Consider the following 112,341-nt stretch of genomic DNA (forward strand, 5'->3'; position numbering starts at 1 on the left):
AAATGCCACAGTGTTGAGTGTTGGGTAAACAGCAGTTATCAATAATACAAAAGGAGAGGTGGGAAAGGAAGCTAGTCCAGACATCTACGATAAATCAAACTGATGACCTGAACAAGATGTTTCACCAGCAGGGTGTACACACTCTGATTTACTTTAATCTCTAACTGTGTCTGTCAGTGGGAATGCTGCACATTTGATATACAAAGTGCATATTTGAATTTATTTTACACAGAAGTATTACTTAACAAAGATATTGATGCATCAGTAGTAAAAACAAATCTTGTGGCCGTTGTGAAGTCATGTTTATACTTAGAGACAACACATTGGCATTGGTGCTCTCTGAAGGAATATTCCTTTTGTACTGTCGTCTGATTTTACAGTTGGATAGCTTCAGTAGAAACCCAGCTACTGGAAATATCATATTTATTGACCCTGGTGTCAGAGAACTGCACCTGTCAAGGCTTGAAGGGTCAGTCTGAAATAGCATGTTGGCATGTGAGGATTTGATCAGGTATTCAACAACAGTAACAGTGTTGATAATGATAATAATAATACATTATATTAATTATTATTTATTAGCAGATGCCCTTATCCAGGGTGATTTACAGTTTACACATGACACATTTCAAAGCATTACAAAGTGCAGTAATACAATCAGTACATCCTAGTACACTGAGCTGACAAATGCAGACATAATTCCTTTAAGTCCTGGGTATGTGCTAATGAGTGGGTAGGCATAGGAGAAGTTGCAGTAAAACAATAGAAGTGCTAACAATTCCTAAGTATGCAGGACCATAAGGAAAAATAGTATAATAAGAAAGTGTATAACAGCAAGAGCAATAATAATCATCGTCATCATCATGTATTTTAGTTTTGTTCCCCTTTTCTACCCAGCAGATGGCAACAAAGAACATATTGTACACATTGTACCCTACCTGTTATAATTAATTTTATTTTAGCTTTACAGGGACACATCTGAACACATTTCAGAAATAACACCCAAGCTTCTTTCATTTTACAATATTTTTCTTACTTTAGCTTTTTTATTCCCTGAAATTCTCTCTCCTATTTTGACAGATTGAAATAGTCATGATATTATCCTTATTTTTCTTCCCTAAAGAAGACAGACAGACATGCTTCCTATTTTTTTCCTCTTTCTATCTGTCATGCTATCTTAGGCTATGTGGCTTTACACAACTATATATTGCTATACTTTGGTGTTAGGAATACATATATTACACTAAACATAGAAACGTTTGCATGCAGATACAACTGTGCAAAATATACTTCAATAGCTTACTAACACCTATTGCTGGAAACAAGTTATATATAAAAGAGGTTTTTGCCTATTACATGAATTAGATCTTTATGTACAATTATTGTTATGAAGACAACATCGTATGATGGATCATTGACAGATAGAGGAGGTGTACAGGACCCATTACTGTAAAGTGGAGATTACTGACTATAATACATTTACAGTGACATTCAATCAGCTGTGCTTCTTGCATTTTCTGTCATTCAAACTGCGATCCCTGGACTTTGAGGGGGAATTGACGTGGAAAATGGAGATGATGGAAGATGTTTGAGGTATAGATTTTTCATGGTCAACCACACCAGTATGACTGTTTTTTAACTCATAGAGCATCATGACCACTGCTCAGCTGCACTGGAAGCCTATTATTATAATTTTTTTGTTATTATTTCTTAGCAGATGCCTTCATCCAGAAATGTGTATGTGTGTGTGTGTGTGTGTGTGTGTGTGTGTGTGTGTGTGTGAAGCTCTATTATCTCATAAAGAAGATTATATAAGCCTGTTAAATGAAAAATGAAACAACACTACAGGCAAGTATAACTAAGGTGTATAAACACTATAAACATCTAATATCAACACTAAATATCTTGTTAGACATGTATAATTTATTTAATAGCAGATGTGCCTACCCACAGTAACTTACAGCTGTCTCATAAATACATTTCTCATTAGCACACTACATATTGCAGTGAGTGCTGAATAAACATCACATACAAAAATGTACCAATAAGTCCTAATTAAACTAAAATAAAATCCAGAATTTAACATTGTGGTTCTTAAACCTGTCCTTGAGTACCACCTACCCTGCTGGTTTTTGTTCCTACCGAGCTCTTAATTACTTAATTTAACCCTTCATTGAAGTAATTTGATTACATTTGACTCTTTAAATCGTGTAGCTGATAAAAAGTTGGTTCCTTAATCATTTCCTTAAAAATAGGGGTTTGATTTAGGAAATTATTAATTCAATTAAGTAATTGAGAGCTGGGTTGGAACAAAAACCAGTGTAGTTGGTACTCCAGGACAGGGTTGAGAACCACTGATTTAACCAATTAGAAATGTCTTATTATTGTTATTTTAATTACAGTATTATAGCAACACTGCCAAATGATTACGAGTAAATACACAGGTAACTGCCTTTATTAGTGACCACACGATGCTGAATGCACTTGACAACCGGTTGGGACAACATTACAGTGATTTTGAGAGTGTTTTGGAGACTAATTATTCGCCTGGATTCTCCCCAAGCGTGTCAGCAACCAAACCGAATGGGTAATTAGAACCCAAGCCACCTCACAATGGAGTGAAGTGACTGGAAAAGAAAACCAGAGAACTGATGTGCACTAACGGGGCATGGAAGCAGAACTGGATGTGAGAGGTACTTCATCTTCCAGCAGCGTCACTGGCTATTATGGAGATTAAATCTGCTTTTTCATCAGAACTCGAGCAAAGATTGAATCATTCCTCGGTGTACCGATGTACAGAAGTTGTCGAGGGTGAATGTTGCCAGATTTGAGGTTAATCTTTAGATCGTATCCCACAGCAGGATCAGCAGATTGTCTGTGTTCTTGTTTTAAGTGCAGGCAAGGGGTAGGACCTTCCAGCTCGGTTCTTGTACTCTGGGTTTAACTCTGACATGCACCGCAAGAAATAAGCGAGGGGATGCATTTCTGGGACGAATTGAAGAGAAAAGCATTGCTCTGTTAGCCCTGATGGGGTAAAGCATGGGGGAGCGCAGCTCGTTTTGAGCTTACCATCCATTGCGAGGGAACCTCTCTCTCTCTCTCTCTCTCTCTCTCTCTCTCTCTCTCTCTCTCTCAGCAGAATGCGAAAGTAGAACCATGGAGGACGGTTGCCCATTTCAAAGTGGTACGGATACAAGGACTGGTAAAATAACAGCATGAATTAAAGGAGAGCACAACAGATGGAGATCCATGTGAATTTTCACTCCAGATCGTTTAGCATGGAGACCAGAAAGGGACTGTTGCTGTCGCTGCTGTACTTCATGGCAGAGTTGTGTGTGAGTGCGCAGCAGGTTCTCCGAATCGGTGAGTCCAACTGGTTCCAGCGATGCATGCACAGCTGGGCTTTCATTTCTAACCACCGCATTGCCTTTCATTTGATCTAGTATGTTTTTGTTTTTTTCCAAAAGTTTCGCAGCTGTTTCTTTGACGCAACAGATGCAATGTCCTGTTGGTTGAAATCGTTCTCTTATGGATATGACTGTAGCCCAAGTCTTTACGCATTCTCAGGACAGGGTACCCATCTGACCATTTTTACGCTTTTAAATGATTGAAATAGGTGGTTATTACTAAAACAAATAATTTAAAAACTCACACACGAAAACAAACGGTGGATGGCTGACTTGTCTCCGTTTTTATACAAGCGAATTACTGAACTTGGTCTCACTGCTCTGCTCAGAAATGGTTGTTTGGGGAACAGCAGTTGTTGTACTAAAACTTCAACCCAGGTCTCCAAAACAGCTTTACATTTAAAGATATTTAAATGTATTTTAAATATACTGATGTGCTGTCCTCTTTTGAGTTCTGGAAGTATAGCGGAGATAAACAGAATCTAAAATTGTTACAATAATTGACATCCACCGTTTGTTTTTGTGATGTAACCATGCGTGCATTCAGCTGTAGGTAAACCATATAAATGTATCATTATTATCGGCACATACTCCGAGCACTCTATCAATCATATACAAGTAATATAAATTAGTTATGTACTATCCTATATAGTTATTATAAAACTTTAATTGGTATGGATTGGTTAAAAAAATGCGAATGATGGGTAAATTGAAATTTTACTAAAAATCAAAAGAGATCTATATATTTTTTCTTCAAAATATACATTATCCTTCAGAGACTCAAATATCTACTTGATGATGATGATTAATAGTATTATTATTGTATGTGGCTGATGATTATAATTATTATTATTGTATATGACTGATGATTATAATTATTATTATTGTATGTGGCTGATGTTTATTTACAGGGCTTTTAAACACCCAAACTGCATTGGTACCCATAAAAAAACATGGTTTTATTATGTGGTTAACTCAAGTGGAACCATTTCTATCAGTTCAAAAGCAATAGTAAATAGTAAATTACTTTGATGCATTGTCTGTCTATCTATCCTATTTTTTTCTGTGACACTTTTTCTGCTCAAACTTCTGCAAAAGGGTTGTGGCACAACTGTGTTCATTGAATTCCTTTGATGGTTACATTATGAATCTCATATTTAATCAAACATGCTTTTAAATTACACTTCACTGTGTTATAATTTATGTTTGGCAAAATATGGTTATGATGGCATCTTGCAAGAATATATCATGTTTTTTGTTCCTTTTGAAGTAGAAGTATTCTACATACAAGTTTAAAAATGAATATAAAACAAACCTGAAGGAATCAAACCCTCTTCACTTTCAATTGCCATAATCTCATCTGGTTTTAATTTTGTTAATCTTTCAGACATTTCTCTTGCTGTTTAGTGCCTCTTAATCGTTGTTGTTTTCCTTATGACTCTCATTGCAAACTCATAAGCTTCTCCATATGGCATGGACTTCAATTAACATTTTCTCAGTGAAGGACATTGCTGCTACTGATTTTTGATTACCAACCATTTCCTTCATCCTTGCTGGTAATAATGGTAAATCTTTCCCCCAAGCAGTTTAAACAACCATCACTAATCTTCTTTACTCGGAAAGGCTTGATTTGACTCCCTTCCCCAAAGACTATACTTAAGCAGAAGAAGAAATCCCATCCAAACACTGACAGTCTGATTATTTTTACAGACAGCTCCTGATGTATCCTGCACTTAGTCCTTCTCTTCCTAATCTAGGCTGACACATAGATTCCAAATCGGTTAAAATGTCCAGGATGGTTTTTCATATATATCTTTCAAGTCAATTTATTACAAATAATTATTCAATTATCACACTTCACATGTACCAAACTTGGCCATACTGTTTAAGGAAGTTGTCAGTGTGAAAACATGGCAACTGTAAACATTTATTCCTGTAAAGAACAACATTTTATTGTCAAGCCATCAGCTAGGCATTGGCACTAAATCCAAAGAGCTCAGATACAGAGGGAAACGCTCCCAGTGATCATAAGATATTTGGGCTCTGTTTACAGACATAATTTAGGTCACAGATTGATTGAGTTTTGGTGGTTTTAGCTTAATCTGTACAAAAGAAAGACCCGTAATTTATTAGCCACTTGGCAGAGATCCAGCTCCAGATGATGGAGGAGGGGGGGGATTCAGGGTAAGATTAAGTTTCTTTTGCTGAGCTGTGAGACAAACCTCTCATTGTACATAGTGGCACTTTGCTCTGCTGTAGCAAACTGCATTATGCCTCACATATTAATGAGCACTACATTCACAGACACTGTAAATTAGTCGTTTCAGAAAAAGGTTGGTGGTTAAGTGCCAATACATATTTAGGTATTGCTTCTGGTTGTCAGTCGCATTGAAAATCTTTTTATCGTTTGCTGATTCTAAATGAGATGCAAGAAATTAGCACAGCTGGCAGGTTTCGGAGAATTGTGAACGTTTCTATTACTTATTTTTCCAATAATCTTCTCCTTGTTTTGATTTTCACATTCTGAAATGAAACACATGACTACTCCTTTTTTTAACCATTTACACACCACCCTTTTGTTCGTCAAATGGCATTTCAGAGGAGGTTTGTAAGACTGATGTTAAACTTGACATTGTTGAGATTCGCTAAAGCACTGTAAAAACAAAGATTTATTAATGAAGTAAATGAACGCAAACAACCTCTTCTGAATTCACTATATATCTCCACAACCCATTTGAAAGAAAAGATTGCCATTAGCACTCCCCTCCGCACCCATTAAGCTAGTTTGTTCTGTCTTGGAGTGGCTTGTGAACTGATACAGAATTTGAAATAACAAGCAAATAAATCAACTCTAATATGACGTCTTGCATTTCATTTTGATTTAAGTGCACCTACACCATTACTTACTGTGTTTTTATTATAATAGTGCTGAACATACAAGGAACTTCTGCTGGTGATGCAATTTAGGGGGAATTAGAGTTTACGGCATATTAGATGAGATGATTAAATGCAATACCTGCCCTGACCCTATGGCAGCACTATTGATGTGCACTTTATTTCATCATGCATACAAAATACAGCAAGGGCCATGCTTTCTAATTAAAGCAGAAAAGCAGGTGATGCATTTGCACACTCCTTTAACTGATGTTGTAGTGTTCACTTTGAACTTGCAGTTTATTAGGCTGATATTCTGATGCACACTAGCTGTCCTTGATAAAGCGTTTCAGTGTATTCTTAAAAGGCTAGATGCTAATTTAGTATTGTAAAGGGCTCTTTATGATCATTAACATTAGAGGCACAACAAAAGGGCTTTTACCTGGGATTTCCCTCCCCCTTCCTGTTTTAAAAAGGCACAGGCACAATTGGATTCACCCTTCAGAAATATGAATATTGGACACAAAAACTAGCATCTGCTTGGCCTGTGACTCAAGATCTGACCATGTTCAGAACAAGCCCATTTAACTCCAGCCACCAATTCCTTATCAGTAAACTCACTATTTTTTAATAGATAACTGTATGGATGATATTTTCTTAAACCTCAGCATATTCATTTTCAACAGCAGATTAATTTGACAATCAAAAATAACATTACAAGAAAGTCCATCTGGATTCTACATAAGAAGACATTCAATAATAAAGTCTCCATAAGACAATTACAGGTTTCAGATAATCCATCAATACACTGGAACATGTCAGAAAGAGTATATGGAATCTCTTTTTTTTTTTAAGTAATAAATAAACTAGAAAGAAATTGGTCATGGAAGCAGTGTTGTTGTTGTTGTCTAATTCACTCTGCAGTGACAAAACAGAACAAATTAAGCAGGGTGTTCAGAGATGGTTCGAATAGAAAGAATTTATATTTCCATTGTTATGCCCCATAATTGCTTCATTTAATCAAATAAAAACACTATTCAAGATAGTAAACTTTATGGTAGCACAGTAATCCATCTGTCATAGTAATCCTTTTTGCAGGTAGTTTTATTTTTCCTTGTGCTTCCACTACTAAACATGAAAATGACATCATTATAAATATTCTTCAGCTCAGCAAGGCAGATGAACAAAGAGTGTAAGTTAGTGCAGCAGGATCAGACCTGTATAATTTCTCGTCTGCCTCTTGTAATCCACCTCCTATCCTTGCGCACCCTGAAACATCAGCATCAGGAGAGGAATTGTACTGCAGATCGTTTCTGCTCCCCCTCCCTGGTACCGTATCCCCACCTCAAAGCACATTAACTAAAACACACACACAGGTTTCGCATGGCAGCTAACAAATCAAAGATAAAAGGCTCAGCTCACCACATTTTACATATTGGAGACATCCAGTTTCACATAAGCCGTGCCGAGTGGGAAACTACAGAAAAGTGGGATATCATCAGCATTGAATTGGAAAATGCAAGACAAATGTTACAGACTGGAAATCACATCGCCCGTCTTGCTGGTTGGCTTGCTAATAGCCTATTGACTTAATTTATTGATCCGTTTGTTATCCTTAAAACAGAAACCAGGAGCCTAATTTCATCAGTGGCAGCATTTAGCATTGGTGTTCTTACAGTAGAAATACTTCAACTGTATATCACTGTTGTTTCCTGTCACATCTAATTCTCAAACGTGATTGGTTGTGTTAACCTCGGCAAGTCTTGGTGGTAAACAAAGTCCTATACCTGGGCATACAGCAAAGAAAAGACACTGTTACGTCAAAGGAGAAGAGCATGAGGCAAATGGCTTCAGCCTAATGAGGCCGATATAATTTCGTTTTGATAGAAGGAACTGCAATAATGGATGGGATCTTGGCAGACTGCAAGGTGCAGCCTAGGCAGATAATGAACTCGTGTTTAAGTCACTGTGGTAGCCTGGCAGCATCGCATTCAGGACCGTACAGAGGCATGCAGCACATAATCTGCTTGAGTTGTCAAATAGGTCCTGATCCCCAGCTATGTCCTGCAGATGACAGCAAGCCTCTTGGCCCACTGGGTGCCTGTAATTATAAAAAGATTGCCGCATCTGAAGGTAAATTGAATCTTTACTCTTAACCTCATTAGAAAGGAACGAGAGAGAAGGATCTTGCTGAAATGGAACACGAGACGAACGTGAGCCCAATGATAGTGTGAGGGGGAGAAGTGGTGTTGGATTCCTTTATCCGAAAACAGAAAACGCAGCAATAAATCTTTCGTTACTGATAGGGCATAGCGAGCGCCCTGAATTATGTATATTTGATGTGCAGCTCCTCAATCAAAGGCGTTTTGACACCGGGGAATTAACTTGATAAAGTGCATTTCTCTTTATATTGCTAAAAACATGTAGTTCAGTGGCATTTATGAGCTGTCAGGCTGCTCCAAGTGATTAGTCCTACTCTTGTTTGCTTCATTGCTTTAAAAGCCAGTAAAAAGTTGTTTTGATTGCTTTTCAGTGGGAGCAAAGGGATCTGAATGTGGACCTCGTTAGATTAAACACATGGCTAGACAGCAGTGAGGAGTAGTAGTTAGGGCTCTGGTGCAATGAGCAGAGGATTGTGGGTTCAGTGCCAGGGGTGGGCTTCTGCTGTTGTACCCTTGAGCAAGGTAATTTACCTAGATTGCTCCAGTAAAAACCCAGCTGTATAAATGGGTAATTGTATGTAAAAATAATGTGATATATTGTAAAACAAACTGTTATGAAAGATGATGCCATTAAAATTGTAGAATTACCCTACGTGCACATTTTAATTCCATAGTTAGCAACATCCTGGATATGCATACATCTACATTCACAATGCTTACATTATATTAACTTACTAAATACATGTAATAGTACAGTAGTTGTTGCTCAATCTTTATTCTAGAGGTGGCATCTGCCTCATTGTAACAAAGTGCCATTGAGTTTAGAAAGAGGCTCCCAATGTCACTATATTTTATGTGCTTTTAAATAAGCTGAAATCATCAATAAACCATTTCAGACTGTCTCAGTATGTCAAACTCCTGCTCTGGATCTTCTGTGCTGACAAGGCTGAGTTAAAGCAAGAACCAACAATCAAGTATTTCAGTCCCGTTAATTACATTTTAATCTTAATCTTAAAAAAAAAAAAATAGGGCACCTAACGGACAGCCACAAATGCTGTGAATCACATGCAGTTAAATGTAGTACAGAGAGTACAAAATATCAACCTTTTTCAACCATCAGCAAAATGACTTTTTTGAAATAAGTCAATCAGTTGTCAGTTTATTTCCTGACAATTCAATATAGATGTATCTATGTGTGTGTATGTTTTTTTTGAATGGTGGTATAACACAGCTGACTTCATCAATGCACTACATGTGTCTTTAACAAGTTAATACTTCAGTGCATTGCCCATGTAATTCTGTAATACCATTCATATTCGTTTTTTAGTTTGAGTTGTCGAGAAATGAACTGACTTATCACTCATTCTAGCTGCTCCATTTATCACTGAATACTACCCTGCTTGTCTAAAGTGGAAATTCAGGTTATACTCACAGACTTATACATACAATTTGTTTCATGAATATCTACAAATTGCTGTAATTGCACTGAAACCTCAGGGTTTTCTAGCTAAGTAGCAGCTCTAGTATATACCAGTGTCACTTTTGAGTGAGTACATCTGTATACCCTTTGATGAGATGTTTTTAACATCTTCCCCTCTAACTTCTTCTATGACCACAACACAAACCTAGAGACAAATTGGAGGACTACCCTTCTATGTCTTCAATTAAAGGACAAAACCAAATCCCCTTTGATTTCTGAGGACTGAACATTATTGTGGTTCTTTCTTTTGCAAAAAAGGAAAAAAATAACAGCAAACATTGTCAACAACACATTTTTTCGAAAACTATTTAAAACTTTTTCAGACTGGATTGCTATTTCAGTTACAAAGCGTAATATTAAGTATGATTCTCTAGTAGTTAGGAACCTCATTAGTTGAAAAATAATGATTACTTAGTTTCCATTAGTATTGGAGTAATACTTATTGTGTGCAGAGATACTAATGTTGATTTACTACCAAAGAGGTTGGTTATTAATAATAATATTATTAGAAGTAGTGGAGCATATCATTATATTACATTTAAAATCTATGTTATTGACTTCTCAGCATTTAACATGCAGAGTTATGGCCTTTGTTTCTTGCTGTCAGCATGCAATGCTTTGGCTTGCTTTATGGGACTTTGCAGATCTCAAACTGCAAGATATTTCTTGACTATACTACCAAAAGTAGTGGAAAATACTTCACTCTACTGGCAGTACACTGGGTGCCAGAGGTTATGCAGAGGTTGTTCTTTTTGTAAAGAGCACCATGATGTCTAGTCTGTCACATCTGGGACTACAGTGTACTGTTGGTATTGATGGCAGTTAATGGTAAGAGTATGCACAGGTACACACATTGTAACACAGTGGTTCAAGGGGGATAGCATGGCCTGCTGGGAGTCTTGACCACAGCCAAGCAGAACACACCTATTAGCAGAGCGAATCATGAAGGCAGCAATGTCTCCCGTACTTCCATTTCATTAAAGCTGGGGGCTGGGCCTGAATTGTAACCAGCTGTCTGTTTTATTTTGGCTGCTGTCTCTGTCATAATTGCTGATTCTAGACAAAGCACACACCAATGGTTTCTTGTTTCACATCTTCCAGACAGATGCCACATTCATGTTTTAAAATGGTTATGAGAATTACATGAATCTAATGTTAGCCTCCTGAGCCCATCTGCAAATGTCGCACTTTCCCTTTTACCCTTCTTACCTCCAACACCTAATTACAGGCCCACTTAGCCATGTCTGTCTCTGTCGTTTTCAATACAGCAGCTCTTCACAGCTTTTTACTGTGAAGGACTATAGTGTATCAGCTACTTTTGTATTCCATCGGTATTGCCCTGTATGAGGGAGTATTGGTGCTAAACCAATGGCAGTGCTTGAGCAGGTGATGGGTACTATCAATGCATTTGCATAGCAATCATGAGAAAATAACCATTCAGATGTATCCTCAGAATGCATCTCTTTGGAAAAGAAAAAAGAAAAGCAAAAACAAAAGGGATATGTAACAGACACAAGAAATTGTTTAATTCAACTATATTTTTTATTTTTATTTTTTTTACTAGCGATAAGACACGTACTGCTTTTTCTAGCCCTGCATATTACAGATTTGAAATGCAACCTCCTTCTGCTGTTCAGTGAAATTTATGGAAGAGCACACTTGCTAAACAAATCTGATCAATTTCTCATCTAACACCTAGGATGTTAAGCATAGTAATACAACCCTGTAGGGGGAAAAATGATTGAAAACATTTACAGGCCGTTGAAAGGTCCAAGAGATTTAAATTTAATGAATGCTATTTGCATAGAGGTAGAATGTGATTATTTTCCCAGATACATGAATCCTAAATTATGGCAATCCTGTTTGCTTTCATAGCCTGTGCACTGTGAGCAATTCTACTGAGATTAAAAACTATTTCAATAAAGCAAATATTTGACTTCTTGTAAACAATAAGAAATTTGATGAAGAAAGGGAATTACACACTTACTGAAAGCCATTTTGCTGCTCTCTAGGCTGTGTGTCATCTTTGAAATAATGGTTATTATCCATCATATTGTCATGGTTAATATTGTTTTGATTTAGACTCAATTATTGTTACTGTGTCATTTTGTAATTTTCAGCTGTGAAGTTTACAGAAAGTAAACCAAATGCAAGTATATTAGAATAAACACAGGGTATGTTCTTCAGTGTAGATATTCCTAAATATTTTCCATAATAATAATAAAAGTTGTATTGCTGTTTTATATGTGCAATTTATGCAGCAGTAGGTAGCGTACATATGTATTATTCCTTTGGGTCTCTGGGCCCAGCTCTGTATTAATAAACTAGCCTCCTGCAAACAAAGCACTGATCAGATACCTTGGAACAATGTTATTTTCCAATAATATGAAATATCAGGCCATTGGAAATCAGTGACGTTCTTAAATGATCTCACTGAAGAACTCGGATGGAAAAAAATACCTTTTTTTGTGGCTTTAATGTATTGTTTTAATGACAGAATGTGTTATACTTTCTATTCTTTCCTGCATTTTTTTAAATTGCCAGTCTACTTAAAAAGATCACCCATGTTCTTCGATTCTTCATTACTCAAAATACAATATAGCCGATAGTTGCTGTGCTCAGTGTGACTACCTAGCTAAATCAGCAGTGCTTGAGAGTTGAGAGGGAAGATCCAATGACCTGTGGCTGTGGTCTTTGGGTGATTCGATATGGGTGTGAGGTGGATCAGTGTTTACATAAAAAGAGCTTCTCACTCTTATGGGTGATGAATTGAAGTCTATAACATTCTATGTATTGAATGCCAGAGATACATGTGCCAAAAATATGACAAAGTACAAGGACAAGCCTCCCTGCACTGGTAATGAATTGTAACAGAAGCCATGTGCTACGGGCACCATGACAACACAGTACAGCCAACACTGATGGATTTTTATAGTGAGGGCTGATTCATCTACCTATACAGCAATAGTGTAAATCTCACAGCAAACATTTGGAATGACCTGGAACAGAACATTGAAAAGGCACAACACAGACCTACTTCACTAACTAAACGAGGAACTGGCCAAGGGTGGGGCCCACTGGCCAGAAGTACCTCCCAGACCCTTGCTTGACCCTCAAAGGACACATCTGGGGTTTGATGTGTCTGGGGGAACTTTCTCTTTAAAAAAGACAACATACACTTTATCCATTCAAAAGTTGCTTTATTTGTGGGTTACGTTTTACTTTACATAACCAACATGAACACCAAAAGTGTTCAAAAAGGTGCAGCTTTATAACAAACTACACCATCAAATAAATTGAGCGAAAAAATTAGCTGCATGCTTTATTGCAATCCCAATAACTAATTTTTGTATATGCATTATTGGGATTAAAATAGAATGCACCACATACTTTGCTTAGAAGTTTTTTTTTTTTTTTAAAGAATAATGGCTTTGAAACTTTTTCCAGTCAGATAGGGTTGCAATATATGAATGGATTTTTTTGCAGGGGAAAAATACTTAACTTAAAACTAAGAATAGAAGAACTGCACTAAATAATGACTTCAGAATATTGTCCAATTAGGTTTTGACCATTAGGATTTGAAGATATTGGGAAGGTGTTTGTTTATTCTCACCTTATTTTATGATGTAAGCTAGGCGTCTGATTACAGCTGCCATTGTTTTACATTGTTCCCATCCTTCAATGTTCTAGTTGAAAAAGTTGTGAAAAGTTAAGGCCCTGCAATAATCCTCTCTGTGCAGGAACAGCACAATAAATGAGCAAAGGGGATGAATAATGCATATCTGACAGAGAATAGTATTGAACCCTATCACGCGGTGTCCCATGGTAGTTAAGGTACTCGCTGGATTCGTTAATTCATTTACATCAGTTCACTGTATTTCTGCTAAGGTGGCAGAACAGATCATTTAGCAGGAGTAGATCAGTGAATAATGCTTAAGAGAGAGAGATATCTTTCCTACAATGTTTGAGGTTAGACCAGTTTATAAGGGCAGGGTGATTCATTTGGACGCTCTCTCAATATACATATATATTCTTGGACTATAACGGTTACATTGAGGAGAGCATGCAAAACTGACAGTGACAAACCTTTTATTCCAACATCACCTGGAGAGATGAACCAGTAAAATATGAAGCACTAGAATCATTTCTGGTTTCAGTAGTCATACACTTCCATCTTGAATAAAGAAAGCTAAGAGGTATGGAAATTCTGTGATTGATAAATTACTTGCCACCAAAGAAGCAAGATGCACCAAAATCCCTCTTGATCAGTGTTACAGTCACCACCAAATACATAAAATATCACCCACAGCCACAATGCAAATTTTTGGTCATGCTGTCTCCTTGGAGAATCATATATATAGTTAAAAATGTTTCATAGATGTATACTTTTTACTGCAGTTTATAAAATGCTGAACCCCTTTTGAAAAACTCAGCTCATTGAAGATGATGGTTACTATCCTGCAGGTATTAGTATGGAAATATTACCTTCTCTTTTAAACATAAAATATAGATAGTATTATGCAGCAAATTCTATATGCTGAGGCAATATGGTTTCCATGCAAATTGTGTTTTTAGAAGGTCTGCAATGCTACATAGTTGCAAATGTTTTCAACTACATCCAGATTTGTATGCATCTAGTCTTCAAAGTGAATATAACACACAATGGCTGAAATGCTATAGTCAGTCATCCATTCTGTCGCATGTTATATTACACCTGTATGGGCTGTGTAAAATTTTGTATTCAAGACATTTTTTTGTAGGTTTGCAGACTTTGACTCTGGTTTGTTAGAGATGGGGTGTGCTGATTATTTAAATTGTAATGCATGGAAAATTGACATTAATAATTTCTCACTGTCTGGTCACAGGCATGCAATATTGAAAGGATTTCAGGCTCACAAAAGCAATTAATGTATTAGGCGGTGGGCTAGGTGGTGTGATGCATTAATGGACCAGTCATCCAAGCAAGCTTCCCTTTATTCCCTGGACCTAGTTTCAGATTGGATAAATCCTCATCTTCCTTCCTTCCTTTTAGTTGTGATGATGCTCAGAAATGAAATGCACCTGACACAAACATGAACAAGACCACAAAACCTGGTTCAAAGAAAGCCATTTGGGCATTACCTCTAGTTGTACCTCACCCTGCCATGTAATTTAATTTATTAAATCACTGAATACTTGCCAAAATTAACTTAACTAATTTAGTAAACCTCTTTCCTTCCCCTGAAACAGTAGTGCTAAAAATACATGATTCTATATGAAGCGGCAACATTGTAATCTTGACAATTGAAGTGTGATTAATATATAATGTTTCGGAAATGCAAGTGAAATGTCCATAATGATTTATCAGACCCACAGCAGGGGGTGGGGGTAAATCATGAATTGGTTAAAGGGAGATTGAAGCTCTGGAATTGAAAATTAATAATGTGAGATAAATGCAGGTTCATATTTATTATCAAATTGGAGTGACAGCAAGGATTGTGTGCAACCCTGGTTATCTGAAAAAGGAAGCACTACCCAAGGGGGAGGGGTTTCTGCGCACTTCCGTAGGAACCTGATGGAAAACTTTACTCTATCAAAGCTGCCATTGGCCCCTGCACACATCACTCAAAACAGGTGACGTGACGTGATGTCAGCGCAGGTTCGTCCTCTTTTGCTGGGAGCTAGGATTCCCACGCGACCTTGCAACCCTTGGGCAGTGCTTCCTTTTTCAGATAACCGGGGTTGCATTCGTAACCTATCGTTATCTTTCAAGTCGTAAGCACTGCCCAAGGGGGAGGGGTTACTGTATAACCAAACCGTCACAAGGTAGGAGGCAGCGAGCTGATAAGGGAGCCTGCCCCGAGGTGTACAGCTAGGGGCCTCGGCAACACAACTCTAGACAGGAGCTACAGAGGCCCCCTGGGGCCAACCTGTGGGTCGACTCTGCCGAAGCAAAGAAATCTACATCTGCTCTGCCGAACGCTCTGTTGTATCACAAGCGTGTGGAGGTGCCATTGCAAAACCAGGGGGCCTGCCCAAGAGAGGAGGTCCGCTGCTGTGTTGGATAGTCTGGTGAGGTGAACTGCTCTGATGGAGCGGAGCTGTGGCTGCGCCCACAGAAGCAGACAGCGTGCTAGACAGTATAGTCTGTGTGACCGGAGACCTCCTTTCCTGTTAATATAAGCAACCACCGCTGTGTTGTCCTTCCGAACCAGCATATGTCTGTCCTGTAGGACTGGCAAGAAATGACGCAGTCCAAGGAGCACTGCTTGTAACTCCAGGACGTTGATATGGAGGGCCCATGCGGGCTCCGTCCACCTGCCTTGGACTCCATGTCTGTTGCAGACTGTTCCCCAACCATGTTTGGAGGCGTCTGTCATCATCACTACTCGTTGGCAGACTGGACCCAGTGGCACACCGAGGGTCAAATTTGTAAGGTCTTCGCCATCAATGGAGCATCTTCCAGCACACCGGAGTGACTGTGACTCGGCGTGCTTGATTGCGGCGAGTGTGCAGCTGTAAAGACCCGAACCACCACTGCAGCGTCCTCAAGTGTCTGGCAAGGGGACAACCTGATGCGAACTCTCAGTCAGAAGAGGGAGAGACACGCATGTATGGAGGCAACTCTCTCTGGTGCCAGCACATAACTGAAGACGTGGACCCCCTGGCAATGCAAGGGGAGTGACAGGCCGAAGGGGGGAACAGCAAACTCAAATGCTCGGCCCTCGTAGGCAAAGTAGAGGAACTTCCTGTGTACCTGCAATAGGGATGTGAAAGCAAGCGACTTTCAGATCCACGTAAATGAACCAGTCACCAGGCATGATGGCCTGGGACATGGTGCGCAGGTTGAGCGTGCTGAAGCGCAACACCCTGAATCGGTGGTTCAGGTGTCTCCAATCCAAGATGGGGAGGAAACCGAAGATTAGAATCCCCAGTTCTGCCCCAGTGGGGGCACTTTGCAAATTGCTCGCTCCAGGAGAGCGTCGATTTCAAAGCAAAGTGTCACACACTGCAATGGGTCACTCACTCGTGTCCACACCATGCCAATGGCAGCTTTGATAGAGTGACGTTCTCGATCGGGTTTCTACGGAAGTGCGCAGAAACCCTCCCGCCCTTGGGCAGTGCTTCCGACTTGAAAGATAACCCAAAGACACCCAGGAAAGGAATTGGACTTTAACAAGAATGTCCTGTGAAGAAAACACAGACTATAGAAAAGAAAAAGTTGCAAGTAAAATTTAATCATTATTTGATTTATATGCTCAATGGCGAGTGAGCTTTCCTGGAGAAGCTGCATTTTGTTTAGAAGCAGTGTGAAGGTTTTCAGCTTACCTATGGAGCTGACAGATTGCTTCTGTAGTTGCCGCCCCTCTCCAGTTTTGTCTTTTAAACCAATAGTTTATTTTTCTCATTACTAAATACAGTGAAAACAGCAGTTTTCCTGCAAAGTCTTCAATAACGAAGGCTCATGGTACCCTGCTGTATCTACAACGCCTGTAGCTACCTGTCTGGTTAGCATTGAGCAATTTGAAATAAGCTCCAGAACAGTGAGCAATAGAGGAAGTAGTGGCCATAACTTTGTAAAAAGGCAAGGCAACAAATTATTTTGTCCCGGAGGGTTTCTGGAAAGTGCCAGCAGCATTTCAGTGAGTTCTGTCAAAGCAGACATCCATGTACAGCTTTGTGTGATAGCTCTGCTTTTGTTTCCTTAGGACTTCCAACTGTCAAATGTAAAAGCAGTATTTATCTGATTATCTAGTTGCTTTGCTTGACTTAAGTGAATCACCACCAAACTTAATGAAAGTTTTTTTTTTCTTTTTTAGGGTACAGGGAGATAGATAAAGAACTGTGTATGCCGGAGGATTATTTAAATTAAAAAAACAAAGAAAAAAGAAAAAGTCTAAATTAGCCATGAAATACAAACATTGGTCTGAACCACAGATAAAGCAAAAATGGAGAAGGTGGAAGTTACATGAGAATCGGGCAAGGAGCTCAAGTTAATAAAATGTGACATTTAACAACCTAGCCATGAGCTCGGACAGAGCCTACCTCGACATTTATCACCACTTATGGATTACACATTGTCTGCATACATAATAAAAGAGAAACAAAAATAGATACTTAAGGTGATATTTTCAAGGGACTAGAGAAGGCCAACTTTTGCAGATCAAGCCTCAGTGTCTACAAGCTGATGTCTGATTTGAATAATGAATAAATCAGTAACTAAGTAGAAGCAGATCATTATTGCTTCAATTTGCAAAGTCTATGTATTATCAAAAGGAAAAACACACAAGAAAACAGTCAGCAAGGCTTTTTTCCTTTGAGATACAGTTTTTCCCTTGTGTGAGTCAGTCAGGATTACAAAGATATAATGACACTCTATGCACATATTTTCCTGTTCCGAGGTTTGCCGTTTGCTTTTTCTCCCAAGTGGTTTGTCCCACAGATTAACCCTATAATAACTGCTACCCCTGACTGGAACAACCTTTGGGCAGAGATGTGGTGTAGTTGCCACTCTGAAATCGGAAAATGGCATTCAGCAGGTTGATCCTGGGGTGAGTATACATGTGAGGTTTGAGAGTTTAAATCTCACCCTTCAAAGTCAGTGGATGTAAGTTCCTGTTTGATTACCACATAGCTCTTTGAATTTGTGAGAGGATGTATTACGATGAGCATGAATTCAGAAGGCTTAGAAGATCATCGGAAATGGGTCAAGCCTGCCTACTGTTTTTTCTTCTTAAAGAAGTATTTTGAATTTGGTAGAATTCAGAGCGAAAGACAATATGCCTTCATAGTCCACATACAGTGCAATTCATAACATTTTGTAGTGGGATCATCAGAAATCTTCCAGGTAACTCTTGAATATTCTCAGTCTTTAAAAGGAAATTGGGGGAAAAAAAAGTGCATTTCAAACAGATAGAGAATTCTTTCTGGAAAGTCTGGAAAAAGGTATGCCAATACAACATTCACAAAGAGCTTTTAATATTAGAGAGCCAAGTATATTAGAGAAACTTGTGTTGAAAATCCCTTTGGTATATTTAAAAGGTACCATACCAGAGAGACTGGATTTGCAGTTTTGCATGCCTAGATGCCAAACTTTTTTTTAGGTGTGCTGGAGAGAGAGAAGAGTGAAAGCAACTTCAAAGGAAGTGGAATACCATGTCCAGACTGGTGTGTGAAAGGACTCACTTTTACTGCCAGTTATATTAAAAATGACTGGGAAGTTTGGATTTCCCAGGGCTAATTTGATGTTCAGGTTTCAACAGCCTGAGTGGTACACATCATAAAAGTGTCAGTTGTCTCCTCACCAGCTGAACGTATAGTATCTATACGTTCTCAGACCACTCATTGGCAACATGTGCCCTGTTGACTGGAGCATTGTTGTCCTCGAAGACACCCCTCCCAACTAGGAAGAAATGCTTGCTCTGGATAGTATCATACTGCATCAACTCTGCCTCCTAATAGAATGGAGTGGACCCAGGCCATGCCAGGAAAATGCACCACACAACATTATTGAACCACCAGAGTCATTTACTTTTGGAATCAGGTGCTCCATGGTGTAGAGTTCCTTGGGTTGTTTGCCACAACTCCATTTGTCAAGAACATAGTGAAGAATCACTCTTCAGATCACACACCTCCACTACTCAGAAGTCCTATGCTCACAAGCTAATCATGTACAACAGATAATGAAATGGAGATATGTATTACAATGTTTATATAAGAATGCAAGAGAACTAGCTTCATAAATCATAAATATTGGCATTTCCAGATGTTGATCAGAGAAGAAGACTTACTGTAACAGTTTCTCTACAAAAAGTTGAATTAAAATTATAGCAAAGTACAGGAGAAGAGACACTAAACACATTTATGAAATATATTATAGATGGTTTTCTTCAGGCTAACAGTTAGCAATGAAACAAAAAAATACCTTACCCAGCAAACAGCAATATGAAGTCAGCAAGTTCACTTTATTCTTCCTTGTGAGCCCCTTCCTAAGGCATCATATTATAATATAAATCATATGAGAAGCCAACCAATCGCAGAGCATACCTTGGCATACCTTTTTTACCTTTTAAACTGCACGAGATGATCTCTCTTATACACTAAGAGACCCACTTATTAACTTATATAATTGTTAAACGTTTATTTCCCCTCGAACAATGTGGTTTAGCACAAAAGAGAGTGTAGTCTTCAGGATAAATGACAGATATTTTAATCTTGGTAAATGTTACTGAATCTGTGGGGATTATTATAAAAAATATGTAGTACTTTTTGGATTCAATTCAATTGGATAATATACACTCACCTAAAGGATTATTAGGAACACCATACTAATACTGTGTTTGACCCACTTTCGCCTTCAGAACTGCCTTAATTCTACGTGGCATTGATTCAACAAGGTGCTGAAAGCATTCTTTAGAAATGTTGGCCCATATTGATAGGATAGCATCTTGCAGTTGATGGAGATTTGTGGGATGCACATCCAGGGCACGAAGCTCCCGTTCCACCACATCCCAAAGATGCTCTATTGGGTTGAGATCTGGTGACTGTGGGGGCCAGTTTAGTACAGTGAACTCATTGTCATGTTCAAGAAACCAATTTGAAATGATTCGACCTTTGTGACATGGTGCATTATCCTGCTGGAAGTAGCCATCAGAGGATGGGTACATGGTGGTCATAAAGGGATGGACATGGTCAGAAACAATGCTCAGGTAGGCCGTGGCATTTAAACGATGCCCAATTGGCACTAAGGGGCCTAAAGTGTGCCAAGAAAACATCCCCCACACCATTACACCACCACCACCAGCCTGCACAGTGGTAACAAGGCATGATGGATCCATGTTCTCATTCTGTTTACACCAAATTCTGACTCTACCATCTGAATGTCTCAACAGAAATCGAGACTCATCAGACCAGGCAACATTTTTCCAGTCTTCAACTGTCCAATTTTGGTGAGCTTGTGCAAATTGTAGCCTCTTTTTCCTATTTGTAGTGGAGATGAGTGGTACCCGGTGGGGTCTTCTGCTGTTGTAGCCCATCCGCCTCAAGGTTGTACGTGTTGTGGCTTCACAAATGCTTTGCTGCATACCTCGGTTGTATCGAGTGGTTATTTCAGTCAAAGTTGCTCTTCTATCAGCTTGAATCAGTCGGACCATTCTCCTCTGACCTCTAGCATCAACAAGGCATTTTCGCCCACAGGACTGCCGCATACTGGATGTTTTTCCCTTTTCACACAATTCTTTGTAAACCCTAGAAATGGTTGTGCGTGAAAATCCCAGTAACTGAGCAGATTGTGAAATACTCAGACCGGCCCGTCTGGCACCAACAACCATGCCATGCTCAAAATTGCTTAAATCACCTTTCTTTCCCATTCAGACATTCAGTTTGGAGTTCAGGAGATTGTCTTGACCAGGACCACACCCCTAAATGCATTGAAGAAACTGCCATGTGATTGGTTGGTTAGATAATTGCATTAATGAGAAATTGAACAGGTGTTCCTAATAATCCTTTAGGTGAGTGTATATATATATACAAACACTTTTCTTTGTATTTTTTGAAAGCATTGCAAAAGGAATAATATTTATCTATAGAGAAAAGTACGTATATAATTTTTGTGAGACATTAACTATTTTATTTTCTATTTTATTTTATTTATATGATCTGTGGCTTCTTCAATAATAAATTAACAGTGAGTTTTATTTTATTAAGCAAAAGGATAGTTCAGGCAGCAAACTCACAGCAACCAGTGACAGAACACTTGATAAAGGGCCAGGCTAGATTATTGAAACTCGCCCAAGACAGTACCCCCTGCTGTGTGAGCCTCCTCCCCCAAGCCTCCTGCCTTTCCTGCCAAGGGGAGACTGGTAGCTACATTGCCCCTCTGCCCACAGCTTGTCACTGGTCAGGCAAGCAAATGTTACCTAATTACTGGCAGACAGTAGCCCCTTGAAGGCAAGCCACAAGACTGTAAAATAACTGTAATGCATTTTGAACACAGATTTACATTTGTTCTGTAGCTTTGAGACACCAAACAATTTCAGATGCAGTCTGGTAGTCCTCTACTTCCTTTTCCCCTACATGAGGGAGGGAGGCTTTTTTTTTTTAAGAGATAATTCTCCATGGTACTGTTGTGCAGGCACACTTAATGGGCTTTAAATTGCAAGTTACATTGACCATTTTTCACATCCATTAAAATTAAATGCAAATAGCTGTTGTTTCAGATATTTCTGCTAATATATTTAGTTTCTAATATGCTTCTTCTAAGCCAAAACTACCAAGGAGAACATAAACAGGTTGTAAAATAAGCACATACTATGGGGAGGAAGTACAATTTGATATTTAAAAAAAAAAGCTGAAAGGGAATTTGATATTTTTTAGTTTTTGAAGGGTGAACTCATGTCTTTTCTCCCCTTATTTTTAATTGCAAAGGAGAAAAATGAAGCATCTGCTCATTCAAGCATTCACTTGGTCAACTCAGTGAGGAATCTGAGTACTAGTGAGTAACTCATAAAGTCAGACAAAGGTCTCTCAGTTTTACATTGGAGGCTGCACTCATGAACTAAAAAAAGAAAGGAAAAAAGGTTATTCACAGTAATATCCCAAGGAGACCCTTTTTCTTCAGAAAATCTATCACAATTTCTCCATCAAATCCTGCAAAAAATTAGCTGATTGAAGATCGTACGCAATATGCACGTTTATTGTTCCTCGACTGCAGCATACAGTCAGGTTTAGAGCAGAATTAAAGACACTTCGATCAGCTCCAGTAATTTTAGCAGAATGCAGGGGTTGCTTATAAAGGCAAAACATTCTTCTGAGGTTTTTCCGTTCCAATGAAGCTGAAATGTCTATTAGGAGTTATTGAGTTTTTCATGAGGTGACAAGATTTTATTCCAAATGAAGCCTATGTTGCAGAATTTGGGCAGGAAATTCCAATTTGACAGGTGTGGAATTGATTTAGAGGTAAAGCAAAGGATAAAATTGATCAATTTTTTTTTTTTTTTTTTTTTTTTTTAATTCCTTTACAGGTTTTTAATTTCTGTGCCCACAAGCAGTGAAAATCAGCTCAGTGATGGCATTTGATATCGGTACTCAGCCTTCCTTTGGTTTTCATCATGTTTTATACACATCAGGAATATTTTTACTCATCAAGCAGAATTTTCTTGATGTCTTTAATGATCAGATCAGATTTAAATCCCATTTGAGAGCGGTTGGATGCATTCCCTGATCATTCATGGCTTCAGATTTCATGGCTTCAGTGGTTTTAGACAACAATTTTAAGTTTTTAGTGGATTCTATCTCCTTTGGGCTGGAATTATGTTGTATGTTTCCCAAATGTATTTTAACTTCAATGCTACAATCCCCAGTTTTTCATCTTTACACTATAACTTGCCTCATTTCACTGTTTCTCTGTTTGGGCACGTTGTGCTTAGAATGGTGACACTGCAAAACTTCTTGTCATCACATTACTGTACATATAAGTCCCTTGCCGTTGCTGGAGAAATAGCTATAGGCGCTTGCACCACATCGTGGCTTCGAGACTCAGTATTCACTAGGAGCTGAGCGAAGTCGGACAGACAGCAGCCTCAAGCACAAATCCCCTGCAGTAAAGAAAGCTAAGGTCTAAAAAAGCTAGGGGCATTTTTAAATCACCACCTTGTTTGCATCTGGTAAAAGATTAACATTGGCTGAGTTAAGTGGATACTTTTTGTAAATATTTTTGTATAATTAAGCCCTCAATTGGAATGAAACCCAAACAATGCCCCCCTAGGGTGGGAACTAGCTGTAGTTAGGAGTTTCTCACTATGATATCCACAGATCTAGCCCAGAGAAGCAGCCAAGGACGGCTCGAGCTTAAAAGGAAAATTTATCTCTGAATTAATTTCTGACTGACTGTATCTCGGTTCCTATTTTATTGCCATTTGTTAAAGCTTTATTTCTTCTTCTCCCTCAGGGCAGTGGAAAATCACAGAGCGATACCCTGAGCAATGAATCTGGCAATAGCTTTTCCCAGAGAAATGCTAAATCACAGTATTGCTATCTCTGCAGTTGAGCACTAATCCTATTAGTCTCTGCGAATGATATGGTCACCTCCAAGGCAGCCTTACATATCTTTACAGCTCGCCAGGTTGTTTTCGGTCACACTGCCACTTACCTTTCAGAGGAAACAAATGTAGTCGTTCATTCTCCATTTCGAAGAACACTTTGTGTCAAACTGCATTCCCAGCACTATAAATTGAACAACATTTAGAATGTGACACTTTGTACTTAGAAACATTCCATATTTCTTTCAGTATATATATAATCATCATAAAACATTTTTTTCACATTAAGTTGTTTGAAGTATTTTCTATACTATAATAAAATCATCCTTCACTTTATAATGCGTAGGATATTACTGTTTGTAGGGGTTAGCGTTCCTTAGTCACCTTTTTTCCTTTTTCATGAGCCAATAATACATTATATATATATATATATATATATATATATATATATATATATATATAATAATGCTCTGCTGTGTTTTTAAAATTAATTAGTCTTGCAAAAGGTTGTTGAAATATGACCTTACCTAAATAGAGATTAATCCCATTAATGGTTTACCCATTAGCTTGAATTGCTATTACTCAATTCAACATAAATGTGGATGAGGGAAATTTATAAATCAATTTTTCATGGCTATCTATATTACTAAAATGAATGTCATTATCATGTGACGTTTTTAATAAAATCTCGCTCCATTACTGGACGCAGTGTTATCAGTTATACAACTTCGGTTGTAGTTTCAGATCTATTGTTTGACAGAGACTCTTAAATTGAATTTTATTAACATTTCCTGTGTTTCTTCTCCTTAAATTGGAAAGTGTGGCACCGGTGTGCTTAGTTATCTCATTAACTAAAGTATTTTATTAAGCTTGGCCTGGATTATATTGAAACAAATTGCAACCCAAATCCTAATGACAGTTTTCCATTGGATATATTAGATAAACAGAAAGTTCATGTGTTTCTGGGCTTGGGATGTGTAATTTTCTCAAAATGTGCTGATAGGATTCCCATTTTCCACCTCTTCATGGGGGTATTTGATTGATGTATGGTTAACTCTGAAGTGTGTTAATTCACTGGAGTATTTGTCCATTATGTCATGTAGACGAACTACACTGCATTGGAATAAATACTACACCCCTGTGACTTACTGGGGATTTGCATTACAGCAAGTCGATTTGACCTCCTGTGTACTTTTAGGAGCTCTGCTTACTTTGTGGAGTAGAAAAATTTGAGGCGACAAAAGACATTTTTGAGTCTTGTTTGATTAAAGCATGAGAAAAGCACATTAAACAAAACCAAGATTGATTTAGCATCACACGAGTGTGAGCATTGCTAAATTGGATTTCAAGTGCATGGTAAGTTAATTCTGTGGGGACAATTTTAAAATAATTGATGATAACACACTTCATTTTCTGAGTGAATGTGCCTCTGGCAGATTGCATTTCATTCTGTTTGTTCAGTCTGTTGAGTGACACATACAGTGAAGGAAATCCTCCTCTTAGAGTCCTATTACTATTTAATAGTTAAACTACCAAGCAGATCCTGTTTAATAATCTTAGCCTACATATAGCTACCATTTAGTCTGGATCTTACATTTCACAGACCACTCAACTTGAATTAAATATCTCTGGTTCATTTGGAGGCTGGGAGCTGTTTTCCCCTTCTCCTGCCAAATATGATGTGTTGTACTGTCGAAACAGAGATGGGCAGTGAACAGTGATTCTCATACGGGAAAGTGACATTTTATTTGCCTTTTATCTAGTCACAACCACCCTGTTGACTGAAATGTTCTGTTACTCTTCACAAACGAGGGAAACAACAGCATTGGTGAAGTATCATACTCCATGTAATAGAAATGAATATTGACATTAGTGCCGGCCAAATATAGTTCATCATTGTGAGTAGGCATTTCAGATAGGTCACACTTAGTGAAACCAAAGCACCTCTATAGCAGGTGTCACATGGGGTACCTGACCAATAATTTCCATATCATTTTAGCTGCTGAAGCAATCTTATACCCCTCAGGTAATATGGTAGAATGTAGATGTAGAATGTTGAATCGGTTTTGAGAAAAGTCTTCCCTAGGATTAAGAAGAAAAATATACCTGTACATCAGCAACATAACAGTCTGTCATCTATTTGTTTCACTGACTGGACAGCTATGGATTACCAGTAGTTAATCGGGTCTCCAATTGTCTTCATTATACATTTCCTTAGAGAATCAAATATTTTGTCAAAGAAAGGGTAACAGCTACCCAATTAAGTGAACATTCACTCAGGTTATCATCTCAGTTAATCATTTTCAAGCTCAATTAAGTAAGAACGGCGACTCTCCTGTTTGAAACCTAGTTCATTAGTTAGCTTTCAGTTTTAGTGAGATACCTTTTTCATGCCATATCCCCTGTTCAAGATCAACCAGATGTTAAAACGTGGTGTTTACACTAATTAAAAAGAAAAAGTTTGGGAAAAGTTTAACTATAAAATAAATGACTGAAATATTTATATTTTTAATTTGAAAACCAGAATTAAGGTTGATTTGCACTATAAAACCTAATTAGAGTGTTTGTTTCAGACATTCAGTCTTCAGTACTTTTCTAAGGCACTTCTAAACAATGCAGATAGGTCTCCCCAATATATTGCTGTTCATGGGCTGTATATAACATTCCTCTTGAATGCACGCCCTTTGTAACTTTCTGCCCTTTTGTCAGTCCATTCTCTGTATATTCTTGTCAGTGTGTGCGGTGGAAGACTTGTTTCCAGATGCTTTCATATCACACTTTGGAACGGCATAAACTTTACTTAAAATAATGAGAAAAATAGTGGTTCTCTACTGGCAGACATGGTTTTCACTCTTCACTCTTTTTTAAATCGCAGTCTCCACTGAGCAGTGTAATTTTACTGTGCACCCCTGGCTACAGTGAAGCAAATAACGGTAAATGATGACACCACATCTTGTGTGACATATGTTTCCTCTTAGTATCCCATTGATGTAGTTTAGTATTCGCTCGAGGAGGAAGCTGTAGAGAAGTGTGCTACAATGATAAAAGATGGATAATACATCACATTAATTATTTAAAAAGCAGAATGGTTTAATTTTTATTTGTTTTCAGTTCTACCTATATTTCTCAGTTTTTATGTATTGGTCTGAAATGTTTTTCTTTACTGCCTTTTTTGTTGTTGTTCCACTGATGCGATAAATCATTGCATTTCCAACAGCTGTAGTTCTGATGATGTTTTGATGATCTTATGTTTTATAGTACTCATATTCATTTTTAGGAACCACATTTTCTTTTGGCACAATTATTCTCCAAGCACCAGCGAAGGTTCGATATAGTTTAATCCAGAATTTAGCTGCCCCCTTCTTTCTCCCAATAAACTTTGATGATGATGATGGTAAAAAAACAGTGGGGTGGCATCAAAGGGTGTTTGATATTTAACCCCTTTGACTTCTATACTCAAATAGTCAGTGGAGTGCGTCACCCACGCCCCTAACAAACATTACGTATTAGAAAATGTCTGCATATAGAAAATGTCAACATTTCTAGTTGTTGTTGTTTGCACTAAAAAGGTCTTTCTGATATAAACCACCTCTGCAGCCTTTATACAATTTCAGGACAGCATAAATAGCATAGGGCAGAGCTTCACTGGGTCAACCATTACTAAATTAAACACCTGGTGTGTTATTTGAACCTCTGCATTTCACCATGAGTAATCAACCACCTCTAAAATCCAACCAGGTCCCTGTTTTATAATTACTCTCATACAAGATTCTTGCCTTTTTTTCCCCAGCCTAACATGTATTAGTTTATTAAGACACATACTTGGCTTTTCTAAGATTAACTTACCTGATGATGTTAAAAATGACATATCTTCATATTGACACGTTCCTTGATTTCTAGAACAAATCTCCCAAAGCAGATCGTGTTATGTTTGTCCTCTGTTTGCTCATCTGAAAGTGTTTTTTTTTTTTTTTCTTCACAGGGGGGATTTTTGAAACCCTGGAGAATGAGCCTATCAGTGTAGAGGAACTAGCCTTCAAATTTGCTGTCACCAATATAAACCGAAACAGGACCTTAATGCCAAACACCACGTTGACCTACGACATTCAGAGAATAAACCTCTTTGATAGTTTTGAAGCCTCCAGAAGAGGTAAGTTTTTGTTCTCATTTTACATTCTATTTTTCAGAATCATTGCACTGTAAATAATTGGAAATTATGATTTTTCTTTTGTATCCAACAGGAGATTTAATTGCATCTTGATTAATGTAATACATTCTGCCCCTAAATCTGATTAACGAGTTATGTGGTTTGACTTGAAAAGAATGCAAATGATAAATGTCAAGAATAGATCCATACGATTTGAATTGTGTTATCTGCCTTTGGCCAGCTTCAGGTCTTGTTCTCTATGTCCACATGTTGCAGAGTTTAATATGTATGTATCAAATGTAGCAGCTTAATACAGAGTGTGATAACAGCAGCACTAAACTCACTACAAGATTAATGATTTAATGAACAATTGCAAAACCACAGCTCACAATGTTATGTACAGACGGGTGACAAATGGAAAAACCAGCATAAAGTGTCTCAGTAAGGTGTTGGGCACCACGAGCCTCCAGAACAGCTTCAATGCTCTTGGCAAAGATTCTACGAGTCTCTGGACTCTACTGGAGGGATGAACACCATTCTTCCAAAAGATGTGCGCTTTTGACCACAATTTCCAACCTTATTTACTGATGTCTTTTCCATAGATCTCAATGCAGATGTAACTTTAGTCACTGTTCCTATTGAAACACTAGCCAGTTGAGCAGTCTTTGTGACTGAAGCTCTTGCCATTCGTGCTCCAATAATGACCCCTCTTTCAAAGTCACTTAGATCATTTCCTCTTGCCATCTTGATCCAAAATCGAGGTCAACTGGGCCTGCTCAGCATTTTTATACATGCCACAGAGCATGATAGGATGTTAATTGCTTAATTGTATTATGCAGAACTCCTCTTTGGAGGCATCTGCATTTGTTATGTTCCTCCACTCATTTATTCATTTGACCCCCGTCTGTATATTTTTTGTCCACCAAGTTTGCATTGACTGACTCAGCGGAAGAAAACTGTCTGAAATAAAAATGTTTGTTCAAGCTCATCATAATACTTGTATAGGTGCATTATATAAACAAAACTAAAAACCTTAATAAATAAATTGACACCAACAATAGCCTACAACACCATTAAATACCTCAATCCTTCTGTCACCTAGGGGTGTCAGTGGCCGTCTTGAATGAAATCATAGGGTAACTGCAAAAAACCTACCATTGTCTTTGGATATTGGTTATAATTAGTAAGATGTCATTACTTGAGTGTTTGATTATAAAGCTATATTGATTGGATTTTAGTGATTCAATCTCTCAAATATAAACAAATAGTGTGGCTCACTATTCCAAGCAGTCTGCCCGCCGGATGGTATGTTCCAAATCACATCAGTGCACATTAAATTGTTATTTCCAAAGGGCGATTTCAAGATCTATTTGAGTGTTACTCTTGAAATGATGCACAGTAAATGAAATGGTGATGTCACCGCCAGGGGTACACTTTTGGAAGTGAACATATCCGAACTCTTCCATTTGCAATTGCTTTCTCATGTTATAGGGGCATTTCTTTTAAATGAGGTGAAAACAATATGGCCATAGCCGATTCTTGATTAGCTATTGCCCTTTACTGATCCCCATGGAAATATGTTTGCAATATAGATTTGCATCTCTCAGGGACAGATATTGATGAGGACTTTGTTTGAACTCATTTCACTTATATGAGAGAATATGAATACAACACATTCTATGCAAGACTGGCTGTTACCTTGGATAATTTAAAGCAAATATGAATCTTTTCTTGTTTGGCTCCATTCAACAGCAAGCTATAATGTTGGCATAATGAAACATTTTGTCAAGAAACCACACAGAATAGAATAGCATAACATATCAGTTCTTCAATTAATTTACCTCTAAATCACTATGGCATTTACATCCTGAGATAGAAATTTCATTGTCTACAAACAGCATTGAGGTCCAATATGACTGGAGACAGTCTGTCATTCTCAAAAAGTGAATTCACACTGTGCTCATGCCAAAATAAAAAAACAACCCTCACTGCTTAATTCAGTTTCCAATTCAAAGTTCCTATATATACAGTATACATTTTGATTGAATCAGTTCATCATAACACTTAGCAGTAATAGCAGACAACACGCACATATAGTTCCCTTTCTTGGCTTATTCCTTTTCTCTAATGCAGAGTATTGTATTGCATTATATTGTATTAAAGACTTGAACTCACTAATATAACAATGATTTTCCCAGGTCCCATGCATGTTCGTTAAATGAAGTTAGATTGTGTATTTTATGTTGAAACAGTTTTCATATATAAAGTAATTATCCAACCCTTTACATTATCTGTTGGCATCTCTTATGAAATTAGGACATTTTATTGTCATTGCTGGTAAGAGGGGACTGAATTAGCTGAAGTTATTATTTAAAAAGAGTAATCATATTTGACATCAGTTAGATATTACATTTTCTAGAAAGTTATAATAGAAATTGAAGCCCAAGATAGGCTTTTTAAAATAATGGATCCCTCAGTCAGCAGAGTAAAGTTAAAAAGTTAATTAATTTCTTGTTGTTTTTTCCGGAACGAAACTCCACTTCAAAATGTAAAGGTATATTACTTAATTACTGATGAAGGTAAAATTATTGTATAACCATCTCACTCAAGTAAATTCAAAATAGCTAATAACCAGAAAGTCTTACCTTGCTCATAATGAGTCCATGGTAAAGATGACACAGTTACTTTCTTTGAATAATTTATTGTTCCACCTTGACACTACTTTATCCATCTTCTGTTTCTCGGGATTTATTGAATTAATCGGCTAACAATAGACAGCGAACAATAAACTGACACTAGATTAGTAAAATGAATGGGACAATCCTCCTTTCGCCACTGTGCCACTGTGCCACACCTCATGTGCATTGCAGAGGTGTTTTCCACACCCAGACAACCTGAATATGTTATATTGTGGACAGCAGAGTCTGCATTGTTGGAATTTCACATTGAGGGTCCATCTATCTATCAACATGATACAGAGATTATGAGTATAATACAGTGGTTCAAGGAGACTACTGATGAGAAGATTTCAAAGGTCCTGTGCTTAACCCAACAGTGAAATGTACTGGAACATTTTGTCAAGAAGCTACATAGAATATAAAAGCTATAAGAAAAACACTAGAAGTTAAAAGCTATTCATTAAAAAGAACTGGACTTAGGATAGGCCTACACTGAGTTAAATACGTTGTTAACTGCTGTCTTTCATGTGTTGTTGGTTGTTACAATACGTTTCATAATTTAAAATGTATGCCATTTGAATACTTGAATGCGTGGGGAAATAAAAAAACAGTCAACAAGCAAACGGCAGATTTTAGAAAGGTACGGTTTTAATGTCAACTGAGCATTTAATGACCTTGTGAAATCAGTTGTTGATTAATTTGGCCTAAATTAACCACTGTTCTCAGCCCTACAGCAATTTTAGTCAACTCTGCAGAACTAACTTAGTCTCCCTAAGCTAGGTTTACTAACCGACTAATATATTCTTCATATTATCTACTAGACCCTGTGCTGAGATTTTTCCTTTTTTTGTGTGTATGTGTGTCCTTTCTGCTAGCCTGTGACCAGCTGGCGCTTGGTGTAGCCGCTGTATTCGGGCCCTCTCACAGCTCTTCGGTCAGTGCTGTCCAGTCCATCTGCAATGCGCTAGAAGTTCCCCACATCCAGACCAGGTGGAAGCACCCATCAGTGGACAACAAAGACACGTTTTACATCAACCTCTACCCAGACTATGCTTCCATCAGCCGAGCCATTTTGGACATGGTGCAGTATTACAAATGGAAAACTGTCACAGTGGTCTATGAAGACAGTACTGGTAGGTACTCTTAGTGCTCCTGTTGAGACATTTCACTGCTTCCGATAGCCCTGCTTTTGTTCTCTTTTGTCTTAATGAAATGAAAGCATATTTATTAATCCCCAAAATAAGCAAAATCCTCTCAACATAAATATCAGTTATCATATCAGCTTTATCGTACACACAAAAACTATTGTTGGGATTTACTTTCCTCACAATTGTACCTTTCCTCTGAAATAGTCAATTGATGTGATTAACCCATGAATGTGGAACACGAACTACAATAATGCTGTGTTTCAAGAGTTATATCAACATTTATTGATTCAAAATTGTAATCATCATAGCCTTTATAAATGTTTTTTTCAATGCATTCTTAAAAATGTGGTATTGTTAATAATCACAAACTAAGTAAAGGAAAGATCAATCTCTATGATGAACTAGTCTTTATGAAGGCAAATGGATGGTAATTTTCTCTGTTCTCCTTGCTTACATAGCCAGTATCTGGCCTCTCAGATTTTTGCAGACAATATGTTTCTGCTTTGTTTTATAAAGGTATGTCCTCACTAGATACAGGGTTGGTGTTCAATTTGATAACCCATAGTCCTTTGTAGACTACTGCTGTGCCGGAGCTGTTCTTATTAGATTCAGCAACTTTCATCTTAAAGGGAATTTGAATACATTTTCCAACACCTCAAGGGCAACCAAACCAACTCCCTCCCAATTCCCTCCCTCCCTCTATCATTACAGCCTGATTCTGCAATAAGAAGGGAGCAGGGTTCATAACAAGCCCTACTCTAATTAAACAATTAGCTAAACTAGGAGAGCTAATTTGATCAAGCTATTATGCTGGCAGTTGGAAATGTGTAATGAATCAGTATTGGACTGAACCGAATGAAGCTTTGAAGTAAATTTAATGACGAGTGCAAATGAGTCAATTCGTAAAGCACTGATTTAGGCTGCAATTGATTTTCTGACGTGGGAGAATGGGGTGGACATAGGGAGGGTTTGGCAGCACTGAATATTGTTTGACATCAGTTTCTATCAAGTGTTGGCACGAACCATGGGATTTTAAAAAGGAGCAAAATAAGTGGTTGGTCGCAAAGTGATTATTAAAACCTAATCCGCGTCACTTTGTATTTATAAAGCACAGAAAGTGGAAATGCCATTCATTCCATATAAGCCCTTCAAAATTAGTTTTTTTCATATTTTGCACACTTTAAAAAGCATGCAATAAGCACAACTAGTATATAAGTATGCCAGAGAAAGTTATAGTGGCGTAATTATTGATGATAGCAAAACATTGACTACATTGGGTATGCAGATTTTTTGTGTCCTTCATAAAAAGTAGTTTGATTTTCTAGCTTGAATGTACCTTGTTCTCATTTGTAGGACCACGGTACTACTCTGCAAGTGGAAAAACAAAATAAAGCCAAAGCTTTTGCTACAAATAATCAATTATTAACATTTCTAAATGCTTTACAGAAGGCTGAATGTGCTGTAATAAAACAAATTAAAAATCCCCATGGTTCATCCAAGGTTGTTCGTTCCAAATCTTAATATTAAAATGTTTCAAATATTAATGTGGTTGGCGTCTTAACTGGCACACAACTATTAAATAGTAATGTATTTGTTTCATAAGGGGAGAACATGCACAAACTTTGCGAAGGACCCGTGTTTACTAATACATATATATTTATCATACACACTGCTCTTGTAACAAGCATAAAAGATGATTGAGCAACACAAGCAGCATAAGGACTAATATAAAAATAAGACCATGTATAGCAATACTTTTAATAGATTTCCTTGTGTATTGATTTTCATGATTTGTCTATGAGGTGAAGGACTTTGTGACCTACTTGAACCACATATAGAAATCGATTAGATTTAAAGCACCTTTGGCTTATTTTAAATTAAATGAACTGGGAGAATTTTAAACAAATAGGCAAAAATAAAAGTGTGTGGGGGAGTGTGCCTGAGTATCAAGCCACTTACAGGAGGGTCGTAAAAGGCAGGCATCCAAGAGATTTTAACTTCACTACATGGAGATGGGGCTAGATTTCATGTGACTATCTTGACACATCTTGTGGCACATATTTCTGGATCTCAGCATTGTTTTATTAAGCAGAACGTGTCATACAATAGAAATATGGATTGAAAAAAAACAACAGATTTATTAGATAGCATGTTCTTTGGAGCTGTACTTCGAAGGTGTTCACTGAGATGCCTTAAGTGATTGCGTTTTATAAGTTGATTATAAGAATCTCCTTTTCTAAACCTGTCCGGGCTATATCTTGTAACACCATAAAGGCAGTCTTCCAGCTGAACTCATATTATTGATTGTGTGACCTGAAATTTAATAGATTAAATTTGGCTGATTTGTCTTTAATTACCTGGTTCAGTTTGTGTCTCCCCTCATGTTATGCTTCATACATACACTTACTGCAGTTACAGCAAATGTTCCACTGCATGGACATATTGTATATAAGCATTTTATAAAACATTTTTATTTTGAATGGATTATATAAGATAAATATTAAATATACTTGCATGTAGATGATAAAGATCTTGTAATTGTGTTATGCAGTAGAAGGTAAAAAGCCTGTCTTCAAATTATGGGTTATTTTCTCATCTTGATTACAAATTTTCCCACACAGGCTAGAGTGCTTAATTAATCAAGCAACACCTAGTTGAGTGAACCCGAGGTATTTTCAGAAAGCAAATTATGTTGATTCATATTGGTAAAGTATTTAAAAACAAACAAAGACAAATTAATTTAAACAATTAAGTCTGCAATGAAAGAAATGTGTACAAAAGAAAGAAAACAACAGCAATTGGATATATCGATCAATTAAAACAATGCACCGTGTTTCAGAAGGCCGTGAAGCTGTAATAATGGATCATATATGACTGTAATTGCTTTTTATCTAACTTAAAGTGCAACCTGCAGGGTAGGGAAAAACCATAGCAGCGTCCTCAGCACATGGTTATTCAGCTGTTGAAGTAATATGAGTGCGTTTTTTTTCTTTATTCTTCACACTTCACACATATACATTCACCTAAAGGATTATTAGGAACACCATACTAATACTGTGTTTGAGCCCCTTTCGCCTTCAGAACTGCCTTAATTCTACGTGGCATTGATTCAACAAGGTGCTGAAAGCATTCTTTAGAAATGTTGGCCCATATTGATAGGATAGCATCTTGCAGTTGATGGAGATTTGTGGGATGCACATCCAGGGCACGAAGCTCCCGTTCCACCACATCCCAAAGATGCTCTATTGGGTTGAGATCTGGTGACTGTGGGGGCCAGTTTAGTACAGTGAACTCATTGTCATGTTCAAGAAACCAATTTGAAATGATTCGACCTTTGTGACATGCTGCATTATCCTGCTGGAAGTAGCCATCAGAGGATGGGTACATGGTGGTCATAAAGGGATGGACATGGTCAGAAACAATGCTCAGGTAGGCCGTGGCATTTAAACGATGCCCAATTGGCACTAAGGGGCCTAAAGTGTGCCAAGAAAACATCCCCCACACCATAACACCACCACCACCAGCCTGCACAGTGGTAACAAGGCATGATGGATCCATGTTCTCATTCTGTTTACGCCAAATTCTGACTCTACCATCTGAATGTCTGAACAGAAATCGAGACTCATCAGACCAGGCAACATTTTTCCAGTCTTCAACTGTCCAATTTTGGTGAGCTTGTGCAAATTGTAGCCTCTTTTTCCTATTTGTAGTGGAGATGAGTGGTACCCGGTGGGGTCTTCTGCTGTTGTAGCCCATCCGCCTCAAGGTTGTATGTGTTGTGGCTTCACAAATGCTTTGCTGCATACCTCGGTTGTAACGAGTGGTTATTTCAGTCAAAGTTGCTCTTCTATCAGCTTGAATCAGTCGGCCCATTCTCCTCTGACCTCTAGCATCAACAAGGCATTTTCGCCCACAGGACTGCCGCATACTGGATGTTTTTCCCTTTTCACACCATTCTTTGTAAACCCTAGAAATGGTTGTGCGTGAAAATCCCTGTAACTGAGCAGATTGTGAAATACTCAGACCGGCCCGTCTGGCACCAACAACCATGCCACGCTCAAAATTGCTTAAATCACCTTTCTTTCCCATTCAGACATTCAGTTTGGAGTTCAGGAGATTGTCTTGACCAGGACCACACCCCTAAATGCATTGAAGCAACTGCCATGTGATTGGTTGGTTAGATAATTGCATTAATGAGAAATTGAACAGGTGTTCTTAATAATCCTTTAGGTGAGTGTAAATTACTTACAAGTCTAGTACAATCACTTTTAATATGTAAGCTTGCATTCATACAGAGGGAGTGGTCTGTGGTCTGTTACTTATTCCATGGTTTTCCAATCCCGGTCCTTGGGAAAACTCAGTGTCTTTTCATTTACATTTTATTAAATAAACTTGTTTCATGGACAGCACTTGTCTTCATCCTAATCAACTCTTAATAGGTTGCCAACTAATGATGCACAAACACATCTACATGAAAGAGTATCACACCCTTTCCATCATATGCCTTGCTAATTCGTTAATGGTTCAACTAGTTCAGATTCATGGATCAATGAAACCCTCCGCTTCATGAGAGGAGTTCCGAAACCCTGCACTTGGACACCAACTCTCAATTTATTATCTGGAAGCGTTCCTGCCTCTCCAAGAGCCCTGACTCGTTTGTGCACAGGTCACCCAGCACAGTGGAAGGACAATCTGTCACTTGAAGCATGTTTTTCACATCCTCCCCAGTAAAAGCCTTGCATAACGTGTTTGTTTAAGTCCTTTCGCCATTTTCTCTTACCTTTTAAGCCTTACACTTCTTGCAGCAGGCCTCTCTGGCTGTTCTCTGCAATTGGAGAGACTGTTTTGCATTAATCAGCACACTGATAGCAATGTGGCTCGCTAACATCCCTTTTGGCATATCTAATCTCTTTTTACTTATCTCTATCCCAGTACTCTTTATCACTGTCATGGTCCCAGTCTCTGTTGTATATCTGATACAAAGACCTTCTCCTCCTAAGATATTTCCTGGTAGATTTGTAAAAACACTGTGACCACTTTCGTTATTAATATTGGTTGTTATTGCGATTTACCTTCACCTTTTGAGCTTCAGATATATAGCCCTTTATCTATCCACTGACTCTGTCTCAAGTATCCAACACTCTCTGTCATTCTCACGCATTGCCCTTCAAAGTCCCAACTTTTAGAGGTGACTTCTTTTATTTGGAGCGGGGGGGGGGGACTGTTGAAATACAGAAACACTAACGTGCGGTGATCGCTTGTCCCTAGTGGTTTCCCTTATTTAATTTAATTTAATCCTGTCTTGGTTTCTGCGGGCAGAAAAAACAATTAATAAAAAAATGTAGGTCAATTTATGAATGACCTCTTAGAGAGCCATTTGCAGGACTGGGATTGGAAGCTGTCATTTGCCTGGTTCTGCCATTTCAATTTCTGTGGCAACCAGAATCCCAGCTGTTTTCCAGCCACTGTATGGCTAAATCAAATCGCCACATTATTATACCGTTTTGCACATTTCTCATTTCATCCCACAAAATATTTTTCTCTGCAATCAGAAGTTGGTGTTGCATGCTCTTATTACTACTGCCCTTCTGCTTATTTCTCTAGTTCATAGATTTTTAATGGTTTGCCCCTGCCTAGGTTTTTGAAGCTTTTGGGGGAGTGTATCTAACCTCTTTTTTTATGACAATTATTGTTTATATTTAGTAAATGTTTAGTCTTCATTGTTTATAGAGATAGAACACATTTACATTCCAAATTAAAATCAAATGAGACCAAATTATAAAATATGCAAATATATGCTTGAATGCACATCCTGTAACTGTGAAACCCATGCAATATCATGCTAACTTATCTAAACCTATGGAAATGGCAACTTTGATTTATTTTGAAGTGGCGGAAGACGTAATTGGTAACAAATAGATCCCTCAAATTGTGAATTACTTTAACATTGTGGCAATAAGTTGGACATATATCAACATTGTGCTGTTTCCAGTGAGTTTGATTTTAGGCAATAAGACTACTTAATTTTAACGAATACCATTCTCTCTGCTTGTAGGTATCACATCTCCTGAGTCTGCTCAATCCAGTGCTTGTTGCACACTTTTTATTTTCTGAGATAATTAGGCTATGAACTCTTTCATCTGTTTGCACTGATCTGGAATCTCTCTTTAATGTTCTGAGCAGTGGAACAGTCCTGTAGCTGCTAGTTGGTCTCTAGCTTTTTGCCTCTAAATATCCAGCATAGATGTTCTGAAAACAGCCAGGTATTCTTTGTCCCCCTGCCCCCAGCCTTTTGGAATAGGCATAAATCTAGGATGGGGCTGTTTAGTACACAAAGTACTCCTTTGTTTTACAGTTAGCAGTGGATGCTTTCTTTAATGGTTACATTAGTAGACAAATGCCCTGGAGACTTGTTTTACTTGGTTTCGTACATTTCTGTCAAGACTGCTGAATAATTACTATCCCATCAAACATGACATTTAAAGCTTGAAAGCAGTCCCAATACATAATTACAGGGCCAATAAACTGTCCCATGGTATTTTGTTTTTAATGTTTAAGTGCATATGTGAGTAATTGCAAACGCCTGCTCAAAAACGAATAAAGCATTAGCTCTTATTGGAGACAAATATACAAAGGAATGTACACTATCCCCATTAGCTGGAAACTTCTCCTTTGAAGTAATTTTGACTTTAATTGTGCTACTATCTTCCTAGAAACATGATTCACACACACATTATTATTTTTTACATAATTGCAAACATGATTGTTTAATTTCCCCAATTAAAGACATAACATGGCAAATGAGTGTACACATACAGAGACAGAAACACACACACACACTTCTCATACAGCTCTGGAAAGAAATTAAGAGACCACTGCAAAATTATCAGTTTCTCTGGTTTTACTATTCATAGGTATGTGTTTGGGTAAAATGAATATTTTTGTTTTATTCTGTAAACTACTGACAACATTTCTCCCAAATTCCAAATACAAAATATGAATGGATTGGTTGCCATACATGTAGAGATGCTGATTTAAGAAAAAATTGCAGTGGTCTGTACAGCTGTAGTTGGAAGTATTTCTACCCTGAAACAATTTTATTCAATGTAGTTCAATAATTCTTATTAATTAAACTTTACTTATGAATGAATGACAGAACGACAGAGTTCCGATCCTATGAGCTATTGTAAGTTGGAATTTGTTAATTACTGTCGTAAGTCGTGCTAAATGTAAAAAGTTGTTACCATAAGTTAGACTATATTTAAACGCATATACAGCACATAATGCATAAACACAGGGTAATGTAGAATAATTAAAATTAAATAAATCATATACAAACAAGGTAATCAAATAAAGCTAAATAACTCATCTCTACTTTCTTATACCCACAAGGTAGAGATGCTAGGTAAAAAAACATACTCTCAACACTTAATCTGTATCGTGATGATGGCTTACACTCGTGAAGGGGAATTTTTGGAGGATGAAAACTTCAAACTAATTGGAGGAGTGAGATGGTGCTGGAGAAGATTTGTACTTTGCCATGTAGTCGAAATAGAAAAATAATCGGGTTTATGGGCTTTGTCGTAAATACAGAATTTCGTAAGTCAAGGTTGTCGTAGGTCCTGTATAAAGATTCCACTTGGTTGAAATGCATTAAAAGTGCAGGGTGTCTATGGGAGAAGACAGGAGTACATACAAATATTTAGTCCATTCAGTTGCTATTCAGTTCGTATGTCATTAGTTTCTATCACTGATAAATAAGTATAGATTAATCATATCAAACACCAAATAACTTGTTTACAATGAAGGGTAAGAATCCTTTCAACTACAGCCATATAGTTACCACTGTTTTTCATTATTTATTAATCACTATAGTAGGCTTCTATTGCACATTTTCACCTGAAAAGATGCTTCATAAATGTAACTTAATAAATACATTTTAAAAAGTATAATTATATGACAAAATGATTCTTTCAGATTCCTTAAATACGTTTATCTGATTGTTGCCTGTAATTAATCAGTTACTTAATTTTCCTGTTGTGAACTTTCATTTAAAACACAAACAAAAACATTTAAAGGTCACATACATGGGCGACAAGCAAGGAACTAAGTACTTATTCTTGTAAACAGAATGTATACCTTTGGGTTGAATGCTTTAAACCTTGAATGTAATCACTGGCTTGGTTTTAAGACATAACCACTTGTGTAAGTGATGTCCCTTTGCAACACTCACCCACTGGTCTAAGAATATTAACAGGATGGATCATGTTCTTTTCTCCCTATAGGGAGTTGCACAATATAATGAGTTTTTTTCGATTCCTAGACCTCATAAGAAATTAATGCTCTCAATATTACACTGTCCATTGTAAGAAAATGGTACCAAGAGCTGATGGAAATGACAGATTGTGAGTCAGCAAGAACTCTACTTAGATGTGTTTTACTAATTCAATATTAAGTAGACTTTACTGCAGTGGCTAATATTATTTGGCAATCTTTTTATTTTGCTTAGTCACTTTTGGTGACTGTTCCACAGATCTAGAGGCTTAACTGTATTCGTCCAACTTTTTAGTATTGTAAAGATTCACTTTTTCAATGGCTTCCTAACATGTAAAAGTTTGGGTTATAAAATATCAGTGTTATATCCATAGGGTATACCTGGAAAAAATGTAATTTATTCATGTTGATTTGTGTGGTAAGCTCACAGATATTCCTTAAATGTTTTTTTAGATTTGCTTCCAAGCTATTACCTTATAACTTTAAGATGCTTTGACATTATTGCCTTTGCTTGGTAACTTTTAAGTGGAATGCAGAACTATTGATTGACACTTGCTTATATCCGCAAATGGGCTGCAAATTATGGAAATGATGGTAAATGGCTGAACATTCTGACACTGTGTCAATCAGAATCCCAGTTCAGCAAAATGCACTTTCAGATGGAGAGATTAGGGTTTAATAGCAATTGACACATGTCAAGACCCCCCCACAAACCAGGCATAGACCTGCATTAGGAGTTTATATTGCTGTAGCTGTCTCTGCTTATGACTGTGATTTTTTATTTTTGGGACTGTGAAATGCTGTAAGATTTGAGTGAAAGTTGGCTCAGTTTTGTCTCATTTTTTAAAGTTTGGTTTGTTGGAGATGTATCTTGTTTTGCTTTATTTAAAGCAGAAGATATCTCCCCACATTGTGACATGGAATCTAATTTTCAACTATGGAAAACAGCTTGGTAAAAAATAACAACATAGACATTCCTGTCATGGATGCTTCAATTAAATGTGAAAACGAGGCAGGGTAACCTTTGAAAGGCCAACAGACCAGACCTCAAAATGGTCACATTTTTGCAGGATGAAATCGAATGCAGTATTTTTAAAACTTGTTGAAAGTCGAAATTCTCTGATAAGTAAAAGTCAAGCAGTTCAATATTTTAAAGTGTAAGATGTTACAATGAGTGCATACACTCTCTGATAAGCGTAACATCAGACTCCCATAATCTTGTACAGACCTTGAGTTTGACTTTGAAGCTGTTAGAACTTGGCAAGTCTGGAAAGTGTCTATATTGGGCAGGTCTTAAAAATCCACACTTACAAAAGCCCCATCCAACACAGATGTCAAATTCCTTCAGGTCCCATAACAATTCACTGGTCTCCACACTGCAAAGAATGGATGAGGCTGCGTTCGTTTGCTTGCTTTTCTGGGCAAAGTTGAAGCTGGGATTGACTATTTGATTAATTTTATTTGTGGGTTTTGTTATGTGTTATTATTTTAAAGTTAAATTGTGAAGGATAACTGTTTGAATCTGAACGTTTTATTATTAAAGTGGAATAGGCTATATGTATGATTAATACATTGAAATTATCTAATGCAGGTTGCTGAAAAGCAGTGGATGACTATGCCCATGAAAATATGTGCTTTTCACCAAGATACATTTACTTTGGTTACTCACTTCTTGTTGTTGCCATGCTGTTCTATCGATCTGTAGTCAATTGACAGTTCTGGCAGTACTCCAAGTGTTTATTGAAATTCAGGCATGCAAATAGGCTGAAAATAAAACTTACCCCTTATCATATTATTCAAAACAATCAGTTGAACATACAAATAATAAAATGATACTAATTAATAACTAAGAAACATTTTACAATATTTGTTTTAAAATATTAATGACATACAAGTACTAGAGTGAAAGTGTAAGGTAATAAAAAATGTTCACTTTAATATTTAATATGGATTCTGCCACTTGAGAAAGAGGGATATATTCTTTCAAGAAGGACAATTGGAATTAAGAATTGACCTGAAATTGTGGGAAAGTATTGATATTATGGTTTGACTGAGAATCTGTTTTGAAACATTTTGCTCAGGGAGGCTGGCTGTTGGGTTACCTTTTGAGATTAAAGTAGCATGACAAAGAGAAGAGAAGAGAAAAGTCATCCTTGTTTTTGAAAATGTGGGGAAATAAACATGAGTGCATTAAAGGGTTATTTATTTCATATTTTTCTTAGGCTTGATACGCATGCAGGAGCTGATCAAAGCACCATCGCGGTACAACATCAAAATTAAAATACGACAGCTTCCAACGGGGAATAAGGACGCTAGACCGCTGCTGAAAGAGATGAAGAAAGGGAAGGAGTTCTATGTGATATTTGACTGCACGTACGAGACCGCGGCAGACATTCTGAAACAGGTGAGTGTCAAATTGTGTATTGTTTAGACTGCACCACCTGACTTTGTATATAAGGCACCCTGCCACAGGCTGAGGACGTGAAAGAGCAATTCAAGGACAACTTTGGTGAAAGCTGTAAATAACCTACTCGGGATACAGACCTAAAAAACATCTTCCCCATTCAGCACCTCTGGGATGAACCAGAATCAGGAAGACACTACACCGGGAGAAACCTGCTTCTCTGAGCTGTACTAGAAAGTGCAAAGTTGAAGGAATTGCACACTGGAAAAAAGTATAGCAATCTGCATTTTAGAAAAATGAATGAATTTGTGCTCCATCTCCTATCAATCAGTGTTCACTTACTTACTGAATTACGTACCCTGGAATGGATCAGGTGAGCAGCCTGGAATTGTGCCATGCTTATTCAGTAATCACTTAACAAATTCAAGCCCTTAATCGGTGAGGGAGGTTGTTATAGCTGTAGAGGACTGAAAGTTACTCAGAGATCAGAAACAAGGTGTGATGTCGGCTCTCACCTCCCGTTTCCACAGGGTCTCTAGATAGGGCTGATTTATACTCCTTTTCTGGTGTCTTTTGTCTATATGCAAAGACACGCTGACATCAGAAATTCAAGTATCTGCAAAAGAGCTTTTGAGAGGGATCTGTTTTGCAGATGTACATTTTAGAAAGCACAGAGGAGTATTGTCATTTTATGTGATGATAAGGAGAGGGTTTGTACTGAGTTATATGCCCATAGGCTGACAATGCCTGCTATCTCTAAGGCTTTGGGATAAGGACCATCAAAATGAGAAAACAGCAAGAAAAGGAGTTGTATGCCATTATAAAATGACAAGGTCTCTGTGTCTTCCCCTGTAGAGGAAAACAACTAGCAAAGCAGGTTGACAGTATCAGACAATTACCAGCTCCTATCTGTTACTGTACATCTAAAGCTTGTAAGAAGCCCATCTCTTCAAAGAATGCATCAACATCATTGCTGCTTTCAATTGGTCTGTAGATCAAGTGGCACTGGACTATTTTCCATGAGTTGATATCTGCAGAGCTAAATGCAGGCCCTATCAAATAGTATTGTAATTCAAGTGGAAACTGAAGAGCAAATCATACTGTACTAAGTAAGAAATGCAATGATATCGGGGGGAGACATACGAGATTGGGATAGAGAGTAAAGAAGAGAAAACAATTCAGTATTACACTGAGGTTTTCACAATATGTAGTTCATTATTTCCTGGGGGGGAGAGTGTGATTATACTGTCACCTGTTTTTTCATATCTCTATTTTTTTTTTCATTGTTTACCATTATTTCCCTTGGTAACCAGTGATATAACATTCATTTCAAATCTAAGTAGAAGCTATTTCACGGGGAAAAACACAAAACAAAACAAGACACACACACACACATACAGGCGTGCTCAAATTTGTTGGTACCCTTACAGCTCGTTGAAATAATGCTCTCCTGAAAAGTGATGAAATTAAAAGCTATTGCATCATGTATACTTGCATGCCTTTGGTATGTCATGGAATAAAGCAAAGAAGCCGTGAAAAGAGATGAATTATTGCTCATTCTACAAAGATATTCTAAAATGGCCTGGACACATTTGTTGGTACCCCTTAGAAAAGATAAATAATTGGATTATAGTGATATTCCAAATTAGTTTCTTTAATTAGTATCACACATCTCCAATCTTGTAACCAGTCATTCAGCCTATTTAAATGGAGGAAAGTAGTCACTGTGCCATTTGGTATCATTGTGTGCACCACACTGAACATGCACCAGAGAAAGCAAAGGAGAGAGTTGTCTGAGCAGATCAGAAAGAAAATAATAGACAAGCATGGTAAAGATAAAGGCTACAACACCATCTCCAAGCAGCTTGATGTTTCTGTGACAACAGTTGCAAATATTATTAAGAAGTTCAAGGTCCATGGAACTGTAGCCAACCTCCCAGGGTGCGGCCGCAAGAGGAAAACCGACCCCAGATTGAACAGAAGGACAGTGCGAATGGCAGAAAAAGAACCAAGGATAACTGCCAAAGAGATACAAGCTGAACTCCAAGGTGAAGGTACATCAGTTCCTGATCATACCATCCATCACTTTTTGAGCAAAAGTGACCTCCATGGAAGAAGACCAAGGAAGACTCCACTTTTGAAAGAAAAACATAAAAAAGCCAGACTGGAATTTGCTAAAATGCATATTGACAAGCCACAATCCTTCTGGGAGAATGTCCTTTGGACAGATGAGTCAAAACTGGAGCTTTTTGGCAAGTCACATCAGCTCGCAGATGAAAAAATTAAGCTTTCAAAGAAAAGAACACCATACCTACAGTGAAACATGCAGGAGGCTCAGTTATGTTTTGGGGCTGCTTTGCTGTGCCTGGCACAGGGTGCCTTGAATCTGTGCAGGGCACAATGAAATCTCAAGACTATCAAGGCATTCTGGAGTGAAACGTACTGCTCAGTGTCAGAAAGCTCTGTCTCAGTCGCAGGTCATAGGTCCTCCAACAGCATAATGACCCAAAACACACAGCTGAAAGCACCCAAGAATGGATAAGAACAAAAGATTGGACTGTTCTGAAGTGGCCTTCTACGAGTCCTGATCTGAATCTTATCGAACATCTATGGAAAGAGCTGAAACTCCCAGTCTGGAGAAGGCACCCATCAACCTGAGACAGCTGGAGAAGTTTGCTCAGGAACAGTGGGCCAAACTACCTGTTAACAGGTGCAGAAGTCTCATTGAGAGCTACAGAAAACATTTAATCGCAGTGATTGCCTCTTGCCTTTTTGTCCATGCCATTTTAATTTGTTTTATTATTTACAATATTATGTTGAAGAACAAAATCAAAAGCAATGTCTGATTTCTATTAAATAAGGAATAAACAATGGTGGATGCCAATTACGTTTGTCAGTTTCAAGTTATTTCAGAGGAAATTGTGCATTCCTCATTTTATGTGGAAGGGTACCAACAAATTTGAGCACGTCTGTAAAAAAGCATATGAAGCCTGAGCTATGAAGTGTGGATTAATAAAGTACCTCTAAATAATTGCGAACATGTCCTGGAATATGTGTGCCCATCTTGCAGTCTGCAGGTTCACACAATGCCATATTCTGCCAACACAAGGGATATTTGCATATGTAACCAAGATGATCTAATTTGCTGAACAATGACGGGCACCACTGCTTCACACTGCAATATAACTCACCGTGTTTGAACACTGAATTAATATCGGCAAAGACAGGCTTATCTTTTGACTGGCATGTAATTAAGGCGGCTCAGCATCATGATAAGCAAAGACGAGAGGCTGTGAACACAGAGCAACTAAGAAATACAATACCTGTCATTACAGACAGGACTGTTTAGCTTTCATTACTGTATTGTCTTGACAGATTCTTTCCATGGGGATGATGACAGAATACTACCACTACTTTTTCACCACTCTGGTAAGACTGCAATTATGAAGCCCCTTTTGCCACAGTTTGATAGTTTTGATTAAAAATAGAACAGCAGTGACAGCACTGTTGATACAGTTGTTATGGTTGGGACAACAGTCGAGCAGCTTTCAAAAGAACTTCCTTCACGGGTGAAATGTGTTATTTAGTAAGAAAATCGGGTTATGTTCGGTGAATGGGCATGTGACTGGCTCACTGTCGTTTTCTTGTTAAGGATCTGTTCGCTTTGGACCTGGAACCATACCGCTACAGTGGAGTGAACATGACAGGCTTTCGGCTTCTCAACATTGACAACTCACAGGTGGCGTCTGTGGTGGAGAAGTGGTCCATGGAGCGCTTGCAGGCCCCACCCAAACCTGAAACTGGTTTACTGGATGGTATGATGACAGTAAGTGCACTCCAGACAATTTTTGCGCCTTTAGTAATAAGTAAAAAACACACATGACATTCCGTCAAAAACCTGGTCCAACTCGTGAGTGAAGGACTTGGACTTGGGTCTTAGCTGGGGTTTGCATGTTTTACCTGGTAGTGATGTACCAAATCAATTTTAAATATGTGAATGACTTAAACACAATTTTGTGTACATATACAGAGTAAATGGGCAGAACAATATAATTAATGTTTTAAATGTTGTTATTGAAATGCATGTAATATTATACACTTTACACAGATGTGTACTTCATTACTGAATATTTATGTATAAGATACTAATCATTCAGCTTATTTTCATCCAAGCAATATTATTTTTTATTAGAAATTGTTTACAATATATGTAACTTTTTACAGATCAGCTGACAGTTATCTAGATATAACGGATAAAGTTGATTTGACAGATAAAATAGGTGACGGACAAGTAGAAACTAATGGTGACTTGATAGACTTAATATAGAATTTGCCATTCTACATGACACACAAAACTGATTGGTCAACTAAGAAGTTTGTGTATTCCAAACTGATTTAACTTTGCTCATACAAAATAGTACTGTTTGTGTGATATCTCAGCTTTGGAAAGCTTTATACTGCAGTAACCTGTAATAAACGTTAAAAAGGTTATGTGACAAATGCCCAAGTAGGCTGTCAAAGGTATAATCAAAAAAGCCTGGTCTGGAAATTATGCCTTTTGTAGGTGCTTAACGGGTTGGTGGAGCATCACAAGACTAATAATTTCTGTTGAGGAACACATGCTGATGTCACCGGTTTTCATGACTCCCCTCAATCACTTGGCTCTGCAGGCTTGTATTTTATCCTATGGCCTCATTCAGTGTTGTGCGCTGTCATTTTTCCACCAGGCACCAGTCTGCAACTGCTTAATCTTCTCCCTGTAGATTTCCTCCATCCCTGCTCTCTGTCAATTCCACCGAGTGTGTCTGAACATGAAAACAACATAAACATACGCAGTAATGTGCTAACCCGCCCTGCAATCAGCATCCCACTTGGTTCTCCTTTGTCCCTGATTGCAAAGAGGAGGAGTAGTATCCCAGCGACTCCATGAACCTGCTAAAAACTTCATGCAGAAGGGAGGCTTTTACGTTAACTATGGTTTAACCTCATGACCCCTCCCACGGTGCAGTTTTGCTGGCGAATTCAAAGATGATTTTGAGTCACCAAAGAGATGCACCTGGCAGTGAATGCTTTTATAATAAATTGATGAATGGTGACCTAAAATATTACAGATTTCCACCCCCCCTTGAAATGCAAATATCATATAGAAGATAAATAATTTAATGCAGAAAGAAGGGTGTTTGGGAAATGTCAGTGTTGGTTTTTTTCACTCAAATCCCTGCTAATATATTATTATATTTCTTAGCAGACACACTTATCCAGAAATGTTACAATATATCACATAATTTTATACATACAATTACCCATTTATACAGCTGGGTTTTTACTGGAGCAATCTAGGTAAAGTGCCATGCTCAAGGCTACAGCAGCAGTGCCCCCCACCTGAATATTCTGAATAAATAACTTCTTCCACTTTATATAGCAGATATTAATAGGAGAGGTATAATGGAAGACCAGCATGCTTTCAGTTTCTTATTCACAGCTGCTACTGCGTATATACAGAAAGCATTTTCTACCATTTATTTTCGGTATTCTTAAAGATTTTTGTGCCCTAATTCATTTGTTACCCTATGTGTTGAGAACACAGGTATTAACCTAGATTACTTTTTAACCTAGATGAGGTTTTCCATGGTTGACAGTGTTTTATGGCAATTTTTTCACCTTTCGGTTTCTGCAATAGTTTGTTCCGGCTTTGAAGTGAGCAGTGCTCAATGTGTGACGCGCTTTGTGTTTTGCAGACTGAGGCTGCCCTGATGTATGATGCAGTGTACATGGTCGCTGTGGCATCCCAGCGCTCCACTCAGATGACTGTCAGCTCCTTGCAGTGTCACCGACACAAACCGTGGCGATTTGGACCGAGATTCATGAACATGTTTAAAGAAGTAAGTGCAGCTTCTGGATCTAGGCCACCGAAAGGTGTGGACACAATGTGGAGACAACGTGGTGATGTTTTATTGAATTGAGGCAGTGCTTTGTTAAATGTCCTATATAACGTTGGGCTGTCCCAAGCTTTGTGAAGTAATGGATGGTATCGTAGTCCCCTATCATGTTTAAATTACAGCTTGTGGTCTGTGGGCATTATTTATCAAATGACAGATGATTCTTAAATGGTTCTAAATGGGAAAAGAGGCTCGTTAGACGGTCATATTTCAAAATTAATTATACTTTAACTCGTTTAACATCTGTACGGGAATTTATAGTGACTTTTCCCATTTCTGCCTAGATTCTTCTTCTTACTATCATTACTAGTGTAAAATAATATTCTTATGACTAAAAAACTTAACTTGACGGCCTACTTATATTTTATATTGAATGTAGCAAGGTCTACTTAGAAAGGAAGGTAGACTTTGTTATCCTGGAAAGCCAATCATACACAGGAGGTGGTGTAAGGCAAGAATTTACATTATTATCTGCTTCAATAGAACTGCAGTTTGTTCCTGGAGAAGACAGTGAGAAAGAATGAGGGAGAAAATTAAAAATAAAGATTTAGTCTACCTATTTCTCTTTAATGACCTTCACTGACAATTTGCTCAGGCTTGCGTTGCACATATAAATTTAAGTTCTTTTGGCATGTCTAAATTACGCACAGGGGGTTGAGTGAGTTAAATAATAAAATGAAGTGATAAAAAACGGAAGGGGAGCATCGATTGAAAGATGGCACAGAAGGTCAATACTCAAAAAATACTAAGAATGTTATAAATATTTCATTCCTACTGTACTGAAATCATTTGAATGAAACATTTAACACGGCAATCTGACATATTAAAGGGATTGGTCTTGACAGATTACAGATGTAACCAGCACACTGCGAAGCACAAAACAGAGCAGACACACGCCCGTAGCTGTGTTTTCTATGTTGGAGCTGCAACCCATACCATATTACTTCATTAACATCTCTTCTTAGGCAGATTTAGTTTTAAAAGCATCAGTGATAAACAAGGCTTAAAGTATGGAAATATAGAGGGGTTGAGTCGAACAATATGACTAGTATTATGGTTTCCATTTTTAGTTTAGATTCAAAACACAGAAAAGAAATCCAGTCCGAGTTTTTTTTTTATACAGTATTATTAGTATTAAATACTGAAACATCTGTTTAAGGACATTTAATTGACATTTGCAAGCCATGCTGTCAGAAACAACTCTTTTCTTTGTCTGGCCTCTTGGTGCAAAATGTGTCCTCCACTAACTCAACTCTGTCCAGGCCAGACCTTCCTATCGCATCAATGTAATTTAAATCCCATTATGGGGCCTCCTGTCATAGATCAAATAAAATCTGTTAACAGCATCTTTGGGATGCTTCTTTTTCAATCTCTCTCACAGGTAAATGACACAAGTCTTATATTCCATCTCTGTACCCGTCATAGACACCCATGTGTGCGGTAGAGTCCCTCATTTAGATTTCCCCAGTAAGGACAGTATATTTTACCACCTAGGTTACGGTAGAATCTGGTACTCACAAAATGTTTTATGTGGTTGAAGCAGAGGATGTTCTGTTTCCAGTGGAGAAAATGAGAGTGAGAAGAACATTTTGGATTTTCCAATTATTTTTTCATTGTGGGGAAAAAAGTCCTTCTTTTTCCATTAATACAAATCATGGAGAAAAGTGGTTGCTTTCTACTGGGGCAGAAATGCAGAAGATCATTGAGGTGCCCCTCAGCTGTCTAATAAGTGGGGTAAAGAAATCTATAACCATCAGTAGCCATAATGAAGAACAGAAGTACTGGGATAATTATTCCTCAGCCTAGAGTGGATGCTATAATTGAATTTCTGAAGTTTAATGTGGGCTGAATGCTATTTAACTAAAATGCCATCCAACAAATTGAAATTGAGTAGTGTTTTTTTCTTTTCTTTTTTGATTAGTTGGAATCGGAACAGTTGACACTTTGAATGTTTTGGGGAAACGTAATAAGAGTTTTAGTTCAGAAAAATAGGTTAACTTCGTTTTATGTTAATTCTCATCACTCGGGCAATTCTTGTTCCTCTTTTTAGGAAAATAATTGCACGTTTAAATTTGGTGTAAATTTAGCAGGAGACAATATAGGTGTGGAAAATGGGGAAAACAATAGCTTGCCTCACTTAAAATTGATTTTTGGGTTTTACTTAGATAGGCCTAAGCTCTAGGTGAGAGGAAAAGTGGGTCACATTCAGGGTTTACTGCAGAAATTTGCAGTGGCACAGCCGTCTGTTATTGGATATCCAAAATAAATTTATGAATACAATTCTTACTACTGTGTTTTTGTAATAATTACACTATGTAGTCTACAGGTTAATTTGACTTTCTGCTCCTTAAATGACTGTCTGTTTTTACATTCATTTTGTGTTCCCACACATTATGTGTTATCTCTCCTTATATTTCTCAAGCATGTCTGCCTGGTCTTGTGCAAACCTTGTCAGTTGCGGCCTGCCACCCCGAGCTCACGAGCTGCACCCCTCAAACGACACAAAATAAAAAACTTTAAAATAGAAACACATATGCTCCGCCACTCTTTCTGGTTCGCTTTGGCTAACCACCCCCGCCCCACACTTTCGTTCACTACGACTACACCCCCGCCACACCAGCCAACAATCTGTTATCCCGTGGGCAACAATTAATTACCTAATTGAACCATTAAATGAACCAATCATTTCCTAAATCAGAGCCTTTTAATTATTTTAAACAGTAAGGGTTTTAAGTTAAGTATAAAATTGTATAAAGAACTTATTAAAGAACCACCTCTTTTATTACACAATTTAAACAGTAAAATCTAAGCAGATTGTTACTTCAATTAAATAAATGAGAGCTCAGCAGGGGTAGGCGATCCTCCAGGACCAGGATTGGAAACCCCTGTGCTAGCACCCCCACCCCTCCTCCGTCAACAATTAAGTAACCGACTGCCATGCCATTCCTGTGCTAATTTTTGTGGGAAACACTGCTAGTGCTTCATCCGGTACTGGGATGTGATGATCCAGTGCCTAAACCGGCAGACACACGGTGCAAGGTACACCCTGTGTGGGGTGTCAGTCATGTTGCTTTAAAGAAAATGTAAAGTGTCAAAATCCTTTGGCATATATTTATCTGTGCTACACAAAGGATTGGCAGTTTCAATTTGTGTGAGGGCATCTACAATAGCGATTTACAGTCTGTTAAGGCTCTCTGTAATCCTGACAGTTAGTGAACAGGCCGGGCTTTGCAGCATGATAAAATATAATAGTTCGCATTCCTTGTTTTTGAAAAAAATGTTCAGCAATTGATCATGACCAGTGATGCATTGAAATTCGTTTTTGCAGATACGAGTAATAAATCGAGGCCGTAGTCTTGGTGAATGATCCCAGCTGATGTCTTATGATGCCACCTTTTTGCAGTGCAGCTGCAGAGACTTGGAGATCCGTAGAGCACTCCCTTGTTATGGGTATTTAGCGATTCCATCCATCAGAGCGGGGAATCGGAATCAATTTGTCTCAGCTTCTCTCTCTTGCAAAAACTATCTCTCAAGCAAAGTAATGGCAGTACCTAGAGGTTCATCCTGTCAACACTGAGTAATGGAGATTAAAGCTGACTGGGTTGTTTAAGAGAAAATACTTAATTATTGGAAGGTTTTAACGATCTGACCAGTGTTAAGCTTCCCAGAGCATCCCCTGAAGCGGAATGATACCAGAGCTGCACCTCACACTGGTTTTTATCACATCGAGCCTTCTCCAACCAATCATTTAAATATGAATGACTTTGACGGCTTTAGGAGACTCTTCAGATTTAAAAGGAGCATTAGTGGCAAATGCTCCCTGGACAAGTCTGGCTAGAGACAGAGATATATTAACCGTGTTCAACACAACAGCACTGAGTCATAAAGAAATGCACTGAAATAATCAGAGAGCATCTGTTGTTAAGACCTCAACTTCCATATGTATGAAGTGCACAACTGTGTAAATATATGACTAATTAAAACTTGGAATAGATGTAGCATTGTTTCAAAATTCTGACTTCCTGCTTTTGGATTTGACTTTCCACTTTTGTAGGCTATTTTCAAAAAGTGTGTTTCCCTGAAAGTAATATAAAGTTTTTAAGGTGAGGTAGATACAGGTCTAAAACACAGGCATTGAATTGCAATGGAATCAAAATACATTTTCCGTCAATATACTGTAGTTTCAGAAAATGTGTTTATCTGGCAAGAGTGTCAGGAGTGTCACAACAACACCTAAGAAGTGAGTGAGTGGATGAGCTAGCTGGCAAGAGCGTAGAAGTTTGGTGCAAAGGCAGTGCTGGGGGTGGAGAGAGGGCTACAGAGCAATGCACTTTGTATTCATGCTTGGGTTGAGGGTGGAAACAAGGCTGGATCATGGATGCACTTCCTCCCAAACCTTCGTTAGCCAACCTGAGGAGCGAATGTTGCACTGGAGCAAGAGGTTTCAAAAGTTCTCCTGTTGTGGAGGATGAGATCGAGGACCACCTTGTCAGTAATTTTATACAGTGTACAGTATATTCAGTCTGAGGAAATGGCAAAACCCAAGGGTGTCTGGGATGTGGTGTATACTGGCAGATTCTTGCTTACTGGAGATTGCAGTAATGTGAGGTGGATGACTTCACTCTGGGACTGCAGTGAAAGCTGAACTGCTGCTCTCTCTCTCCCCCTTCAGGCACAATGGGACGGTTTGACAGGACACATCACCATCAATAAAACAGATGGTCTCCGGAAAGATTTCGACTTGGACATAATCAGTCTCAAGGAGGAAGGGATAGAAAAGGTGAATTAACCGACTGTCGGTGAATTAATTGATGTCTTGCATTATACTTTGGCAGGAGTCTTGTTAAGATTGAAAACGTCATTCATGAAGTGTATCAATTGATTAAGCTGACATATTACAGTACACATAAAAACTTCTTACCAGATAGTGTTATGGTGTGTGGTAGCGCAAAGAGATGGTTCTTCTCTTCAGAGGTCATGCTGATAAACAGGTCTACATCATTGAGATTTGGACTGGCACAATAGGGTCCATTTTTCAGATGTTATCACCATGATTAAACACATGCTTCTGCAGCCGAAGTGTGGTCATTAACAGCACAAATTGGCTAAGTTAGCTTGAAGCGTTCACAGTCAGGCATGACACATTAGTGTAGTCTTACTGCCCTTGAAAACATGTAATGCTTTATTATAGCTGGCCAGTATAGATCTCTCATTCCTAAAAGCAAACTAATTTTGTGTAGGAAATACTTTGTCTTCTCAAATTAAATCACACTGCAGCACGATTATTGGTTTGGATTTGTCAGGAATGGTCTTCCACACAGTTTGAAACTTGCCTTTTATTTCTTGTCCTTCGAATAAAGAAAGGGATCTGTGTTATTGTATCCATTAAAGAGACAAAGCGGGAATGCAGGCCATATACAATGTGAAATATCTGTGGAGAGACTTGATTCAGTTATTTTATTTGTGTATTCCTTTCTTTAAAGCCTGCTGGTGATCCCAATAGCCGTCTAAATAAAGTATGGAAAAAGGTTTGTATTATAGCAGATTGGTCACCAAACCTTGTGGTGTTGTGCATTTCCATAGTGAGCCCCGTGTCTCCAGAACACAACATTCTGGTTCCATTATATCCTTCCCTCCCCCCTTGTTGAATGATGGGTTGTGTTATTGAAAAATCACCTTTCCTGAGGTTACTTTAACATTTGTGTCAATCTCTTTGTGAAATAGCCTGAAAACACAGATATATTTTCCCACAAACCCACTGTGATTAATGCTAACGCTGTTCAACAGAAGAAAAATCACAACTGAGCTGTTTATCCTTCACTCCTGCAAGCGAGAGAGGAAGAAATGTTCCTGTGAATGAAATCATGTTTCTGTGCATGTATTTTATCCATTATGGAACTAAGGAAATTTAAGACAAAATACTTACTACCCACCATGTATCCAGCTTCATTAGCAGAACAGTCTAATGTTATGAATGGCATCATATGAGTATACTTTATAATGTTATTTGAGATGTTTTTTTATTTGTTCAAAAAACAGATACTTTGCCCTGATATTAGAAAAGGCATACAGCAGACCGATTTTTGAGAAAAGCCTAAAAGTTATTAATTTCCATCAAGAAAGACTAATCTTCATTATAACCAAAGGGTCATGGCATGCTACTAATGAATTATGTGTGACCAGTTTATTAATCTTAATCTGTTGATTAAAGGGGAAAAGGCACACACACATTCTGTACATAAAATCTTACTCTTTATGGCCTTGTTAATAAATGAAAAATCAAATCATGCAACAATGCCGTATTTGCCAGTGAGTTAAATGGCTCATGTAATGACATCTGCTGTAAAACAGAACCAAATCAGCACTTTGAATGAAGTCTTTTTGGGAGGTAATTACCAGAATTCAGTGTTAATGGGTTCCTATGCTCTCTAATTTCATTCTAACTGCCATTCTATCACTCATTAGGTTTTATTGTGACACAACCCTGTGCAAAGCAGTTGGTGATGGCGCTTTGTAAAATTAAACTTGATTATCTATTCTTAATTTTATTTTTATTATTTAGCCTACACTATAAAAAAATGCTGTCAGCTGAATAAGCATTGCTTTCAAAAAGGCTTTCTGGCAGGATTGCAGTGCCTTGCTCTGCATTTCTGACAATTCTATAAAGCTTCCTTTTAAATGGTGAGTAAGAAAAAGGAATATAAAACTAAATTAGCTTGACAGCATCATTGCGCTGTCTGTAATTGAAAAGGGGGAACGAATGTGTTTTTTTTGTTTTGTATCAAAGGTCTGACTTTTGTTCCAAACTAGTTCCCAGTTGTTTTGTTGGTCTGATTAGCTGATTATCCTGTTGAATGTAATACTTCTCTCCAAAGTTGAAAGTATGTTACAAGTATATTGGATTAAAAAAGATGTTAAGTCATCAATTTGAAAAAACAATATGATATATATGTCTCATTGATTACATGATTAATAAAACAATTGAGAGGTCCAATTGCAATGAAAACCAGAAAATACTGCATTCCTGCAAGAACTAAGTTTGACAACTCTGCTCTATATGTTAAGGTTTATCCTATGTCACTGATGTTTCTATGTAAGCATAAAGGCCATCTATCAAGTTTGCCTTGTTTATCTCAGTAGCAAATAGTTTATTTGTGATTTAATTGTTCTTATTTTCTCTGGTGTTGAGTGTCGGTGTTGACTTTAGATCTGATATGAGAAATAATTTTGTCCCATAGAGGGATATTTGTAAAGCCGCTGATATGACATTAATAACCAGTCTAAATCTGAACTCCAATAGGTTGGACTTAACTATTAGAAATATTGGAATGGCAAAGGCTGGTGCATTAAAGTTATTGTGCCCAGGTTTAATTTTCAAACAGTGTGTCTGCCTTCCCAGTCGACAAACAGAAAACTGATTACAAGATGTCAACATTTCCCGAAAATTAATCTATCAGGTGGTAGTGTTGCCAGCATCTTCACAAACTCTTCATCTTTTGTTTGATAAATAATCCTGGGGTTTTGCCTGCTGACAGGAAGTGTTTTTCTGTTGTGTCCCCTATCATTCATACAGGGAACAATATTTTTACACCTCCTTCCCTCTTAACCTACACATTTGTCCCCAAACCCTCTCCTCCCCCTTTTCAAATGGCCTCTTTGTACGTTTCTCTCATTTGTATTGGCTCATCCTGAAAAATGGATGTTGGTATTGTGTTGCAGATTGGAGTTTGGAACTCAAACAGTGGCCTTAACATGACAGACAGCAATAAGGAGAAATCAACTAACGTTACTGACTCCATGGCAAACAGGACGCTAATCGTGACTACAATTCTGGTAGGCCTGAATTTGGAGGGAAACACACGAATGTTATAAAGCAGAAAACCCCAAAGGTTTTATGAATACCAAGCTTCAGTGGACTAAATCAATCACTCAGACAATGTTGACCTCTGTTGGCACTGCCATTAAAATACTGCTGAGAATGGCATTCTTGACTCTGATAATGGGTCCCAATAGTCCAGGCATTGCTGATATCCAACTGGGAATCCCCACGGGAGAGTGCCCAACTTGCTGAATGCTGCAGGGGTTGGGTAGGCTTGGCTTTCCTTGGTTTTCCACACAGTAGTGACCCCTGTGGCGTGGTAGGATGATGCAGTGGAGGAGGTTATCGAGAGAGATGATGTTTGGGCCCGTGACCTTTCTTAGAAGCCTGTGGGGTACTCCCTATCTGAGCAGTGTAAGAGCTGACCTACTTTGCCATGTCTTACAGGAAGACCCCTACGTCATGTATAAGAAGTCCGACAAACCTTTGTACGGGAACGACCGCTTTGAAGGCTACTGTCTGGACTTGCTCAAGGAGCTGTCCAATATTCTGGGCTTCTCATATGAAGTCAAGCTGGTCTCGGATGGTAAATACGGGGCCCAAAACGACAAAGGGGAATGGAATGGAATGGTTCGAGAACTGATAGACCATGTAAGTATCGTGTGTTTATTTTTCTTTAAGCTATGTGTGTTATTAGCCTGGAGGCACATTTGGATTTCCCACCTTTCTGTTAGAAGTTTTGACATTTGTTTTCCATTTTCCCTTTCAAATGACTTGGCATTTGAACTGGTATTTTACCTGCCCTTTTTATGTATATAAAACAATCTCACCTAATCAAGTGAATGCATCCCGTAGTGAATGTGTCTAGTATATCATGAGGACATAATTTTCAAGGACAAACCTTCTATTTTCTTACTAGGGTTAATAATGATGTAATGTTTGCTGATTATATTGCTTTTATTTTAAAGATTTATAAAGGAGTACATCTTTGCTGCCTCCACTCTTTTACCGCATTTCTGGAGACTTGATTTCTCTTGCTAGATTATATCACACTCAGGGTGCAACCCCACTCTGGGGAGAGGGATACGTTCTGCATAAAAAATAAGACAAAAAAAACAACAACCAAGAAATAAAAATTACTGCTTTGCATGTGTAAACTAGTTTATATCTAGTCTTGCAATGTTTATTTCATGAAATTATTCTCTAATTTCAATATCAACAACTTGCTACAAGAGAGATCTTAATGAAAGCTGACTTTGACAAGAATGCGTAATGTGTCATGTTTAAAAATGAATGACCCCGAAACATTAAAGATCTCGTAGTAATCAATGCAAATGCAATTTTGTCAGGTTTTCAAATAAAGTTCTTAATTATGCATCGAGGTTCATTTTGCTTATTGATTTTCTCCTACAATAATATTTCAAAAATGCTCTTGTAAGTAGTTTTTTTTTTATTATTATTATTCCTGGAGGTTTGTTCTAAACCTGTTCTGTACAAAAAAAAAATCATTATCCTAACTTTTTTTTTCCATTAAAAACAACGCCAAATACAGTGGGGGAAAAAAGTATTTGATCCCCTGCTGATTTTGTACGTTTGCCCACTGACAAAGAAATGATCAGTCTATAATTTTAATGGTAGGTGTATTTTAACAGTGAGAGACAGAATAACAACAAAAAAATCCAGAAAAACGCATTTCAAAAAAGTTATAAATTGATTTGCATGTTAATGAGGGAAATAAGTATTTGATCCCCTATCAATCTGCAAGATTTCTGGCTCCCAGGTGTCTTTTATACAGGTAACGAGTTGAGATTAGGGGCACTCTCTTTAAGGGAGTGCTCCTAATCTCAGCTCGTTACCTGTATAAAAGACACCTGTCCACAGAAGCAATCAATCAATCAGATTCCAAACTCTCCACCATGGCCAAGACCAAAGAGCTGTCCAAGGATGTCAGGGACAAGATTGTAGACCTACACAAGGCTGGAATGGGCTACGAGACCATCGCCAAGCAGCTTGGTGAGAAGGTGACAACAGTTGGTGCGATTATTCGCAAATGGAAGAAACACAAAATAACTGTCAGTCTCCCTCGGTCTGGGGCTCCATGCAATATCTCTCCTCGGGGAGTTTCAATGATCATGAGAACGGTGAGGAATCAGCCCAGAACTACACGGGAGGATCTTGTTAATGATCTCAAGGCAGCTGGGACCATAGTCACCAAGAGAACAATTGGCAACACACTACGCCTTGAAGGACGGAAATCCTGCAGTGCCCGCAAGGCCCCCCTGCTCAAGAAAGCACATGTTCATTGGCAAACTTCAGACAGGCCTGTACATCTGAATGATTCAGAGGAGAACTGGGTGAAAGTGTTATGGTCAGATGAGACCAAAATCAAGCTCTTTGGCATCAACTCAACTCGCCGTGTTTGGAGGAGGAGGAATGACCCCAAGAACACCATCCCCACCGTCAAACATGGAGGTGGAAACATTATGCTTTGGGGGTGTTTTTCTGCTAAGGGGACAGGACAACTGCACCGCATCAAAGGGACGATGGACGGGGCCATGTACCGTCATCTTGGGTGAGAACCTCCTTCCCTCAGCCAGGGCATTGAAAGTGGGTCGTGGATGGGTATTCCAGCATGACAATGACCCGAAACACACAGCCAAGGCAACAAAGGTATGGCTCAAGAAGAAGCACATTAAGGTCCTGGAGTGGCCTAGCCAGTCTCCAGACCTTAATCCCATAGAAAATCTGTGGAGGGAGCTGATGGTTTGAGTGGCCAAACGTCAGCCTCGAAACCTTAATGACTTGGAGAGGATCTGCAAAGAGGAGTGGGACAAAATCCCTCCTGAGATGTGTGCAAACCTGGTGGCCAACTACAAGAAACGTCTGACCTCTGTGATTGCCAACAAGGGTTTTGCCACCAAGTACTAAGTCGAAGGGGTCAAATACTTATTTCCCTCATTAACATTCAAATCAATTTATAACTTTTTTGAAATGCGTTTTTCTGGATTTTTTTGTTGTTATTCTGTCTCTCACTGCTAAAATACACCTACCATTAAAATTATAGACTGATCATTTCTTTGTCAGTGGGCAAACGTACAAAATCAGCAAGGGATCAAATACTTTTTTCCCCCACTGTACGTTTCTTTATATCGGATCAGAGTTATAGAATGCTAGAGTAGCCTAACTGGATTTATTTGGCATTGTTCTACATAAGCCTCAATGTGGGAAGATGTAGTAGAAAGTAAATTGTTATGCATTGTGTGGGAGAGGAAAATTTAACTAACCTATGAATACAGACGTCAGCAGAATATATGCATATATCCTTAAACACAATTCTGTGCTCAGATGAAGCTCATGTTAAAAAGAAAAATGGCAAGATGAGCTTTCTTATTAATTATTGCTGAGGCTCACTGAGGGTGGAACCACATATAGCTTTGATTGCATTTAAATTATGATACTTTCTACATTAAACACATGTATTGTTTGGTTAGATATGACTGATTATCATATTGTATTTCCCCTTTAAAATTTAAGAGAAACAGTTTATGCTTGTTTTCAGTACAGGAAGTAGTGTTGTATAATTGATCGATAAATCAATCAAGCTTTTATTTGATATAGCACCTTCTTAATAGATCAGCAAAGTTTTTTTTAAATCTATACAAGAAGTTCAAGTCAATGTACACACAAAGTACAGCAGGTAAATATAACATTTGGCACAGAGGAGAGAACAATTCTATCTCCCGGAGGAGAAATTAAATCTCTGGGGGTCCGAGGCCAAATGCCCACCAGGCAGTGTAGAAGGCCACGAGTATACAATCAAAGCAAATAAAATCAGTATTGTAGAATTACCACTTCTGGATTCCCTTGGTTTAAGGTTATTTACCATTCTCTTTCTGTTGTCCTTGCTTTCTTTGCTTTTTAATGACAGATAGCGGATTTGGCAGTGGCACCTTTAACCATAACATACGTGAGGGAGAAGGTGATAGATTTCTCGAAGCCGTTCATGACCCTGGGTATCAGTATTCTCTACCGCAAACCTAATGGCACCAACCCGGGTGTGTTCTCCTTCTTGAACCCTCTGTCCCCTGATATCTGGATGTATGTTCTCCTGGCTTGCCTTGGCGTCAGCTGCGTGCTCTTTGTCATTGCAAGGTAAGCTACCCCCTGAAGCAGCATCGTGCACCATGCAATGGCTGAAATGTTAAAGATCATATTGAACGCTAATGGAGAAACAGCACTGCATTACCTGAATATTTCCAGTCTTTTTAGGTCTTCTTGCTTTATATTTAATGTCTTGTTTATATTTTCTGGAGATGAATTGCAGTGTGGGTAACTAGTATCCTATTATGTTCAAATCGATGATTCATTGCCTGCCTGTGGCCAGTCTGCAATTAGACAAAACAAAAAAACAAAAATATTTCTTTCAAGGTATGTGTTGATATAATTAAGTCTCAGTAAAGATAGGTCTAAGCTCACTATCTCTGCAGTCCTGATCTCATTGGGATCCCCTCAGCCTAAACACATTAGCAAATGAGCTGATAGCAGTATTCATACCTGTATACATGAATTGATTGTGCCAGTATATTGATTTAGTATATCACACTCATTGTATTTCTTATGTTCTTAGGGTATAATACAATAAATCAGATAATGAAGACAAAATATAAGGTATAGGTATATTGAAGAAGCTAGAAGCTGTGGTACTTGGGTAACTAGTCAGAAGTAATCAGTATTCAACTGGGAACGTAAAGTACAGGAAATGTATATGAAGTCCATATAGTAAAAAACTGTATTTTCATCATATTTTTCATGGTTCATGGTGATGTTTTTAATGCAGCTGGCAGGCTTTTGTTACCTATCAAACTGCATATTCTGCATGATTTTGAGTTACAATAATTTTGAGGCACAAGAGCGTCTAGGAGGGCTGACAATTTTCAGATAAGGCAATGCCTTTGGAAGCCATAATGAAAATCTGTCTCTGATTAAAGTTAAACTGATTTCAATGGATTAAGATAGATGTATGTGAAAACTGTAAATGTGTTTTATATGTGGTAATTATGTTGTAGGCAGATGGGAATTAAATTCTAAAATGTGAAATCTGATTATTATTGCTCAACAAGCAACAAATTGGCTACCACAAAGGAAAAGGAAAAGGAAACAAAAAGACAAAAATAGTATCCCTGTTTTGATGCCATCATAGGATAGCAGTGCAAGGTTTTCTCGCCAGGAACTCTGCAATGTTTAAGAATGAGACCTGAGTTTAGTGTTGTAGTGAACATATTCCATAAAATAATAGCCCCATTTTGCACAGCTATTTTGCACAGCAGGACAAAACACAGTTATTATTATAATATGGTATTTCTTTGCCCCAGTGGTTTGTCATCACCTGTATGGTTACTTAGAAAATCAAAAGCACAGCATGAGTCATCACTTAACCATTATTTCCCATTTTAAAATACCTGAAATATTCAGAACAGCTATATATAAGGGGCCAACCTACCTACAGTGAGGGAAAGCAGGCTTTGAAAAGAGGGAAGTGCTTTTTTGTTGTGATTAGGGAAAAGATCCCATTAGGGCCATTCATGTGTGTTCCCTTCCCAGATTTTTGCTCATAATTGATTTCACATTTATTTGTATTAGTATGCTATTTTTTTGCTTATTCAAATCAGTTACAAAAGAACCCTTTTTTATACATATACTAACTTGCACAATTTTCTTGCAAACACAGGACTTATTTGATCAGTTAACAAACACCAGTTCCCAAATGACTAGTCAGCACATTTATTTATTTATTTATTATTTTTTTAAGAGGAAACATCTATTCATTCTGAAATACAAGGATATTCAGTTTTCTAGGGTTCGGAACGAGGGCGCATGGGCAATACCTCCGTCTGTGAGAAAATAGTGTGTAGTCTACACAGCTTAAGCAGAACTACAGTCTATATGCACTGCTGTGTAAGGTTCTCTGAACAAAAGTGTGGAGAGGAAATGTGGCAACAGTCAAATAATAATGTCAATGTCTGTAAAGCCTCAGACAAACATTGATCTACTTGACTCTGTGACACCTGCTCATCACTGCTCTTTATTTTGATACTCCAAAATCAGTTTCCTTGCTTTTTGTAACTAGGCGAAAGTGGAACATATAATATTGTCATAAAGAATGGAATTGATACTTTCTGTTAAGTGTGACGAGAAATCAGAATTGGGGTTTTGGACTAAAAAATAGTTTTGGCAGTGTACATAAGCTGTAAAATATGCTTCCAAGTATAATTAAAGAGCTGTGTGTGAGAAAAATGTAAATACATATTTTGTGAAATATACTACTGGTTGCTTCTTCTGTAGTCTTACATTTAAATGGATTCATAGGGATATACAGCTTACTTAACAGAAGGTATGTTTTTTTTGTTTTGTTTCTTGTGTGTTGTTTTTATTGTTCACAGTAGCATTATGTCAGTTCCCATTGAAATGTCTGTCTAGCCTAAGATGGCTTCCAAATATGGCTGCTTTTTTGGGTCCTCGGGGGTTGAAACCCTTTTTTATTTCTCTCCACAATGTGAAATATTAACACCACAAAATCGAAGAAGAAAAAAAAAATCTAAATTGCATACCAAAATGTGAAAGTTTTCTCATTAGTGCAGTTAAAATCTGATCTTTAAAATACATTTTAAAAATAGCCGGAGCAGTAAGTGTTAAGATCAAAAAAATATTTTCATAATACTTTACTAGCCACCTCAGTATATATCTGGACTGAAAGGAAAAAAAATATGTTTATGATATATACCAATTGATTATAAAGACTATATGTTTACATATCCAATATCGACTCATAGACTTCTTTTGGTGCATTGTACTCATGACATGTTTTTCAGTTTGTTTTTTCATGATATTTGCTGGAACACTGTTGCTTTTTAACACAATGTTTTATGGACTTGTTTTTGTTAACTTACCGCAGGTTTACACCTTATGAGTGGTATAACCCCCACCCGTGCAATCCAGACTCTGATGTGGTGGAAAACAATTTTACTTTACTAAATAGTTTCTGGTTTGGAGTTGGAGCTCTCATGCAGCAAGGTACATAGGTCACATGTCAATATTACACACATCCCATAGTCTGCTGGGGCCTCTGTGCTGGTAAACTCCATCTTCAGTAATTCTACTGCCTACTGTAAAACCTGATCAATCCTTCTTAAAAACATGAATCTGCATCAGCATGCGGTAACCACACCAGGTTGTTTTGATGTATAGCCAAAGCTGCTTTTAAAAAGATTAAGGAAGAAACTTTAAAGAGAGAGAGCGAGCGAAACACAGCTGTCACATGTGTTTGCATGATTAGTTGTGCCACAGTGTAATGAATGTTTTAAGCGAGCCAACATGGGGAGGAATTTCAGTTCAGAATTGTTGATAAGATGAAACACACAAAACCTCAGTCTAACAGCATTACCCCTTCGCAAACACAGGAACGTGCATTTGTAGCTGGAAGCCCTTTGCTTGGCAGCTGCATGGGGGCATTGCAACAAACGGCTATTGCATTTGCCAGAACACACTCTTGTGAACTCCAGGCGCGTTCGGGATTCCAGAGATGAAACCAGGCAAACAGCAAAAGCATGTGCGCTGCCCAGTTTAACTGCCCAGATCTGAATGTAAATAACCATGTGGCAAGACTGAAGGAGGCCACACTAGCTACTCCTGCAAGAGTTCACAGATTTACTTATTGATTGGTTTGCTGTTGGTTGTTTTCTTTTGTCGGTTTTCCTGCCCAAGGATGTACGAAATGTACGTGCAAATGCAATCACCACTGTTGCAAAGTAGGGCACATGAAGCATAAAATCACTTTTTCTGTAGCGCCCTTTGGTATGTATGCAATTTGCCATTCTTTTTGTTTTGGATTTTATAATGCGGGCTGACGTTTGCATTATAAACACAAACCTCATTCAAAATCCAATTGTAGCCAACCCATTTGGCTGTATCAGGTTTTACAGTATTCGCCAGGTGCGTCTGTGTGGCTGCCTCATGCGTGAATGAGATGGGAGCTGATTGTGAACCATAGTTTCCTGGTAAATGTCCTATCGTCTGGAGTTTACCGTCACCCACAGCATTCTGTGGGATGCAGTGTCTGCTAGTTACCACTACCTTGGGTACATGACAGTCAGCCCCAACCAGATTCTGCTTGTCTTTTTTTTGGAAAGCACAATAAACATTTGTGAGCCGACAAATGTTTACTCGTACAAAGTCATGGTAATTGTGAACGTAAGTGCACTCTGTCTTTATCTATTTAGAATCTAATTCAGGAGAGGTTTAGCTAGCTAATGCTAACCCATTCACCCCTAGTTGTGTTGTTTATTCGTTTATTTATTTATTCTTTTTAATTTTTTTATTATTATTATTTGATTTATTTTTGTGTTAGCAGTTGTGTTGTTGTGTTGAATTTGGAGCCTTTTTTTGTTTGAAATTAATTGTGATGATCAGACTTTCTCTTTTCTACAGACCGTGAGCAAAGTCTGGATCAGGATTGGCTGTCATGTCTGCCATAAGGCACTTAAGAGACTTCAGCAAGTACTGTCTCTCACCTAGTCTGTTGCTAGCTATGCATTGTTGTACAGGAATGGTATATAGCTTGGGTTTGTAAAGTAGTTCGAATCAGCAATGCCTGCAATTCATTTCTGTGGCATGTACCATTCCTCACACTTGACCCAAAGTGTGTCATTAGATTATAGTCATCAAGGGTGCCTATAAGAGGTATATTCCTATATAGGGAATATCAAAGCTTAGTTGAGATGCAGAAGTAGGGGCTTTCATTTCATGCTTCATTTCAGTATTACTTTGGAACACATATACATACATACCAAATTTCATATACCTGTGAGTCTTCTCTTATCAACATATTCACTCTAGACTGTTACGCTGTATGTGTATCTACATTAAGAGATACAAAAAAGTACATGGCCTGAGAAAAAGATGAATTACTAGTGGAATTAAGAAAAATAATTGAAATCACAAGTCAGGAAATCCACGGTGGCTACCCTTTATACTCCATATTTCCCTTTTATCATTCATGTTGGAAATGGAAAACAATAAAATAGAAATGGAAAATAGATTTATATGAACAATAATACTATTTCTGAATTTGGGTTCATCCATTTAAAAAAAGCATTTAAAAAAATGCTTGTTTTAAAATAATCAGTTTTGCTCAGACTTTTACAGAGAATTTAGCCATAGAATCATAAACATTTTATTTTGATTTCCCGACTAATTGGAATATTTCTGATGTGTGCAAAAAATAAAATAAAAGGGTTTAGTAGTAAGGTGGTTGGAACAGTATGTATTTATGTTTTAAGGTACAACTAGTTAGAGCAGATTGTGCAGTTGTGTAGTAGTGTTTCTTTAATGTACCATTTAGTGAAAAGTATTTATTCTGATCTTGCAAAGCAACATTGTTGGTGCAGTATGCAGTCAATTCCAAGTTGCTGAAACCAGCAGTATTTTTCAACTTTCTCTGAGAGAGAAATAGAGGAATGTTGTTATATAATGATGTAAGCTAAATATGGAAATGTGCTTCCTTACTATGGTCTTAAGCAAACCAGTTTCTTTCACCCTGTTAATAAGATTTCCATTTATGCTCGATACCTGAAGTTCACTCCAGTCTAATTTGGGGGCTGCTTACATTTCCTGATTTGAAGATGCTGATCAGTAAACAGAGGCAAATGGACATCAAAGTACCACATGGTGTAGGATTACCTGCATTTGTACCTGTTTAAAACTCCCATGTAACCCTCCCTGTCATCTTTATAGAAATGTAAATGTTCACACATATGTGTTGTCAGATGTAGCCTTACAACAACATGACAATGTTTGGTCTGATGTAATAAATATTTATGAGTTGTGTTTGACAGGTCCAAACAGTCAGTCTTTGAATGAGAAGTAAAGTTACACATGCAACCCACATAATCCAACCATTTTGGGCATGTAGAAGGTTGGAGACCATAAACCAATGTCATGGTACAAAAGTGAAAGATGTTCCTTTAACAAGCTTATTGACTCTTTTGACAAATATGAACATAATATTGGTACTCTTGCTCTCTGCTTCTAGCAAACAACCAGCAGGCAGACAGTTTAGTGTAAAAATCCATTTCACCTTAATGCAAAAATATTTTTATTTAAGCAAGACTTCAGCATTAACACAAGTAGAGGTATGACTGAGATGTATATATATGTGTAACCCTGAATGAGTAGCTGTGTAGGTCTCCACCTGAAATAAATCTTGAAACAAAGTCCTCAGCAGTGAGGCTACAGTATGTTTGAAGTCTGAATTAATTTTATCAGGGTGGCCCATAGATATATAGGTTTACATTTAAATATGGGATGGTAGCTGAACAACTAATTCAATTAATGGTTATTCCATTGACAGAAAAAGGTGAGTAACCAATACATCTAAAGGTTGTTATCGAACAAGACAAAACATTACTTAATCTTGTCCGACATACTACAGAATGAGAATAATAACGAGCAATTTATCAAGTGACTTACAGAGAGCTGAATAATAAATTACTACAGCTACTACTCACAGCCATTTCCAATATCTCATCGAAACAGGATAGTGCACAAGGAGGTTAGGTGACTTGGTCAGGGGAGCAGACAGTGAACCATTTGCAAAGCTTGAACCCTGAACCCTATAAGACTCCTTATATAAGGATTAAAGGAGTTACAGCATCTGAATGCATGCAGTACTTCAATACAGAGAAATATTGTAACAAATAAATAAATAAATATCTACTGGAGCAATTCCACTTACACGTTTTAAGACCATTTATAAACAACAACCACAAACACTTGAAGAAGTAGGGTGTCTAGATGCTACTACTACTACTAATAATAATAATAATAATAAAGTGAGTGTTGTACAAAACTTAACTCTGGCAAGATTGACAGCAAAATTCATAGTATGTCACTGCGGTTGACCCCATTAGAGAGAGTATTTTTGACCACTCCATTACATGAAACAAAGTAAATAATTGCAGACACACATAATAGATTGCTTTCTTTTTGTTGTTGGACATAATGAGGAGAACATTGCATTGGATGTTAAAATGAAGATGAAAGTCTTGTGACTTAACTTTTGACTTAACAGAAATCTGTAAAAGATGCTTAAAACTAGAAATAACATGATCCTACCAGCCACACTGTACAGCCAAGATTGTCATGTATATATCCCCATTCATATTTCTCATCTCCATGCATGGTTCAAACATACTTTATCGCAACCAGACTTCATTTGACTCAGTGGAAACAGCTTGTTGATAATGATATTGCTATGAATTGGTCTTAAAATGCCCTGATGTGTTTTCTGCTGTGTGGTGGCCAGTATCTAACTGTCTGTTATTGCTGCTGTTGTAACAGGATCAGAACTGATGCCCAAAGCACTTTCCACCAGAATAGTTGGAGGAATCTGGTGGTTTTTTACTTTAATAATAATATCGTCCTACACTGCTAACTTGGCTGCCTTCCTGACTGTTGAAAGAATGGACTCACCAATTGACTCTGCTGACGATTTAGCAAAACAAACTAAAATCGAGTATGGGGCTGTTAGAGATGGATCAACCATGACCTTTTTTAAGGTAGGTGGTGTGGGGTTTTGTCTGTTTTCTTTAACACGTACGCAAACCAATGAATCTGTATCACTCTGAAGAAATGCAACATCCCAGCAGAGCCAAGAACTGAAGGATGCTACCCCTGGATTATGTTTGGCTCTTGTAACATTAGTCGTATAGCACTGCCTTCATCTTCTGTGATGCTTTGCTGAATTGCAGAACAGAATCTACTTTCCCCAAAGGGTACATTCTATAAAAACACTTTGCAGAGGTATGTCAGTCTTGCCAAAGTAGAAAACACTGTGGCCGATCTTAACAAAAATCTAACTTTAAGGAAAACAACAACATTAATGATGTATTAGACATCCTTTCTCCACACAGAACAACCAGTACCATTTACAAATTAAATTAAAAGCATTTGATGGAATAAATACAAATAAGTTTGATTTGAGAAGAAATTATGTACTATTAATACAAGTAGGCGAAACCATTTGGGCAGTAGGATGTGGGTGACTGAATGTTGCAGCATCTGATAGTCCTGTCATGTATCTTACAATGTAGTGGTACTGTGAAGTCCTGTTTAATATTGCCCATTTATATGTGCTCACAGTTGATAGGGGCTTTATTTGCAAAGTACTGTGCCAAAGATTATATCCCCAGTCTCAATTTACAGCCTCCAGATGTATATAATGGTATCAACTGAAGGAGATTTGTGCACAGCTGTCACTCTTACTTTGAGGACCTCGAAATATATAATGGGCTTTGCATTTGGCTGTGGGCAAAACAGAAGGACAGTGGGGCCTGGATTGCAGAATCATGAAAGGAAATTCACCAAATATTTATAAGTGGTTTTCACACATCGTCGCATTCTAATACTTTCCTCAATGCTTCCTCTTTCAATTTCGGACCACATTGTGTGGTAAGCTGTTGGTTTGTTAGAGAAATGCCCAGATTCTCCTGAAATACATACGTGTGTATATATATATATATATGTATATGTGTATATATATATATATGTGTGTGTGTATATATATATATATATATATATATATATATATATATATATATATATATATATATATGTATATATATATGTATATATATATGTATATGTATATATATATGTATATGTATATATGTATACATATATATATGTATGTATGTGTATATATATATATATATATATATATATATATATACAAAAACAGGCAGATGTCAGTTAAGATACATCTTATCACTTCTGCTATACATTATCCCAGAAGAGAGAACATAATGAGAGGTTTGGAATGAAAGAGGCCATTATTTATAATAGGTATAACCAATTCCAGTAAATTAACCACTCTACATGCATGTATACCCAGAAATCTGAATATATACTTTGATGTTTTTGTAATCAGAATATGTTTATGGTGTACGAGAGACTTCCTGTGTGTGAGCAGAGTGCCCGTCTGTTTTATTTGTCTGCCGTTGTCTTCGTATAAAATAACGAAAATAAGATTTCATTTATTAAATTAACACTTTATAATAAGGAGCTGCTTATTAATGTTATTAACAATTTATAAACATTCAATATACTTAATAATAATATATATTTTATAAAGTATTAATAATTTATAATAACTTGGTTATAAATTAGTTATAGCATTATAGTGGTCACTAAGTCAAACAAGTATCTTAAAAGTGTCCTACTTTCAAATAATTTATGAACAGGTTAGAAAGCAAACCTCAATATTGCTTTGACACATTCTTAATACATTATTTTAAACGTTTTGATTAGAAATTAACTCTCTGTTCATCTTGATTGATTAGTTCAGGTTCAGGTTGATTAGTAATGCCTTCCCCCAGGTGTGTAACTGTGCAAGCTGGCTTTTTCTCCTCTCTTGCCTCACAGTAGTGAATGGGCTGCCGATGAGCATTTAGATTGCATATTTTTACAACCTTTTCATCACCTTCTTAAAAGGCATCTGTTTTGATTACTCCTAGACCTTTAGATTAGACCTTACTTTTCCTCATTATATTCAGTGTAGATTCATTTCTATGGTAATGCAATCACCCTTGGAATGTTGTGTATATCTAGACAATTGATCCTGGACTTTTAAACCATGTTAGATAAAGTCGTCTGCTAAATAACTTAAAAGGTGTATCAATTAATGTATCCAACCTGTTTTTATTTTCCAGAAATCTAAAATTTCCACGTATGAAAAGATGTGGGCATTCATGAGCAGCAGGAAGCAGACAGCCTTGATAAAAAACAATGATGAAGGCATTCAGAGAGTCCTAACCACTGACTATGCACTATTGATGGAGTCCACCAGTATAGAGTATGTCACGCAGAGAAACTGCAACCTCACACAGATTGGGGGCTTGATTGACTCCAAGGGCTATGGTGTGGGGACACCGATAGGTAAGTCAGCAAAAAATGAATAAGAAGACAAAATAAATTAATGAGACACCTTAGGGCATCAAGATTTTAAATGAATAATTGATATTTCCCCTTTTTTCCTTCTTTCTCTTTGTTATTCCTTCTTTCTGCTTCTCTTTTTCATTCTTTTTGTCTTTTTTTCTGTGTGTTTTTCTAAAGAAATAATGAATAAGCGACAGCAGATTTTGTTAAAGCCTTTGTGGGTTTTTTTTTTTTTTTTTCAGAAGAAATGCCATAGCCTATGTGTCAAACTTAGTTAGTTCAAAGGTGATGGACAGTTGTGCATGTGGATATTCTCATTGCATGTCTGGAAGATGTTCATAGATACATAAATGCCTATGCTCACCTGTATCTATTGTGTACATTTGAGATTATAGCATGGGCTCATAACTTATTTTGGGTGATTTCTTTATTTGCACAGGTTCCCCCTACAGAGATAAGGTCACAATTGCTATCCTTCAGCTACAGGAAGAGGGCAAATTGCACATGATGAAGGAGAAGTGGTGGCGGGGCAATGGCTGCCCAGAGGAAGACAGCAAGGAAGCCAGTGCTTTGGGTGTGGAAAACATCGGGGGCATTTTTATTGTACTTGCCGCAGGACTTGTGCTTTCTGTCTTTGTAGCCATTGGGGAGTTTATATATAAATCCAGGAAAAACACGGATATTGAACAGGTGAGTGAGGGCCAGTGTGCGTGGCACAACAAGTACTGAAGTGCAAACTTGCAGTGGCTTTATGAAACCTCAAAACAAAGTAAAATGAAAAGGGACCTAGTTTGGAGATGCTGTATACAGTGTGCATAAAACAAATGTAAAATTGTGAAAGCACAATTCAATTTATATTATGAATGTTCTTTTAAAAGAAAAAAAGAAAAACAAAAGACTTTCATCAATTCAGCAAACTTCATACATGTTCTCTTATTATCTGAACATGAATAACAGCATTACTACCGACAGAGCAAAATAACTGGTCACCTTATACCCCTTCTGTTGTAAGCAGGTTAAAAAACAATTGGCTATCTTTCAAGTCGATACTGCCTAAAGGGGGATGGGACATTGGACGTTACCATGAGGAAGTCATGAAGGATTCTTCTGTCAGAGCTCCCTATCCCATCCCCCTTTGGGTAGCAGTCCCTTTTTCAGCTGACCAGGGTTGCAACCTACCGATTTGTATTCTGTTCACCAAAAAATATTCACTGTCTATTTTAACCATGCTGTTTTTCATGTTTTCAGACTTTTTAATTGTTTATTATTTTCTTCATAATAAAGTATATGTGTGCAAATGTACAGTGTGTACATTTGTCTGTGTTGTAAATTCAACACAGATGTAGGGTTATCTAGATATGGGATGTGCAGCAGAACTGAAATGATCTAATTTCCAAATTTTCCTCATATTATTTGACTCTAATGAAACAATCAAAGGATGTCCAGGTGTTGAGCCTGCCTCCCTATATTTAGGCCTGACAGTTTTTGATGTTTATTCCTACCAAATCTTATTTGCAATTCAATATTTCTGGTTGCCAATGAAACATCAATTAAAAGCAAGACTGCCTTGCAACAAAAGATTATTATGTTTCTTCTTACTGCAATAACATAATTATTCCTCCTATGTCTTGCTTTGCTATCACTACATTTGGGTTATATGCTTAGTTTAGCTTCAAGTTTTCTGTTACCAGAAACTTTTAAGTTATGAAACAAGCAGTGCATTGTGACAGTATCCTTACCAGAGTAAAGCATGTATTACTTTTTAAATGTTTTTAAGCATTGTATAGAAAAACACTGGAGCATATTTTGTCATTGTTACAAAACAGACTTAATTAAGCTGTGGTTGTAGCTTAACAAAGTTAATGATGACATTAACAGCAGGTAGAGTAAAATAAATAAACATCAAAAGCTGACAGCCCCAACTATTTCCCAGATTTTGTTTAGAAAAAGAAAAAAAATACATACAGATCTTCTGCACATCTCCTGAAACACGAAGTCAGGGAGAGGTTACAGCAAACATTTTTTAAGGTTTGATCCCATTCCAAATACATACAATATCAAAAGCATTGAGTGCTGTAACTTTTCCTTACTCTGTGTTCACTGTTTTCCATCAATTTCTCAAAAATCCACCGACCGGATTTAAACAAAAGCTGAGCCTGATAGAAAAACGATAAAGAGAGAAAGAGAGATATCTACATTGATCTTTTACATCAACCTGTTTATGCTTGTATATTCTTTGCTTTTGTATTATCTTCATTGCTGATGTTCATGAAAAATGCATGTGTTTTATTTATTATATATATATATATATATATATATATATATATATATATATATATTATTATTTTTTTTTTTCTTTCTGTTTAGACAATTGGATTGACTTTGAAATGTGTGTCACTTTATGCATGTTTTTTTTTTTTCTTCTTTACTTTTGGTTGCTTTTCTTTGCCCTTCTAATTTTGTTATGACTCCTTTTCTGTTGTTTATTCTGCATGCAAGGCCTTTTGTTTCTTTTATGGAATGCAATGCAAGCAAACGCACCCTTCCAATTCCACCTCTGGAACCACCTTATCCACGGATTTAGACTGTGGGAAGCTTCTCCGAGAAGAGCTGGGGATGCGACCTCAGCATTCAATTCACACTGTCTAGTCATTACAGTGTAAGGTGTGTCTGCAACCTGCAGATGGGTTACCCTTTACAATCCAGGCAAGCCGTAGGGGTGGAAGCAGCTACACTGTAGATGCTCAGCTCTGAGAATCGAGGCAACTATATTCACAACCACTTAATATTTAGGGGCCGATATCTCAGTGACACTTTTGTTACCGCTAGGATGTCCTACAGCAGTGGTCTCAAGCCCCCTGTCCCAGAGAGCCCTGATCCAGCTCACTTTTCATCACACCTTAGTTCACCTTAGTTTCGAAAGTCTGGGAACACATCGATCAGCGATCAGGAAAGGGAATTAGGGGTTCTTCAAGCCCAGAAGGAAACTCTAGTGTTGGTTCCAGTTGATCTCTAAATGGTTGAGTTGACCACCCACACCTACTTTATTGAATAAAATTGTCTCCAGCACGAATTAAAGTGACTGGAAAAACCTGCTGCACTTTGGCTCTCCAGGTCAAGGCTGGAGACCCCTGGCCCCCAATCTGATTTTGTTTCCACCAAATGCAAATGATACTTTATGGAGGTAGCACCTGCACTGTAGATGCTGAGCTCATACAACCCCACACATTGGTTTGTATTCTCTGTCGTTTTACTCCAGTCTCTAGTTTATTAGGATAAGCCAACTCTATTCCTAAAACAAATTTGTAACATGTTAATAACACATAATGTTATAAGCATTATATTCACCATTCACATTCATGCGTGCATATAATACACTTGTGGATTGTCTCACCGCAGTAATACAACTAGTAAGTAGCTGACCAAAATCATATATATTGAACATGTTAAAAATATAATCACTTAGATTATATAATATATTGTAGAGTTTCCTCTAAAACTGAAGGTGATGCAGAACAATGTCTGTGAAAATGGAACTCGTATCTATTAACTCTATATCCAACATCCCATAGATTCAGTACAAAGGACAGATACAGCCAAAAAAATGAAAAACTAGCATTAAAAATGTTTTTGTTCCACCCTGCATTTTTTTTTGTATCTGTTGTTTGTAGCTGTTGTAAATGCCCTGGTGAAAGCTGCAACCAAAATGCATTGATAGTTGCAGGGTATTTCTTCTCTGAAGGATACAATTCTCAAGCATGTTCGGGAAGTGGGTGTTTGTTTTTATCTGTCTGCTTTACAGTTTCCGTACATTTAGACCAAATTAGGGGAATGAACATTTACTTCCTTCAAACCTTTGCATGTAAAGGAAAAATTATTATCTTTCTTTTTTTTAAGACTGATTAATGGCACTTAATATTTGAAGGCATTCAACCATCAGCTTTGTAAATCCTCAAGTTCTTTGTCCTTTCCAGAAATTCTGTGAGACTGGAGTACAAATATCTGAGAATAGTATCCAATGTTTTTGATGTTGTTTTCACAAACAAATTCTTATACAACGTTTTTAGCTTTGATTTTTCTCTTTTGTAAATGTAATATATGTGGTACCAAAAAGCTTTGACCTTTTATTATATATATAACCAAAAAAATATGAAATTATGAAAAAAATCTTTTAAAATATTTTTCAAAATGAAATAGGTAATGCAGTCCACTATACTTAAAGGGCTCTTCGAAACAGTGTAAATTGCAACTGCAACCATTGAAAATATTACAGTACAGAAAAGAAACATACAACAGGTTATCTTTCAAATATGTTACCACAACATGCATGGGAGGACACTTGGTACTAGGTAGTGCTTCAAATCTACATTAGTCTTTAACGTAATGAGTATATCAGTCCTTCAACAAGTGCAAAGTATATTTTTCTAGCATTCCAATCTTCCATTTTTCATTTTAAATGAAAAACTGGCTGCCAAAAAAGGTGTTTCTCACTACTTGGTGTGGAAATTTCAGACTTCAGTCATCCATCACCTACGAAGTGTTTACAAGGTTCTACCTCTTCTTCCTCAGCTGCACATAATTTGTCATCTTTGGCAAGTGGCGGTGAAGTAAGCATGTGTGTATTAGTTGCAAGGTGACCCAAGTGACATTAGCATTTCTCACCTTGAGTGAGCCCAAGGGTGGAGAGATGTGACGATCTTAGTGTACTCTTAAGAGGAAACAGATGGGAACTTTCCTCCTTATTGCAGTGAAATGGAAAAGAAAAACAACAAATAAATTGTTAAAAAAACAAAGCAACTACAACAGGAAAAAAAAAAACACCAGGCAGTTGATGAGCCCTTCTTTGTTGACAGTTTTTGGTTTCAATGAAAAATGAGTTTTCCAGGACCCAAAACAATTCATAACTTACAAGTGCATTTGTTTTTCTATTTACAGTGCTACAACATCCAGCACAAACAAATTGAAATTAATTCTATAGAATCAATTGGTAGTGTCACTAGCGTGGGGTGAAATTGTCTTTGCGTTGATTGTTATGAGAATTGATAGATACCTCTGTTAAGGAATCAGAGGCTGTCTTGACTACCATTTTTGTTAACCATGGGCCGAAGGATTAGCACACAAAATTAACATCTTAAGTGAGCTGAATCAGTGAGAAAATCAGTGCTCAATACATAGTTAATCTGTACATCATGTCTTTGAACACTTTTTTGGGGGAGGGAACAGACATGAGAAAACCCATGGCCTAATATGTAATTAGTATTTCAATTAAATGCTCCTTGCAGGACTGACAACTTGGAGTGTTTGTAATTTCAATTTAACACGAGAGCTTTAAGTGAAAATAATATGCTGTAATGAGGCTTCAAACACAATTTGCTGTTTGATTATACATTCCTCCACTCTCCTCCAAAATTGCTCTCCAAGTACGATTCACTGGACTTGAGGATCATTGCATTCAAAGCAAGAGTATGGCTTTTCAGAATTCATAAGAACTGCTTCAGTAATGGAGAATCCAATACTGAACAAATATATATATTAAATATACGGTAGACATGTGATTCTCATATTTTACTCTTATGTATTTTGGCATATGAAACCTTGAATGATCACACACGTGTACCATGTATTTAAAACATATATTTTTTCTGCACGAGATTTTGTATTCCAGTCACTCGAAAGATTTCTTTAAGTCAGTGAGCTCCATGGGATGGCTTAAGGCAGTGACAAATCAATGAACTCTCCATAAAACGGCAAGCAGCTGACCTCCAACGCTGCTGTGTTCAATTAGAATACATAGACTGTTTTGTTCACCTTGAACATATGCACCCTGCAAGTAATGTATGTGGTCTGAAAAAAAAATCCTACTAAACGGTATATCTTTTTTCAAAGACTACCCTGTATTAAAATGAGTATTAGTATTAGTATCAGTATTAGTTTGGGAAAGTGTGAAATCACTTGCTTATGCACAAAACCATTTCATTTCAGCCCCAACAGCTTTTACGAAACACATTTAAATCACTGCCTTACTAGAAATTGATGGAGTAAGAATAATACTGTCAGTTAAATTCGTTTTTTTTTTTTTTTTTTAGTAAACCCCTTGCTAGCGACACCACTGGTTTTAGAATGTTTTGAGCAACTCCATGAATGCATAGAATGAGAACAAAATGACATCCATGGTAAAGTCCAATTTACACTATAGGAGGAATCCCTTTAAGGACTATTTTAATCCAGTAATTCATTTGATGTCGCTGGAAATAAAATAATGACCTACCCCTTCCCATTAATATCTGCTGAGAGCATTCACAAGGTATTGTGGTGACAAATGGTAGCTGGAAACTGGTAAATTTTAGAGACTGGAGAAAAGAAAAAAGTAAAATTATTGATATTCCCGGGACATTGATTTTTCAGTACTTATCCTACTTTTTGAATATAAATATTTTAATACAGATTTCAAGATACCTTTAAATAGTTTAATGACATATTAACATATTTTTGTAACCCAATAATATTTGACCCAGGAAACTTTGATCTTTTAAGACAGGTCTTTAATCTTTTGGTGTGTAAGTTAAAATATTGAAACAAACTTCCCTCCTTTTAGAAAATAAATATTATTAATTTTTACTGGACAACATTATTTACATTTACAAAATACATACAAAACAACCAGGGGAAATATATATTCTTGTAAGGAAATTATTAAAATATTGTTTGTAGCAAAAAGTATTGGGACAAGACTAGTTCCACAGATAACAGTTATCAGCATAAACATACATGCCAAAAGCATAATTTAACAATTTGCAACCTGCTACAGTGAGTTCTCATACCAATGTTGTACATGAATAGCAGCTGATAGTTCTTCACTGGCCAATCATAGTTGGCTGTTGAATCACACAAATCAGTGTCCATTAGACATGTAGGAGGAAATGGGCACAAGAAACAGCAAATACAAACTGAATGCAAACTGGATGTCTGGCTTAAAAGCCATTACCCAGATCAACAACTCCATTGGAGTGTCTGTAGGTGTTTCCATTAGTGTGTCGAACATCAGGCTGGTAATCACATACATGATGCCTACAATGGTGTCAAGATTATTGAAATGGGTGATGCAATAAGCATCTGAGTATTCTTCTCAAGGGGTAGACAAGGACAGTTGTTTTTTTGGGCAGGTATCATGGCTGGTGTTATCCACGAACATGATAACACTTATTGCCTCAATGCATCTAGGGCAACGTTGGTGTAACTTTTTTCAATTGCAATTCCCTTTTTCAGACCTATTTTCCCAGTTCCTTTTCCCATTGACATACTAGGCTCTACTGGAATTGGAGTTGAAATGAAAAGGAATTACAAATGGAATTGGAATGGAAAAATGGGAATTGACCCCAACCCTGGTGGAGTGTAACATATTGGCTTATTGTGAACAGCATGGAGAGTCCTGACCTCTGTCCGGTAGATCACCTTTGAGATGATGTGGAAAAATGAATCGCAGATAGCAGATATTTCCTTCTCATGTGGACTAGAAACTGCGCTACAGGAGGAATGGTGGTAGAGACCTTCCATACCTTTCAAGAAGCAGACCTTTAGGATGGCTCAGGGATCAGGCTTTTGTGCATTTAGACTGTTGAAAAATGTAATTGAGACAGAGAGGGGGCTACACCCCCATTTTAAATACTTTTGTGTTTCGTTATTTAGTTTTTTGTCCCAATACTTATATATATATATATATATATATATATATATATATATATATATATATATATACATAATGTATGGATATAGTCTGCTAAATTACTTTATACATAATAATTATATATATATTTACATTTCTTTCTCGTTTTAACTTGTATATGTATTAACTGAAGGGCAAAATAAGAAGAAAGGCACTAACACATTTTGATTAGTATTCTGAATAGACAGCAGCTTATTACAGATATGTGAATATAAGTAACTGTCCTTTAATTACCCTCCTGCATTGTATCACTCTGCACAGACACTGATAAGATCATGATATTAAAAAAACATATGAAACTGCAGAATGTAAGATCTTTATCAGAACATCCTACAGCATCAAATGCTATATATTAGATGAGCATTGTACAATTTTTTTTTTCCTGTAAGAATGTAATTGCAGCAGATATTATATATATGTATGAGTGTGTGTGTGTGTGTGTAAACTAGTATTTCACAAGGCATGGCATGGCTTCAATTTAATGAGTTCAGTATGCTTAAGCAGCAGATGGAATCAAGAATGTGTAAGAAAAATATTGTCTAAACTGTTTACCAAACTTTGTGATTTTCCCCTCAAATAACGCACAGTAACGTTTTTAGAAAAACTGATCTAGTGTTATTTCTTTGCCTAGTGCCTTCCGTACATGCTTAGTACACAGCTTTCAGCATCTGTAGGTATAGCTCAGTTTTTACAAACCTCAAAAGCAAGACTGGGGCCTGTCTTTTCAATCGTTTCTCAGAAATCTTAGATTTCCGGAGGGCTTTTAACATGCAGGTGATTAAACAACGTGACATGACGAAGGAGAAAAAAAAAAGTACAAAATATAAAAAAAGACTCATGTATTCAACCACATCAGTACTTTAATGTGGTTCCTCCTACAGAACTTCCTCCACCTTCCCAAGCAAATCATTTTTGATTATTATTAGAACTAACCTGCACATGAGGCGAAGTCTTCCCATAAGCTGATTCTCATTAAAGCCCTTTTGTTCTTTTTGACAGTGTATTTCTTTTAGTGCTGTAATGGAGGAGCTTGGCATCTCACTTAAGTGTCACAAAACTGTAAAGAAAAGGTCGAGAACCAAGGGAAGAACAGGATTCTCAAGCATTCTATTGTGCCATCACAAACGCATTCTGAGGAGAGAGACCATGACATAAAGAGTGGATCCCCCCTGGCTTCTCTCAGATTTGGGGGACTGAGGGATACGGACTTAATTCTTGTTCTTCAGATGTCTTTTTATTAATTTATTAATGCTTTTTTATTATAATGCTGCCTATGAGTATATAAGTATTAGTATTGATGCATTTTGCATAATTTTAACTTTCAAAACAATAAACAAATGAACTGAACGAGTTATTTTTGTTTTCGAATGAATGCATTGAAATGAAAAAAGTTTTGAATAACACCCTGCTCATTCCATTGTGTAAACCTCCTACATTTTCCAGTGCTGTACCTGCTTTTCAAATAAAATATGTTTACAATTTTTTTCACAACTGCGCACTTTTTTTTTTACGGGCACCACACAGTTAAGAGCTTTGGTTAAAAAGTTAAAAACAACATATAGAAGTTGTAAAATATCATATTTCTATACAGTAAGACAAAAAACTTTTACAGTAAACACTGTGAAAATAATAATACTAATTTCCTATTATTACAATGTACACTCACCTAAAGGATTATTAGGAACACCTGTTCAATTTCTCATTAATGCAATTATCTAACCAACCAATCACATGGCAGTTGCTTCAATGCATTTAGGGGTGTGGTCCTGGTCAAGACAATCTCCTGAACTCCAAACTGAATGTCTGAATGGGAAAGAAAGGTGATTTAAGCAATTTTGAGCGTGGCATGGTTGTTGGTGCCAGACGGGCCGGTCTGAGTATTTCACAATCTGCTCAGTTACTGGGATTTTCACGCACAACCATTTCTAGGGTTTACAAAGAATGGTGTGAAAAGGGAAAAACATCCAGTATGCGGCAGTCCTGTGGGCGAAAATGCCTTGTTGATGCTAGAGGTCAGAGGAGAATGGGCCGACTGATTCAAGCTGATAGAAGAGCAACTTTGACTGAAATAACCACTCGTTACAACCGAGGTATGCAGCAAAGCATTTGTGAAGCCACAACACGTACAACCTTGAGGCGGATGGGCTACAACAGCAGAAGACCCCACCGGGTACCACTCATCTCCACTACAAATAGGAAAAAGAGGCTACAATTTGCACAAGCTCACCAAAATTGGACAGTTGAAGACTGGAAAAATGTTGCCTGGTCTGATGAGTCTCGATTTCTGTTGAGACATTCAGATGGTAGAGTCAGAATTTGGCGTAAACAGAATGAGAACATGGATCCATCATGCCTTGTTACCACTGTGCAGGCTGGTGGTGGTGGTGTAATGGTGTGGGGGATGTTTTGCATTGTTTCTGACCATGTCTATCCCTTTATGACCACCATGTACCCATCCTCGGATGGCTACTTCCAGCAGGATAATGCACCATGTCACAAAGGTCGAATCATTTCAAATTGGTTTCTTGAACATGACAATGAGTTCACTGTACTAAACTGGCCCCCACAGTCTCCAGATCTCAACCCAATAGAGTATCTTTGGGATGTGGTGGAATGGGAGCTTCGTGCCCTGGATGTGCATCCCACAAATCTCCATCAACTGCAAGATGCTATCCTATCAATATGGGCCAACATTTCTAAAGAATGCTTTCAGCACCTTGTTGAATCAATGCCACGTAGAATTAAGGCAGTTCTGAAGGCGAAAGGGGGTCAAACACAGTATTAGTATGGTGTTCCTAATAATCCTTTAGGTGAGTGTATTTCCTTCTGTTGTTAATGACCCCATAGCTCTCCAGTGGCAGAGCTGTTGATCCCTGCTTTAAACTGAAATAAATGATCTTTTAAATTAGGTTTAACTTAATTACCAGTATCTGATATGTTCAATGTTTGCCAGAAATTTAAAGTGGAGTTATAATGTATTTGTTTTAAGTGTATTCAGTATGAAACTATAATATTGCAATCCTGCATTGCGGAAATTAACATCAATTTAGCAAAGGCTTCATGCTCAGTTGATATTGACATTTATTTATCAGTTTAGAGGCTGTGTATAAGGTCAGTAGACAACTCTACTTTGTGGTAATTACTGAAAATCTTGACACCGTGGTATCCCAATCCTGTTCTCTTGGACCCCCTGTGATGTTTAATTTTGCTTTCCTACTGAGCTCTCAATTGCTTTGGCTAACAGAATCCTTTAATTGAACTATTAGACACAAACAACTCAGATTACATTACAGAGATTAAGTATTGCCTGAATAATTCACGAGGGTCGTAGTAAAAGTAAAAGTTCTTTCATTTAGATAATTTTACATTCTGATTACTTTTCAGTGAGACTATAGACGCTAACAAGCAACTCACGAACAGACTCATTTTTCACACTTAAAGCGTCAAGCCTCAGTGATGGAGTTTCATCATTCAAGTTTTTATTTGGGCGACCTTTGCAAAGAATTAGTTCTGCTATGGAAAGGCATTCCACCGTAATGTGTTTTTGAAAGCGAGGAATACAGATTCTGAACTTCTGAACTTGAGCAACAATCCCCATTAATAGAGGTCACAATTTATTAATGAACACATAAAATGCCAATCTGACAAATGCATTCCTACATTTTCACAGTGGGCATTTGGACTATTTTAAAGGTGTGCTGCTTTACTTATTTTATTGTTTGCGAGTGGCATCAGTTTGTGTGTGTGTTTTTTAGTTCCCTTTTTTTAGTGGTTACAATACAGGAGGAATGGATTCCACGTGTTCACAAATGACAGGTTTCACTATTTGGGCTAAGATAAAAGCACAGTTGGAGCCCCTCTCTCTTCACAACAGGAGGTTCTGCAAGAAAGACCATGTGACTCTGGGAAAATGGATACAGAATGTTCCCAAAGCCCATCACACATCAGTGCAAAAGCAGTCGCTTCCCTGAAGTACTAACTCTTCAACTTCAGCCAGGCACTGTTAATGCATCCTGTAATGGCTTTGCAGTGAAGCAGGATTTCTTCAAACTTATTGAAACATGACCAACAGAATGTATGAGATGAATGAATAATAACAGGGAGAAGTAGAGGCATACCAAAACAATACATTACTACTATTACTAAGAAGTAGAAGACTTGTGTTTAATGGCAAATTTAAAGCACTGCTTTCCCTCAAAACACAAGATACTCTCTCTGCTTCTATATCAGGTCTTTATCTTGATCTCCGTGCAATGTAACCCAGTCCAGAAAGGTGGGGGTAGCATAGAGCACTGCCACTGACATATTTCTTTTAAAAGTGGATAGACAACACTATCTTTTTCTCCTTAAGGTGCCTGGTTTTTGTATCAATTCCCTAGAGGCTAGCTGTTAGTAAAGAAAAAAAAACATGATGGAAAAGGAGAGCATGGGGTGGTGGGTGGGTTTGGGGAGGGGGGGATGGGTTGGGGGGTGTAAAATAGTTCTAAAAACAAAGTGTAGCTTCTGCGTTTGCACAATCCATTCAAGTTATTGTGCAAATGGCAGCAGGGAGAATTTGAGTTCCCATTTCCCTTCATTCTCCCTGTCAGGTTATCCATTGACTAGAACATCTGTTTCTCAAATATAAGACCTGCAAACACTTGGCTAGCTTACCTTGCTTGGCGATGTCAACTGAGTGAGACATGGCTGACAAAAAAAACTAACTCTAACTGAGAGGTGGCACCTTGCCTGTGATGTGCTGTAGCTGTTTTCAGAACCATGTTGAATGACTGATTCTTCTCTTAAAATTCATTACTGGACAAAGACAATGTAAGAATAAACAGAATATCACCTGAGCATTGATTTTGGTTGAGTTTGACAGCAGAAAACAAAATAACCTCTCAGCTGAGGCACATTCCCCAAAGCCCACCCCCAATTAAGCTGCTATTTGGAAAAAGCTGCTTTTGTCCTGGTTTGTCCTCCTGTGGATGTGATCAAATAATCTGTACAGAAAAACAGGGGACTGGAAGGACACACAAAACATGAGGGGGAAGCACTTCTATCTTTATTTTCAGTGAGGTTAAAAATGATTGTGTGTAGGTGGGGAGAGGCTTATCCGAAAGGAAAAATGAAAAAAAAGTAAGTGTGGGATGAATCTTAGGGCCTAGAGATATTCCCTTCATATCTAGGCCACATCACAGTGAGTAATATCTAATGTATAGACCAGTGATAAGTAACTGAAATGGGGTTATGGCATGGAATTAACATAAAAACAATTCAGGAAACACCTACAAAGCACATTCATATGCATTTCAAACTTGGCTCCATAATACAGCATACAATTGACAATGTAAGGTCTCTTAAGGTGGCTGTGAATCAAGGAAAGGAAGAAGAAAAGATTCCCTTGATTCCACTTTCTCCACCCCTGCATTCTATTTGACTGAAGCAGTGGCAAATATATTGCCTACCCCTGCCGAGAACTTACCACAGGGCAGGTTTGCTAGACATCAACGAAACTGGAACGCTACATTGTAAGTTTCTCAATCCATACCTTTTTAAATAGCTAAGCACTCTTCAGTTCTCCTGACAGAATCATCAATATCAGCTCAGTGGTATGTTAGTATCCCTCAGACACTTCATCCAATCGCCTTATGATATGTAAATGGGAAAAAAAAGTGTCAATCAGATTTTATTATGCTTTTCTGAATCCCCAAATGTACCAGAGGCAAATAAAGGTCCTTAATCCTCATTCAGTCCTTGTGAATGGTAAATTAATATATGCTGTAAAAATGGATAAAACATTTTGCACCCTTCAGTGTCTGCGATGTCATGGGATTTAATTTAAAGTAGATGTTGGGAAACAATAGTTGGGTTTTACATAAGAAATGGTAACTCATTAAGGGAGCTATTCAAGGAATGAATCAAAATTTGAATGTTTTAATAAGCAGTTCAAAAAGAGATGGAAGACGGTTAAGGAGACGTAGCTTAATGTTTGTGTTGATACTCTTGTCTTCATGAATGTTTTTCTCTGAGGTAGAATGAGAACGTTTTGGGAACCAATTGAATTACACCTCAGAATGCATATTATTGTGGATTGATGAAAGAATCGAGTGCCTTACTGTTGTTTTACTTATAACATCTTCTCATTATTCATTTAAATAAATGACCCTATCCAAAGCTTGAGTTCCTTTCTTGCAAATGTCCTAGTTGACAACTTAGGCTTTTCTCATCCATAACACCAAAGATGCTGTCATAATGTGAATGGTTTGAATCTATAAAAAGCTCCAAGGAGGGATATGTTTTGACATTCATCTTTGTCACGGCTGTATCATTGAAGATTAATACTAACAGGCTTGTTACCAGACCAGAGCAGACTTCATTAATGGGCTAAACAAACCATAGAGGGAAATATAAACATCAGTATCATAATAATAATAATATCATTGGACATAATCCACAGCAGATACTTGAAGTGGCACTCTTATGCACTCATGCATTTGTCCAAAAAAGTTTGGGTGTACTTTACACTTTACTTTACAACTGCAATTTAAAAGCCATCCTCATAGCTGAATTTTGATGACTTTTTTCAAATTCCAATTCCAACAAGAATTCTGCTTTACCATCGATCTGTAACTCAATTTCGCATTCCAACACTCTATTGGAGTTCATTATTGAGATCATGTAAGATTTCGATTACATTTTATACATTTACAAGTGACAACTTTCTCAATTGCAGTTGACAGGTTTCTAAACTGTGAATAGGATGTTTGGAAGATCAATTTGCAATATTTGCTTTGTTCAAACGCAGTGGGTTGAGAGAATCGTATTTTTTTAATCAAAAGCTAGACTTCACAGCGTAAAAATGTGGTACACCACATACCTATCATTACTACTTTCTATATTGAATACGTGGGTGATTATATATGTAAAACCCTCCAGGGCTAAGCAGCAGAAACAGTATTAAAAGCATACCTTGAGGTCTTATCATAATGCTTGCTAGAGAAACAATGTTTTCCCACCATTTAAAATGGAAGGAGTCTGTTTTGTGCACATTCAACCTGTTTCGTACTGTATGCTTGAAATATCTACTACTGATGAAATTCAGGGAATTCAAATTTGGGAAAGCTTGAAACTAATCTGAAAGAAATGTGTTTCTGGGTGTGTGTCCATGTATTGTAAGTAATTCAGATAGCACCATTAATCTGCAAAATAAATCCCAAATCTCAAGGACAAACATGCATAGGAGGATAATATGTTCCCAGGCTTAGTCCAAATGAATACATACATTCATACATACATATATATGTATATGAACAATCTTTTTCTTTGTATTGCAGACTATTCAACCTATCGTTCATTAGTGAAGCATTTGTTTCTCTGTCCTTTATTCTCAAACAAGAAAAGAAGAGATACAGACTTGGGGCATATTTCGGAAGCAGAAGCAATCCAATTATAGATTCTGTTCCCAGAGATGGGAATCCGGCTGCCGCAGATACCACAGTGTGGATGAGAGGAGCAAACTGTATTACAACAAATGTAGTCAGCGTTGTTGAAAATGTTGAAACACAGCCAGGAAGGCGTGACCTATATCATGTATAAATAAATCAGAAGTGGCAAAGCTGGGAGAAGCCCCGATTTGAATCAGATTTCCAGCTATTTATCAGGAGAGTAAATGTCAGCAATATCACATGGCAAAATAAAAAAAATAAAAACATGTCATACTGCAGCATTTCTGCAATCAGCGATTTATGTCCTCTCACAGACAAAAGAGAAACTCGAATGCTGGAATTTGTACTAGCAGCTGAAACAAAATCTGACCATGTCTGCAGTTGGGTACTTTTATCGTTTTTTCTTTCTTGAAATTTTGAGACAAGAAAGCAAGATGTTGTTGTTTTTTAATACAAAGGATGAATACATTTGGAATAGGTCTTCAAATGTTTAATATTTTAGCATTTTTTGCTGGGTTTGCAGTGTAGACAGACCTCTCTGTTATATAGCAGTGCAACTTTTATTAGCATGGGAGTCTGAAGACTATCATATTCATGATTTTTATCATATCCTGACTTGTTAAAAAATGGTGAAGCCCTAGGAGCAATCAAGCTCTATCTGTGTTTACATCTTGTGCTGATGAACACATTTCCCCAGACATTCATACAGACACTGATTTGAAAATTAAAGTATAGTTTCCCTTTATTGGCTGAAAGGTGCATCCCTGCACAGTGTGTTTTCAAACAATCCCCTGCAAAGACACGTCTGTATTGGTGAACGTGTTGAGTTATTCATTTCTCAAACCAGCATGAATTACTGAGAGGCAGATATTGTTTTTACTGCGCTGCATCAGCATAGTTATGGGAAGATTCGGGGTTAGTAGAAAGTTGGCCACAAGCAACAAACACAACTTAATTTCACATCAATCTTATTCTCCTTCTCTCACTTTGTTACTTTTGGATATCAACTAGAAATATCAACCACAATATGTATTTATTTTGCATTACTTACATTTTGCCGACAATCATTGCACATTATGCTACTGCCCTACATTGCATATGATTGTATAATAATAATACATTACAAGGCAAATTAGATGATTTAACCATCACTACCATATAATGTTCTCCATATGAATTACATTACAAGAGTAGCACTATTTCAGGTACTTTTCCTTCATGCTAAAATTTAAGGCATTTGTATGGAAACTGTCATGTTAGAATACAGTGAATGAAGTGGGGGAAAAAAGCTGAAAGCAGCTCCTTCTGTTCTCTATTCTCCTTAGTAGTGTCCTGAAACAAGAAGGCATTCAGTAAGTCATAGGAAGAAGGACAGCAGGAGGAGGCATAGGAGAACATTTGCTGGTTTAATGTGGTTCTGACCCTTTTTCCTCAAAAGTGCATCTTGTAAAGCACTACGACCTGTCTGCCTAAGGATGTCAGGAACTGATACAGCACTCGAGCCAAACTGCCAAGAGAGAGGGGGGAACATAGCCACAGGAAAACCACTCTAGCAGTCAAAGCAAACCTTTGAAATGTGCAGACCCTGCCAATCCAACACAGAGCAAGCAAAGAGACCAGCCGAGCAGGAAGGGAAGATAATTAATGTCTTGACAGCTTCGTTGGAGAGGTTAAAAGGAATAAAACACAGGGGAAATATAGTTTATAAACATTTTAAATTAATTTTATAGGATTATCCAACAATTTTGGCAAATAGTAATTCATAAAACAACAGAGAGGGTGTAGAGGGTGTAGTAACACAGTATATAACTCTGAAATGTACATTATTTTTCCATTTTTGGTAACCTCAACTTTTTTTTTTTACCGCTTACCTTTGTACCATTTCAGGTTATTCACTGGACTTGAACTGCTTATATTTCAATAAAAACTGGAAAAATGGCGTTCTAAAACTTTTGACTGGTAGTGTAGGTATGTGCCAAACAAACAAACTGTAAGGTCCTGGGGTACCTTAGTTCTTGGGTCAATATCGTAGACAACTGTGAATGAATCAGACTAGGAAATATTATCTTAATTCCAATCAAGTTAATCGGCGACTTCATGAAGTCTCAGCAATAATAGAAAACAAAGTAATCTGCCAGTAGTTAACTCTAAACTGTGTAACAATTCAAATATGAGAAGTAAAACTGACAAATAAGCAAACAAACAAACAAACAAACATACAAATAAATGTATGTATACATGCACCGGTGGTACTGTGGATGCCAGTGGACTAAAGTCAGCTGCTTCTAACTGGATGTTTCTTGTAATGTACATTAGAGTCTCTTATACTGCATCAATATTGGTATTATGGACTGATTCTATAATCCTCTTTTTCATGCATTCCCTCCATAATCAGCTGTTCACTACTTTATAATATTTCTGAAGTAGTACAACAGTCAGAGCTTGTAGATATAGATACATTTTTCCACATTCATTTTAAATTATACTGCTTTACACACAATATACCTTTTAACATTAAAAGTAATGTTAGAACAGAATGGGGTTGTGATTTACAAAGGGACCACCATAGGCACTTTTAAGCATGGGAAAACAAGCTTGCCAGACAGCAAGGTGTCTATAGTAAAAAAAGGAGCAAGGAATGCCAAACCAATATTTAGACAACTACCTTGATTGTCCTTAAACTGGTTCAATTGTAGCAGCAGAATTTGGGTAGCTACTTGTTTTTTCACAGTATTGAATTTTGGTTTGTCTGAAGGATCTGGAAGACCTTTATTTGAAGGATGTGTTTACACAGCAAGGGTACATTTCCATAAGGTTTTTATAATGAGAAGGGAGCTTTGTGTGACTAAGATTTGGGCCATGTCTAGGGAGATTATGTAGTTTAGAGACTATGTAGTCTGACAGACTTTTGCAGATCGATTGGGGAAGAAGTCTATATTGCCTTTGGCTAGCAAAGGAGGAGCGCAAGAGGGAGTGTCAAAAGAGGGTAAGTGAGATGTCTTTAGGGCAATGTCCTTAAAATGTTTTATATTTTTGTGTTTGTATCTGAAATAATCTCATAGAGTAGCAGGGCATTTCCTGGAACAATAGACGAATCAGGGAACCTGGGGAAATGGATTGACTGAAACCTTTTACAGAGATTGATCAAGGTTGGTCCATGCATTCTTAGTGGAGTTAGGGTCCAATGACTGCCCAAACCTTAGAGTTATGCACTGCATGTAATGAAAGGTTTACAAAACCTGCAAACTCTCTGTAAAGTCAAGTAATCTACAAGTTTAATAAATTTAATAAATAATAATACACTATGTATTACCTACTTAAGTTAAGTTTACACAGTGTTTACAAAGATCTGCTTACCTAGTAGCTCACCATGTAGTGCTGGTAAACCATGTAACAGCTTGTTAACATACTGTAAACACTAGTTTTACAGAATAGGTTTAAATATCAGGTTCACAAACATACATCACCCTTTGGGGAGTGGTAAACATTAATATTGCAGGTTTTACAAATCTGCATACCTTGTAGATCACCATGTATATTTGTACAGCTGGTTTACATACTGTAAACCTTATGTAAAACACTCCATTTAATAAATGCAATTTGTAAACTTCAGGTTTACAAACAAATCACCTTTGGCAAGTTGTAATCACCACATTTGCAAAAGTTAAATTACACAAACATAGTAGGTCATCATGTTTAAGAACTGTAGACTTCAGGTCTGTGTACAGTTTGCACAGCAGTGTAGTATATATAGTACTAAACTACTAAAGTAAATGCATGTCTAGCCACCTGCAGTTACTGGTAAACAAACATTTACTAGGATATCCATATCAGCTGTGAGAAAGAAGTCTTCACAGTAGACACACAGACAGATTGTGCAAAACACTTATTTTAAATTAACATAATCTGCACAAAGACTAAAACAGAAAACACAAAATAAATACAACCATTTCCCCCCAGACACTCTGCTCCCTACTCTCCACTCCCTTCCCTGGGCAGCTGAGACTCCTTAAAAAGGGTGTTATGCTGGCCCAGGGAATAATTGACTGATTGGCCAACCATACATGAGTCAGCAATTCCCTGCATTCTCATGCTGACCAATCAGTCAATTATTGTCTTACTTAAATTGAGCACCTGCTCTCCTTGTTTCGCACTTGTGTTGTTGACTCGTTCTCGCCAGCAGGTGGACACGGACCAGCGGATGTAATGACCTGGTACTGGTTGTTTACTTTTACTTTTACTTTTACTTTTACTTTTACTTTTACTTTTACTTTTACTTTTACTTTACTTCTTCTGCACCTATATTCATAAGGGCAGCTACTGTTTGTTAGTTACTGTCTTACTTTTGACGCAATTTCTGTAAACCACAAAAAAGGCCGACTTCATCTCTGCCTTCTCCTCCCACCTCTCTCTGGATTTCCTCGCTCTCACCGAGACATGGATCAACCCTGAGAACTCAACCACCCCTGCTGCCCTATCCTCTCTGTTTGTCCTGTCCCACTCTCCTTCTCTCCTCTTTTCTGTCCCTGTCTTTCTCTCCTCTATCACGACTAACAGCTTTGAATTCCACGCAGTAGAACTAATTGCTCCCTCTCACCTCTTCCTTCTAGTTCTCTACCATTCCTCCCGGTCCACTTGCCTCCTTCCTGGACAAACTGGACTTTCTTCTCTCTTCCCTACCCTCACTGTCCTCACCTACCATCCTCCTGGGAGACTTCCACATCCACCTCTCCAACCCATCCCATGCTGCCGGATTTCTTCCCCTCCTCTTTTAATTTCTACAAATATATATTAATATACGAACAGTCCCCCCCTCCTCTCCCATCCCGCCCAAGTCTCCCACCGATCAAGCTTCCTTTTCTTTATTCTCACCTCTCTCAGACTCTGAACTTTCTTCTCTCCTCCTAGGTCACAAACCCACAACGTGAGCCCTGGACCCCTGTCCACTGTCAGCTCTCTGACTTTCTGTCCCATCACTCACTCCTTGATCCTCTGCAATCCGGCTTCCGCACAGCTCACTCCACTGAGATGGCTCTCCTGGCAGTCACGGACTCCCTCAGCTGTGCTCGGGCGGCCTCCCTCTCCTCAGTCCTCATCCTCCTTGATCTCTCCGCAGAATTTGACACGGTCGATCACTCCATCCTCCTCTCCTGCCTCGCTGACCTTGGAATCTCTGGGACTGCTCTCACCTGGTTCTCTTCCTACTTCAGCGACCGGACCTACCAAGTGACATGGCGAGGTTCCTCATCCACCCCCCAACCTCTCCTCACAGGCGTACCCCAAGGCTCCGTCCTGGGCCCCATCCTGTTCTCTCTCTACACTCACTCCATCGGCCCCCTCATCACATCCCATGGTTTCTCTTACCATTTTTACACAGATGATTCCCAGATCTACCTGTCTTTTCCCTCCTCTGACACTCTCATCCCCTCTTGCATCTCTTCCTGCTTGTCTGCTATCTCTGCCTGGATGCACTCACGCCACCTCAAGCTCAAACTCGCAATCTGATCTCCTCTTTTTTCCCCCACTCTTCACCTTCTACTGACCTCTCCATCTCAATCCCATTGGATCCGGTGCTTACTTAAGACGCATCTTTTCAGACAGTACTTTTGTAATGTATTCTCCTGTAAGATTGCACTTATACAATGTTTTGTCATACTTCTTGCTTTTGCATTACTAGTACTCCTATTGTTTATTTTGATTTCCCCTATGCTCCCTTCCCTTGGCCCTTGACTGTAAAAGCTGATAAGTGCAGACAAGATGTTCAGTCACAATCTAGGATGTAAGACCTCATATATTGTTTACTGTCTATCTCGTATACTCTTGTGTAAATTGGAATTTTTAAAATGTATTATGCCTTGAATTGCACTGTATTATTGCACTTTGTATTGCTGTTATATTTTGTAATTCACCCTGGACCAGGGCATCTGCTAAGAAATAAATAATAATAAGTCTCCCAGCTCCAACAGGCTGTGAGTGACCGCCAGTCTCTTACAGTGGCAGGCACTCTCTCCTGCCACCTAATCTTAACATTGTAAATATATAGGCCTATATTTTCCACTGTGTGCAAATTGCAGATGCCATAGTTAATGTATGTGGGCAATTCGTCCACAATAGAAATCAGGCCCTTAGTGTTCACAATGCTTAGATTGGAAATTAACATTTTAAACTGGATTTTATAGTTTTTCTGCATACCATAGGCCACCTGAAGTGGCAGAAGAGGTTTGCAAGCTAATATTCTGTCATACAAATACAACACAGATCCTTTTTTTGACATAAAAAATGTAATTATTTAAAAATAAGTAATTGTTTAATCTCATTGACTCTTCAATAACATTGTTGCAAACACAGCTCTGGAAAAAATTAAGAGACCACTTAACATTGATTTCTGAACTTGGAGTGGTCTCTTATTTTTTTCCAGAGCTGTATATTAATATATGGACAGCCCACACCCACCAGTTGAGCTTTGCAAACTTAGTGCTACAATCCATCCCATACCTCTGCTCTCTCCCATTCGTATTGAGCTCAGGCTCCTCGTCATCTACAAATTAAGTTCTGCTGGATATTAATAAATATGTTATGTTTATTATGGTATATGATGTGTGTTTTTACTGTTAGGCTTCAGTAACCGCTATATTCTGTGTGCGTACTGCATTCCTAAACCTCGTAGGCTTTGCACAAAATACAGCATAGAGGTAATGTTTCACAATTGATTATTAATAGCTTGAAAGTTAGCCATTGCAAAATATATTTAGAAAATATGTGTGGGGAACACAAGCCAAGAGCATGTGGACTTCTGATTAAAGTATAATGGTGCTTTTGATTAAATTAAAATACAAATACTGCATAGAAATTCTCTACCCACCCAATTTTGATATGGCAACAGGAATGCTCATCATCAGCATGTGATTCTGAACTAACCAATACATTCTAATTTGCGGTAAAATTACGTTTCTGTAAGAAAATATTTCCATATGCAACAATAAAAATAAATATTTGCTATTTATTATTATTGTTATTGTTATTATTGTAATCATCATCAAGATACACCGATCAGCCAAAACATTATGACCACCTGCCTAATATTGTGTAGGTCCCCCTTTTGCCACCAAAACAGCCCTGACTCGTCGAGGCATGGACTCCACTAGACCTCTGAATGTGTTCTGTGGTATCTGGCACCAAGATGTTAGCAGCAGATCCTTTAAGTCCTGTAAGTTGTGAGGTGGGGCGTCCATGGATCGGACTTGTTTGTCCAGCACATCCCACAGATGATCGATTGGATTGAGATCTGGGGAATTTGGAGGCCAAGTCAACACCTTGAACTCGTGATCCATCAAACCAGGCCACCTTCTTCCATTGCTCCGTGGTCCAGTTCTGATGCTCACGTGCTCATTGTAGGTGCTTGTGGCAGTGGACAGGGGTCAGCATAGGCACCCTGACTGGTCTGCGGTTACACAGCCCCATACGCAACAAACTGCGATGCACTGTGTGTTCTGACACCTTTCTATCAGAACCAGCATTCACTTTTTCAGCAATTTGAGCTGCAGTAGCTCGTCTGTTGGATCGGACCACACTGGCCAGCCTTTGCTCCCCACGTACATCAATGAGCCTTGGTCGCCCATGACGGTACACCGCTTGTTCACCGCTTTTCCTTCCTTGGACCCCACAAGAGCTGCAGTTTTGGAGATGCTCTGACCCAGTCGTCTAGACATAACAATTTGGCCCTTGTCAAAGTCACTCAGATCCTTACGCTTGCCCATTTTTCCTGCTTCTAACACATCAACTTTGAGGACAAAATGTTCACTTGCTGCCTAATATATCCCACCCACTGACAGGTGCCATGATAACGAGATTATCACTGTTATTCACTTCACCTGTCAGTGGTCATAATGTTATGGCTGATTGGTGTATGTGCTAGTAGATATGTATTTTAAATGGCACAACTTGACTCCCTTAACTTATTACTCTTACTACAGATTTGTAACCGCAAATTACACTTTTGGCTGTATTCTTTTTAATTTACTTAGCAGACGTCCTTAACCAGGGCAAGTTACAGTTGAAACAAAATACACATTTCAAGATTAATCATCCAGCTACAATATAGCAGGTTATAATTTAAAGTGTGCACATTTCAGTCATGGCATTTATGGACACATTCATTAAACCAGTCCTAATGTTTTAGAGGGAAACCCAGATCTGCTGTATTTATTTATTCATTCATCTAACTTGTAAATGGGCACACGTTAACTAAATCGCGTTCGTCTTCCTACTGATTGTCTCTGTGGGGCTGTTTTACAACAGACTGCACACCGTTCACAAAACCACAGCCTGAAACACCATCCAGTTGTTCATAAAATATTAATAAAATCGGCTGCTGCCGCTCCGATTATTATCCTTCGGTTTATTTTTAACTAGTCACGGCACTGCACTGGGTCCTGTGAAATCCAAGTTTTTTTATACACTCGGATATTAACTGTAAGCAGTCATTGTTTCTGTACGTGGATTTCATGTTCATGTTCCCATGTGGCACCTGAGATTATATCTTCCGACATAATGTATCTGATCTCTTCCCTGTCTGTCTGCAAGTCCAGCACACATCTTGCTTCTGAAAGAGAAGTATTTCCTTAGTGGGGTGACGGTCGCTTACGGACATGTTTGGCAGCAGATAGTTAATCGGCCACAAAACCTGGACGCATCCGGATGCTAAAGCCAGTGGAACCCTGCGTCCTCTCCATTATTCTTGCCATTAGTGACGAACTCAAATAACGAAGGCAAACGAAAAGGCCATATCGTTACAATATGTAATGCAGTTACAAGATTTGTTTTTAGTCAGGAACTGTAATATTACTCTTTTTGGAACCATACCGCGTTACATTACTTTACATTACATTACATTACATTACATTACGTTACATTACTGTAATGGGTTACTTAGTACACTGATAGTGTCCCATCGTCAACAGATTTCCTCTATGTGTTAAACTTTTATTAGAAAAATAAGTCTTATTTTAGCTATTCATAGAAATGGCTGATTGTTATGTGATTGCTGTATTTTGAGACAACCTGTAAGATTAAAATAAATGTGTTTACATTTAGCAGTATTAAAAATAACTATTTTCTCTGGCTTTTGGAGTCTTTTAAAATATTTAATTACTTACCTTGAAATAAATATTAATATAATTATAAAGTGAGGTTGTTAAACATTCACATAAATGTTATATCAGCCACTATATACCACAGGTTATCAAAGTCATGTAAAATTGTAATTGTATTCAGCCTGGTACTGTAATGTTTGTACATGTATTTTAAACAAAGTTTTCATAATAAGAAAAATGCACATAAGCATTTTTTTATTGTTGGTACACAAACATTTACATATGTAATGTAAACCATGTAAAAAAAGTTTACTATGCATACGGTTCATTTAAATAATATGCAAACATATTTTACAAGTTAATTTAAATACATCTAAGAACATGTGTAAACCATAAATATTTGTATTAAAGTTTACATACACAGTGTAAATTAAAAAAAAAAAAACATTCAAAAAAACTCATTCTAGTTATATGTAAACCTATTGTAAACATAAGGTTTTCAGATAGTTTACATGACCGTTTACACTGAATTGCTGTACCATGACTGTACTGAATTTGTAAACCATTAATTTCGTGCAGTGATGGTGCTATGCTATTTATGGTTCAAGAATAAATATTAAATTTTTCTCCAAACCTGAGTATGCCTTTAATAAAATGTATTCATATCTAATCTATCCTAACCAAATATCAATGGGCAGCTGTGTACCACATCACTTTTTAAGAATCAGCATCCAGATGCACTGCATCCTAACTACTGAATTTGTACCGTGGGGTCTCACTTGTATATATAGCAAGGCCAGACATTAGCAACCTGACTGTTTTCTAGCTCAACAAGGGGGCTGCAAATCTTATTGAAGCCCAGTACTAGCTTAGAGCAAAGTGACTGCTGACATAAGGCTGTACTTATTTTCTTGAAAGGAAAGAAATAGACATGTGGTATTGGAAAATATGTTAACCAAACATAGATACCATTTTATAGATCAGCTGTAAGCTCAAAGTCCTGAAATAACACATAACCTCATAATTAAAAGCTACAAATCAATAAAACCCCATAAAATCAATTTTTGTTGCGTCTTTGTTTTACAAGCTATTTTCAGAACAACGGCTATAGGAGGGATAATGATAATACAAAATTCCAGAACAGTAGCGTGTCTGTGTTTAACCTTCATCTTGTCCAAATGGAAAAAAAAATACACAAATGGTCTTTAGACTGCAAATGTGTCTCAGTGAATTATAACCAGCATAAACATACAAGATAATGGTGCTGTGAGGTCATAATGTATACCAGTCTCCTGGATTGTTTTATCTTGCTACAGAATAAAATATATACACTATATTTTTATAAAGTGAATAAACAAGCAAGATATAAAAAACAAAAGAGCTGATATACCCAATATTTTACAAATGTGGTTTGCAAATTATAATTTAAGTGTTTACTTCACATTATAGTAAGTATTATAATGAACTGAGAACACAGGAGTAGATAGTGCATCTACAATTATCACAAAATTAAATATTTTTTTGAAAACTGAGACCTACTGAATTTACCAACTTGTTTGTTTACCTGGGGGTGCTATTAAAATATTCAACTGAGCAATGCTGTGGGTATTTATTAGTGAAATATAGTTATTAAAGAGTGAAATTCAATACATTCAATGTAATGTTAAAATACACTTAAAACAAACATGATTAATGTATAAATGTATGCTCCACATGATGCACTTCACAGTTGATCACATATACAAGATTAGGTTCAGGGTTAGGATTACAGCCTACTATAATAACATGATTTTAGAACTAGTGGGACCTTTCTTTAATTAACTTAATTAAAAGAAATTAATTAACTAAGTAGATTTTGGTGTCAGATATTTTGTGAAGAATGCCACAGATGCATCATGGGAGGTAGTGGTGTGGACTGCGGCGAGGGCCTGCTAAGGTGAGAAAGAAAGCTCTACCCTGTCATGCCAGCTCTGTTCAACAGCTGTCCCATGTATCGCTATGTTGCCCTTGTCCAGCAATGTTACCACCTCTTCCCCCAGCAAGCCACAGACATGCTCAGCACTGTCCTGTCTGGATGGGATATTAAGCACAGCCCAGTCATTTGGAATTGTTGACCTTAATCAAGATGTTGCACTGTGATTAGGAGACGGTTTGGCATCTGATGTGCTTTGACTTTGACTAGAATGAAGGATACTACTTGGCTACCAGGGATGCATCTGTATACCAAAGGAGGGGATTATGGGCATACTTCTTAATTTCAGTGAAATATACTGTGTCTGTCTGCAGAATTTGGAATGGATTGTGTGTCTGTGACAGATCTGCCTCTAAGATAGTCTTACCTTTGACACATTTCCCAAAGTAGGTTTGGAATCCTTATAAACTCCATAGCATGTTGTTTAATGCCCCAAGGTGGCCCAGATTTAAAGTCAGTGTGGGCTAAGAGCTGGTTTTCGTAAGCTGGGGACAGATCTGATTAAAAATATATTTTCAGGAAGGGCCTCATTTATTCCAAAGAAAAAATAAAGGCGGTCAAATCAACTTCTCATTACCAAAATTGGCACACATTGAATGCAACAACTAGGACATGCAATTTCCTGCCATCTTGATTAGTTTCAAGAATACCCAACAGTAATAAAGAGGCTACAGACAAAATGTATCTACATAACATTATATTAATTTGTTTTCTAACATTACTAAAGTACATTACAGTACAGTGTCTCCCTGTCTGTGTTTTATCTTTTCATAACACTTAACTGGACTTTATAAATAACAGGAATTTCGTTTTATGAATGTGATGTGTCAGGTTGGTGGTGAGATTGATCGTTTAGTTTCAAAACCCTCTAAACTCCAATTGTATTTGGAAATTGCAGTCATTTGAGATCCTTGAAAGTGCTCTACAATGGCATCAGCAATTAGAAATTAATTAAACCAGCCAGATCCATTCATTCTCATGGGTGTTTAAGAATATGAAAGTGCAGTGATTTACTTGTATTTTCCTTTTCCTGCTGTTATCAGTGATGTACAGAAACACTGTGAAATGTTTAGTAATGAGAGGGATGCACACAAACACACCGTTGTTAGCTGTGGAGAATAAAAGTATCATTTTATAGAAAGTAAATATTATTGTCTGGGTAGTGGATCGGTTTTATTTAAATGGTCACTCCAGTCTTGTTAGTAGTATTTTAATATTGGCAATTATTCTGTGTATGTTTGTGTATGTAGTGTATTCATTTGTAGTAATGGAGGTGCAGGTTGTAAGGGTAAGAATTGTGCAGTCTTATTACACTGCCTTGCTTGCTAGCTGACAACACATTTTCTACAGCCTGCCAAACATGTATTACTTAATCCTGCTGCTGTTACTGTTTTAGTGAGCGATTTCACACCTTAAGTAAACTGGCTGTCTGAAGAGCATAAATTCCTTTGGCTTTCATAATGTTCAGCAAGCGGCATTGTTCAAGTTCACGGCTGCTCAGGGTAAAACGTATTGCTTCCTCTCGCCGTAGTGATATAGGGAATGAAATTCTTCGTCTTTGAAGGCACAAATCCATGAAAGACTGCTATTTGAGCCAAGCCTTACATTAGCGCTGGCAACAACAAGTGCATGCCACACTGAGTCTGCCATTGATAATACCCAGGCTATTTGTAGAAGGGCATAAACTGTCAGGGCAAAAAGGCCCAGGAGGCTTTGAGGAGTAGACATGGATGTGAAGGAGCAAAACTACCTGGTGATGGGGACTCTTTCTTATTGTTGATTTCATCTCCACTTTATTTTTGCCATGCATTATACACATTAAATGAGCCATGTTCTTTAAATGTGATGCACTTTCTCCATCTATTCTCTCTCTTGAATAATTTCTGCGCACCCGACCGCTTCCAGATGTCCACGCAACTCAATTTTCCCATGCAAAACCTGTGTGGCGACTTAAGCCCTTCTGAACATTGAATAGGCTGAGAAATAGAATTGCTCCGAAGCCCAGGCTTGTTCCCAGCTTATTGAAAGATATGTGGGTTGGTGATTATGTAGATCTTTAAGAACTGGGCCAGATATAACGTGAAGCTTCAAGCTCAATATAGTTCCTCCTGCACACTAAAGTCTCAGACAGTAAGGCATAAGGGAACTCTTCTCTTACATTTTGGCCTGCTTTCAGTTGGAGAACTGAAAATGGAGTAGGGAGCATGTGGATACTTCCATCAGTGGTTGATGCCGTCTTTGCCTTCCTGATTGGTCTACTGATTGTTGCCACTTTACTTTCAGTCAAGGCTCCTGTGACTTTAAACTGGCCTCGGACTGGACTGAACTGCTGACTGTACTCTTGTGACATTCTCAAACCTGGAGAAAGCAGGTCACTGTGGAGATATGCATGATCCAGTGTTTTTACTGACATAAAGAGTGTTTACTCAGAGCCACTGAGCTTTCTAAAGCACCTAGAAATTAATCCAAATAAAGAAAAATGTGCGGGGGGTGGGTGAGAGAAAAAGATAATCTGAAGTCCTGAATGAGAAATGACTCTGTTAGGTAGGATGTATAATCCTGTTGCATAATGGCAGGATCACAGGAACAGGTTGAGCCTCTTGTGACAACAAACAAAGCTCTTAAAAACAAATGTCAGATTCCATGACCATGAATATTTAATTTTCACAAATCTCAATCTGGCGATTGCACACAATTACAGTGGGGCTAATACATTAGACTGCTACTGAATCAACTGCCAAATAGTGGATATAAAAATACTTACATTCCCGCGATCTTTAAACACTAAGAGGTGAAACCGCCCCTTTGTTTATGTCGAATCCTGCCCACAGTGGTACTGATTGTTATATAATATAACACTCTGTGCTCTGATACGCCTCTTGTGTTGTGATGTCTTTAAGAAGGTGGCGAATTGTTCCTCAAGCTATAATGTCCCTACAAGTAACAAGTGATTGTTCACATTATAGTCTAGATACAAAAACAATGTAGTGTCAGTTCTAGTATACACTCACCTAAAGGATTATTAGGAACACCATACTAATACTGTGTTTGACCCCCTTTCGCCTTCAGAACTGCCTTAATTCTACGTGGCATTGATTCAACAAGGTGCTGAAAGCATTCTTTAGAAATGTTGGCCCATATTGATAGGATAGCATCTTGCAGTTGATGGAGATTTGTGGGATGCACATCCAGGGCACGAAGCTCCCGTTCCACCACATCCCAAAGATGCTCTATTGGGTTGAGATCTGGTGGGGGCCAGTTTAGTACAGTGAACTCATTGTCATGGTCAAGAAACCAATTTGAAATGATTCGACCTTTGTGACATGGTGCATTATCCTGCTGGAAGTAGCCATCAGAGGATGGGTACATGGTGGTCATAAAGGGATGGACATGGTCAGAAACAATGCTCAGGTAGGCCGTGGCATTTAAACGATGCCCAATTGGCACTAAGGGGCCTAAAGTGTGCCAAGAAAACATCCCCCACACCATTACACCACCACCACCAGCCTGCACAGTGGTAACAAGGCATGATGGATCCATGTTCTCATTCTGTTTACGCCAAATTCTGACTCTACCATCTGAATGTCTCAACAGAAATCGAGACTCATCAGACCAGGCAACATTTTTCCAGTCTTCAACTGTCCAATTTTGGTGAGCTTGTGCAAATTGTAGCCTCTTTTTCCTATTTGTAGTGGAGATGAGTGGTACCCGGTGGGGTCTTCTGCTGTTGTAGCCCATCCGCCTCAAGGTTGTACGTGTTGTGGCTTCACAAATGCTTTGCTGCATACCTCGGTTGTAACGAGTGGTTATTTCAGTCAAAGTTGCTCTTCTATCAGCTTGAATCAGTCGGCCCATTCTCCTCTGACCTCTAGCATCAACAAGGCATTTTCGCCCACAGGACTGCCGCATACTGGATGTTTTTCCCTTTTCACACCATTCTTTGTAAACCCTAGAAATGGTTGTGCGTGAAAATCCCAGTAACTGAGCAGATTGTGAAATACTCAGACCGGCCCGTCTGGCACCAACAACCATGCCACGCTCAAAATTGCTTAAATCACCTTTCTTTCCCATTCAGACATTCAGTTTGGAGTTCAGGAGATTGTCTTGACCAGGACCACACCCCTAAATGCATTGAAGCAACTGCCATGTGATTGGTTGGTTAGATAATTGCATTAATGAGAAATTGAACAGGTGTTCCTAATAATCCTTTAGGTGAGTGTATATATATATATATATATATATATATATATATATATATATGATCTTTATAGAAATGTGAATTCCTAATTCACTGGAATTAATAAAATTCCATTGAATTAGGAATTCACATTTCTATAAAGATCATTCGCACAGGTGACAGATCCAGATGTGATGAAGCTGATCAGATTGTGTTGATTAATTTGTAGACAAGCTATCACTTTGAACATAGTGAATATGGATATTTATCCATTGCCACTGGTATTAAATATGTGGAGACAATTAGAGACCCCCCCATAATAACGTAAATGTCATAATGAGCATAACTTACTTGACCTAGGTATAACAGGTGATTGTATATGGGTGTATGGGGATCTGTGTTAATATTCAATGGTTATTAAACACATTGATTTTGTAGGGTGCAAGTGGGAGCAATACTGGGGTATCCATAGCAACCAGACTCTAGCAAACCCAAGCAGATATTTACATAACCCCCAAAAAGTATATTAATAAAATCGTATTGGTCCCCTGAAACTGTAGCAGTACAGTGTGAATGAAAAGGTAAATACTTTAGTCACTAGTATACAGGCAGTTGTTATATACTTCTTGACTAAAATAATGGTGCTATAGTTCCTTCTGCTTTGATTATTGTGTTGATCCAGAACACACAGTCCGAGTCCAATTCTGAATTGGAAAATGATACAGAATATGTGCCAGTGCACTGTGCCCTTTTCACAATGAAATGTAATTAGCCTTAAACAGAAACAAACCCCCAAAGTCATGCATGTTCCATTCAGTTTTTTTCTTTTGTTCATTCATTGGAAAACAGCAGGGTATACTTGCCTCAAAAATGATGTCCGTATACATAATGCGTGACACATTTTCGCGAAACTTGCTATTTTTCACCTTTTTGCAAGGAGAAATGCTTGCGGATGATGCACAGGAAAATAATATTAAAATGTTCGGTGCTCACGGATGCTATGTGCCAATGCCTAATTCCACACTGGCTAACCCTGATTATATGCTACCACAGTCGGTACAGACATTGTATCAGGTATCGGATTTAAAAAATACTAACAGCAGTATAACATAAAATCAAATAATTAGGACAGCACGATACAGATGATTAAGCACAATCATAGAAAATAAATAATGCGCAGAATTAAAGTAAAGTAGCACAATAATCCAAATCGATGAAAACTAAATTCCCCCTTTTTATTTAAACTGCTGATTTCTCAAATTATGTAACAGTTTAAACATTTAAAAGTCCAAACTTGAAAACTTTGAAACCCCAATAATAGGCCATTAACCATCATTAACCATCTCACACAGAGGGACTCGAAGAGGCTCATGGCAATGTTTACTTTCACAGTGCTAAATTTAACAAATTGTATTCAGTGGTACTATAAATTATTAGGCAAAGTTTTAATTTTCGAGAGGACTGTGGCGATTTTCGCAGCAATTATTACCTGTTAAAATATTTGCATATATGGTATGTATTGTAGGTGTATTTGGCTTCCCTATTCTTATTGCTCTTGTTCATAGTGCTGCCACCAAGTGCAATTTTCAGGAAATGGTTGTTGTACTGCGGAAGATACAACAACACGTACAAAGCCAAGAGAGACGAGAGAGCCTGAGAGAGTGAGAAACTTATTTATAGAATACACATAAAGCAAACCTTTAATAAAGAAGACAAGTTCAATTTGTTGTGCTGTAGGAGTGGACAATATTGTATTATTTTATATGTGGCACTAACATGCATATAATTTAGCTGACTGATCGCAATTCATTTTCAGATATCAAGTAAAATATTTGTTTTATCTTCTAATTGATTAGGACTTTGCTATCCATAGGTGGAGCATTTTTTATTCTTGGGGGAAAAGTATTATTTTATAGCACTACGGTCCTACCAGGGGAACCTTGGTTAAACCATACAGAGGACAAACCCAAAGACTAGTGGTCATGTGGGAAGAGCTGTGAGAAGTGCTTGTGAGAGACTGATTAAAGACCCTTCATCCAATATCCAGTTCAGGGCCTTACACTGGGTTTTGCAGAACTGAGTTCTGAAAGACACCATTCAAAAAGAAACGCCATGCCTTAGCTTGGGAAAACACACATGACTTTGAGTACTACGTGAACATATGAGATTTCTGGACCGTGTGTTGAAGGGGATGCCCTCTTTTTGTCTTGCACTTTTCATCACAGACATTTCATCACCAGCGACAGTTCTTCGCCGATTTGCATATGCCTTCTAATTTGCACATACATCACCGATTTGCATATTGCCGATTTACATATTCCTAATCAATTTGTATATTCGGGTACAAGTTACACACGCAACGAAAAGCACATGATGAAATGTTGTAGACCCGTGTGGAAGTACTGAAATTATTGGATGGAAGGGGTATGTGTGGCTTTGGCTCTTGTTTCTTTGCAGTCATGTATACTGAACTTGCTTTTGGGGCTACTTAGAAAAATAGGACTGACACTTGGGTCCATCAGTAATAATTTGCTTGTGCCCACCTCTGGTGACTTGGTTAGGTTTCAGAGATCCTTCCCAATCTACCAATAGCTTGAGTGGCAGGAAGTAACAAATGTGTGGTTATGAAAGGAACTTATACGTAAAATTAGAACCACTGATATGTTTTTGATTTATTAAGGAGTCTCATAGGGCAACTTTTAACTTTCAAACTAAACATTTTTTATTTATTTTTATCCATGGAAGTGGTACTGCCATCGAATACAAGAGAGCAGAAGATGTTTTTAACTCTCTTTTTTTCCTGAATATGAATACTGACCAGATGCAACACAAGGCAGGTGAAAACCTATTAGATAAGATGCCTCTGAAAGGGTGGCTCTGATTTTCAGCATCCTGAAAACTCTATACCAACATTTCCATGTGAAAGTAGAGCATAGTGGGAATGGTAACATGAAAAACCAGATAAAGGTTGAAGAGAGCTTTGTACTAATCTCATGTTGTAATGACAGCTTAAGGTTTTGGTATTTTGATGAATTCTGGGATTGGACTTAAATCGCTTTAATTTAGTTCTGTGGTTTTTAATCTTTTAACCCTGCATTCTTAATCATAACTCAGAGCAGACCTCTAATCTTCGGTGAATGAGGCAGAGGATTTAAGACCTTTGACCTTGTGCTGCTGCACAGCTGCTTCCTTCTCAAATCAAGTTTTGTTTTCTGTTTTCGTTTTTTATAATATGAAAGCTGCAAATCTTGCTTTTTAAAATTCCTAATATCTGAAATATAAACAATGAATGCAATGAATAATCCCAATTTGGGCAACACTAGAAATGTACTGGAATAAAGGTTATATAATGACTTTCACCTCAAACTGCAAACACCTACCAACAATGTGAAGGTTGCCGGTTGACCCAGATGTCGGAATGAGAATGATCCAGACAGACAGACTTCAGTTGTCGACATTTAGTTTGTGCTATTTAGTTAGTTTCTGCCAATTTCAATATATTGGGAACATGTTAGATACTGATCAGTTATATCACTCCCTTAAAGAGAACTATGACAGATATTCATGTCTTTATTCAAAATGATTTCTTAATGTATCAAAATCTTTATTAATGGACGATTTATGTAGGGTGACCATTAAAGAGGCTTTGTACTTTTTAACTTTGGCAACACAATACTTGCCTCTAAGATGTCTAACCTTCTAATATTACAATCTATTTTCAAAAGCAACTCAACTTACAAGACCTGCTCTCAAAGAGTCTTTTCACAAGGAAGAAATAGGACACCGATCCACTTGTTAAATACCCATTAATTAATTAGTGTTGTCTTGTTCTAGTCTAGACTTCCAAGCAATGTCTTTCCTCCCATAGAAAAAAATAAAACAACAACAGGACTGGGCTTAGCTTGGTTTCTCAGATCCTCTAATGGTATTCCTTGACGAATGCAGCCCTAATCAAGCATGCATTTCTTTCACTCCCAATTCTCACTGTGTCTCCATTCAAATTCAGCAGCTTGGAAATAGCCCACCACCCCCTCATTGCACCTACGCCAGACACTTTCCAATGCACATTTTAAAGGTGAGCAGCACAATGAAATTATATCATGAACATTTACCTTGAATGGCTCTCTTCTTTTAAGCTATTACTGATCTTTTTCGCCTTTGACCTTTTCTGTGGTTCCGTTTGTTTTATAATAATGTGTTTTATAAAGACAAACCCCTTGAGATCAAACAAAAACATGTTGTTTCCCAGAATGTTCCAGCAGAGTGGCACGCACTTTTAAAATGGTGTTGTGCCTTTCAAAACACAAAACCAGTATTTCATTATAATGCATAACAGTTATGACGGAGAGCAACTGCTAGTTCACGTCAGTCATTGACAGATACAGAGACTACCTCCTGTTGGGTCACTCGCATTCTGTTCTGAGACATGTAGAGCAAGGGAATTTTTGAACATCATAGACACGCACCTAGAATAAGCTTAGGGATTTTAATCAGAACACAAGGAAGCTTATACCAGATGAGGGCAAAACTAGCTTTCACTCCATTATCACTTAGAGAGAGATTGCAATTTCCCATTCAGCACTGTGCAGACAACTAAACAACACATACTTTAGTTGATCTAAAGTAGAAAATCCACAGCCAGCATTTTCTTCGTAGTGTAGATAGTCCCTCCTCACCTCAATCACTTTATTTTCTTTATCTATTGAGGGCGACACAACACACAGCTGTAAAGTTTATAGACACCATAAATACATGGGAGTATAAGGAAAATTGTCAATGTCCATATATGAAAACTTTGATCTACAAAGCAGTATTGCATCTTATCATACACAGAACAACAAAGAATAATATTTATGCATAAATTCTGGCCCATTTTTAGGTGACAAAAATAAATGCTCTATCAGAGTTCTTTCCGAAAGAACAGATTTGAGTTGTTTTTAAAAGTTGACTGGGTTATTCATGCTGGTCTAATATTTTTATTATTATTATATTAAAAGATTAAAAAAACTAAATAGATATGTGCTGACATTTTCAAAGATAAAGAAAAGTGCTGTACCTTCACGTCATAAACAAAAACATTTCATGATGTAGAGTGAAAATGGCAGATTTTTTTTGCCATTTAAAAATAAATTTAAAAAATCAGTCACTGAAAGTCCTGCTAATTCAGTCATTAAATGCAACAAGAACAAGTGGACAGGTATATAGCCCCTCATCATAAATACAACTGGCACATTGAAGAATGGTGCTATCACTTCTGTACTTCTTTTCCAACACTGCTTTTTCTTCTACTATACGAAACAAAGCTAGCAATTTAATTTGAAATTAAACTAGATAATTGCTGCATGTTATTTAGTGTTTTTCCCCTTGTTGGTGTCTGCTGTCTCTCCCATTCAAGCACTCCTGAAAAGCAATTTACATGTCAAAAGCCAGCAATCCTATTAAAAAATTGATTAATGCAAACTCAAGTTACAGTGTTATGGCTCATAAATGTGTTTTAGGCTGAAGAACGATATTCACAATGTATCTACTTTGAAAGCAGTCTCTAATCAAGAATGTGACCATACATACAATTAACAGTTCCCTGTATCTCCTAGTGTATCTGCTGTTGAGTGTTTCAAACCAGTAACACAAGTCATGCACTTAGAAAAGCTTTTCATCAATATAACATTGCATTCCTTTTATAAAACGCATATAATGTACATTTGACTAAGTATGTTGCAATATCAGGGAGCATTTTTATCCTTGTTGTCTGTTGCATTTCTCACAATATGATTCCTATCCTTACCTCAGGTGCACAATTTCAGTCTTAGAAAAATCAAGATGACATGTTTTTACACTGTTACGTCCAACTAATAAAACAGCTTTGTGTCTGTCCATTACATTTTCAAGTGAAACCATATGGGATTTCAGGAGATTTTGTCTGAAGTGGAACTAAAATGAAGTCTGTCTTTGGAAGGGAACTGAAAGAAAGTCCAGTCCAGCAAACCTTACTGAAATGTAGAGAAACATAACTGACCAATCCTTCTTACTGTAGTTGGGCCCTCTTCCTCTCCCGTCATCTCCTCACAGCTAGTACCTGTACCTGTATATATTTCAAGAGAGATAATGCTTTACTTGTGACATGGTCCAATATAGAGTACAGTGTCCAAACCAAACAATCAACAACAACAACAACAACAGTCTCTTTAGTCCATAATTGACAGCTTTGGTGGAATGTGGCATTTTAAGGAAGCTGAAATGGATCATGGTTCACTCAAAACACAAAGCTCCTAAGGATAAAAAAAGCCTTTCTTGACCTCAGAGAATTGTGTATTGAACGAAATGCATGGCTCCGTTGTACATACAAATTGTTTACGACCCTTGAAAAATATAGATTGCTGAAATTGTTTGGATCAAAGCAACCTTACAGTCACAGACAAAAATCAATAACATTAATAACATTATTATCTATTTACGTCAATAAAATTCTCATGTATGTGGAAAGAAAAAAGTTTGTGAAGGAGGGGGCTATTACAATATATAATATGACAGCAGTTAAGGACTGCCATCTCTTAGCCGAATTTGAAAGAAACGAAAGTGACAGGAACATTATCACATGGTATTTTTAGGTATATATAGGTATATTCAATGTTTAACTGTGCATACATCCACCTAGGGTTGGTTACTCGTTTAGAATGAACAATCTCTTTTAATCAACCAATCCACAATTAATCTTCACCTGCATTGCAATCTGCAATCTCCTTAATGGGAACAATATATTTAACATTCCTATAGGGACATAGCCGCAAGCCACTCGCGCTGGAAAACAAACCACCACGATGTTTATCTGAACATGTTACATTAGGAGAAATATATATGTCAGTTGTGTAAGGTGGGTGACCAATAACTCAACTGAACAAAAGGCAGTGGGGGGTCCCGGATAGGCTACGTAGTTTATCTTGACTCTGTGTTCACAGCATTTATCCACTTCTGAGGGTTTTATTAAAGAGGCAACTCATGTGGCAGTTACCCAGTGGAACTGATACAGTGTGCTAGGGTATATCAATCAGCAAACGTTGTTTTTTTTTAATCCCCTTTCCAATGTAATTGCTTTGAGAGCAATTTGTTTTGCTAATGATGGCTTTCACTATTTGCTTCACCACTTTTACATAGTTGGAGATTTAAGCTGTAACCAATTCCATTGTCTGCATCCTGTGCAGTTTTGAATTGTCTGTAATTTGATATATTTAGTGAGATTCTAACCGTTTGCTTTGCATAGGTAGAGACTTCTGATCTGTACAAATTTAGTTGGGGGAAATTCTGGTTGAGGAGATGTTTTCCTCTGAGACAGTGCCCAAGACCAATTCTTAACAGTTGCTCAGTATTGATGCAACATCTGACTGCCATGCTGTCCCATGGCAGTAGGAAGTTATTACAGTCAGCTTTGATAATCACATCACAGCAAATATATTACAGTGTGACACAGTGAACTTTTCAAGGCAGTGTAGATTACAAAAGAACACACAAACTCAAGCCATCCAACCTTACTGCCAAACCCGGCCAAATCATTTTCACTGAGGAAGCTTCTTGGAAGCCTGCAATTCTGATCAGCTAAGCAGGTGTCTTGATAAATCCAGGTGTGGGGTTCCTTCAACCAAAGGAACAGTTTGCTTCACTGATCAATGGCTAACATCCATTCGGGCTTTAGATAATTAAGAATTTACTATTGCTGTAGGGTATAGCAGCTCCTCCCATCCAGGAGACAGTAGCTGCTCTCACTTTATAGAGATTTTCTTCAATTCACAGAGATCCCCACGATGTCTCCGTCTCTCTGCAGGTGGACCTGGGGTGGGTCCCAGAAGTCCTTCAAGAGCTCCTCTCTGGATTACCAGGGCAGGAACCTCCCAGGTGGCAGAAACATTGTAGCAGGTTTAGCAACAAAATGATGAGGCAAAGTCCCAGAACCCATTCCTGAACAACATTAAGTGTAAGAATTATTATTTTTCATTTCAGGAGAAGGGTCACATCAACACAGATCTCCCAGCGTTCATAGCTTTGCATCACTCCATCATCCTCAAACACTGCCTTTGCAGCAAACTCCCTGGCTATTCCACACCATTGGAGGGGGGTTCCAATGCCTCATCCACATTGTCAGGTCATGGTTCCCTCAGCCAAATCTGAAAACATTATACTCCATCCATCAAAGTCTGATTAGGGTTTGATCATGAAAAAGCTGTTGGCAAACAAACAAATCAATAAGAAAATGGCATATTAATATTGATGGTGCGATCTGTTTTTTAAGCATGTATAATAATTGTATTGTCCTGCCGCATGCAATGATTAAACAATAACAATCAGTAAAGCTAAAGTTTAATTTAAGCATTCGTTTATTGAAATGTAAGGGCTACATCTCTCCTGTGTCAAAGTGCCCAGTTTTTATGGAGCCTGTTGGCCACCCTACCCGAAAAAATAGTTTTTAGAATCATTGAAACCCCATTGTGTAGATTGCCTCCATACAAGGTCACTTAAAAGCTTGGTATATGTCACAAAGAGTGCTGGTTTGAAGCTTTTTGCAAATGTGCTCAGTCAAATTGTCATATACATAACCATTACATGTACAGAATCCAGCAATGTGTTGCAAGTCTGTTGCTATTCTTACCAAAATAGAATTCGGAGCAAAGTCCCTTATTCACAGGGAGATGTAGCCCTCTGCTGGTGGTGACTGGGAATTACCGTTTTGATTTTCCCCCCTCAAATCTAATTACATTGTAGCTTAAACCTAATCTATTTTACTTATTAAAAGATATTAAAAAATGTATTTTAAGTAAGTTACCTTTCTAACAATAACTTGCCAAATGTATTACCTAATGCCTAGAAGTTTTGCTTGTAACATGTTTTTGGCTCTGCAGGCCAAATCATGTTTTTACATTATGCTATTATGTGCTAAAGAGATTGTTTCCCAATAAGCTGTGTCATATAAAGAAAACATGACATTAGAAGAACTGACACCCACACACTATAGAAATCACTAGAACAGCATCTTAAAGATAAAACCCTGCTAAAACCACAGCTCTGTCAATCATCACAAAAAACAAATGCACACGAAACCAGCTCATTCCAAGGAACTACTATCCTGGCTCATGAACTATAATTTCATAACCAGGACGTCTATAAATCACCAGTGACTCTCTGCTATGGCAAACAAAAACTGTTTCCAGCAGATTGATCCTCATACAAATAAGAGTAAAAGCTTATGGATTGCACCGCAAAGATGAAGCGTTTCCATGTTGTAATTTGTGTAAGTTGTCAGTTTTCACACATGATATCCAGATTTGTGTGTATATTTTTTACATTCCTCACTTCACAATGTAAAATATAAAAGGGACTTTTATGTTAAAGTTTTGCTTTATATTTTCATGTGTGCAGTCTGTATTGATTATGGTACATTTGAATTACCGTACACAATGTTTTGACACCTTGAAACTCATTTGGTTCCGATCAATATCCTGGACATAATAAATAATTATGCAGTTACACTGTGCCCATTTTCAGCCACTGGATTGAACAATCATAAAAATGTATTATACATTCATACATTAAACATGAACAGGATTTTAAGAAAAAAAAAAAGTATATATCTATATATATATTGCAAACACATTATTGATACAATCTTTAATGAAAACATGTTAAGTAAAAATGGTTTAATTTAATTTTAAGTTAAGGTGTTTTATTCAATAAATACATCTATACATTTATAAATCATTTTGTGTTATGTTGTGCTTTCATACAAATTTAAAACTTCCAGAGGCTTTCCCATGGACAAAAGTTTACATGTAATCGTGTAACATTTTCATTTCTCTTTACAATTCAAATCATGCATTTATGAAAAGAAAAACAATACATTAATCAAAACTGGTATTTCAAATTTTGCATGAAATATTTGGTCTTTTTAATGCTACATTTAATATATCTTACCTTTATGTAAATACATCCTCTAACAAATTGGTTACTAGGCTATTCCCCATTTCATTTCTTTCTCCCTAAAATACTGAGTTGCTCAGAAATCCCCAAAAAGAGACGTACACAAATAATTAAGTAAAACCTTTGTATTCAGATAACTGCCAACCTGCAAGGTGCTACAAAACATACTCTACATTAAAGTCTGGTGAAAGGAATACAATGGTCCCCCAGCTGACAAATAAAATGTGACAAAAGGCCTCCAGTCACTTTCAACATGTAGCAAGGATATTAAAAAAAATACCTCATATCACTCATTTTCATGAACCACACAGCGAATTGTAGACCGCAGTTAGCTCAGAGTCAGTAAACCCAGTCACCCTTCTAATGTCAATTACCAACTTCTTTGGTGAGGCGCCTGAGTCTCTCTCATGAGAAAGTCTGCTGAGCACTTGGCCCACAAAGATGCATGAGGCAAACTAGAAAATATTTCATTTAAAATCGGTCAAATATTTGCATTACGAAGTCATACAAAATACAAGCAAGCACAGATTGATTCTGAATAAAAAAAAAAAAAAAAACAGATGTATGCATTGTAAAACACAAAATGCACCATTACTTTTTGCTGGAACCTTCTGGAGGCAGACAGAGTGACAGTCAGTGGACGGAAAAATGACGGAAGAACATGTGTAGCTGCTAGCAAAAAAAGGGAAGTTTCTCACTCATCTCAGGCTCACATGATGATTAAGTCAGTGGGGCACCTCTTAAAATTATATTCACATTGCCGACAGAATTCAGAAAGACAATGCAGTGCCAAAAGGAATATGCATCACCTGAATCCAATTTGTTCTTAAAGACATTTCCCTGCTCTTTCCCAACTTCACTTTACTCTAATGTCATATCTAGCAAGCTGCTCTTTGCTTAACTGTAAGACTCTAAATAGTCTATGTACCAGACTTGTCTATGCTCCTTCAAGAACTATGTAATGGACAAACTTCATCTTGATTTGCCAAGAAACAATGCTTTTATTTTAAAATTAAGACAACTTTTAAAAAAAGATTTTCAATGCAATCCATTCAAGATAAGGAGGAAAGAAAAATATGACATTTGAAACAGAAATCGGTTAAAACAACATTTCTATCTTAAAAAGGGCTCCTTTTGTTTTTCCAAACTGTGCGATAATTAGTAAAAAATAAAAATAAAAAAAATAAAAAGGGGGGCATTTCAGTTGTTAATCTCTACTATTTATTCCAGAGAGTTATCAGGGTATTGTCATCTGAACTGAACTGGGAGAAAAGGACATTAAGTACATTAAGTACAGTGGTTACCAATAGCGCTCACTATTTGGTTCTAATCAAATTACGATTATTCTTGTATAAGCAGCAGACCAACTTCCAACTTCGGTTAAAATAACAGATTTTTCTCTCTGACTCAAGCAATCTTGTAAAACTGATTACAGGATCTACTAAATACTGAACATACCGTCAATTATAAGGGTAGGCAAATCAAAGCTCAGAGTGCGGCCAATATACTGCCAACTTGCATATGTACGTTACCACTTCGAGATCTTGAGGTAGGTCACACAGACTGTCAGAGAAAGTGTAGGGCTGACATAGCAATGGAATTCAGCCTCCTCCTAGTTACAGACATACGAAAAGTATGCATGAAATACACA

General features: G+C 37.6%; 1 protein-coding gene across 4 annotated transcripts; it reads left to right on the forward strand.

Annotated features, from left to right (window-relative positions):
• The first annotated feature begins 2,597 nt into the window (after positions 1 to 2,597).
• Positions 2,598 to 79,541, forward strand: grik1a (glutamate receptor, ionotropic, kainate 1a). 4 transcript variants are annotated; one of them, XM_066699844.1, is made up of 18 exons: positions 2,598 to 3,360; positions 27,921 to 28,088; positions 31,639 to 31,896; positions 42,408 to 42,589; positions 45,965 to 46,018; positions 46,242 to 46,415; positions 48,328 to 48,471; positions 53,201 to 53,308; positions 54,012 to 54,056; positions 56,248 to 56,361; positions 56,795 to 56,998; positions 60,276 to 60,499; positions 63,300 to 63,418; positions 67,742 to 67,959; positions 70,111 to 70,336; positions 70,776 to 71,026; positions 72,836 to 73,000; positions 79,059 to 79,197. In XM_066699844.1, exons 1-17 carry the CDS (start codon positions 3,237 to 3,239, stop codon positions 72,983 to 72,985), a joined length of 2,763 nt encoding a protein of 920 aa, XP_066555941.1. In that variant the 5' UTR covers positions 2,598 to 3,236; the 3' UTR covers positions 72,986 to 73,000; positions 79,059 to 79,197. The 4 variants fall into 4 exon arrangements, with proteins under 4 accessions (XP_066555941.1, XP_066555943.1, XP_066555940.1 ...); XM_066699846.1 differs by lacking the exon at positions 54,012 to 54,056; XM_066699843.1 differs by lacking the exon at positions 72,836 to 73,000 and having other exon boundaries at positions 2,602 to 3,360; positions 79,059 to 79,541.
• Positions 79,542 to 112,341: the final 32,800 nt, after the last annotated feature.

This window comes from Amia ocellicauda, chromosome 3 (genome assembly GCF_036373705.1).
Source record: "Amia ocellicauda isolate fAmiCal2 chromosome 3, fAmiCal2.hap1, whole genome shotgun sequence".
NCBI lineage: Eukaryota > Metazoa > Chordata > Actinopteri > Amiiformes > Amiidae > Amia > Amia ocellicauda.

Excerpts from the sequence above, each read along its gene's own strand:
- grik1a (XM_066699843.1), top strand. The coding sequence starts at position 3,237 with ATGGAGATCCATGTGAATTTTCACTCCAGATCGTTTAGCATGGAGACC. Across the intron at positions 46,416-48,327 it reads TACTGGATGGTATGATGACA|ACTGAGGCTGCCCTGATGTA; the intron begins GTAAGTGCACTC and ends TGTGTTTTGCAG. Across the intron at positions 54,057-56,247 it reads TAAATAAAGTATGGAAAAAG|ATTGGAGTTTGGAACTCAAA; the intron begins GTTTGTATTATA and ends ATTGTGTTGCAG.